The 119,274-nt window shown below is 45.0% G+C and overlaps 3 protein-coding genes across 4 annotated transcripts; 2 read left to right on the top strand and 1 right to left on the bottom strand.

The window, feature by feature from the left end:
- The first annotated feature begins 4,634 nt into the window (after positions 1-4,634).
- Positions 4,635-34,871, top strand: SUSD3 (sushi domain containing 3). Its single transcript, XM_080350426.1, has 5 exons — positions 4,635-4,907; positions 21,591-21,779; positions 23,284-23,431; positions 26,354-26,521; positions 34,478-34,871. The coding sequence occupies exons 1-5, from the start codon at positions 4,823-4,825 to the stop codon at positions 34,689-34,691; spliced, it is 804 nt and encodes a 267-aa protein (XP_080206552.1). The 5' UTR covers positions 4,635-4,822; the 3' UTR covers positions 34,692-34,871.
- Positions 34,872-46,217: 11,346 nt separating this feature from the next.
- CARD19 (caspase recruitment domain family member 19) lies at positions 46,218-64,779 on the top strand. Of its 2 annotated transcripts, XM_080350175.1 has the most exons (6): positions 46,218-46,308; positions 51,444-51,586; positions 53,389-53,542; positions 56,931-56,990; positions 58,438-58,509; positions 60,357-64,779. In XM_080350175.1, the coding sequence occupies exons 1-6, from the start codon at positions 46,302-46,304 to the stop codon at positions 60,467-60,469; spliced, it is 549 nt and encodes a 182-aa protein (XP_080206301.1). In that variant the 5' UTR covers positions 46,218-46,301; the 3' UTR covers positions 60,470-64,779. The 2 variants fall into 2 exon arrangements, with proteins under 2 accessions (XP_080206301.1, XP_080206302.1); XM_080350176.1 differs by lacking the exon at positions 56,931-56,990.
- Positions 64,780-71,829: 7,050 nt separating this feature from the next.
- NINJ1 (ninjurin 1) lies at positions 71,830-90,223 on the bottom strand. The gene is made up of 4 exons (XM_080350606.1): positions 89,538-90,223; positions 81,327-81,561; positions 76,648-76,809; positions 71,830-74,546 (listed from the first exon to the last, which is right to left on the bottom strand). Exons 1-3 carry the CDS (start codon positions 89,607-89,609, stop codon positions 76,655-76,657), a joined length of 462 nt encoding a protein of 153 aa, XP_080206732.1. The 5' UTR covers positions 89,610-90,223; the 3' UTR covers positions 71,830-74,546; positions 76,648-76,654.
- Positions 90,224-119,274: the final 29,051 nt, after the last annotated feature.

Below are 119,274 nucleotides of genomic sequence, written 5' to 3' on the forward strand. Positions count from 1 at the left end.
TGCAAGTGTGCACAGCAACATTTTATCTTGTATTGAAGACATAAATGGTTGTTCTCAGAATGTGTGTTTTTCCGAGCTACTGGCAAAACAACATGTATATTGATGCCACTTGGCCTGTCGCACTGTATTTATTCATTTCTACTACAGAGGGAACAAAAAATGTTCCCTCTTCAAATTAGCTTAATATTTTCAGACCCTGACGGGGTAAACATGTTGCTGTATTTTTCTATACTGTGGCACTGCACTATACTTAACAGTAGCACAAGAAAATAACTCCTGAGCTGTTGAATCCCCATGTTGAATCCCCATGTTGAATCCACCACCTTTCTAATGTCTGGCTGCATCTCTTTGCGGGGGGAAAGTGTAGGACTGCTAGACAAAAGGAAAAGACATGGCTTTGTGTGCAGTAGGTGAGCGGGTCTCTGCTCGGAACGCTGCTCACCTGTGGGCAGAAATGGCTCTCCAGGTCCCCGTGTGTGTTATTCCTCACTCCAAAACCAGATTGGTTTCCCCCACCCCCAGGAGTTGCCATCATCGCTCCTCTCTACTGGGAAAAGCAGCCCTTTATTTGTGCAAAGTCTTTTTCTGATATGCCATAGCTGTCTGAGGTCCTTTGAGAAGAGATTTTGCTGCAAGCCCTTTTATGAAAACCCACGTAGAAAATATAAACTAGATTTTCCCTGTCTTTTGGCCTGTTGATTCCTTTAAAAACCTCCAGAGGATTTTTGAAATAGAACTTACTTCCGTTCCTAAACCCCATGTTGACTTTTCCCCAGTATATTAAATGTATTAATGTGTTCTCTGATTTTATTTGCTAAAACATTTTCTATTATTGTGGCTGGTCCAGATTTCAGGCTTACCAACCAGTAGTTTCTGAGGTCTCATCTGAAATAAGTCCTAAAAAGCTAGTGTTACATTTCCTGTTTCAGACCATGAGTAATCAAGAAGATTTTAAGTGAGGGGTTATACACTATTGTTAAAAATTAATTTGGTTATTTCATCTTGAGTTTCTTTCGCGGTCTTGCTGAAAGTCCTGTTCTTTGCACATTCCACACATCAGCTACCAACACATGGACTGTCCTGTGCATCCCCTCAAAGGGGGGCTCTGGCTTTCCTCCATATTTTCCTCCATGGTTTCCCCCAGGGTAAGCAAAGTTTTAATTTAGCTTTTCTGCTATGACCTTATCTTCTTCGAGTGCTTCTTTCAGCTCCCGATCAAGGACAGACAGATCTCTGACAGACAGGCTGTAGGGCCTCCAGAGACAAATTTACGATTCATTTCAATGCTTTTTGCAAATTGTTCTTCCACTCTTTGGCCTTGTGCCTTTCACGTTTAACCTGCTAGATTTTCTGCTTTCCTCATGTGGGCACGTCTTCAGATTTTCCAAAGAATACCTACTTGCTTCTAGCAACCTTTTCTCTCTGGTCCTGCCAGCTTTCCCTTTCCGATCCTTCCCAAGTCCTCGCTGACAAGCAGATGTGTCCTGCGCCTCTGGCCCGACGGCCACCAGCAGCCTCTGGTCTGTCCGGGAGGATCTGGCTCCCTTGTCTCATCCTCAGGGGCTGTTTTCTGACAAGGTCCCTTTATCTGGTTCCCCTTTTGGAGGTGAGCGCAATGCTGGTGGACTGTGTGGCTCCTGCGAAGATGTTGGGTCTGAACGTTGTGGTCTGTAAGGCAGAGGCTCAGAGGTGGCACTCCGAGGTAGATGGTGTGCTCTGGGTTACCTTTCTTCTGGAAGGTTCCTTGAACAGCCACTCCATGCAGCAGCCCTTGGTTTCAAACGTAGACCTGGAGCCACCCAGGGCTGGCTGAAGCCATCGCTCCCTGTTTGAGGGCTTCGGGTTCCAGTCTCACAGATCTGGGGTAGTGATAACAACCCCCTGCCAAAGCAAGAGGCTGCTTTCCCCCTCTGGTTTTGCTGGGCTGTCAGGTCTTGCTGTCAGAGCCAGCAGAAGGGCAGGGGTGAAACCTATAGCTGGGAGGAGGAGGAAGAAAGCTGAGGGCAGAGTGAAACCATCTCTCTCGGGCAGTACCACCCCATCAATTCGGAATGTCATGGGGATGTGAAGAGTTCTTACAGCCCAGCACATTGTTTCACTGTCGCTTCTAAGGGTCTAGTTTTTCTTTCAGCAATCTGACTGCTGAGCCAGAGGAGGACTTTGAGCAATAACCTGTACACATGTGTTAACCGATTAAACAGAAACCTGCAGCTGAGACCTACTATCCTTCATTATTGACTAAAACCCCACGACCCCCTCCAGACATCTGAACAATGTAGGCAAACCCAGGTTTGGTTGCCTGGGGGCTGTGGGGCTGGTGCAGATGGCTCCTGCAGCCCAGGGGAGGAGGGTTTGAGGTGGAGGGGCTGGCAGGCGATGGGACTGTCACTGCAGCAGGTAATGGGACATTTGCTGCAGCAGGTGATGGGACATTCACTGCAGCAGGCGATGGGACAGTCGCTGCAGCAGTCTTGCGCCCTTGGCATGCCTTGAGCCAGCCCTAATAACTGGGATTACAGGAAAGACAGTGCCTTAGGGCAGCTTAGCAAAATCCAACAGTTAAACAATCCCTACGCAAAGGCAACACACGTGTAGCTGGGGTTGCACAGCTTCCTCTGATGGCAAAATAAGGGATCCAGCAGGGAAAAAATGGGCAGCAGCATGGAAACTTTCATCATTTTTAAGCAGCACTTTCTGTTCTCTTCCTTTTCACTTTTTTTTCTTTGTGTTCCCACTATACTGATGAGATTTTTTTTTTGCTACATTGAAAGCATGTTTGCATTGCAAGATGGGCTTTAAAATTGAAATCATGTCACCACTGTTGGCAATGGCAGATGACAGCACCTTATTTGGGCAAAAATCCCTTTTATTACAGCTGGATTTTAAGTAAGGATTGTAGACATTGGGTCAATGGAATTGGCCACTTTCTCCATTGAAGTCATGAGCAAGACATCCACTGATGTCCAGCACTTTGTCCCACAGCTTCCTCGCGCAAGCTCCTGCCCTGCGGGGGGGGACACGAGCTCCTGGGGCAGGTGACAAGCGGGGAGGTGGCAGCGGGGGCCAGGGCTGCTCTGCCTGTGCTGCTCCGGAGAGCAAAACCACCTCTCTGGGGGTAGGATTTCCAGTGCAGAGTAAAACTAAATGTTGACATGAGCCGAGTGGGATTCAGATGCTGCTTCTGAACTTCTCTCTCTAAGTGCCTTTAAGAAAAGATTGGACTTGCAACACAGCTGTATTCAACTTTAATTGTATAATAGCAGTTGCATTAGCAATGGCTTAAGGAAAAATAATCACCTGTCTTTGGTAATTCTCTGGCTTCACAGACATGAAGAACTTGATTATGGGAGCTGTAGTTCCTTGTTGACATAAATTAAGTATATGAGTATTTGACATTACTGGAAATGCAGACCGGATCCATAAACTGCAGCACTTTTCAAAAACACTGTTCTTTTGCTATAATATGACCACATATTACTTTTAAAATGTGTTTTAGTTGTAGAGATGGAAATAGCAGTTCTTTATATTTGCAATATTTCTGTGGACTCCTTGCCAAATAAGCTCACAAAAGAAAGTGCTGTGTCCAGTAGCACAGAGTAGCTGTGTCACCACTACCCATGGGTACGATCCTGCTCCATTTGATACTCCTGGAAGAGCCTTAGGAGATTTTTCTCAGTCTATCTGGGTTTGGTGCATCTTGGAATTTCTTCTCTTCAATCCGCTTCAGCAGATCATTTTTTCTTCTAATTCCATGTGAAAAAATAATTAGAGGATAAAACAAGCAGAGTGAGTGTTAATAACCAGAGTGCTGACTGTGGGCCTCAGCCCATATGCTCAGCACCACCAAGCAGAGCTCCTTGAGAAGAGCCTGCTGTTCCTCCCCTCGCTTTTCCTGGACACACAGTGCAAACCACTCAGTGCTTTTCTGTACCTACTGCCGGTGTCAGCAAATCAATGAGCTCAGGGAACACTGCTGAGACCTGAACTCGCCCGTTTGAGGCAACACTCTCAGGGTAAGAAGCGATTCTGGGTGATATGACCAGGGTGCAATGGGCACAATATTACATGTAGTGAGCACTTGGGGTTTACTGAATGGCCTGTGTCTGTTGGTGTGTGCTGTCCAGCTCCCAGGTGGGGAGGTGGTGGATCTTGGCACTGTCCAGTTAGTTTACTTTCAGATCCCAGGGAAAACAAACACAACTTCGAAGACCGTAAGCTGAGTGTACGTGAGAGATGCAGCTCCCAGCCCATGATGGCACAATGAGCGGCAGGCAGCGTGTTTGTGATGAGCAGAGCAGACCCATGAGAGCAGCCCGCCCTACCTGAGGCTCTCGGGGCTGCTCTGGGGGACAGGGGCGGGGGGGCGGGCAGGCAGCCGTGCCGCATCCCAGCCAGGCCGCTCCGGCGGAGCCGGTCGGGTCGGGAGAGGCCGGGGCGAGCCCCGGGTGCCGGTGCGGGCAGCCCCGGCCCCTGGGGGTTGTCACAGGACGGCGCTGCGCGGTGGCCCGGGCCCGCAACGGCCTGGGGAACCGCTTTTCAGCGCCTGGGCTCCCGCCAGCCCCGAGCAGCCGCCGCCTCCCTCCTTCCTCCTCCCTCGCCTCCTCCTCCCCCTCCCGCTCCGCTGGTGCCGGCGGAGGGGCTGCGGGGCGGGCGCCCGGCAAGGGCTGGCGGGGCCGCGGCGGCGGCTCCCGCGGGACGGCGGCCGCCCCCACCCCCGGCCCGGCCCCCAGCACCCCCGGCCCGGCCCCGGCGGCGGCGGAGGGCGGGCGGAGGCGGGCGCGGGCTGCACCTGCCGGGCGGCGCGGCGGGGCTCGGCGGAGCAATGCCGGCAGCCACGGCGCCGGGGCTGGACGTGCCCCGGACCCCCGCGCCCGGGCGGGACAGCGGCAGCCCCCGCGGATACACAGGTACGAGCGCGGCCGCGGCTCCGCAGGGTCCCGCATCGTTCCGCGGGGAAGTTCCCCGATGCGCCGCACCAGGGGGAGGGATGCCCGCGGAGGTAGCGCCGGGCCCCGGGCAGGATGCCGGGATCCCCCGCGCAGGGATGCGGGTACCCGAGGCAGGATGCGGGACCCCCTGCGCAGAGGTGCGTGCTCCCCGGGCAGGGTGCGGGACCCCCCGGCCAGGGTTGCGTTACCGCTCCGCCCTCCCTCCAGGCAGGGCCCCCTCCCACTTATCCTGTGTGCCGGCTGCGGGGCTGGTCCCTGCGACCGCGGAGGGCAAGGGGGCAGCTCCCCCTCACCCTGAAGTTCTCAGGGACACAGCACCTCGGGGCGAGTGTCCCACAGCCACCCCAGGCAGGGGAGCGCGCTTGGCCGGTCCCGGCCGGGCTGCGCTGCGGGTGCCGAGCGGGGCAGGACGGCTCCTGTGGGAGAGGCTGCGGTGCCAGCCCCGCCGTGAGGGGTCAGGCTCCCCAGGGATGGGTGTCCGAGGAGGAGGCTCCGTAGAACAGCCCCCTCCCCAGGGCCGCCCCTGCGGGTCACCCCAGATGCCTCCGGAGGCGGCTGATGGAGCCCCGGTAGCAATTTGGGGAAACAGCCCTGTATGGGATGCCTTGCGCTGGAGGGCCTGGCGAGGTGGCAGCTCACTGCCCGGGCCTCGGTTGTGGTTCAATTGCTCTTAAATAGGAAGCAGTGGGGTTAATTTATGGGAGTCTGGGTGAACGCAGGGTGCTGGGGTGGCAAGCGACTCACAGCCATGAGGGCTGGACAAATGTGAAATCCAGTGTACTTTTAAAGAGGGAAGGGGTACAGCACACACTGTCTTGCAGCTTGTTGGAAGCTGCTGGTCCTCAAAGAGAAATAATCTCTAGAGAAATGCAAATTGACTGGGTAGAAAATGAAGATATCAGCGTGTTAATGGAATAGGATCATATGCTGAGGAGTGGAATGAGAAACCAGTCAAAGCTTTTTTGCTTCCTTTTCTCTCTCTCCCCCTAAGTTTTGTCGTTCAATTTGATCGCATAGATCGTGACATCCTTTCAAAACCTCTTTGACTGGAGTGGGGCTGATTAACTTGATGCTAATGGGAGCTGATGGAGGGTCTGGCCCTGCCGCAGGTGGGAGGTGCACGCTGCATTGGGGCTGCAGTCCTGGTGAATTTCTGGGTCCAGGAGAGAGGCAGAACTGTAACCTCCGTGCTGCGGATGAGGTTCTTGGGGACATGGTTTAGTGCTAGAGTTGGGTTATGGTTGGACACGATGATCCTGAGGGTCTCTTCCAACTGAAATGATTCTATGGTTCATAGCCTGTCCCCCTGCACTTTAATTTGCTCGTGGGGTCTAGCAGAATTTGTCAATGACCTGATTTTGTTATGCTGATAGAAATGAGCAAATGTGTTTGGGCTGTATAGCAATGCTTTAAATTGCATCCACTGAATGTGCTTAACTGTGCATTTAATTTGAATTTAATAGAGCACTTCATTTTAAAAAATGCGAAACAAGTTCCGGGAAACCTACTTAGAGAATTAACAACTCAAACGCAAGTGTAGACCCTGTTGCTCTAGTTTGATGCTAATGTTACTAATTATTGACTTTTTTGTAAAATTGTGTATATTTGGCTGCCTTTATTTGCTGTGCTCAATTGTCTTCTAAGGCTGGGTTTGCCCACAATGAAGTTTGGAAGTGGCATGTCCTGTGTTACAATCAAGCCTTTTTGTGCCTGCCTAGGCTAATCTTATCCTATGTACATATGAAGCAAAACTCACAGAAATTCAGAATCCACCAAAACAAAATTGGCGTTCAGACTAGAAATCCACCCTCAGTTAATCTCTTAGATATCTACAAACCCAGCTTCTCTCAGCTGTGTCTCCAGCCAGAACAACAAACACCATTTTCTCCAAATCAGCTGCACCAAAACCATGGAGCAGGAGTTATCAGTAAGGTGCTATGAATAAATTGGAGTGAAAAGGGAGTACGCAGGATCAGAGCATGGCCATGCCTGCATGGAGCTGCTGTGTGTGTTGTAGGAGCAGCAGAGATGTGCGTGGCACACAGGCTCTGCCAGACCTTTGCTGGGTGTCAGGCTCCCTCGTCCCCTCTGCTCTCATTGCCCTGAGACTTTAGGGAGATTTGTCTTGGCCTTCACTATTTGTGCGGATTTCACCTTGGTTGAATATGCTTTTGTTACTACAAATGTATTGAGTTAGGTGGATGTGCTGCTGTTAAATTGGAGTGGCTTAGATTATGACTGCTGGTTTTAAATTAAACTCTTGTTCAGGGTGCTTAATGTGTGACTGTGTTATTTATGCAGAAGTATTTGCTGGATAAGTGACCTCTAGAGCAAGCTGATGACAACTGTTATATGGTATCTTTCATTGTATCATGTTATTATTGGTGATCACTTTACATGCTGCTTTGATCGAGAGTTCCCCCTGTAAAGTTTCAGGCTGTGAGCAATAGGGTGGTAATAAAGATTTGCACAAATTCCCTCACACATTCCTTTTGCAGAGGATGAAAAAAAAAGTAGCAAAATTTCTGTTTGAATTAACGCGTGAAAGAGAGAGAAGTTCAAGTTCCTTGGCGCAGCCTGATGCTTGTAGCACTTAGAAGGTCTCACAGCTTCCTGAAACACAGCTGTGAAATTCCAGCTTTTCCTGACCTGCCTCACCTGGAGCAGGGGAAAGGTACCCCCCGTGCTAGAGGAGGCTCAGCAGCACCCTTGCGAAAGGGGCCGTGGGAGCTCGACTTGCCCCTTGGCAAGGTCAGCGCGTCGCTCGGGTTTTTGGCGTAGCAAAAGGGCAGATATGCAGAGCAGTACGTGGGGCGGGGGAAGAGTGCAGCAAATGTCTGCAAGCTGAGAAGAAGCCTTCTTCAGTTCAGCCTCTTACATTTTTAAATGATAGAGATGCTTTTATGTATTCCATATCATACTGTGGTTGTTTTGCTGTCACAGCAGCTTTCCGCAGTAGTTTACTATGGACAGATACTCATCGACCGTCTCTTGCCAGGCTCATTATATTATCTGTAAAAGCCTCTGAAATTCTGAACGCTGTTGTCAGTGGTGACCTGAGCGCTTTCCTGCCCTGTGGGAATTGCCATGGTGTGGGGGTGTCAGCATTGCCACTGCGTTGCTGTTGCGTCTGAACCTGCCTAAATTATGTTGGCGGATCTTTGGGTGTATCATTATGTTTAGTCTCCGTGTTGCTGAAGCTGGGGGCTCTGGCCCTCTCCCTTTCCGGGATGGTACCTTGGTTTTTGCAGTGATTCCTCCCTCATTCCTCAATGCAATCCTGTAGCTCTTTCGGACTAGGGCAGCACATGCTTCTGTAAATGTAGAGACACATCTACAGAAACATCGGTGAGGCCACAGACACTAAGGGAAAGTAAGAAAGAACTACAGAACATGACAGAGACACTTGTTATTCCAGGTTATAAATTAGTAGGTCTCTTATTGCTAGGTTGTTGTCAGTAGTTGTGGTTCTGCTCCGTCCCTCTGCCATCCAAACCAGAGAAGAAGAGAGGCTGCCAAAGGGGAGCTGGGACGTGCTGCAGGACACTGTGAATGCCACCTCCACACCAAACCGTGGAAGAAATTATCTAGCAGACCCCATTGAAGGGAAGAGACATGATCTCTGGCTTAGGACAGACAAAAGCTGCGGTTTGTTGGAGAGTGGAAAAGGTATCACTGGTTATTCGCTGGGTTATACTCCAGATGACTGTCAGTGGAACATAGTGGGAGGTAGGTACCAGGCTGGATGTATCTTTGGTGTGACTCGAGGTGTCTATTCTTTTATTATGCACACCTTTTTTTTTTCTGAAGTGAGTTTCCATGTCAGTGCCCAGGCTGGGAAATCACGTTGCTGAGAACTTACAGTTGCTCTTGCAGGAAAGCAAAAGCAAAGTTGTTCTTCAAAGCCAAGAGCACTGCTGTTCTGCAGAAAGGCTGCAAGGAGGTTTCTCACCTTGTTCCTGTGATCCTGAGTTGCAGCTCAGTTTTTAGACTGAGGAAGAAAACATTGATTCCAAATTTCCATTTCCACAGGACGGAACGTGACACAACTTGGAATATATGGGTTTGTTTCTTCAGGGTTATTTCTTCATGGTTATTTCTCCTTGATTTTTCTCCCATGAGATCAAAGTGAAACCTTTTATTAAACAAGGTAAAAGAAGTGACAGTTGCAGAATTTCAGCTAATTGGTTTTATCTCCCGCACTGCAAGATGCTAATCTTCGTGGTTAGGCATTTGCACCAGACATTGTTACTGCTTTGAGGGAATGATTTTTGTGCTTGTCATAAAAACTCTAGAATGGTACAAAATAGAGCTGGAAAAGAGTTATTAGGTCTTCTGGCACAGTCCTCCACAGTGCAAGATTGTTCCCTGTGGTATTCTCCAACACTTTGTCCTAGCTACTCTTAAATTACATAGGTTATAGAGATGAATTATGTCTAGACTTCTGAATTTCAGCTAGGGAATGAAGTGAGCTGAGTGTTTTGGACCCAAAACATCGATATTTCAAAAATCAGAAGTCAGCTGCAAAACACAGAAGCAAAACCACCAAAAATGACAACAGATACTCCAGCACTTTTGGGGTTAGCTGTGGCCAGAAATATGGTCCGTTTTAAAGGGCCAAAATGGTTGGATTGTTCCCACCATGGCAGAGCTAGGAGGACTTCAGACCTTTTCCATGAGAAAGTGGAGCCTCCCAATGCACATCTGCAACTCTACAACAAAGATAATTTTAATTGAGCCGAAATTAGCAGTATTTGACTTTGTCACAATTGCCACTGAGTTTTATGTGCCTGGCACTACAGAATCTTGCATTTAATAGTTTGCCTGGGACAAGCCAACACGTAGGACAGTTGCTAGTTTTCATTTAGGCATTTTATTGACATGCTCTCTTTCAAATGCAGTCACAGATAAGTGTGTTATTCTGAGGAGCAGTTCTGACTGGCTCAGTGGGTCAAAAGATTGACATGGATTGAGAGCAGCCCTGCAGAGAAGGGCTTGGGGGGTACTGGTAGACCAAAGATGGGACATGAGCTGGCTATGTGAGCTTGTAGCTCAGGCCAGTGGTGCCCTGGGCTGCATCCCCAGCCCCGTGGGCAGCAGGTGGAGGGAGAGGATTGTCCCCTCTGCTCCGCTCTGTGAGACCCCCCTGCAGTGCTGGTCCAGCTCTGTCCTCAGCACAGGACACACATGGACCTGCTGGAGAGGGGCCAGAGAAGCCGCAGGAACGACCCGAGGCTGGAACAGCTCTGGTGGGAGGACAGGCTGAGAGAGCTGGGAGGTTCAACTGGAGAAGAGAAGCTCCAGGGAGACCTTATTGTGGCCTTTCCAGACTTAAAAGGGGCTGTAAGAAAGATGGGGACAGACTTTTCAGCAGGGCCTGTTGTGATGGGACAAGGGGTGATGGTTTAAACTAAAAGAGGGGAGATTCAGGCCAGATATGAGGAAGGAATTGTTGGCCCTGAGGGTGGTGAGAGCCTGGCCCAGGTTGGCCAGAGAGGTGGTGGATGAACCATCCCTGGAGACATCCCAGGCCAGGCTGGATGGGGCTCTGAGCAACCTGAGCTGGTGAAGGTGTCCCTGCTCATGGCAGGGGGTCACTGGGGAGCTGGAAAGGTCCTTTCCAACCCCAAATATTCAGTGTTTCTATGACAGAGAGATGATTTTTCAGTCTTGCTGCAAGTCTGTCTCCCACGTTTCGTTTTGTTTTGACAGGGAGAAATGCAGAAGTTGCAGAATGAGCAACCTCTTACCAAATAAATCAATTCTGGGGGGGTGTCTGCTGGGGGTCTCAGAGATGGGGTTGAGCTGGTGCCTGGTTCACATACAAGGTTTTGCTGGCAGAGTGGAGACTCTGTGGCAGATGGAGGTGCCGGCCCAGCAGCCCGGGCTGCTTGGGGAAGCAGCGCTCGCAGCTGTATCAGCAGAAATTGCAGCAGCAGCGCCTGGTAGAAACACTCGTAGGGGAAGAGGATGGGTTAACTGCTTTCTTTTCCTCTAGCAGAGCTGGGAGCTATTATTAAGTAGTTATTTCTGGGATTAAATAAAGCCAAACACAATGCTGCTCACACGTACAAATCTCCTAAGCAGAGGATCTTTGATTGGGAATGATTTTGAGGAGGGGTGAAAATGGGGACAGGTGCCAGGTTAGGTGAATGGAGGAGGTGGTGTACAGGAACCTGCGTGCACGTGTGCGCCGGGAAAGAGTGTTCGGGAAGAAGATTTGGGCTGAGGTGGCTGAAGGAAGTGCAAGGGGGCAGTTTTGTTGGTTGATCCCTCCCATTCAGGAGAGCAGAAATTGGTGCCTTCACGTACAAGATCAGCATTATACCCAGGAGAGTTTCTGCTCAGAACTGCAGTAATCTCCAAGACTATGACCTTTGTTAGTTGGCTGGGTCAAAAGAGGCATCCGGACTGGACACACAGGTTTTGCTTTGGTCTTGAAAGAGGCGCCGCATGAAGCCAGTGGCAGTTTTGTGTAGGCAAGAGGGAGCTCTGGTGTTTGGCCCAGCATCATTAATAAATACAGAAATATAGATTAGGACTAGGTTTTTTTCACTCATTTAAAATATGAATCAGAGACTATCCTTGCACAGTACTGTGACTGTCCAAAAGCTGCCAGTGATTTAGCTGAATTATCTGATGTAGATCTTAGTTTCTTAGACATGTGCAGTACAAGGGAGTGAAGGGCATGGGGCTGCTCTCCTTTGATCTATTCGCTTAAACTACTTCTCATTCCAAGTGTAACTCGCCTGCAATCATTGACTTTTTTAATGGGAATAAGCAAACACAATGGACTGGTTCCCTGTCCTTATAGTGGCATCTCTGTCAATCTTCCTGCCACCCCTCACTAATTCCTATGGCCAGGGAGGCCAGAAGCAGATGTGCTTATTGACTCGTGCTGTTAATCATTGCCGTGCTCGAATGCTTTCTGGCAGGATGCTGTGTGACTTTCGCAGTTTGCAGGTTGTGCCCGTGGTCAGGTTCCTGGCTGCACACCTCTCTGCTCTCATGGGTGAAGCCCAGGAACAGGAAAGCCAAACCCAGCAGCAAAAGAACAGGGGAGAGAAGAAAAATAAAAAGTGATAAAACCGCAGAGAAGGGTTTTTTTAAATCTGACTGTTAGTTTCTCAGTCCATGAATGATTTTTAGCACCGTGATAAATGGCATGCTATTGCTAACTCTTTCAGACTGATGTCTAAAAAAATCAATTATTCACAGAAATTCTTGCTGACAGTTGCGAATGCTGGGTCACAGCTCTGTGCTGCACATTTAGCAGCTTAACACAGCAAACCAAGTACAGGAACAGGTTCAGTTTGCTATTGGGAAAGAAGAAGGAATTGCAGAGGCCAAAAGAGGCCAGCCAGGAGGAGCAAGTGCAGGCAAGGTCTCCAGCTTTAAAGTTGGCTTTGCTTAACAGGATGGCTGGAAATTCCCCTAGAAGGCTAACAAACCTGTATTCAATAGTCCATTTTAAAACAAGAAAGTAATTTCAAAGAGAAAAGGTTGAAAAGTTTATATAGTCTTTACAAATAAGTGCTTTGTACAAATATAATTGCTATGTTTTGGGGCATTTGGCCAATACTGAGCATGTAAGCATCGAGTAGCAAGCATTTCTGGTGCACCTAAAATTTCATGTTGGGGTGAATCTTCTCATGCCTGAAGTGGTTTTTGGCCAGCTCTGGACCTTCCCCACTCGAGCATTTTTCAGCCAAGGCAGCGTTGGTGCAGCGCTCACCTCGTGTCACCCTGTCGGTGGGGATTTCTGGCGTCCACAGAGGCTGTGCCCACTCTGGCAAACATCACACAGAAGCAAGAGGCCACCAGCTGCATCATCAGGGGACATCTGCTCTTATCGGCGCCGTTCATTACCCCGAGTGTGCACAGAGGCCGGCGTTGCTGCAGGCAGATAACCCAGCGCCGTCACCCCGGGGCCGGACACGGGCCAGGCTGATCTCCACGTCCCCACCGTGCCCGGGATAGAGGACAGGGAATGTTTCAGGACACACGGGATGCTGCCCTCCTGCCCTTCTTCCAGAGGAACGTGGCAGGAGGGTCCCCAAAGGGTGGCTGAGCAGCAGCGCAGGTGGTTCCTGCACCGCAGCCTCGGCCCTGTCGAATGGTCCTGGAGGGCATCCTTCATCCTTCATCCATCTACGGCTCCTAACAGACAGGTGCTTTCCCTCTGAAAATAGGTCTGAGGTTTTCTTTTGCCTTCTCCAGTGGAAAGCTTGTCAACAAAGCACTGCATTTCTACGCTGTCTATTGCAAATTAAATAGGCTATTGAAAACTATGGTAAATCAGGAGATGTCTGATGTTGCCAGGGCATCATATTCAGGCTTGTTTTTCCATCAAGTGTGTTCAGATAATCGTTTTCTGTCCTATACCCCTTAAATCCTGAGATCCTCAGCTCTACCCAGCTCTCCTGCTCATCTGTGCAGCCCACTGCGAGTCACCAGAAGCACCAGAGAGTTATATATTGAACCTGTAGATCCAGAGCTTAGTGGACAACGCTGCTGATTTGTCTCTATTTTACTTTCCTCATCTGCAAGAAGCAGTAAAATCTGAATCTTGCCCAGTTTACCAAAGTTTACATGGAATCCCAGAATGTCAGGGGTTGGAAGGGACCTTGAAAGCTCATCCAGTGCAATCCCCCCATGGAGCAGGAACACCTGGTGACAAAACTTTGATAATTATTAAGAGAAGCCAGAAAACGTTGGATTTGTTACCAGCTGGATTTTAGGTTAAATATAAAATTGATGCATTTAGGTGTCTGCTTTAAAGAGGAAAAAAAAGCAAAGGGTTTTGCAGAGATTCTTGAAGGTGCTAAACCATTTTGTAGGTGAAAAGCCACAGAGCTGTAGCTTTTCTGACAGCGAGCCCTTTTCTTGGGCCATTGATAGGATGACTGCTGATGAGGTATTTGTATTAGAACTGGCTGGACAAGGTGGTTTTGGCATTTTTGTTCTTTCTTCATTTTAAAGGGAACAAAAGCAAGAGAGCAGATTCTGTCAGAGCATCCCCTTACAGACAAAAGGATCAAGCTTTCCAGTTCAGGCTCCTATCAGCGAGTGCCCGCGGCCTTTTCCAGACCCCCGAAATGCCCATCGTCATCTCTGTGAAGGTGCTGGAATAGTTTTGCTCTTGTAAGCGGTTGCTGGTTGTATCTCAGGTCAGGCTCCTGCAGGAGCATGGAGAAGGGCTCGCCAAAGGCAGACTGGTAGTAAAAGTTGTTTGTTTTCCTCTTGATACCCGATCCACGTTAGCAATGTGCTAAATATTGAGTTGGATGCTAAAATATGGATTTCCCAAAATCATTTACTTTCTGTATCATATTTGTTTAACTTTTGTTTAGTTTGTGGTGGTTTTCTTGCAGTTATTGGGATGATGAAAAATGCTTTGAGCAGTGGTCCAAGATAATCTCCTATCTCCACTATGGACAAGAGAAAACTTTAACATTTCTGATCATCATAGCTTCCACTGGAAAATATACAGGGTCTGGTTAATGGAGCCCGCATATTGCTTTGCACCCTCTGCAGAAATGTTACAGTTGGCTGCACAGGTTTAGTGAATGAGAGGTTATTCATGAGCACTGGGGAAAAATAATGGTTAATGTTGAAAATATAAACCTGCAGAGTTCACCGGCCTGATGTTTCATGAAGGACACGTCCACCAGCAAGGATGTGCATCCCCAAACCTGGCTGGGGACAGAGTGACCTGGCAGCAGAGGGAAGATGTGGGGATGCTCCTAGTCCTTGTTATTCCCTGGAGAGGAATTATGTAGAAACAGATTCCTGACCTGCAGATTTCAAATTCTCTCTGCGCTGGGACATTTGATACGTTTAGGGTATCGGCTGAAGTGCAGGTGAAAAGCTCTTTACAAGTTATTCCTCTTAATTTTATTCTCTTTAGAATCGTAGTTCTAGAAACAAGGCCACAAACTCTGAACTGTGCAAATATGTAGTTTATTATCTGTTTTAGAATGACAAAGAAGGGAGACTATCAGCACTATTAGTTCCATTCACCATAAAATCAGCCACAAAAGCAACTGTTGGCATCATTTCCATGAGTTATTTTTAATTGGGAACAGTTTGGATTAAGGCATAATTCTGGTGTGCTCCATAGTGGATATATGTAGAGATATATATAAAATTACTCTTTTATTTTAATATGGTAGTAATTGTGAGGTGATAAATAGATGAATGCTTCTAATTTGCTTTAGATTTAACAGATCCTTCCCATTCTCAAAAATTTCACTACTAGTAACTTATCAGAAGCATCATAACCTATTTCAGTTCTGTTGGCAAACAGACAAATAAAGCACAGAAAACCCATCTGTTCTTGCTTTACCTGGGACTTCATCAAATACCTCATTTTTCATTTAGTTTTTATTTCTCATTCATTTGTTCCCATAAGAAGAGAAATGTTCAGTATTGAGCTCATTGCTAGATCCAGGAGTAAAATCTAAAATGAGAGTAATCTGACTGATGTGTATTGACAAAAAAATCAATCATGGGGACGGCAGTATGGCGACTGGAACAAATCCTCTCTTATAAAGATAACACACGTGGATAAGAATCATTTTACACCAATCATACATACATATTATTTATGTCTGAAATAGGAGCGTATCGCACATGTTGTCGTCAAACCCTAATCTAGCACTTGGGTGATACATAGCTTGGATTTCACGTGGATTAAAATTGCTTGCGGGCCTCTATAATACTATTTCAGAGCAGAGTTGGGAAGCACTTAACGCTGCCTTCTAATCTTGCTCCATGTTGTTCACTACACTGAGCAGCTCAAAAGCCAGATGAAAAATGCTGGGGGAGAGAAAAGGAAAAGGCTCGGTATTGTAAAGGGAGACGAACCCAATTTGTCTGCTTCAGATCTGGATGTGAGATTTTGCAGCAGCGTGGCGCGACGGCTTCTTCCGGACATGGAGGCCAAGAGTTTGCTGCCATCTGGTACATTTTGCTGCCTTAGCAGGCATGGCGAGACTCGCAGTGGCTTCACCGTCCTCCTGCGCTCTGGAGGGCCGTGCGGGGGTCGGCGCGGTCCCAGGTGTTTCACGCCTCACCGTGGGGCCAGCAGCTCCATGAGCAGCCCCAGTGTGGGGGTTCTGGGGCGCCCGGGGCAGCACCGGTTCCTGCTCACCCAGCTTGTTCACCAGGTGATTTAACACCTCACCCATGGCTTCTTGCCCGATCCACAGCAGCTTTGCCCGGTTGGAGGATGCGGCTCTGGAGGATCAGATTCCCGCTGAAGTGTCGCCAGCATCCAACAGCCGCTGGCTCTGTGCCTTTGCTCGTTTACCTGACAAGGCTGTGTTGGTGAGCGCTCCTGCCCCTCTTGTGTTTCAGAGCCGCTTGGCGTTTGATGCAGCGCTGTTTCTTTCTTTTCTCTGGATGCATTTGCTTCTTTCTTCTTCTGCACGTGCTCCCTTCCCTGCTCCGAGCCGGGAAGGATCCTGCTCTGTCCGGTAGCAGCTGCTGCGTGACGCTGCCACGGCTGAACCGCGATGGCAGATGTGCTGCTGAGCCGGGAAGGGTGCGGGATGCTGAGATGTGCTCGCTTGTCCTGGGGACCCTGAGCGTGGCGAGAAGGAACGCAGCGCTGCCCGAAATGCGACTGGTGAGGCTCAGCCTGGTGTGGGAGTCCATGCACCCCTTCACACTGCAGAACCAGTGTACATTGTTAGTTACGTTGCAAACAGTGTGCTGAAAAATCAGTTTTACCTACAAAACAGACAACAGAAAAAAGAGGAACAAGCCTAGGGGATCTGCTATTGTACAGGTGTGAGCAGAGAGCTCATTTGAGTGTGGATGTATAAACACAGAAAGAAACTCGCTTCAAATACCTCTTTTCTCTCCTTCCCTCCTCACATTTCCCACGAGTGTGCAATGGTGGCCTTTGAGAATGGTGAGAAATTGGGCTCCCTCTTTCACAATTTTAAAATTAACTTTTCAATAGAAATCCAGAATGTTTATAGGGAGTATTTTCATTTGGAAATGCTGCAATCAGGCAGATACAAGGCTGACGTATGGTTGACAAGTCGTATTTCTGTTTTTGGACTACGTGCTCTGACAGATGTCTTCTGTAGGTACCTTCGAGTTTTACTGTCTGCAGTTGTCCAGGTGGCTCCTCCATGGGATAGAGATGAGGGAAGAACTGCCTGCATGGCTCTTGCAGGTTCTTGCAGGCTCCTCAGGTGAAGCTCCCCTGGGCCATGGTGACCGAGCCTGGCCTCGCTCACCACAGGTGGCCCTTGCAGTCACAGGTGTGCAGAGGGCTGTGTTTTGGTGCACATGGTTAGTGCCACACCTGGACCTCCAAAACCCTCCCCAGGAGAATAACTTTGTAGGGCCATGCCTAGGTATTGGAAGGCAGACAGGTCTATAACAGCTTTCCTGTGTCTCAGAAACTGGTGAAATAGGTAGGAAAGGTCAAACCACACCATTGCTGCCATGTGCTTTTGTTAGAAAAGGTTGCAGAAGGTCATTACTTGGTGCCACCAAGCAGCAGGAGGTCTCCATAGCGCTTCCCCAGGGCTGTGGCACAGCTGGGGACATTGTGCAAGCTCTGCAGCTTCCAGAGCCTGGATTACTGTTTTACTGCTGGGTTGCTGTCATGTTCAACACTCATTTCCTAAAAAGCCGTGCCAGTGTCTGAATCTTCTGGTGGGAGGAGAGGCTGTTCCCAGTAGGCATTTGTTGCTGCAGCACTTTGTGCGGTGCAGAGCCCGGCCGGGCAGGGTTCATGGCCAGCTCTGCGAGGGAGCGAAGGCGCGGGCACAAGGGACCAACGCTGGCGCGAGGTGGTTTCACCCACACAAAATGCTTCGCTGCATCTGCTTTATTTCACATTTCACTTCTAGTCGCTTTTCTTTTGCTTTTTGACAGAGCGAGCTCTTCCGAGAGCTCTTCTGTGAGGCTGCTGCGGATGTTGAACGTTACGCCTGTGACTTCAGGGACAGTACTTTCCAAGGCTTGCTTCTGTAGGAAAATAGACTTGCAGAAATAATATCAGCATGTTTACTTTCTGCAGGGTTTACAGAACCTAATGTTCTGTCTCTTTCTGGCATCTGGTTATTCCAGCATGTTTTAGTTGCATTAAATAGTCAACAATAAGCAACACAAAGGCTTGAGTTACTTGTGTATGGGAGTAATGAGGCGAAGTCATGGATTGCTCCCTTTCTGCACAAACAGCGAGTGGCAATCTTGACAACACGGTTTCAGGTAATTATTGCTGTGGTTTAGATCATTTTGGTATTTACTTATGTGATGTATTTGATTTTTAGCCTCTATGTTTTGCTATGGAAGGAGCACAGGAAATGTTTAGCGGACAAACATGCCTAGTTTGCTCTCTCATTTCTGTTTTCTTATTAGCAAAACATAAATCTGCAGCTTGCTGACAATGGAACCATATGGTAACCCTTTCTGACAAATCGATTTTGCAATACAGATAATCTTAGCTGTGCCTGAGAAGAGATATCTTGGATTATTTTGTCTTAATTCTTGCATTACTCTCTATCTTTCAGTGCCTGGAAATTATGTATGTGGCTATTTCTGAACCCAGTGATTTGGGTGAATTAAGAATTTATGGAGTACACTACACTTTAGTGTCTTTACTTTGAGGGCAGTTATTTGTCATACAAAATAATCTGTTTATTTGCTATAGCCAATGCCCTTCTTCTGTGGTGGCAGACAGCCACCAGGTGCTTTTTGAACACTGGGCACCCTCTTAGTGTGGAGCCAAGTTAAGAAATGCATTTGTATAATTCAGCTCTTGCTGTCCAAGAAGCTGCAGAAGTAGCTGTAGGAACTTGAAGCAGTAGCCGGTATCTGGAAGCGTGAGCAGAGCATGAGCCTGGGAACGGGGCACAGGAGACACGGATCAAGTGCAGGAATGATGCCATGAAGCTCATCAAAACTAAACAACACATCATCAATGTTAATGTTTATTATAAACTCCATAGAGATGGGTGATAGGCTCTTAATTCCTCAAGCATTCTTCCTAGCTCTAGGTGCTGGCCATCAGGCATGAATCTGTGAGGTTTGAGATGCAGCTATTGCAAACGCTGCATGAGCAATATTTAGGGGGTTTATTCAGTTTTACATTTCTAGGTGCTAACAGTTACTGCAACCCAAGACCTGAACATGACATTTTCTAGATTTTTAGAAAATAACTATAAATCAAGATGTAAATCTGTTTATGCAGATGTAAAGATGTAAATGTTTATGCAGTCTTTTACTTCAGGAGGCAACGCAGCCTCAAACACCAGCCTCAGCTGAAAACAAAAAAGGTCTCTCTGGATGGGTCCCTTCCCTCCAGCATGTTGATCACACCACTCAGCTCGGTGTCATCAGCACACCTGCTGAGGGGGCACTTGATCCAACTGTCCTTGTCACCAACAGAGAGGTTAAACAGCACCAGTCTCAATGCCAACCACAGAGGGACACCACTCAGCACTGATCTCCACTGGGACGTCAAGCTATTGACCTCAACTCTTTGAGTGCCACCATCCAGCCAGTTCCTTATCTGCCAAGTGGTCCATCCCTTGAATCTAAGTCTCTCCAGTTTAGAGGCAAGGATACTGTGTGGGACAGTGTCAAACACTTTGAATGAGACCAGGTAGGATTAAATGTCTTGAAAGAAAGGATCCAGTGCCACACTGCTCTATTCTTTGGAGAGCACAGGCTGAATAATGGTCCAGGTGAACTGACAAGTCTGCAGAAAGCGTCTTATGAGGACTGCTGTGGCGGCTAAGCAGGTGGACTTTGAATCAAATTTGGCTCTGAATTAATTTCTACATCTCATGCAGCTGAAAGCGTGAGCAACGTGAACTCCAAGTATGTGACCCGGTATCTAAAAATAGCCTTGAAAGTGTAAAATGCAAAAAGGTAGATTTTTTTGCAGCTTAGGATAATGGTTTTTCATGGTAAGTCTCTGAGTGGCGAAGGTAAGAAACGCCCAAACTCGTAACACTCATCCGAAGTGAGGGGGAAGGTGCTCCAGTGCCGGGATGCTGGAGAGAAGCGCAGGACATGAAGAGAAACAACCCTCAAGAAAATATTTGCTCTCATTGAGGCAAATTGCTGCCATAGTAAGAGACTGAAAGAGGTGGCAAAACAAACAGAAATACTTTGCGTGGAATTAAAAAGGGCATGTTTTTAAGAGCTAGTCCTCAGAACACATTTACTTAGCAGATTAGGCCAGTAATTGTCACTGTGGCTTTTGTTTGGTCTTTTGTTGAGATTTCTTTGGGTTTGGTTTCCAGGATATTGGGGTTTTTAAGAGCATGAATTGAAAATAAGTAGTAAACCTGTCTGCTGCAGCTTGATTGCAGAAATTTAACATTCATTAATGACAAGAGGGGAAGATTTAGTATTAAAAATAAAACAGACTTGCTATCAGCGTGATTCTGACAAGATGTTCTCAAAGAGGCTATTAAAACTGCACAGTTCTTTTTGCTTGCAAGTTTGGAAAGCATACTTTCCCCCTTTTAAATGTTTGTTTCGTCACGGTGCTCGGAATATTTGTGTTGCAACTCCAACCCAGTTGCCTCTGAGTCTGCTGAAGTCATTTGTAAATCCAGTGAAAGATGGGGAACTCGGACTCTGGTGTAGAAGCAGTGCTGGTATTTAGTAATTGTTAAAAAAAATGTATGTAAAACATTTTCCACTTTCTGTCACTGCACGTGTACAAAACCAGAAAATGTATTTGCTGTTGTTAACTTCAAAGTATATCTGGATGTTATATGTTGTCTTAATAACTGATAATTAAAATTTGTGTTTAAAATGAGTGTGAAATAAGGAACGTTGTGACAATAAAATTCAATGTATAAAGTTAGTGGCTGACATTAGGTGGCTGAGAGGAGAACAGCTCCATGACTCACAGAGCAGCTGTGTGAACCACAAAGAAACGGAAAGCTGAATGAACAAATATGTACTAAAAAATGAATGGTATACTATCAAGCAGAGATAGTAACTAGAAAATGAAGCTAAGTGGGCTGTAGTTGTGCTGTGTCTGTCTGTCTGTCCCCCCCTGGAGAGTGGCTCTTCAGCTTGCAGCCGCGACCAACAGAGGTTGATGTGCAGGGCTCTTGGAAGACAGGAGGTTTCTGTAGGATCATGGAAAGATGCCACCAAGTAGACTGAAACACTGAAATATGTGATCAGTCCATCAGATCTTGGAGAGTTTGCATGGAGGGCGGTGTGTTAGGATTGGACTGGATGATCTTTCAAGGTCCCTTCCAATCCCTGACATTCTGTGATTCTGTGTAATGCTCCCAGTGCAGAAGGTGCCAGCCTGAGTGCTTAATTAAACACACAGAGTCCGACAGGACAGGAATCCGTAGGAGACCACGCTATGTGCAGAACAACTTTTTTTTAGAATAAATGTACCAGTCTAAATAGATAATGTTGCAATAGGAGTAAAACCCTCTTTGGGCCGGGGTCAGAGTGCTGGAGCTGTTGAGCAGCACCGAAGGGGGTTTGTTTGCCTTTGGGCTGGTGCTTGGCAGAGCAGGCAGCATCCCCCACCCCGAGCTCTGGTCTTTGTCTTGGCCAGTAACTTGGACTGATTTACAATCCAATCACTATAAAACTAAAGCGGACCTTCGCTTTGTTTTTGTCCCACAGCGCAGTGCAGCCACGTCGTGCCCCCCCAGCTCGGCACGCTGCAGATCCTGCACGGCAACGGCACGGCCGTGGGGACGGTGATCGCCTTCCAGTGCTCCGCCAAGCACCAGCTGGAGGGACCGGGCATCATCACCTGCATCTGGAATGGGAACGATACCCACTGGACAGCCGGAACGCCCTCCTGCAAGCGTAAGGTTCTTTCCAAACCATTCCCAGCCCCTTTGGGCTGCGCTGTGTTTATTTTGCCCTGCCTATGTCCTGCAACGGTAGGATTAATTCTAGACATCTGCGCAAGGGAAAAGACAAATTCAGTTTCCTTCAAAGTTGCCCCCACTGACTGTAATTGCACTCCATATGTGTTCTGACATCGTTAATTATCACGACACATGAATGACTTGGTCGGATTTATGCCTGATCTCACGTCACCAACTCCAGTACTGTTGCACTCAATAAATGTAGCTCTGTAGCTACAAGTTGCACCCTTCTTTAGAAAATGTATAGATATGACCAACTAATGTGCAAGCATATTTGCAAACCCTCTAATCTCCTAGCATTCTTTTCGGAAGATATTTTTGCTGTAAAAGAAACACAGCGATATTTTTGCACAATTTTAGGTTACTGCCTGTGGGCAGCCGCATGGGAAGGTTACCATATTGACAACTAGCGTCTGAATGGCAACAGTATTAACTACTTTTCACGCTGTGTTCTTTCTTATCCATTTTAAAGTTGTTAGTAATTTGACTAGAAGTAGGCCCCAGCAAAACATGGTACCTCTGAGTTTTGGGGATCTCAGCCTGTTTCTCAGAACTTGTGTAATTTTAAAGCACTAGTAGATGGGTGGCTCTTTTAGATACTTACCATTCTCTCACAAACACAGTTATTTTTCTCTCTCATTTGAGAGATTCCATTCAAGACAAAGGAGAGAAATCCTCCCCTCCAGAGGCTGCAGAAATATGCAGCTTTGTGTGGATCTCAGCTGAACTGTTTCTGATGCTGGTCATCGTGGTGTTGGAAGAACTAGAGGAGTTTTGAAGCAAGACATACTTAGTGCTCCAAGTCAGTTGGTTGAGATCTGCATCAGCTGTGCCACACCACGGTCCCTCTCCTCCTTTTGTCTGGATAATTCGTTCCTACAGCAATCACTGCAAACCCACAGCCCCGCAGATGCCGCCCCTTCTTCTGTCCTGCATCCTTCCCCAAGCAAAGGAAGGCCTGTTGTTTGCTGCCCACCAAATAGGGTGTAATTAAATAGAACTCTTCTTACTCTAAAGGTCTCCTTTAAACCCATTTACCCTGACAGTATTTGATTTTGTAGCTCCAGTCCTTGTTAAAAATTGGCTATAAGAGTCTGCTAGCTCATTTGCATTTGATATCCCGACAAAGTTGTGCTTTTTAGCTACTGCAGCACTGAAGGCATTATGTTTAATTAGCTGCAGTGGTGAAATACTTGTGAACAATTCATTAGTGGCTTATAAACAGGAGATTTTCAAATAGCCCAATTTAAAGCTTGTGTAGCTCTAAGCTGAAGCCAAGCTACACTGGTATGTTGACACATACTAATGTGAAAGTCCTCACTGAGCTATTATTAGCAGAAGTGTGAAGCAGGTAGTTTCCAGCATGGTTTAATGAAAATGTGAAATATAAATTCATGGGTTGACCTTAGAAACGTGCTTCTGTGTTTGCTTTGCTGCAGCCATATCAAAATATGAGACTTTTGGATTTAAGGTCGCAGTGATTGCCTCCATCGTGAGCGGTGCCGTCATTCTGCTGATGTCCATGGCTTTTTTAACTTGTTGTCTTATCAAGTGTGTGAAGAAAAGTGAGAGGAGGAGGACTCAAAGGTACGTCAAGAAAAAGTTTTAAAATCAGCACTAAACTGTACATCATATGGACCCCATTGCTGTGGTAGCAGAGAGCTTCAAAGGACTTGCTGCCATAACACAATGCTGTTAATTACTAAAGATTCTTAATTTGTTGGTTAGGCTTTAAGCATAGAAAGGCTCAGAATTCAAGACTGTTAAGGCACCTAATGTCTGTTAATATCCGGTGACCTCAGTGGGCCTGGGCAGATCTGGATTTACCCAGGATTATGCAGTAGCTGAACATACAGGTCTGATTTGCTGGCCCTGTCCTTCTCTCCTTCCATTCTTTAAGACTGGCTGTGTTTTCCCTTCTTCTCTCTCTCTTTCACTTTTTCCTTTGAACACTGCTGGGAAAATGAATCCCCCCCATGTGGAAACCACCAAAAGGCTTCACCGCCTGCAAAGAGCAGTTAAAGCTGTCGCAGCTATGCTGGGACGACATAGGATTTTATCTTCTGGCTTGAAGCGCAAGGCAGCAGGCAGGATTATAAACAGGCATGGGAAGAAGTAAAATTTACCAACCCAGTCCATTATAAAAACTGAGTGTGAAGGGTGGCTGCCTGACTACATCTGTCTGGACGCTAAAGCCGAGCCACTGTTGTTTGGGAGAGCATCCATTCCAAGTCACTCACTGCAGAAGGTTTCCCCAGGCACCTCTTCTTCCTGTCCCTCTTGCTTTTCCTGCATGTTATTACAGCTCCGAAGGGTGGCTGCTCCTGTCCTGCTGACGCCTGCTGTGCAGTAACCTGCACTTCGTGTTGATTTTAAGCTGCTTCTTGCTTCAGAAAAGTGTCTGGAGTGAAGCGGAGTAGTGGGAGACTGGGGAGGACACGAATCTCTCTGCTCCAAGCTGCATTTTATCTAGAGAACCAGCATATGGGGTGAATTCTGTCATTTTGAAATCTGATTGTAACCAAAATGCAGTCCTTGAAAGGACTTTGTGTGGCCAAAAAAGAAAGTCTTTGGTGTCATTCTTAATATTAGGTTTTCACTGATAACATGAAATAATTTTTGAAATGAAAGGGTTGATTGGCATTTTGGGAATCACCGCTTTTCTTTTTGATAAGACTATTCATATGAAAGTCCTTATTTTTCATTTGTTTCAAATGGAGTTTTATCCAAATTAGCTCTTCACATGACTTTGATGACTTGATATTTTTTTTCTTACAAAAGAAAAACCCTTCGCACTGGACATTTTGACCTGGTTTTGTCAAAGGGATGTGAAATGATTCCCTTTGTTGGGAGCTTCTCTGTTCCCTGCTGCTCTCTGTCCTCCCTTTCCCACCTTCTGAAGAAGCTGCTCCGACCCGGCCCCTCCATGATTGAGCTTCGCTCCTGAGGGGACCCGGTGACACTGAGGACGTTGTGTGGCTTGGTGCTGCTGTCAGAAAGCAACTGAGATGATGCAGAAACTGTCCGTGTCACACAAGAAGGAGTATAGCATCCCTGCATGAAAACTGCTGGACCTGCAGCCCGTGCTGCAGAGAACCAGGGGTGGTGGTGGCATCAGTTTTGTTGCTGTAGTTGGAAAATGTGGATTGATTTTTTGGATGCCAAAAATGTATTGATTAACCTGAAGATGACTTCATACAAAATGAGTGTACACAGTACAGGATTAATTAAATAAGTGTCTCTTAGACCATCTCTGAAGGAAAGGGTGGTCTGTACCTGTGGGGTATGGAGGATGTCCTCATCCTGCCTTCAGCTTTGAGGTTTGCCTCTCCAGGTTCTTTGGCTCTTTTAGTTGGTCTGCTAGAGGGATGACCTCTGCCTACAAACCTCCCTTGCAAGGTATCTGTTTGATGATCTTTGAAGTGCCATCTTGTGTTTTATCCCTGCATTTGGAAAGAAAACAATATGAAGGCTGCTGAAAATCCCCACATAATTTAGGCTCCTCGCAGACCTTGTCCCGCGGCGTAAGCATCGCTGCTGTTTTCTTTGGTAGGAGCAGGATTGTATCCTGAGAGGACAGAAATGACACCAAATCAGCATCGCTATCTCTCGCAATTCTTGTCCCATCAGCTGGTGTGACTGTGTGAATCTTAAGATTTCTTTTCAAAACGAGAAATTGGGGGGCATTTTTTTGTCCCAGAGTTGTATAGAGCAGCATGAAAACTGCCTTGAGCACTTCCACAGGGAAACCCTGAAGGGAACCGAATAAGCCCTGCTCTTAACAAAGGCAACATTACCTGCCTCCTGCATTTTTAAGTTAATTCATCTTTTCATCCTACCCAGTGATTTTTGAACCCTCGGGAGGGGCACCACTGCAGAAATTCACAGAAAACACTTCTTTTTTTCTTTTTCTGCAATAATTTATTCCATAAAATGGCGATGACGATCTGTAGTCTTTTCATGTACAACAGTGTCTGGCTTGCTGTGTGTCACTGATAAATGTCCATGAGATCTTTGACACAACATCATCCCTTAAGTGGCTGTCCCTATCACCTGTAGTCTCAAAACCCGCTGGATCAAATTGACACAATTACTGCGGTTTTGTTCCTTTGAACTATCCACAAGTGCTCATTAGAAAATTGGTTCTGTTTGTTTGCTGTCTTTTGGGGGGAGAGAGGTATAATACATTAGAGTATTTTACTGAATAATATTTATGCTGCTTAAGAACCCCACACCTTAAGGCACAGAGTGCTTCACAAAGATGGATCCGATTTGAAATCGTCATGCTTTGAAATTGGGTCCATCTTTTTGAAACACCCTGTATTTAAGCAGGTATTTAAGTCTTTGGAAATTTGGCTTGCACTTGAAGTTCAGAGTGTGTTTAAGCGCTGTCTTCAGTAAGCCTGGATTTAGATTTAAACTCTAGTGAGTACGGCTGTGGTCAGGTAAAAGCTCAGCTATACAACCATCTATCACAGCAATGTGTTTTACCCCTTGCTTCATTCACAGAGATATGCAGCTGTGGTACCAGCTCAGAACTGAAGAACTAGAGCACATGCAAGCTGCTTACTTTGGTTTTAAGGGAAGAAACAATAACAACAACAATAAGAAACTCAGGAACAAATCTGTATTTGATGATGTGGCTAACGTGGCATATGATAACCAAGGCTTCTACAGGTAAGGCTATTAAAATACAGTGTGTTGAATGAGTTTGTTGAACCAATTTTAGAGAGAGGATTCCTTGAAAGTGCATCTGAAAGGGATGCCCCTGAAGAGGACATGATGCCAGTGGATTGTCAGGCCTTGTCCTTCAACTTGCCCGTCCTGCGGGGAAGTAATGTTGCCAAAAGGTGAGTCAGCAGAGAAGCTAAGCATGGCCTCCCCCCGCACGGCTTCTATCCCCATAGTTAAGCCTGGTCTGCGCCAGATTAACTGGAGAGAGGTTTTTAATTGGCTTTGTTAAACCGATGCTAAACTGCCACAGGTAGGTCAGTGGCAGCAAGGTGCCAGCTGGCCCAGGAGCTGTGGAGGGGACACCAGGGACACGGGGGCTGTGGGCAGCTCCAGGCGAGCAGCGGGTCCCTCGGTCACCGCCAAAGCTCTCCTGAGAAATATCGTTTCGTTATCGGGCTGTGCGGGGCAAACACAATGGGATCCTGGTGAGCAAGGCAGCATGAGGGCCTGCAGCAGGGGACCCCGGCTCTGGGGCAGCCCAAAGAAACATCCACGCTGAAATAAAGGGCATCACAGGCTGTGGATGCCTGCAGGGTAGGCAGAGGAATGGTTTGTGTCGGGTCAAAATCACCTCTGAATGTGTCCAGATGTATTATGCTGGCTGTGGTGTTGCCAACACGAGAAAAAACAAAAAATGAATACATGTTAAATTCTAATTACTGCTTTGCTATTATTACCATCCATATAAATACACGTCATTCTGTCTTTTCTATGCTTTGGGTTCTGCTTTATCGTCATGTACTATAATATATAGCACAATCCTTGTTTGCTTTTAATTCACTGCTCACTTGTACAGCTTTTATGTACAGCAGTATCTGTGATTTGTAGTGGTTACCTGCAGAAAACAATTTGATGCAGATTATAAGCCTACTTCCATGTCACAGTGCAGCTGGAAATTATATTCAAATGGAGGACTTGCACAAAAGTCTGATGGCTGCTTAATCAATTCCTAGCTTTGGGCGATTTCAGAAAGATTTATAAATCTAATTAAATGCTGATTATAACCTAAACAGTTTTTAGAAGGCTCAGGATGCAATTTTTAATTTTGGGCAACTTCAATCTGCTTCAATGTTCATGTTTTGTATAAGCGTAATCTGCTTTTAAAATAATGTGAATAAAGTTACATAGGGCTGTAAACAGAGGTTCGTGCTCTGCTGGAGCCTCGAGCTCCGGGGCTCTTATCTGCACCACTCCACGGAGCAGAAGCTGCTGCATTATGTTTACCAAATTCTGCACACCTTTTCTGAACTGAAAGTACCAGAGCATATACAATTCCGCTGGATAAGCAGCTTCTCTGGGGCCAGAAATCAACAGTTTTATTATTTCTTTAGAAAACTGTAGAATGTTTAAACTTCAGTGGGGATTTTCAGATGGCAGGAGGAGGAGGAAAGCCTGTGAGCTCTTTTTTCCCTATGTAGAACAACACACACGCTGTGTTAAACACTGGTGCACACCCACCTCCTGAGGCATGAGGTCCGCTGTTAATCAAGGTCTACTTTATTTCCACCATGCAGCGGTGATGTGATCCTGGCTTATCACTAATTCAGCGAGGAGAGCAGGCGTGTTAGTCTGTGCACCCTGAGCCACAAGGCTGGCTGTTTCTATCATAGAGTCTTAGAATTTCTCTAGGAACAGGTGTAACTCTCTCCCAATTTGTACCTTGTTCCCTTTCTTCACTCAGATGAGATCTATTTAATTAAGGTTAGTAAAAGATGCTGATTTCTACTGTTTAATTCTGTTAAATGGATCTATGTGCAAGATAAGACGTAGAAATTCTAACATATTTCATGCCAGCTCTTAAAGACAACAAATGATCTGTCAGCTTTGTGTTTAACTTGCAAGACTTATTTTTTGTGTGTAGCGAATTAGGCCAAGTTTCATCATCCTGTGCACATCATCCAGCTTACTGGGAAGAGCAGGACAGGGTAGGCAAACCCCTGGGGAGGTGCAAACATGAAGCTGGCTTACGCTGGGAAGACCAGCATGCAAGGACGTGTTCATTACCTGGGTTCTTTCTGCGGTACCATGCCTCATTTAAGATGAAGTGGATGTGCTGGCAGCCTATGCTTGGAGGAAATCTCTAACCCTGTGGGTGTTGCTGTAGTGGTGGGGCTGTTACAGCGTTGATTGTCTGAGGAAATAAATAAATGTGGCATGGCTGGAAAAAGTAGCAAAACTGAGGGCAAGCAAGCCCAAAGGAAAGCCTCTGTGTGTACATGTGAACCAATGTGTGTGGCTATGGCCACAAACAGCCCTGGGCTGATCAGGCAGTTGGACCAGATGATTGTTGTGGGTCCCTTCCAACTGAGCCTATCCTATCCTATCCTATCCTATCCTATCCTATCCTATCCTATCCCATCTTATCCTTGTGTTAATGTTTCAGACATTTGGAGGAATTTGTGCAATGCATCACTAGACCTCCGAGCAATTTAGAAATCACTGAATCACAGAATGATTGGGGTTGGAAGGGACCTCTGGAGACCATCCAGTCCCACCCCCAGCTGAAGCAGGTTCACCAGAGCAGGTTGCACAGGGTCGTGTCCCGGTGGGCTGGTTTTTCAAAGGACGTGTCCTAGGAGGCACGGGATGCTGATGGTTCTCCCTGCCCCGCTCAGGGCCGCGGTTCGTGTTGTTCTCTGTGATACAGCCAGGAAGCGGCTCTGCAACCCACTTAGAAGGGGAAGTCTGAGAGACAAGTGGAGCCCTTGGCTGAGAAAGGAGTGGGTGGAGGCTTGGCAATTTGTGTCGTTTTGACGATAGCATTTCCTTTTCTTAAATAAAGCTGATCTGCTGCTTCTTCATGTGATATATGAAGTATCTGGAAGAGTGAGAACTCCTCCACCCTTGAAGAAGACCCTCCTGAGTAGATCTTAGCCTATTTTTTACTGGAAAAGGATGTAGGTCATACAGCTTTTCAGGGTCAATTGAAATAGATGCAGAGATTGACTATAGATTAACATTTTGATTCACCACTTTAAGGACAAAGAATACCCTACGAACAAATAAAATAAAACCCCAATTTTTTCAGGTTAAGTCAATTTAAAATAAAAAGCCAGATCTTTCCAATGGGTAAGTTATTTGTTATGGTTTACACAGTAATTTAGGATTAAAAAACTATCATCTGTTAAAGCGGTGCCTTAGTTTATTGACAATTTTGGCTGTAGCGAGGTGACATGGTGTGGATGCAGAAGGTTGATATACAGGAGTTATAAATAACGTATAAGCCCAGCTGCTGGACAGTAGAGGCCCCAGGAGCCTGGGATCATTCACTACAGGGTGCAGTCACTGTTGATGACACCTCTTTATTTTTGATGTCATAATGAGGACAAAAATACTGGTTTTTAGGAGGAAGTTCTGTACGCAGGAGCTGCAAGCATTTACAGCATATTTGCTCTTTTATAATATTTGAAGAGCTAACTAATGTTGAGCAGAGGAAGCCCAAGTTACGAGGCATGGGGCTGCTGGGAGGGACATGTTTTTCCCAGTGTTGCTTCTCAGAAGTAGAGGGTGTAGAGCAGAGATAGCAGGTTGTTGCCTGATGCAGAGGTTGGGATAGATTAGCTGAAGAAAAGGGTCTGTCGTCTATGGGAGGGAGATTAGCTGCAGCTCTGGGCCACGTAGTTAGAGGAGAACAGCGTGCATAAGCCTCCAAAACAGCCCCCTGAGAAAATTGCCATGCAGGGGCAGGGCTTGTCAACACGGGAATATATTGGGAACAGCTCTTGCAGCCTGACTGCAGCAGCTATCAGGAGAAAAGCCTAAAATTGGTAAATTATATTCTGCTCTCTTTAGCATTTTAAGATTTAAAAGTCTTCCCAGGTCTTCATGAGAACAAAACCAGGGCTGTTGACGTTGTTCATCCAAAGCACAAGACCTTCCTCAAAGCTGCACCGAGCACCCAGCCTGCTGGGGATCAGAGCGGCACCGTGGGTCTGGGAGCTGGGAGAGCTCATTTCAGTTTGCATCAGCTTCCTAATTATTGTAAGAAATAGCCACACCTAGGGAAGCCTCTATTTTCTTTGCTTTCTCAGCATAGCAGTCCTGTGACCTGTGCTGGAATAGATACTCCCTTGACTCAGGGATGTGCTGTTATTCTGCAAGGGAGGATTGATGGTCCAGCATTTTCTGCAGTCGGGGAGATCTGAATATAGCTGTAGACTAACTCCTTTTCATCCTCTGTCAGGTAAGATGACAACCAGAAAGAAACTAGTGCAGCTCAAAAATACATCTGAAGAGGAGCAAAGAAATTTGGTGATTTTTTTTTGACCCCCTGGTATGGAAGCATTTCGAAGAATTTGTGCATTCCAAATTTGGACTGTTTTGAGGTGAATTATTTTACACAGCTCTAGGCCAAGTTATAAAACATTCTCTATGAAGTAGCTGGTCTGACTGCAGGAGTGAGTCAAATGGAAAAGTCCAGGTCTCAGTAGATTTAAAGTCCTCCTTTCAGATATCCACTACAGCTGGAGCATATTAGCAATAAGAAGAAATCTCTTCTGCAGAGAAACAGGCTAGTAGATTCTCCCACGTTAGATATTTTTAATATCTGAAATTTTTGTACTGGAGTCCTTCTGACTATAAGATGCATTACCAGTGTACCTGGCAAAAAATAGCGAATAAGGCAAATGCAAGAACAGAGATGTCTAAGTGACAATGTTTTGAAAAAAATCAAAGCCAGCATGCTCTTTGTAGAGGCAACTCAGGGTTTTCAGTCAGTCCAAGAAGCCTCATGCAAGGTTGTTGAAATTAGCTCATAGCTTTGGCCTGCACAGTAAAACAAAGTGTGTTTTCTCTTTGATTTAGTGGCTGTAATGGTTGAAGTTTTCCACTACCTTGTGTAAGGGGTTGCAAGGAAGGCGTGAATCAGAATCTCGTGTTGCTCTAAGAAATGTTCCTGCCTGCCTAGGCTGGCTGAGGAACATGAGGACCTTCTAGAAATGCAGACAAGATGGGGTGGGACACTTGGCCACATTCCTACCTTGCCCTCTGCTCCCTTGAGGGCACTTCCCCAACTGCTTTTCCCCTCTGAACAGCTAAGAGATTAAAAAGCTGAAGGATCCGATGCCCTTCTACTAGCAGGATAGTGTGGTGTACAGTTACCACAGGGAATTAAAGGGCAAAACATCTTCTACAGCAGTGACTACGTGCAAGACTGTTTGAGGTCCTGGGGAAATGACTTCAAAGAGCCAACGACCTGTTTCATACAGTTGTACATAATTAATACAGTTCCCTACACATATGATGTGTGATTGTGTGGCACTTGGGACTGGAGAGGAGGAGAGCCAGCACAGGAAAGGGCAAGATTTGCTTTCCAAATGATTTTATTCAGGTTATCCCACCCTGTGAGTTGTCCCACGTTGAGCTTCTCTATTAATGGTGGCTCTTTTTTTGCTCTAGTTTGTTATCCCTGTGCCCCCACCGCCACCTTTCAGAGACCAAAATCTTCCAGTACCTTTTGAAACACATATTTCCAAGCAAGCCCAGGCAGGGGAAGTGAGCTGTGGTTTCCCCTTGGGGCCCTGTCACAAAGAGTATGATAGCTGGCTGCTCAATTTTACCGATTTCTGAATTTCAGTCTTCATTGTCATCGCATATGAGCATGGAGGGTGTGTGCACAGCAACATGTGCTTTCAATAAAGCTGCTATTATTGTTTTCATAATGCTTCCATGATTGCCCCAGGGTCTTGTACAAAGTCACCAGATATACAGTAACAAAAAAATGCCCTCCCGTCCACCAGTATAAAAATCTCTTTTCAGAGGCAGCGCCAGCACCGGGCAGCATTGTGATGGCCCCACTGCTTGAGTTCTGACACTGCTCGGGTGTCCCCTTAGAACATTGTGTTCCCCCCTCAGCCAGAGACAGCTCTCAAGTCACACAAGGTGAAATTCTTGTGAATCCTCTAGAACCCATTAACAAATGCTATGGTGGCCGTTCTTCTCCCCAGATGGGAGCTCTGACTTGAGCTGTCACATAAAGTCTGCCCTTGTTAAATATCTTGTGCATCTACCTGGGCTGTTCAGCACCTGGCAGCCTTGGCTGGGCTTGAGTTTCCAGGTGAGAATACAGGGAGCTCTTCTGGTCCTCTTATTTCAGTCTGTGCAAGCTTCATAGTTCCCGAAATGGAAGAGGTTGCCTAGCCAGGAGTGTGGTTGTCCTCCAAGAACAGTTTTAGCCAGTTTGGCTTTCCGAGTTTGTGGTGGACTGTGGGTAATTGCAGAGTTTCACAATGCAGAACTTTATAGGGAAAAAATTTCAGGATGGGATGAATTCTTCCCAGGTAAATTATATTTATTGCAAAATGGCCTAGATTTGAACTATAATCCTGGCAGGGCTATTTGCAAAGGCTGTGGCTACCCCATGCAAAACTTTATTCCAGTTATTGCTCTTTTTATTTGATTTTTGTTTTGTAACTATTACCTACCACCTCAGGAAGATGGAACTTAGTCGCTTGTACTATAAAAGGAAAATGCACAGTAGCAAGTAACTCAGAAGATTTTCCTTCAGCAGTAGGATCTGCAGCATTACTCCACGTAGCTCCTGTTCCCTGATGGGAAGCCACAGGAGTGCTCAGGTGGGTTCTGGTGTCAAACGCAAAGACACCTGAGGACTTGTTGATGCACCAAGATTAAAAAGCACAGTTGAAACAGTACAAGTCAATACAAATCATGTAGTTACCAGGCTGTTTTTTTGAGAAATAGATGAGTTTGTTGTTGTCCAAATTAGGGGTGGGTAAATGCTGCTCATCTGAGCACCTCCTTGGTGAGTATATTCTGCCTACACTGATACAGTGCCTACTCGCATCAAAAGCAGAGGTGGTTTAAGATGCTATTACAGTACTTGACTGTAGCTCATACCCCAAGTAGTTTTGTAATACAGCTTTCCAGTGCAGAGCAAGATTTATTCTCCTTACAAGAAAGATGTATCTGTAGTATACCTACTGTGTACCAGAACAGCAAGACCTTGGTTATTTGGTTTTATTTTCTGTTATTCCCCTGTTGTTCCTGACTGCATGCACAGTTCATGTATGAGCATTTCTGCTGGCTCTCTGCAGAATGCAGCCTCTGTTTTCCCACCAGCTTTTCATGTACGAAGGGGTAGGAGCACGTTGTCCTGGATGCGGGTGTGCAGGTGCTGCCCGGCAGCGGCGGCTGCAGAGGGAGCAGGAGCCGCAGCAGCCGCTCACCTGTGGTGGATGTGGGGTGAGGAACTTGTGTCTGCCCTGCCCGCAAACAGCCGCCAGGCAGCCACTCGGGGTTTGCAAAGCCCCACATGCTCAGGCTGCAGTAATTTGGCACAAACCCCAAAGGGCTGTGTCTTACCTGCTTCTGGTTCACAGGGCTGTGCGCTTCAAGCCAGCTGCATCCATCAGGCTTCTTGCAGCGGAGTTCGAGAACAAACTGATCCCATCCCCCTGTTTTCCTGAACCAGTTGTGTGTTGTTTACTGAGCATCTTTTCAGCAACTCTGCCCTCTCCATCTGCCCCTCCAGCCCCGCAGAGCATAGGCGGCTCCTGTGCTCCCAGCAGCGCTCCGCCAACCAAGCACGGACGTGCCTTCCGCACCAGCCTCAGCAGTCAAGTGTTCTTAGTAATATTTCTCTAGATAGCAGTGGCATTAAATTGAAGCTGGGGACTTGTTTGGTGGAAAACAAACAAACAACATCTGCCCCAACCCCAAATAAAACCAACCTCCCAAGTCTTTTCAAGGTCTGCTTCAGCTTTTATGGAGACACAATTATTTGCCCCACTGCTGCCAACTGATTTTAATGCTAGAAGAAGTGAGTCCATATGCTACAGCACAATTTGTTTGCGAAATGCCTGATGTGTGAACAAAATGGATTGGAAAGTTCTCTATCCTCACCAAATGAAACACAAGTAACTTTTTCCTTCATGCTTACAGGTTCCAGGAGGAGTGGACTCGGGACACTGCAGCTCCTGTGTGTCGCAAAGACCAGGGTCGCCTGCCCAAGTTAACCAAGAGCCGCAGTGCACCCCTGAACCGAGCGGTACCAGGACCCCGCGCTGCGGTACAGAGCGTGGACACAATACATGTCGTTGAAGTCTACGGACATACGGATAGTTGTAACAAACCAAACTGTCGGATACCTGGATAGCTGGTGGCTGAAATACAATCGTTCCTCTGGACCAAAATGAAATTTGGATAGAAATATGTGCCTTAAAGACAACATAGAAAGTTAATTATTCATATGAATTCGGAAGTTTTCTATATTCCAAGATGGTTATTTAACAGAAATGCTTCAAGGTCTGATATGAATAAAAAAATGAATGCTGAGGCTGGCAGTCTATAGCCATTCTCTGTGGTGTGCTATGTATTATGACCATGGCAAAAGCATGATATCATCCTCCTCTACATCTAGAGAAAAGTGGTAGCCAGTTTGTATATTTGCCTCATACAAAATCACTGATCATAATTACACATTCATAAAATTGCAACCTTCTTTTAAGCAGTGTTTTTTGTAAGCATTTCAGAATGAAAAATCCCCCATATTTTTACACAGTAGTATGATAGAACTACAATAAAATGTTGTTTTTAACTAAAATCCCCTGTTGTTGCATATCAGGAAGGCTTTTTTGTTCAGTTCAGCTGCTCCTCATTGAGAGACCTTGTGGGACTGGGTGCAGCTGAGGCACATCCAGCTCCAGCAGCCTGTGGAGAGGGGGAGCGATGACGAATGTGCTGCCCCATGAGGGCTCGTACCTTGTTTTATTCATTTTGAATAGTTAAGTAACTGATATGGCTCTTACTCTGCTGTTTACATGCACACACATGTATATCTTAGAGTTACAGTATAGTTGTTTTTGTTCAAGTTGAAGCCTTTTTTATTCTCTTGTCATCAGCTGTCTAATGGGTATTGTCACATTCCTGTAATGATGGAAATACGATCTTACAGCAAACCCTGGTAAATGTTTTACTGTATGTCCCCCTTGTTAGGAATCAGGAGTCCTCTGAAGCCCTTCAGTTCTGAAATTCAAATTATTGTAGCTTGCTGGCAGGCCTAGAAATACCCTGTTCCATCCTGGCCATACTTGCCAGAGATCAAAAGCAAAACCTGGAACTTCAGCTATGTGGAAGTCGCAGCAAAGGAGCTTCGGGTTTGTTCCTAATAAGCTCCGTTATGTACATTTCAACAGCCTGCACCGCTACAATGCACTCTACATATGTGCATATGTACTTCTCAACACTACTTCCAGTTAAGTTCTCAATTCATTAACACTAGCCAATGTTTATCAGGACATATTTGTGCTGTGACCCATTTTGCCTGCAGTTTTTCGGTACCTTCCCAGGCACCCTCTGTACCCAGGTGTGCTCCTGCATCCCCTGCGCGCTGTCGCTCTCTGGCTGCGATGGGGCCGCTCCGGCTCCACTGCCCATGCCAGCCCGGCTGCAGCCGCCCCAGCAGCTCGCAGCGTGGCTGGTGATGTCTGGGAGGATGCAAAGGGCTTCAAAAGATTTTGAGAAGATGGGTTATAAAGTCTCAATGCAAGGCAGTCCTTGAGGGACGAAGTGGAGGCCCTAGCACGGTGTTCTCAAGTGGAAAATGGAATACAAGTATGTGAAATCTCTGCACAAAGATGTGTGCTCCAGCCATCACAGTGGCAGCTCTGCCTCACTGCTGGTGTGGGGCTGCCTGAACAGACAGCGGGGATGGCAGGACAGTGGGGACAGCAGGGACAGCAGGACAGCAAGGATGCCAGGGCAGCAGGAAATGTGTCATGAGGATGGAGCCAGGCTCTTCTCAGTGACAACCAATTGCAGGACAAGGGTTAATGGGTTCAAACTGGAACACAGGAGGTTCCACTTAAATATGAGAAGAAACTTGTTCCCGGTGAGGGTGGCAGAGCCTGGCCCAGGCTGCCCAGGGGGGTTGTGGAGTCTCCTTCTGTGCAGACATTCCAACCCGCCTGGACACCTTCCTGTGTAACCTCATCTGGGTGTTCCTGCTCCATGAGGGGATTGCACTGGATGAGCTTTACAGGGCCCTTCAACCCCTGACACTCTGGGATTCTGTGAATGGCAGGACAGCAGGGACGGCAGGACAGCAGGGACACTGGGCTCCATCAGCAGAGGAAAGTGACCCTAGGCCCTGGTTGAGAACAGGGCTTCAATAGCATCCATGGTGAAAGTCTGCAAGAGAATGAAACAAAAACAAAATGTGGGAAGAGAAGGAGCATAGAGAGGAATAAAGGCTGGGAAAACCAGCCAAACATCTGAGACACTGCTATGCAAATGGCTGGTACATTAGAATTAAATGCAAAAAGAATTATAGAATGACGGAATGGTTTGGGTTGGAAGGGACATGTGGACACTGTCTAGTCCAAGCACCTGCTAAAGCAGATTGCACACAAACGTGTCCAGGCAGGGTTTGAGTATCTCCAGAGAAACAGACTCCAGACTTTCCATGTAATAAAATGTACAACTTACTGAGAGTTACAAGTGCTTGTGGCACAAATGATAGGACTAGGACCTCGGCGTTCTAAATTAATAGCTTGTTCCAGTAGGACAGGTGAGAAGAACAGCCTATACATTCTCTGAAGTTCAGCATGAGTTGAAATGCTTATTAATTAATGTCTGCAGCTGGAGAACGGAGGGCAAAGGAGTGTGGGCTGCTGGGTGTTGAGCACCTACTCTGCAGATCAGAGGAGCTGGCAGGAGTTTGCCTGGGGAAATAGCAGAACTGTCTTTAATACTGAGTGGCTTTATTTGTCTAATTCTCTGCTGGAAGGTGTCCAGCCACCAGGAGTTCAAACAAAGGTCTCGGTGACTGCTTTATTTCCAAAGGTGGTGGGAAATGGGGTGGCAGTTGCTTTTGACTATAGCAAGGAAAAACTTGTTAAAAATCGAAAGTGACATTTGGGCAAATGTGATAAGAAGTGACATTACATTTTTAAGAAAAAGAGGAAGAGCAGCAGAATAAGGAAAATGGACTTTAAAAAGGCGAACTTTGACTTACTGAAATAATACAAAGGATCTATGAAGAAACAATCTGATAGAGCTGGCAGTCACCAGCAGCAAGCGTCTAAGGGAATGCCAGGCAAACTGATGCAGAGGACAGCAAGAGCCTGATAACAGCTGTCTCAGGAACTCTGAGAACATGAAAATCAAGAAAATCTCAAAAAATGGAAATATGGCTAATGACTGAGGAGCAGCACAAAAATGACGAGAGCTGTAAGAGGTAATGTGAGTTACAGCAAACAAGGGAAATGAAAGAAGAGAAAAATACATTGGAAGAAACAGAGAGAGAGTAAAACTATAGGTAAGGTATTTCTTGGAAAAAGGAAAAATGGACCCAGAGATGACAACTACTGAATGTCTGCTTTGGATCAGGCATCGCTGAAAAGTCCACTGGTTAATGTAATGAATTAGAACATGGGACTAGGATTGCAGCCTAGAATAAGGCAAGAAAAAGCCTGCAAAAATGAAGATAAATTTGATTCCTTGCTGAAATTAATCCTCAAGCAGTAAGGAACAGTGCTTCATTATTATACTACAAGTATTGAGCAATACTTGAACCATCATAGTTACAACTTCAGGAAATGGCAAAGGGCCAAAGAAGGTCTTAGAAGATGCAAAAGGGTAAAAGTAATAAGTAGAGAGCAGAGAACCTCCAGAAGTACCAGAACGAAGGTGCTTCTCTGCTACCCAGTAAGAGCGTAGGACAAATGATTCAACAATCAGTTTGCAAAGAAGGCACATCTCAACCCAGGGCTAAACAGAGCTGTAGGTGTGGGCGGCAGCCGCTCTGTCCTGGTTTCTCAAAAGCAGATGGTGCAGTGTGAAGGGTGACCTGGTTGTGCTGCATCCGGCCTCTCTGCGGCTCTTCTGAATTTCCTTCCTCTTCTGTACCTCTGCAATTGTGGTAATAGCATTTCGTGATCAAGCTCCCTGGCATTTTAATTTTATCACGTGACTTTATAATATGACTTCAAGTCACCAAGCACAATAAATTCACTTCTTGAGATGTCTGGGTCAACACACTACGTGAGAAGGGACCCCAGCTGACCTGTTCTACAGGTGAGGCCAATCTGAGTAATGTCTGATAGGGGAAAGTAAAACCTTACAATGTCAAGGACATTGCCAGCCATGGGAAGGTATAGAGAAGGTAGGTAAATTTACTCTGTGCCTGAGCATTGGGTTACTATCGTTTATTGAGGCCGCTAACACAAGAGGAAGTTACAAGGTAAGGAAACACCACCCATACTACTTTTATAAGATTTGTGGCTCCGTTCCCTCTGGGACTGTGCTTAGTTTATGATGGCTGCACCCCCTGGAATTAGCTTTATTGCTCATGTAAACATTATTTATTGTCAAAGGGGAAATCAGTGCTGTGCAGGAAGGAGATGAAAGCAGCCGGAAATCTAAAATAGACGTTTCAAAACTCTTCTTGATTAAGTTAACCCTTTAGTGTTTGCCAGCCAGTGATTTCAAATGGATTCAGGCTCCCATTTCTGCTACAGCAGACTTGCATTTCCTTGTGCATGTTATGGCACTGATGGCTTGCACTTAAAGAACAAGTTAAAATGCTGCGAACCATGTAAACAAGCCTGAGACGGCCCCCTCCTTGCATGGATGCTTCTAATTTAATTGATATACATTACGGTATGGCAGGATAATTCTCCACAGATTAAAAAAGCAGCAACAGTGTTTATCAGAGGAATTGCTTATTTGCATTCCTTCACCCTGTATTTTAAGCCTGTTTTCCTAGAGCAGGCAGCTAAGTTGTTAAGCTTTGCTTGCAGACAACCAAGAGACAGTTTTTAAGATCTTAGGCTAAACACTAAACAGGGAATGGTTTTTAAGGCAGCTGATGTGCAGTTTGCTGTAGGAGGGTATCTGATCCTTACTTCCTTTTAAATGAAAATTCATTCTTTGACACAAATGGAAGAAAGCATTTGGAGAGCCTGAGCCTGGGATGTGCCGAGTGCTCTGCATGGGAACAGCAAACCCCGACCTGGGCACAAGGCCCTGCAGAAACACCTCCCATGGGGAACACCTCCTGGGGCTCGGGGGATATCACAGAGTATAGTGTTGCCAGATGCTGTGATTTTTCTCACAAGTCTCATGGTATTTCTTATTAAGCCACAAATGGTAGAGTTGGATGAGTATGTGAAAATCACAGCTTCACTTTAAAAATAAATAGGTGTCTCACACTTGTATGTGAAGGGACGAGGTTCAGTCCTGAAGTGTCAAGCAGCAGAAAAAGCACACAAGTATCTCAAGTGTCTTTGATAGTAATGATATGACTTGGGGAAGGCCTGACTCATGATTCACAAATAGTTGAAGTTGGCAAATCTATGTGTGACCTTGACATGTCCTCTCTGGCTGAAAAAAGGGAAAGACTACATTTTGATCTGGATGGAGCAATGAAGCTCGGGATGGACACCAGAGTATCTACTGTAGCGTTATTATTGCTCTCATGGAGATTTCCACATGGCTTTATAGACAAACAGACCTTCTCCTGGAGACCTGCCCCTTGGGTATTATCCTGGAAGGCTCTGAAGATGCTGTTTTCCTCAGGAGGCTCTGCTGTCAGTCTTACTTTTGGTTATAGGCAGGTTTTGTTCAAAATTTCCGTGAGAAGCCCAGGACCCAGAAAAGAAGCAGAACTATGAATCTGACGGAATGTGACAACTTGCAGGAGGTGGCCAATGCCACCAGACTGAAACGACACGGCATGGGAAAGCAGGTTACACCAGACACTGGCTGTAAGAGCAGAATATGCATGACGGATGGTTTGGGTGAGAGGAGGTGGAGATCTTTAACAGTTTTGCTTCCAAAACATCCCGGTCATCAGTGACGTCTTGGAAGCAGAGTAACCTAATGAATCTTCTATAACTTATTGTCAGATGTCAATGGTTTTTGCAACTATCTAAATTTTTTTTAGCAATGTCACACAGTACAACCTTTTAATAAATTAAATGTAGATGTAATTGAATCTTCTGCTTGGAAGGACCATGAAAAAAAATGGCAACGTGCCAGCTGGTAGGTTTTGAGATGTCCTACAGCTGCATCCTTTTGTAACATTGATAGCTCAGCAAGAAGCTGTTCCACTGGGATACATAGTTTATTTTGTTTCAGGATTTCTTAAGTGTTCTATGGAAGTTTTAGGAAAGATCCACATCACCGCTACCTGGCGACATCTGATACAGTTTACAGGTTGTCTGGAGAATTTACACTCTATTTGGATACTGTAGCGTAGTAGTTCTTGCGCCCAGAAAAAACACCTAAGGAAAGGCTAGAAAGGAATGTCCCAATGAGCACCTCGCGGGTGGAGGACATCAAACTGTGTGCTCCTCTGGCTTCTCCAGCATGGGGGCTACACTTGGCCGTGTCTATATGCCTGATTCATCTTCAGCACATTTAGTACCTGTTGATAAGTTTAAGAAGTTGGGCTTTTTTGTTTGAGAGTGAAGTACAGTAACTCATGGATGAGCAGAAGTCCAGAAAAGCTAGCGATATGTGATTGAAACATCCTCAAGACCTGTTTCACCTTGTCTTGGGCTCATTTGCCTACAAGAAACAGCTTGACCAGTCAGACCACAGGCCAGAGCTGAAGAACAACCTCCAACAGAGGTACAGTGAGGCTCTTTGATGACATTTTAATAAACTCTTGCTGTAGGATAGAGCAGAACCTTTCAGATTTTGAGTGGTATTTTGAGTTACACCTCATAACATGACTCTGTGTTAACTCTGATCAAATCCTGTCCCCCAAAAGTGATACAGAGAGCCTCGTTTGGTTCTTCCTTCAGTAACATGAGGAAGTGATCTTTTCTACTTACTTGTAAAGGACTATTATGAAGAGAGAGCTGATGGACAGAGGCAGTGTTGAAAGGCTCTTGTTTAATTATTCCACAATCACTATTGTCACTGCAGGAGAACGTACCGGCTGGTGGGAACACTGCATGGCGCCAGCACCCTGCACGGCAAGGCGTTTCAGAAGCCAGTCTCCATTCCTGGCAGCTATCGCTAACACAGCGATGGAAACACGAAACTCCTCTGGCCAGCAGCAAGCAAGGCGGCCAAAGCTTGGCGGGTGCAAAGCAGAGCAGAAGCAGCTCGTTCCCTGGATCTCAGATGCTGGACTTAAGCATGTGTGTGTGTTCAGGCTGCTCATGTGTTTCAAGGTCAAGGTTATACAGAAATGCTCACAGGAGTGTTTCCCACAGGAGATATGTTGCATCTCTGGCTGGAGTCTGCAGCAGCGCCTCATCCATGCCCAGCTCCTGCAGCCCACGGCCGCACACCATCCTGCCCACGCCTCCTGGCCCGTGTGGTCGGGGTGATGACTGCCAAGTGAGGACACTGGGGACAAAGGGGCTTTGTTCTCTTCCTGGAGCTCTGCTGAATGTCAGTTTGCCAAATCTGTGAGCTGTTTGTTTATACACCTTTTTTTTTTAAGGGGAGGATGCTTTATCTGCTTCCTGCCTTCAAAGAATTTCAGTGTTCTGGATTTGTTTAGAGAAAAAAAAACCATAGTTGAGTATTTTTTCTCATGTGTATAATTAGATTTGTACTGTACTAGGTGCAGTTTTGAACATGTAGGTGAAGCTGGCTGTTCATTATCCCATGTACAACCTAACAGCCAACACGGTAACTTCTGTAATATTTATCAGGATGATTTATCATCAAAGGCTTATTCTATGTGCTGGCTTTTCCATAGTGCCAGGAATAAGAGGTAGTCAATTTTTTCTATTATCTGCATCATGTTCTTGTTTCACGAGCGCTGTCAAAATTTCCAAGGATTGGGTGTCATACCACAGAATTGGCATGAATGTAATTCACTAGTGTAATGAATACAAGAAGTTAAAACTGCCCAGGGATTTGCAGACCTGTGATTTCACCCAAGTCAGTTCTGTTCATATGTAATAGTTTGGCTTAGCTGGTCAGGAATAAAGAACTGAGAACTTGCAGCACAGCGTCTGGAGTCAGAGAATTGTTTTTCTTCATCTCCTTTTAAGCAGTGAACAAATAAAAGTTGATTATACCAATAATAATACTGTGACTATATAAATAAGATGGGGAAATTACCCATTCTATATGCAAAGCAATCCTAGAAACTATCAGCACCAAAAACAAACAAAAAAAAATCCCATAACTTTAAGTGAATGAACGTTTTGTTTTGCAGCGCTGATGACACGTCCCTTAGAACGAAGAGCTGGCGCTGGCTGGCAGGAGCAGCGGCGGTGGCACCGTGCCCACGCGACCCGTCCCACCGCGGGGCTGTGGCTTCTCCTCGGCAGTGACCTCTGCTCGCCCGAACACGGCACCGGCCACCGCCCGCGGCACCGCACGGACCCCGACCCCATGGACGATGCTCTACAAGACATGTAAGTGCCTGTTTGTCAATCTGTACTGGGCAAAATGAGCGGTCGGAACAGTCCGAATTTGCAGGAATGCAAGTGAGGAGCCAGGAGGCGCAGCGGCTCTGACGGGAGTGGCCACCCGGTCGCTGCCACACTATTTTTTTCCCTTCTTAGAGTCTGTTTTTATAAATTAGTAGCTAAAGCTTGCTGAAGGGGGTTTAGTGTGTAATCTGAGCCTTTAAGAAATATTTCATTGTATTTCCTTAAACACAAAGAAAGACTTTGTTAAAGGAACTGCCTGCACTATCTGGATTTAATTTGTTCCTGAAGACATCCAGTCCTCTTCAGCTGTGGGAAAATAAGAAACCATATTGTGATTTAACAATTAACAGATAAAACAAGAAAACACTACATGCTGATGCTGCCAGGACAAGGGTAATATTTAGTAGATCGAATAATTCACTCAAATAAACAAATCAGTCGGTTTAGCGGCGGGGGGGGAACAGCTTTTGAGCCAGGAAATACATCTGCTGTCATTTAGACACCGGAAAATAAAACATTGTTGGGCAGGTCTCTCAGTTTAGCCACTAAATTAAGAGACAGAAATCTGAAATGAATCACAGCGTTGGGTCACTGCGTCACGCCGGCCATCAGCAGGACGCGAGGGCTTGCAAAATCAGCGTTACTCGCCTCAAAACGTTTGTGCGGGTTTTGTAGCTCCCTTTGTGTAAGTCTCATCGCTGTTACCCATACTGAGAGTGTCCTCCTTCTCCCACCGTGCTATCTGAATGTCACAGATCATACCGTGGGGGGGATTCGGTGGCCCAGCTCCTGCCAAGGACGTGTCTCCCCACAGACGTGTGCCCTGCATGTGACGGGTGTCCCTTGCACATGATGGGTGTCCCCTCCGCTGCCACAGCCTGCTGGGGACCTGCCCTTCCACGGCAAGCGTGACAGCCACGCGGCCGCGGGAGTCGTGCGTGCCAGGGGCATGACGGGGAGATATATTTAATCCTTATAATTATCTGAGTCTATAGGACAAAAATATCTCCAGGCCATGTGCACTGCGCACCCCAGCACTCGTGAATGGTTGAGTTTCACTTCCATTTCCCTCACAGTGCTTGGAAACACTGCCTGCTACGAAATATTTAAGATTTATATTAGAGATTTCAATCTGTGTCACGTTAGGACAACCAGGTTTTTTGGTTTTGTGGTTTAGATTCTGGTAGCAAATCACAGGAAAGTTTTTAGCGAAGCACAAAATGCAGTGAATTAGCAATGGTGTAAAATGGTCATAAAAACATACCGTACTACCTCACACTGCCTCAGCACGCCACACTACCACTGCTTCTTAGCACTAGGCAACACGTCTTCCTGTAACATTTGATATACGCATGAAATGGTCTTTAAAATGTATGATGAAAGCTGTTCTAAAATGACAATTTCCTTTCCACACAGTACCTGTTTCTGTTACTAAAATACATCGCCAAAAGTCACTCTGATACAGGCATGATCAATGTCTCCATGCACAATAATAGTAATTTTAAAATCTATTTTCATGCAGTTCAGGAGATATGGATTCTTGGGGGTAAATGGAGTAAACCTAAGATGCTTATACTCTATTAATCTTCCCAAGGACACACACTATAAACGTCACAGCACTTGGTAATACTAAAAATATTTCAGTGCGTTTTTTTTTTCTCATGTTCTTACACTTTGTAGAGATAACAAAGCTGCTTTCGGTGGTAGGATGGAGGTACAGACAAGAGCAAACATGGGGGCGTATGTATCTAGAGGTGCCTGCTGGTGTGAGTTGGCACAGGTCTGGCGATGGGCTCCTCGGTGCCAGCCCCATGCGCAGGGCTGCGGCGTGGGGGGATGCTGCGGCATAGAGGGATGCTGCGGCATAGGGGGATGCTGCGCTCCTCCGAGAGCTGTGCCACGCTAGAGACTGACCACAAAGGTGAGATGTCAGGGAAAGAAATGGTGCGGAAAAAAGCCTCAGGACTGTGGCTGGCCCTGCCGGCCGGAATGCTGCCGCAGAACACGCTGGAAAGGCCCAGAGCCTGGGGCTCTGCTGGGTAGACGCTTCCTCCAGGACACCACGACGTGGCAGCACTCGCAAACTTCCACCAAAATCTTTCATTTTTTTAAACTCCCAGCCTAGCTGGAGCTGCCTCTCATAAGAGGGGGTATGCAGCACGTGTACCCAAGGGCAAAGCCAAGTCCTCACTAAATCCTTTCTTAATTTGGCAACTCCTGCCTACCCCACAGGCTGCAGAACCGTGTCGATCAGGACACAACCACGCATGTCAGCGCCACAGCTTCCCCAGACACCGCAGCACCCAGAGCAAGGGGCTTTATTATCTCTGTGTCACCAGTCCCGGTGCACTGGTGCGGCTTTGCTTTTGGGATCTTGTGGGCCAGTGGTCACCCAGGCAATGGTTGTGTTCCTTGGCTAAGGGTCAGTCTTGGTGCTCCAAGACTTGCTGCTTAATGTTTTTAAGAAGAGGTGTCTGTGTGGGGACAGTTGTGTGGTTGAAGCATTTTATGTACCAGTCCACAGGCAGCTTTGCTTACTGAGATTTTAATACCTCCAGAAGATTTCAGTCCCTCTTTAATATAAATGTTTTTGTTCCTGTTTCAACATGAGTCATAATTACAAATCACCCTGTGTCTTTTCCATACTAGAAATCCACCTTTTCCAACATATTATAAAAATATTAGATTTTGCTGAAAAAAGAAGGAAAAACTGGAGTAATAAATAATGTATCGCTTTATCACAATTTGCAAAGCTACGGTTCAGCCTCACTCCTCTGCAGCATTAATACCTAGGAAGGCATCTTGTGCTCCATACCACACTGGATAATCAAATGCTGATTAAATTTTGTGCTAACAGGGGTTTCTAAAACGCACAGGTTTCCTTGCACTTGTGCTTTCATGAAGTTCGTCTGTCCCAAATAATTAGATGCTTCACTGCAGCTTTTCTTGGACTGAGAGCTGTCCCTGCTCCTGGCACTTGAGTAACTGTCCAATTCGCCTCGCACGCCGTAGCTGCACTTAAACGTGTGCAGCGCAGCACAAATTGCATACGGATATTATGCAAATGCAGACATGGTGTCTGAACAGTTAAATTACTTGTGGAAGAGAAAATTGCGGCGTTAGTAACTATGCGATTAACCGTTTCCGAGCGGACAGCTGCACGTCCCCAGCCCCGCGCTGCCCCGGCGCCGGGGCCCGCACGGAGCGGGGCGGGAGCGGCCCCGGCGCCACCGCTTCCCTGCCCGCCCCCGCCAGCACCTCCCCCGGGCCCGGGAGGCGCCGCCCCGGCCCGGCCCCGCCGCCAGCCCCGGCAGGAAGGGCCGCAGCCCGCGGGCGGGCCGGGCAGCGCCGCGGCCGCCATGGCCGGTGAGTGCGGGCGGGGAGAGCCCGGGGGGCGCGGGCAGGCGGCGCCGCTCGCCCCGGGGTCGGTGCCCGCGGCCGCTGGGGTGCCGCCGTGCGTTCCGCGGGGCAAGTGTTTTGGAGCCTTCAGCGCCCCGCACTCCGAGGGGGGGATTTCCCCGCGGGGGTTCCGGGACGGGTGACGCCCGCGGGCGGCAGCGCGGGGCACGGGAGCGGCCGCCGCCCGGTCGGGCCGGCTCTGGGCAGCGTGGTTCCGCGGCGGGGCCGGGCGGCCTGGGCTCGGGCACGGCGGCCGGTGTCAGCGGGCGGGGGAGCCGGAGCCGGTGCTGCTGCGTGTCCGAGCCGGGGCCTGTGCGCTGCCCCCGCACCGGGTGTCAGCGGGGGGACGGCGGCCGCCCGGCCCGGGTCCTGCGCTCGGGAACGTTCCGCCCGCCGTCCGCACCACCTCCCGGTTCTTGACGGGCCCGTTGTGTCAGCCTTTGTACGGAGCTCGGGGAATGCGAACAGACTCGTGTCACACTCGAGCATCGAGAGCTTTTTACCGTTTTGCTCACTGTTTTATTATTTCTGCGATTTTTGAAAACATATTTCAGATGAAGATGAGTTACTGAGCTAGCTGCCAAAGGCTCTTACTTGCGGTGACCAACTGGCCCATGGCCCTGGCGCGGTGGCTTCCAGCCCCGCATGGCCCGAGCCAGCCCGGAGGAGCAGAGCGGTTGCTCTTCACTGGGTGCATTCAGTGACCGCTGCAATCTGATCATCTCAGACTGTTTCTCTTGCAGCCAGATTCCTTCTTAAATCTTGTTCTTGGGGCCTTGAAAGGGAAAAGCCAAAAGCAAAATTAGTATCATGCTGATATTTTGTTGAGAGTTTTTCAGCGCTTTCCCGAGACGATTCAACAGGACGTTTACATGGTCACGTACAAATGGCAGGTCAGGTTTTGGTTGTCAGCTTGCAGTTATAAAGTTTATGAAAATCGTCCAGGAGTTTTACAGGGAGTTGCGACTCGTGTTCGTGTTGCACAGCAGATGCCATTGAGGTTTCTGGAATGGATTTTTTATGAGTGATGCGTGGTCTTATGGAGAATGTCAGATGTGTTGGGTTTGTGTCTTTTGTGTTTAAATTTATCTGCTTGAAATGATGCTGTTTGCTTTGTAAATTGAAGGAGGCTTTTAAGGGGAAAACAAACAAAGGATGAAGCCATACACATACAGTGGTGTCAGAGACAGTATCAAGAGTCCTTATGTAAATATTGGTGGAGTTATTAACTGGTAAGATCTGCCCACCTGACTGAAGGTGGTTGGCAGCATTTGTGCTCCTGGGGCCCAAGTGCAGATGACAACAGTGACATGTCAGTGTAGCAAGGAGGGGCTGATCCCAGCCCTGGCCATTTGAAATGCAACTGGATTTATTAACTTGCTGTGAGGTAGCAACTGCTGTCACTAATTTTATGTATTGTCTGTTTGAGGAGCTACTGGCTACATAACCAGTAATCTCTTGCGATTTTTCTGATATGTCTTAATTATATGTGTATTTCCTTTCCTTCCGGGCGTGCGGTCAGGTGCATGTTAGTGTGCCATGCATCTGCTGGATTCGAGAGGCTTTATGTGCCTCGGGTAAGAGAAAAAGAAGCTGTTGTGTATGATGTGTCATGGGCTTATAGTAATTATAAGCCAATAACATAAAATTATGAGTCATGTCTTCTTCTCAGCTGTCAAAGGCAGTTCCCGGGTTTCCTGCCTGTCTCTTTGAAAAATTTGCATTTCCTCTGAGTAAGGAAAATACCAGCCTTTTTAAGCAATACCAATGCCTGTGCTGTAAACTGTTGATAATTCACCTGATCTGATTTTGCTGCTCTGAACTTTCTAGGCAAGTACTGGCTGGTGGCATGACAGTCCTTGTAAAGCTGGGCTGACTCCTGCTTAAAAACAACCTCTTCTTAGCATAAAGATTTTCTGTTTTCCTTGCAATAACTGTTGTCTCTTTGAGGCAGTGAGATAAAAGGTGGATATGCAAAATATCCCAAAGAACCACTCCCTACGTTCTGAAGACTTGCTGGCGCATCAGTAGCCTTGCTGCAGTTGTGCAGTTGCCTGGTTTGGGGGTTTCTGATTTTTTAAATGTAAACTATGGGCGTGTTCAATATTAAATGCTGCTGCTTATGAACAGTGATTATAAAACTTAAAAGCACGGTCATGTTTGTGCACCCATAGCTGGTAGTGCATGGGCACAAGTTCGTCCCGTGACAAAGCTCCTGGGGCACACTGGGCTCAGGAGCATCGTGTGGTGGCTCCAAACACACGTATGCTTTCTAGAAACCCTTCTTGCTCCAAAGCAGGATGCCACGTTCCAGTCACTAGGATTGGTGGAGCTTTTTTTGTTTGTTGTCTTTAAATTTAGTAGCTGTGATGCAATTCTGCACTGGTGGGCAGTGTCGGTGGGAGGTTTCACTTCTCTGGTCTACCAGAAGCCTGTAGGCAGTTCTTTGTGTGGTTTGGGCAGAGATTGCTCAGAATAAGAGGAGAGACAAAAGATTTTGAAAGGGAGAGGTGAGATGTTAGAAGAGTGAGATACTTCTGCTCTGCTTTTATTGAACGAGCTTGATAACCATTCTTCAGGAAATTTTAAACCTTGCACCCCATCCTAAATACTGAACTGAAGTAATCTGGAGGAGGTGAAGGTGCAGGGAGGTGAAATGTCTCTGTGGGAGTCGGGGGGAAGCAGACTGCTCCATGGGTGCTTCCTGAAAATGGAGCGTCCCATAGGATGGGAGACGCGTTTTGTGGATGCCTGAGCCATAAGACCTGTCCTTGGCAGGCACGGTTTAGCAGTAGCCAGCAAGGCCAAGACTATAGTCTAATTCTTCAGCCTTTTGGCTTAAATGGGAAGAAAATGGAGCCACCCCGGAAATCTGAGGCTTATGTCTGTGACACCACCATGCAGGTTTCAGATGGCAGCAAAACGGCCTTGGTAAGACTGGTGGTGGTTTAACAAGCGTGTAAATGAAAGATGCCGCAAGCACATGGAGTGCTCCTGATTGCTCAGAAAATGATCTTAAATGTGATCTTTGGTTGGTCACAGTTAACTTCAGAGGCGTAGTTGCTGCTAATAGACTTCTTCATGCTGCCTGTGCAGGGATCAGTAATGACAAGGTAATGACAAAGCAGCACAGAGCAAAAAACAGGGAAGGAGATGACACTTCGGGCCAGCTTTTATTATACTTTATATACTCATTGTGCTGGATCCTTGTCACGATTTCAGCACTTGCTGTGGTTCATTCTTTGAATGTCACAGTGCTATTTGAAGTTTAATTGCTCAGCTAGCTGTAAGACCCTGGTTTAATGCATGTTTTTTGTAAGTTTGCAGAAGGTAGAGAGTTGTTGGTGACACTACAAATCACGTAGCTGAGGCAGAAGAGGAGGGAGCTGCACTGTGGCACTTCATTCCCCAAAAAGTATTTGCATGAACAGACACAACTTCACAGGCTTCTGGTCCTCGCCTCAGCCTTTTGAGCCTGCCAGTGAGTTGAAGAGGAGAAGTTTGATCTCAGATGTGAATCAGATAATGTGGAACTTCTTGGAACAAAAGGAAATTGCACAGCACATATGTCAGGACAGCGTGTTTCTGACAGGACACTGAAAGGTTGCCATTAGAGTGAGCAGGGGAAAAGCAAAGCATTAGAAACATGTGGGAATAATATGGTGTTTGTATAAAAAGTAAGCATGTAGCCGAATTCCGGTAGTCTTGTCTGAATAGGAGTGACACTGGAGAAGTTATTAGTGCGTGATGGTCACACTGGGAGCTTTTCCTGAGCCCTTCCCTGTAAATGTTTGTAGTGCCACAGATACAGAAGGACGTGGTATAGAAAGGGCAAGGGCTGCGCTTGGGTGAGGTGCATCGAGCCAAAGTTTTCTGGCTCTTTTCCATCACTCTTTTGTTTATCTTCTCTAAATTGCAGGGCACAAAGAGCTGATGCTTTTGTATTTCCTGGTAGCCAAAATACCATAAAACCTATGCATTTGCTTTAAATGGGGGTGGTGATGTTTTGGTTTTGTTTTCTGTGCTGCTTGGTTATAAAGGGCTGTACTGACATTTTGACGCTTATTTCAGACACGGTCATAGACATTCTCTTTCTAAATCTGATAAGGGCACAGTAACCCGTTAAATAGGCCTGTGCCTGTGTCTCAATCTAGGGGCTGCACACAGGCAGCTGTAACCAGGGCTATGCTCCTGCAAAATCCAGTGCTGCCAAACTGGAAATGGTGCCTAAAACAACAACAAGTCTGGATTTATGTATTTGCAGGGGTTTGGGTTAATGGAAAGTTATGTTTTATTTGTATGGCTGTTTGAATGTACTTCCATGGTAAAAATGTGCTGCTTTTTGAGTGCCCATTGCTCCCGCATGAACTGCAGGTCGAAGTGCTTCCCTAAAAACTTGGTGGCTCTTTGGCAGAGGTGCCGTTCCTGATGTTCCTGTTCTGTTTCAATCTGCGCAGTTCCTGCTGGGCAAGCTGCTGATCTCCCGTTAGACAAGAGGCACCATGAGCTCTGGGAGTGATTTGGGGTGAAATATCTGCAGCTGGGTCAGCCTGGCCTGGCTGTGCTGTGGTCCTTGGGTGCTGGGCAGCAAAGACCAGCCCTGTGCTATGTACCTGTATCAGTAATGTACAAAATTTGAAGCCAAATTTATGTCCTTTTACTGTTCTACATCAGGGAGAACCTCTCTCTATGAAGTACATATTTACATCAAAAAAATTATGAAATGCATTAGTTTTAAACTCCATCACCGGTTGTCATAAATGATAGAAAATTTCTCTTCTGCGATTTACCAACTCTAGGACTGTATTTGGTTAAATATCCATCAATGCTTGACATCTAAGTAACTTAGAACCTTCACCCTTTGGCAAGTGAGAGAGGCAGCACGATTGCCCAGCCAGGAGTTCAGATGTGTGTGATTTTAAGTGGATGGGTCTTTGGAAGCACGTGGCTGTGTTGTGTTTCCCTCATAGATAGTTCAGCTTTCTAAAATCACGTGATGGTGGTAATTTTATTTTAGCTATTTAACCACTGTTAGGAAGATGAAATTGATAGAATTTAAAGATGGCTTGCTAATTAACCGCTGTGGTTTGTTCTTTCTTTAGATCAGTCATATTGTCATCGGCTGCAACACGACATGTATTTTCTTACAAGCAATAGCCGACTGAACGAGCAAGTGGTTGATAAAATTATTCTTCAGCTTAACAGAGTCTACCCTCAAATTCTTACCAACGCAGAAGCAGAAAAGGTAATTTGATGAATTTTACCGTATATCTGAATGTTGCATTGTTTTCGCAGGTGTTTTGCTCAGCTGCCCCGTGCAGCCAGTCCTCCTCACCTCTGACTTGCTGGCCAGTTGTCTCTGGGATCTCGTATCAGAGGAGAAGTCACAGGGCTGGCACGTTCCCCGTGCCAGGTGGTTCTGAGAGGACGGTGCGTGCAGAACCACGCGCTCTCAGGGCCGCTCCGTGGGCTCCATTGCACCCGCCGGCTCACCACGTGCCCTGCGTGCCCGCCTGACGTGTCAGATGGTCCGTGCTGCATCCAGATGTGTCCGCAAAATCATTAATGGATTTCAGTGGCTGATTAATGTGATTAATAACTCTGAGTATTGGTAGAAAGGGTATTAATCGCACCTGTAAACATGGGAGCTGTGAGAAGTGGATGGGGTTAGTAACGTCTTCTGTATAGAGGAGGGCTGCCCTCCCTGACACGAAGCTTTCAGAAATAGGTAGCTAGTTTTAGGGAGGAAGATTGTTTGAACTTGTATGGACCGAAAGTTAAAGTCAGTTGAAAGCTTTCCAGATACTACTTAAAACAGTTCGTAGTTGCCCTCTGCTGACTTCATTGGCTGCACAAGGCTGCGGATTTTGGCATGTAGGTATCTTAACATTAGGGAAAATGGGTGTCATTCTGTCAAACTCCAGGGAATAAATAGCGTTTTGGTGGCGTAGAGCAGTGCTGGATCATCAACTGAGCCAGTCTAGCCACTCGGTTATGGTAGTGGTGTGACATGCACAATTGAAGATCATCTAATTCCCTCAAGAACTTAAAAATAAATGCATAAAGAATCTGTGAATCTTCATTTGTGACTTCTGCACTCAGCAGACAGAAATGAACTGCTTTCTCATAGGTCCAGGCAAGTTTCTGCCAACTCTATTGAGTATTTAGGAAGCTTAACAATCTCAGCTATATCTGGTAGACCTTGTGGGAATTTTGTCAGAATAAAGAGTGTGGTATAAGATGTGTTGCATTCCTGTCCCCCTAGAGCAGGAATTGATCTTAACCGAAAGTGTACTACAAATGTTACCTGCGGTACTGGTCTGAAATAAAATGCTTTGCTGAGAATGGCTTTGGACGTTTTCCAAATGGGCTGAAATCAGTGTGATGTGTGTAAGGCCAGGTACATGTTTTTATTCTCTTTGTAAGGTCTCCTCATATTCATCACAATTGGCAGTACAGAAGAAAAAGTACTTTCTTCTGCAACTGATTGCCGTATTGCCCGAGTAATGAATTTGTGTGTGTTGTGCTGGGTACGCAGCGGTTAATAGTGCTGGAAACAATGACACGTGTAATCTTGGGATGATGAACACTCCAATATTGGGACTAATATAAGCAGTATAAAATACCTTTTGGGGTGATTGTTACTAGGCAACGAAGGGAAAACTTGAAAACATAAAACTTAATTATAAGATTTGTTGATATTTTCTATCAGTAGCTGTCAGAATCAAATTGTTGAATAGCAAACACCATGTTAGTTTGAATGCAGAGAAAATATCAGAGTAGCTGTAACTTTATCAGGACAGGAAAAACCGAGGAAGGCAGAGGCGATGTTCTCTCCATCGAGCAGCGCTGAGCAGATGGAGCTCAGCGTCTTGAAGATTGCTGTGCAATGCGTGTCTTTCTTGGGTTCCCCTTACTTGTTTGACCAATTATTTTAGCAAAAATACAACAAGTTCTATATCTTTGCTCCGTGACATATTGTAAAGTGATGTAAAATTGATCTCCACTGTTGCAATCTCTCTTCTGATGAGTGCTTTTCTCTTACAGTTCAGGAATCCAAAGGCATCGCTCCATACCAGACTTGCAGATCTGCTAAAGCACCTTCAAAAGAAAGGAGACAGACACTGTCAAGAGTTTTACAGGGCTCTACAGATCAATGCCGAACAGCTCTATAATGACCTGCCGAGCAGGAAAATCTTGAGTAAGTTGATTTGTAAGTTGAGTTGTAGATTTCCTCATCGGTGTATCACAGCATCTCTTTCAGATGAGGTCTAGGTTGTTGAAATAACCTGTTTAGGTTATTGCAGTGATTTTGGGGCTATACATGAATTCCTTCTCATTGGAATTCCAAAAGTTGTAAGGGGATGCGTAGTTCTTGTTGACTGGTGTAGGTAGTCCAAAACTGTTTGGTTGTTTGGAAATATGAGATATGTCTTTAAAACAGTTTAAGTGCAACATGTAAGACAGCAGTATAACTCATCTGAAGTACAATTTCTCTTTTAGTAACCATTTCTTAATTCTGACTTGTAGCACGTAAGAACATTACAAACCCCAGATTTGTGTAATCTCAGAACTCCAGTGACCCAGAAGCTTGGCTTTCCCTCAATCCATAAGTCTCCTAGTTGCGTCTAGTTTAACGTAAAGCAAACATTCATAGGCCCTTGCAATTACAAACTTTGATGTTAATCACTTAAGACTTGTTTTGTGCAGTGGGCAGGCCTGACTGATCTCTGTAAAGCTGCCCCCCAAACATCAATGTATGTACTTCAGAAGGACTGAGGCTCAAACAGATTTGATTCTACACTGCGAAGGAGCTCATTTCTTTAAGGAAAAGTATCAAGCCTGACGTGCCAACCTGGGATAACTCTTGCTGTGCGTTGGTGTTTGTGGTTCTTTGGGTTTTTGGTGGGTAACAAAGTGGAGAAAAGAACGATGTGCCAAGTGGATGGGAAATACGTTCAGGCATCCGCATACTGAAATGACTTGAGGAGCTTGAGGGAAAGCTCCCACGTTTAAGTTAATGAAGCTGCAAAGGAACTGTAGTTTAAGAAATCCTTACAGAGTCTCTGACAGCACTAATGTGTCACTGGTCAATTGATTTCTAGTTGTAAGAAACTCCACAATTAGGTGCTGGGGGAAATTTTAGACGTGTGAGTCAAACTCCAGTGAGATTCAAACCAAAGTCCATAGGTTTAAGAAAACCAAAAACACAAAAAAAACCCCACAACACCAAACTATTAGACCAGTTGTATATCTGGACTGAAAACGGCTTGTAAAATGGTAATTACCTTTGAAGGTACTGTATTGTCTAGATTTGTTTTGCCTTTCATTTTGAAGGAAGAGCTTTGTACCTACCCAGCACGAATAGGTGCCAGTGGCAAACTGCAGCGTTTCCCTGCCTGCCCTGGGGGCTGCAAAGGTACCACAGGTCCCCATAGCCCGTACCTGAGCCCCTTGAACTGGGAATTGGGGCCCATCCCTGCCTCCAAATCTCCGATGAGCGTGAATCCCCAGGGATTCAGCCTCACAGCAGCTTTAAGGGAGGGCTTTTGATCTGACATTCACCTTGCAGAAGTCATGGGGCTCTTCGATCAGTCTTGGATCAATCATTTTCACTCAGGTAGAGCTCAAAGCAACAGATTTTTCTGCCGGGCTGACTAGAAGGGAGCAGACAGCCATTGTTAATTAAGAACAACTTAAGAAGTCTTAGTATAGTCACTAAGAATAAAATTTCAAGAGTGTATTGATGGTCTAAGAGTTCGACCTCTGTTAATGTTCAATAACACCTTCTACAAGCCATTTCTGAACAAGTGTCTTTAGTACGCAAGTCCTTACACCTGGTTTGCGTGGTGACATTGGAGAGTTTTACTCGGTAGCCACAGGAGCAGGCAGGTTAGGGCCATGTGTAACCAGCACGTGTGCTAGAAATGCTTCACAGGAAAAACAGAGCTGTTTGTGGTGCCCCAAAACTGCTTTGCTGCTGTTACGCAAAGAGACTCCAGTAACTATCATGAATCATTAAATTGTCTGTATCGTGGTACACTCTCTTACGTTACCATCTTCAGTACGATAATGTAAATAACCAAGTTAAAATACTACTACATGGTGAGATTCTGCAGTTTCCTTATATTGACCTGAGAAGGAAATGATTAGATGATTCTGTTAATATGTTTGCTGCTTCATATGAGTTCTGTAACTAAAACAAACGTCTGCATCCTGGGTTGAATGGTCGATAAGCATCTGTGCAGCATTTTAAGCTAAAATCACAAACAATTTTATTCTTCAGCAAAAGCTCCCTTTTCAATATGAGCTGTTATTTCTCATTTAAGTGAACATTTTGAATATTAAAGGCATCATCCCTCTGGCCTCTAACACGTACAATTTTTACGTTACTCAAATGTTACTCACAGCAGTGGTTGTTGAATTTGTCAAATTGAGCACAGAGCATTGACAGAATTGACACTAGAATTTGTAAATGTGAAAGAAAAAGCGCATTCCTATTATGGGGACTTTGTTGTAAGTGCAGATTAAACTGAAACGCGCAGCATTGTGAACACCTGGAGAAATGATTGATGAGGACACTGATGAACTAGGACAGGGTTCTGTAGTAGAATATATGCAGCTGTCCGTCTGAAACATATTTTTGACATAGGAAATACTTTCAAAGGTTTCTGTTTCATTTTTAAAACAGCTTTAACATTTGCTCTAGAATAAAACCCCTTTGCCTCAAGTGTAATATTGCGATGAAACCTTGGGTAATGTCTGAGAGTTCCCACTAGAGGGGAGGTGCAGCACAGGCATGTGCAGCTGAGGGCTGCTCCGCATTGTCACGCAGGAGGGAGCTGAAGCCAAACGGTCTCACACTGTGCGTTAGAGGAAAGTCATTCCTGTGGCATTTCTGGTGCCGGTGGTGGTCTTGGTGTTGCCTGCACATTCTGCAGATAAGGGCATCTCCACGTCTGCGTGGCAAAGGCGTCTCTGAAAGAGCTGCAGGTCCTTAAACTACTTTATTGCTGGCAAATACTGAACACCATAAGGTCAACCTCCATTTCTATTTTTGCAGAAAAATAGAGGCAAAAATTATTTGTGCCGAATGTTAGCGCGTAGTACCTACAGGCTTTAAAAGAAGCTGAACACGACTTTAGCTGGGACCAGAATGGAGATAAATAATCTCTGCCAAGGGGTTTGTTCCAAGCGCTTCATCTGCTGGGTACATCAATGCCCCGGGATTTACGGAGGAGCAGAGGGCTGTTTGCAGATTAGCACGTCCATTCACACATAGTTTCTGTTCATGACAATGAAGGTTTCTGGCGTTATGGGAGGATCGGCTCCCACTTTCCTCAGGTGGGAAGCGAGAGTAACTGTTAGTGCCGGGTGCTCAGCCATCCCAATCAAATCACTGTGTGCCTGCATCTTTTCATCACCGTAGATCCAGACTTAACTATAGCCATGATTTACCTTTGAAGAGCTTAATATTCTACGTCAAAATCGGGTATTTTTCTGAAATGTGTTATTTTGCTTGTGCTGATTATGTTTGTTTGTTTGCTTGAGCTGAGTACTAACTTTTTGTGTGTTGCTTTTATTTCTAGAAACCACAGATTCCACAGAGATAGACACTGACAAGGAGAAATATATGCTAAATGACAGGGGTAAATAAATGCATATGGTGTCGCTGGATGGAATGGCTTTTCAGATGCAATTTATTTTATCATGTAATTTGGATTTCATGTAACAAATAGTTTGTTTTATGATGTCTTTACTGTCACAAGTTAAGTGGAATTAATGGTGGCAAATGTACTTAGCTGCTGTTGAGGAAACCAGTGCCAGGAAATTGAAGAGACTCTAAAGTTTAATCAATATTTACAGTGGTATTTTTACTTACACTGTTATAGCTAAACTCTCCATTTCCTGTGGTTTCTTCAGTGCTTCAATAGTAAAGTCTTCAGCTGCTGCTGCTGTCGTTTTACATAAGGCCATCAATAATTTTTTAAAATAACTTGAATTTTTTTTTAAGCTTTCAAGTACAAATCATTTGAAAACAAAGAAAGGACGATGAACAACAGTGAAATTAAATCTCTTTTCCTCACGAAAACATGTAAATTTTTTCCCTCTTCCTCTGTTCAATGCCCGGATTAGAGGCAGATGTTTTATTCACTGAAAGATATTTTGGAAAGTAATTGAAGATCTGAAGAAACTGAAAAAAACAGCTGAGGAGTTCTCAACATTCATAATCAGCTATTTTATCATTCAAGTTTAATTCATATTTTATTTAGAAACTTGGATATAATTATGCGGGAATAAAATCACCTTCTAAGAACTTTGCCTTTTTGGCAATTTTCCCCTGAGACAAAAGTGAACCGAGGGGCAGAAACACAGTTTATATATTTTTGCCTGTGTTGTCATTACTTGGAGTATTGAACCAAATGGCTGCTCAGATCTTTCACAGCGCTGTTGCTGACTGCAGCGGAACAGAACGGGGAGCACAGAGAAAGCCCATGGAAATAAGAACATCAAATAACTTCTGTTCCTCCTGCTGATGAAGGAGCCGGCCTCAGCTCCGCTAATTCATTAGTCTGCAGTATATTTGTCCTTAAATTGACAGGTGCAGTTTAATTGTAGCTCTGCTCCTAGTGAAGTAGTAGATACAAACAGAATAATAGATAACAAAGCAGCAGCTATAAATCTTTATGTGACACGTGGACTCTGTGCCTTGGCCCAGTGGTGTTTATGGAGTAAATGCTGCAGTGAGGTCCCAGTAATCTGGTTAGTGTTTTGTTGTAGTGTTTGAAGGGGGTTTTGCACCAAGGTTTAGGGTAAGAAAACATCTAAGGAAGCTTTCACTTAAATTGAATAGGGTATAGCTGGATGAACACAGGTGGACAGTGAATGGTGCCAAAGCAACTGTAGTAAAAATTAATTACAGTATAGTAAATGTGCTTCATAGTACATTAGCTACAGAATATACATAATTGTGAATGTTAGCTTCATTTGAATACACTTAATTATGCATATTAATAGCAATTGATGATTTATGAACAGAGCTAAACTTCCACTGCTCTCTTCTGTCTTAATGTGTTTCCTTTTCGTTTTCTTTAGGTCCAGTGTTTTTCCTCGCTTGTTTTAGCATCGCGGCAGGATTTGCGCTATTTTGGTACTGCTCTAACTCAGGTAATCCACTCTGGTGGTGTTTCTCTTGGTTGCTTTTAGCACGTGACGGGACAGCCATCTACTATGGCTTGTTTAATAGCACGGGTCAAGGTGTCATCATTCATTAATGAGCTCAGGATACAAACTGCAGTTCAGACATGCAGATATAAATAATGAATAGTTTGCCCACAGAGGATGCCACAAATAGGGGCTCTTTTTGTAGACAGGAATCATGTGAGCTGCTGTTGCTATAGCAATGGGTGTGATTCCCAGCAGGAACACAGACCCAAACCTTTTGGCCCCCACATCCCGTCCTTCCCAGATCAGAGTCCCTCAGTCCATGGAGTCAGGGCTTAAGGCTAAAAGGGAACCATTAGACCATTGAGATTAACCCGTGTGTTTCCTCAGCTGCCATCGCTTCCGTTCATCAGGTTCAGTCACCAGCATTTAATAGAAGCATTTTCAGAAATGGGGAAAAATTGGGTGGGGAAAAATTTAATGAAATATAAGAAGGGAAAGTGCAGAATGTTGCATCTGGGCAGGAACAACCCCAAGTTCCAGTATAATTTGGGGAACGACCTATTAGAGAGCAGCGTAGGGGAAAGGGACCTGGGGGTCCTCGTATTCAACAGGATGACCATGAGCCAGCACTGGGCCCTTGTGGCCAGAAAGCCAATAGTACCTGGGGTGGGTTAGAAGGGGGTGGTCAGTAGATCAGAGAGGTTCTCCTGCCCCTCTGCTCTGCCCTGGGGAGACCACACCTGGAATCTTGTGTCCAGTTGTGGCCCCTCAGTTCCAGCAGGACAGGGAACTGCTGCAGAGAGTCCAGCGCAGCCACCAAGATGCTGCAGGGAGTGGAGCATCTCCCGTGTGAGGAAAGGCTGAGGGAGCTGGGGCTCTGGAGCTGGACAAGAGGACACTGAGGGGGGACTCATTCCTGGGGATCAATATGGAAAGGGGCAGTGTCAGGAGGATGGAGCCAGGCTCTTCTGGTGACAACCAGTGACAGGACAAGGGGCAATGGGTGCAAACTGGAACACAGGAGGTTCCACTGAAAGATGAGAAGAAACTTGTTCCTGGTGAGGGTGTCAGAGTCTGGCCCAGGCTGCCCAGGGGGGTTGTGGAGTCTCCTTCTGTGCAGACATTCCAACCCGCCTGGACACCTTCCTGTGTAACCTCATCTGGGTGTTCCTGCTCCATGGGGGGATTGCACTGGATGAGCTTTCCAGGTCCCTTCAACCCCTGACATTCTGGGATCCTGTGATTGTGTGAAAAGCATTCAGGGCCTGACACCAAACAAACACAGAGTCCATCACTTCCCTTGACCCCAGTTAATTGTCCATAGTGTTAGAAGTGTGTGTTGTCATCTCAGTTTGAACTGTTTTCAGCTCCAGCCTGTCATTTTTGTTGAGCCTTTTGCTACCAGATCGCAGAGCCCCTTATCTCTGTGCCAGCTGATATTTTGTATTTTTCCCCTGTGGAGGTCTTTGTGCCTCAAGTCCTCTTTCCACCTTTATTTTTGCTCTACATTACCAACTAGAGCTCTCCAAGGCTTTTGTTCAGGGCTCTTTTGTTCCCGTTTTTGATGCTCTCTCCTGTACCTGTGCTTTGTCTTAGTGCCCCACGTGTAACAGGGCTACCAGACCTGGCTGTCCCGGCTTGCACCACCCGCTGCCCTGCCATGGTGTAAATCTGCCGCCTTACCTAACTCATAACCTCCTCTTTTTGTGTCTGAACCTGCAGGGATGAATCCTAAGAGATACACGCTTCTCCTGGCTTGCCAGTTGATGTATACAATATACTATGCTAGAATGACATTTAACTGTGCTCATTCTCTCTTTTTCCTCCCATCTTCATTTCTGTTTTAGATACGAAGGTCGTAGGAAGAGCCAGAAGAATCTTGGGCTTTTCTCCTCTTATCATAGGAAGACACGTTAGAAATATTTGTATGTTGTATTTGGAAGACATATCAAGAAATTAAGGAAAAGCTGCCTCTTTGCTTGTCTGTACAGTATACCTGCCAAGGGAAGACAACGGTGCATGAATATTAATGTACTATACTCTCATACCAAAGATTTTTATTAACTAGCTTAATCAACAATTGCGTTGCCTCAAGATGTATTCAGAATTTTGGCTTTACATGTCCTTCCTTATTGGAACGGACCATTTATTTTTGTAAATGCTTATTTTAAAATATTTATCATTTGGATAAAAAAATATTTTTAATACAAACTTTAAAAGAAAATCCTAAGTGATCATGGGTCTTAAGCCAGGCTTGCATATGTGTTTTATACTGGAATGAAGGATCACGACTTTAAAGAATGCTAGCCTGTATTTTGTGATAATGTAAGAAAAGCACTTAAAAAGCCACATGCACTCAAAGCCTTACTAAGAAATGGATCTCCATCTCAGGATTGTCTGTTTTGTCTGTATCCTTTATGCTTTTGCTGCCTGAGCTCAGGTGGGCCCTGGCACCCGCGGGGTTCATCAGCGCCGGTACAACCCGTGTTGTGTCACCCTCCTGTTGGTTCGTGTTGGCGCTCGGGTCAGTTTGGTGCAGGGCCCAGCCCCGAGAAGATTTGTCAGATTCATTTAGCTTTTCCAATGCATGTTTTGCAGTCTGTATATGTAAGAAGCTGAAGTAATCCAAGATATTTTATAGGGACTTAAGTGCCACGACATGGGGCTCTTTATGGCCAAAAATAAGTAACTTACTTGAAGGTTTTTCATAATGTCATTTGATGACGTTATGTTTTCCTTCTGTAAGTTGAAACCTGAAAAACTTGGAGAAACCATTGAAAGGCTAAAATCCTTGGGAGAGATGCAGGGAGTCAGGGCTGCAAGTGGAGCAGCTTGGGTTTTGTAGCTTCAGGAACGTAACGGTGCTCCTGCTCCCCGTCCCGAGGGACGGGTGGGAGTTCTGACCACCCGTGAGAAACCATGTTGTCAGTGGATGGTTCTTCAATTCTAATATCTGCTCAGGGGTGTAAGGAGCTTGGGGACACCATGTCTCTGCACTTGGTGAGAAAGGGGCTTTGGGGCTCTTCATTCACTCAGATTTCCGGATTAAATCAACTGTCGCCTGAATGGAAGTTGTGCCTTCATCACACCACACGCTAGAGGATCCCATGCAAAATTTTAAGGCATTTGGAGTCAGACTGAAAATTGTCTTCCAGCTTTAAACTTTGCTCATGCTATAAAAATGTCATCATCTTCTCCAAAGCAAATCATCTTGGAATAACTGTATTTCCTTCCAGGACAACACTCGCCTGATACAGTACCAAGCACATGGTCCAGAGGAGGAACTGGGTGCAGGGCCAAAGTTTCAAATAAAAGACCCAAAGAGGATTTGCAGGAAATGTCTTAAGAGATGTAAAAGGGCTGGAGGAGCCTGGTTTTACTCTTCTGATAAAAAGTTTTTCCCTGTGGCATTGGAGTGTGGTGGGGACGTGAGCCCACCCCATGAGAGGTGGCTGCGCTCTTCATTAGGTCACAGCTCGTTGTCTCCATGGGCATCGCTGGTGTTGGTGCAGCTTGTCTGGAACTGTAGAATGAATGAGAGAATGTCCTGGGTTGGAAGGAACCCACAAGGATCGAGTCCAACTCCTGTCCCTGCATATGGCAACTCCACAGTTCACACCATGTGTCTGAAGGTTTTTGTCCAGTCTCTTCTTCAACACCGTCAGAACTGGGGCTGTGACACCTCCCGGGAACACCAGGGTGAGCTGGGCTGGGCTCAGGATGACGCTGTTGGCTGAAGGGTTTGTTCTGCCGGGCAGCCGGGCTCTGATTTCAGGAGTTCCCCTGCAGATGGTGCCTCCAGCAGCCGCATTCCCGCTGACTCAGCAGTTTGAGCAGCACCCGTAGCCCTGCAGCGCCCGTGGGGTTTGCTGTGCAGACAGACAGACAGACCCCGAGGTGCGCAGCGGGCCGGGGGTGTTACAAACACCAACAGCCCGATTGCAGCAGGGTGAAACCTGGAATGAGACAAGTGCCACGCGAACACAAGAACTCGCAGCAGAGCAGTTTATTTTGGCTGTTTTTCCCGTGGCTCCACCCCACCAGCTCTTGCATCATGTTGATCTCAGCTCAGCTGGGCCTGGGACTGGGCAGAAAGCGGCGCTGGAGCCGAGTGCGATTCCTGCAGAGCTGAGCAGGGGTCTGCTGCTGTGCTGCCGTCCAGCTTGGGAAGTGCCTTAATTATGTATTCTGCTGTTGTCTGCCTTGTGTTTAAGGTGACAACAGGTTGGGGTTTTGTTTTTTACCTCCAGCAAACCACTTCTAATTTATAACATTTGAAATGAAACGTTCCTTTCCTCGCTACTGCTGAACTCCTCTAGCAGCCCCTTTTTAAGGGACTAGAAAAAAAATACCACTGAAAGGGTTTTAAATCTTTACCTTGAAGCCAACTTTGAAGCCTCATTAGAGGAACGGTATTCCATTTTACACAAAAATGGTACTCAAAGTAGTTGCAACAGCCGCATCCCATTTTAAATCAGAAACAGAGGCCTTATCGCTGCAAAGCAGACTCTTTCTGTTTCGATTATGCACTGTGTTACCCCTTCGATAACAGGTTGCAAGTTGTTGTGAGCGGTTACTGAAACCTATAGAAGTTATTGGTGCCTTATTTAATCCAAAGGTGAGATTCTGCTGCGCTTACCGGTTCTGGGATCTCTTGCAGAGCCAGGAGCCCTCCAGGGTCAGTTGAACCGCCCCGGAGCACCTGGCTGTGCATGGGACATGCTCCTCCAGCTCCTTACGCCCTTTGTTGAGCCTTGAGAACCATCTGCAATAGGAAGGTTTACTAAAGGCTGTGGCTGTGTTTCTTCCCTGTCTGAGATTGATTGAGGTGAAGATGCTTCTCAGGGAAACGCAAAACCATCCAGGATGAGTTGATCCCAGATTTAGGGCTGGGCCAAGGGAGGAAAAAGGGGGCTTTGTTTATCCTGGTGGTGTTAGTTAAAGGACCTGGCACATGGCAGACAGCAGATGAAGTGAGGATTCCACCTGTGGTTCTGGAGGAAGCCTGTGTGGACCTCCATGGAGTCAGGTCCTTCTAGGCAAGCAGTGTGATTTACTTGGAAATAAATCAAGTAGGGTCTTGGCTGACCCTGTCTGGCTGCAGAATTCCAGCTTCCCCATCAAGAATAGCTTGGCATTTGCTGCTGAAACTGTACCGGTATTGAGGAATGTGCTTTACGTGCGGGGAAGTTGTCTTGGCTGTGTAACATTCAGCGGGCGGTTAAACATGCAGAGGATAGAGGCCGTTCTTGTGGACGCCAGGGTTGTCGTGCTGCAGACAGCAGATGTACAGGAGCTAATAGAATGGCTGTGTTTTCAGCATACCCTTGCCTTGTGCAGATCTCATTGAAGAAGTAAAATGCTTGCAGCCCTGCACCTTCAGCAGCATCATTCAATCTCCTTGAAGAAGTAAAATGCTTGCAGCCCTGTGCCTTCAGCAGCATCGTGGGCTGCAGAGACGAACAGCTGCTGTCCTGGACGTGGCCGGGGAGCAGGATGTGCCCACGGGGACCGTCCCCTTCGCTCTGTGCCACCCGTGCCGGAGTCCCCAAGGGATGGCGGGGAGCTCCACGCTCTTCTCCCTCCCCATACCCAGCCACTAATCATCTTCCTTCCCTGTGTTTTTCTTACGAGTGGGCTTTTTGATTTAAAGTAAAGCTGGGCTGCCTCTGATAGTCCTGGCGGTGATGCCGGGCTGCTGGCTCGAGGGCAAGGGCTGTGTGGTGCGGTGACCCCGAGCAGAGTGTGGCCCCACCACCGAACCAGCGGCGTGCAGAGGGCGCTGGGAAGCAAGTGACAGATCATACAATGGATTTGCACAATTCCGTTTGAAGACAGGCTGCTATTTAAAGTACTTCAGTGAAGTACTTCTGCCTGCAAGCCAGAGCGCAAATAAAGTGATGATTCATTCTGGGACAGAGCGGGCACTGCACAGCTGCCGAGGGAAAACTACTGTTTCTTTCACTTCTGTTTTGGGTTTCTTTTCTCATAATGTAATAAATTGAAAACATATTTGGTTAAACCGTGCAGTTGTGGATGCTTTTCACTGCTGTTCTGAATGCACAAGTGCTACTCCATGGAGGTGCCGTGCTGTAGCTGTGTAACCAGCGTTGCTGTTACACTGAGGTATGCAGTTTGCTGTACTTCACAGGTCCTGTGTTTTATAATCATTTCCCCTAATGTATGTCTTCTTGAGTTCTGTGGAAATTAATGGAATTTGTTTGTTTTTTAATGGGGTGAAGCTGGCAATTAAATTGAAATAAAATCTATACTGAGACAAAAATTGCTGCTGTTTTTCTTGTAGTTGATGTTTGCGCTTCTTCCACAAGTGCCGCACACCATGTTGCCCTCCCGTGGCTGCTGTCTGCCGGCTGGCTCCCTCCTCCTCTCTGCTCTGTGTTGGTTTGGGTATTTGTGGCAAGAGTTTTGACGTTTTTATCTGCTTTTAAAATCCTTTGCAGACACGTGGGTGCAAAGACTGGACGTCTTTTGCTTAAGCCCCAACTTTGTGTCCTTTTGGTAGTACCAGAGTCATCACCCACCAAGCCACATTCACTTCTTCTTGGTATGAAGTGACTTTGACACAAGGCTGATTTTAAGCGTTACTTTAACCACCCGAAAAGGGACTTAGCTCTAACTCATCCACTTTGTGGGGACATTATTAGTGCCAAATGCAAGAGAAACCAATGGCTGCAGATGCGACAGGCGTGCAGCAGCATCGCCCTGTTTAATTCACGGTGGCTGATTTGGCATAAAAGAGCAATTCAGGTGAATCCTGACCTGCCCTTTCTATTTTGGAGCACAGGCTCTATACACTGTGGTCACAAGGAAAAGCTTTCTGCCACGTTGCTGCTGATAAATATTTAAGAACATTGTGCCTAGTAAAGCATAAGCCCTTCAGACTTGGCCTGCGCTTGGTGAGCTGGTAGCGGGGCAGGGCAGATGCCGCAGCCAGAGCGCCACGGCACCCGGAGCCTGGATAAATAATGGGCAAGATGCGTCTTCTCGGCGCAACTTGTATCAAGTCTGCTCTTTTCAGCAGCAAAATATTTCATCGCGCTCAGGTGAGTTTTTTCTTCCTTTTCTTTTAAGCCAGGTTTTAGGAAGCCTGGGCTTTGGCAGCACCCAAGCCCCTGTCCAGAGGATGCTCACACCCAGGATGCCCCTGCCGAATGCCACAGCTCTTGCAGTAACAGAAAGGGAGAGATCTAAGATTACTTTCCGCTGTCTGCACTGGGCTAATTATTTTAAAATCTCCTAGCAGAGGTTGAAAATAGCATGACTGTGCCTCTGAAATATTCCTGATCCATAATGGTTGTGGACAGCTAAGTTGTAACTCATCTCCCTGTGGAGGAAAAAGCTACCCACTTAGACTGAGATTTCCAAATCTCGCCGGGGCTGAGAAGCACGCTGGAAATCTTTTGCAGAGGCTGTTACGCTGGTCCTCTGTCCCGCTCCCACCCCTCCTGTGTCCTGCGGTGACCTTCCCCTTGGCTGGGCTTTCACTTCAAGTAAGGATTAATTAAAAAGTTTCCTAAGCGCAAAGTGGATTCCAGAGAAGAAGAGGCAAAAAAAAAATCTGTGCTCTCCATCCTACCAATTCCAGCTTGGGGCTTGGCCTCACTTGGGAGGATAACACAATTTGAAAACTGCCAGGTGTCAGCCCCTAAGGCTGCTGTGAGCTGAGCTGGTGCCGTCCAAGCTGCCCGGCCCTGCCGCGGGGGACACGGGGACACGGGGTGGCACCAGGGAGATGGGCCCGTGCTGCAGTGACCGGGAGTGAGCAGCCATAGCTCTGCTCTCATGCTTCTTCCTGCACACCAGGAGAGGGAAACCCAGAGTTCATCACTACTTCCAAGCGCAAAATTGAGCCCATCAGCTGAGCGCTGGCACTCAGTGGCTGTGCCGGATGCTTCTGGCTGTGCTACAGATTCCAAACAGGCACCTTCATGTGCTCCCGGTGGCTTTTCCTCTCTGCCTGCACCCAACATGAGCTGGCTGAGTTCGGGGGGACTGAGCGTCCTGCAGAGGGGACATTGTTGTCCCATCGCTGTGAACGTGGGGCTGGACCTGCCCCTGAATCTCTCACCAGGAGGGTTTATAAGGCAAGTACAGGAGCTTGTTCTCCCACCCGTAAATCACGCACCACCCCAGGCCTGCTTTGCTTCAGTTTTATGCTGGTCTACAGTTCCGCAGCAAAGTGCAGCTGGGGCCGCCGGAGGCTGGTCCTTCACACTGAGCTGGCACCCTGAGTTATCACTGATGCTTCCCCTAGGTTGAACATGAAAAGGTTCTTCACCCAGAGGTGCTGGACACTGAACAGGCTCCCCAGGGAGGTGTCACGGCCCCAACCTGACAGTGTTCGAGAAGAGACCGGACAACGTCCTCAGACACACGGGGTGACCTGTGGGGTGTCCTGTGCAGGGACAGCAGTTGGACTCCATCATCCTTGGGGGTCCCTTCCCACCCAGGATGTTCGATGATTCTCGCAGTTCTGGAAGAACTCCATCCTGCTGGGAGGTGGAAGACAGTTTATGGCAGGTGGGATCCAAATTCAAAGTCCAGTTATTATATAACAGGTAAAAAGATAGCAGAAAAATAATAATTATTATTAATAATAATTCAGATAGCAGTTTTCTATGAATGAGTTGCACTGTGGGGCACAGGAGAAACTTGTCTTGACTAGCACAGAGTCGTCAAGAAAACAAACAAGTAGGAAAGAAATTCCTCATTCAGCCCTGGATGAAATTCAGCCCTGGATGAGTCCAGGCTGGTCCTGACTCGCTGTTCGTCACACCCTCTCCGTGCAAGTGAAGGCGACAGGCAAATTAAGCAAAACAGTAACAGTGACATCAGGTTTAAAGGTGACAGCATCTCTATTTGATAACCGCGATCCCTTTGAGATGTTGTGATGAAGCCAGCCAGGGCAGCTGTGGGGTGCAGGGCTTCAAACCTGGGTTTTTACCATCACTGAGAAACAAGAGCTTTTAGAGAGCATGAAGCGCACTGCCCAACATGGGCCCCTTGTGGTTTGCGCTCACACTGCCCCGTTCAGCGCGCTCCATACAGTTCAGTTTTGTTAAGTCACGTTCCCAGAATTCGAATCTCCACGAGCGATGGAGAGGCCTGGGGGAAATACAGTCACTTCTCTCTCAAACGATGCTCTCCCTGGCATGCCTGATGAATCATATTTTCTGACACAGAAAAAAAGGGTAAGGACACACAGCCGTCCCCCTCCACGGCTTCCGTGAGTCCAACGCAAGCGTGAAACATAAGGCCTTTCCAACAGTTTAAATTATTTCCACCCTCAATGCCAGAGAAGTGGGGTAATGTTGGGTGGTGATGAAATCGATTTATTCTCAAATATTTTTGGCACCAGTGAAAATGGCTGGCAATGCTTCAGGAGTCCTGGTGTGGCTCTTCGTACCATGGCACCAGATTTACCACTCGTCCCCTAACTAATTAAAACCTGGATGGTAAAAAGGGAGTTGGGGCTCCCTCTGAGCTGGAGGGCTGGAAAACAGGAGGAGTGGAAAGCATCATAAAGGAGGCTGGGAGAAAAAGGAACCAGTTTTTGTTGTCTCCATTTCTGACAAAGCCCAACTGGCCCGATGAGCTGGCGTTGGAAAGTGTCTGTTCCCAGCCGGGGAGCTGTGGCACTCTGCTTGGGACATTATGAAATAGTCCAAGGAGGGCAAAATAACCATGAAAACAGCTTCACCAAACTGCAGAGGAGGAAAGTGAGTTCAAAATAATCCATTGTATCCAATAGCAGGGAAGGTAAGTTTTTATTGTCACCACCCTGTTAGGAGGTTGGATAATAACTGATTAGATATTATTCTTGAAAAGATCGTATTCTGTGTCTTCCACTATTCATCACAATGTATCCCACAATGACATGTAGGTAACACTCCCAATGTCACAGCCAAGGGCCATTAGAACAGCAGGACCCAGTGTATTTAATACAGAATCAAGAATTGAATCTGTGTGAAAATGTGAAATTCCTCCTTGCAAAGAAGCAGCCTTTAAACACCACATCTTTTCTCATCAGTGTTTCTGCTGTGTCTGTGTCTGTACCTCACACAGCCGGTGTCTGCTCACCGACACAGCCAAGAGGCTCCTGCCAACAGTGTGAGCGTTTCAGAGAATCATTGAATCATTTTGGTTAGAGAAGACCTTTAAGATCATCAACTCCAACCATAAACCCAACACTGCCAAGTCCACCTCTAAACCACACCCCTTAGTGCCACATGCACCTGTTGCCATTAGCCATGGCCCTGCCCTGCCCTCTCACCGCTGCCGAATGTGTCCAAATGTCAAGATGTGAATAAATGGTAGTGGGGAGAGGGTAAAACCCTGGAGACAGCTGACACATCACCCTACAGCAGCTGGACTTAACCTGGCTCTGACAACACATCTGCTCAAAGAGCCTGCTGTGGCCATGCAGTTACTTATCTCTTCCTCAAGTGCTTTCTCCCATTTATTTCAATTTATTTCTTGCTCTAGTAATGTCTTGTCTTGGCTTTTGACTCCAGTCCAGCCTTGATGATCACCTACGACCATGAAAGGGCCACAGCAAGGCCCCTACATGACATCAAGGTCAATGGGCTCTTCTTCTGCTCCTTAAATATTTCATCTGTAAAGCAGTGACCTCTCCTTTTTCCAGGGGAGCAGGAGAACCTGTTCCTCGGACACGTGGCTTTCTGAGATGGTGGGAATGCAGGGCTGAGCAAACTTCCTTCTCTTTGGCTTGCTTCCAAGTGGGTAGTTGGCTCAAGCTTCATAGTAGTCTTGAGATGGAGTCTGCCTATTTTTCAAGACTTCTGACCATTGTGCCTTGCACTGTTGTAGGTGAAAAGTTCGACAATGAAAATGATGTGCCGAAATGGTATTTCCTAAAGGAGAACATCATGTCATTTCCCATCGCTGCCGGAGATTTCTTCCAAGATACAGAGCTGTCTTCTGGGGTAGTTCCCTGGGGCAAAATCGGCATCTGAATGTACAGGTGTGGTGGTCTTTACAATGCGTGATGTTCACCTCAGGCTCATTACATTTGTGCCTATTTAAGTGACGTTAGCCATGTGTGTTTCTACTAGAAACGTAGTTAACAAATAGCTGCCATCTGGGGATATCTGGGGTACCAGTGGTTTCCCGACTCATTCTAAGGGAAATGTGGTATCTACACCACCCACTGCAGCATCCATTCCTGGATATTTGTTTAATAGTGATAGCACCAAATGTGTAGTTTTAAGAACTAAACGGTACTACCTCTGCTCTGCTAAGTCATTTCCCTACAGACAGCACAGCAAAACCGCTGGGAGTACTGGGTAGCTCTTGGTTTATTTATTTTAATTTCATGATGGAAGTGTAGGGTTTGTGGGGTGGCCATGCAAAGGTGGGCAGCTCCATCTCTCAGAGCTGCATGTTATGCTTAATGTACATCACCTGCAAATAATTTCTTTAGAAGCAAAACACAGTCGTTTAGCAGCTATGTGGCTTTTTTTGGTATGCAAACAACTGAGGAGAAGGACAACCTGCTGCTTCTCAGGCTCAGTGCTTCCATATGCCCTTATTGCAGCCTTTCCATACTCAAAAGGGGCCGAGAAGAAAGATGGGGACAGACTTTTGAGCAGGGCCTGGTGAGATAGGACAAGGGGTGATGGTTTTAAACCAAAGGAGGGAGATTCAGGCCAGACATGAGGAAGGAATTGTTGTCCCTGAGGGTGGTGAGAGCCTGGCCCAGGTTGGCCAGAGAGGTGGTGGATGAACCATCCCTGGAGACATCCCAGGCCAGGCTGGATGGGGCTCTGAGCAACTTGAGCTGGTGAAGGTGTCCCTGCTCATGGCAGGAGGGGCACTGGATGGGATTTGAAGGTCCCTTCAACCCAAACTATTCTGTGATTCTACGATCCTCTGATTCTATGCTGGCTCTAACCTTATGGGAGTTCTTTTCAAGGAGCAGTGTGTTTAAATGCGCAGGTTATCAAGGATGTGAGTGGTATGTAGGAGAATATATCATCAGTTTTCTTCTAAGTGTTCCCACTGCCCTGCTGTAAGTAGAGCCAATTCTTTCAATGTTATTGGACAAAATCATATTATAGAACAAGGATCAGCTTTTGATATTGGGGTTTTGTTTGGTTGGTTTGTTTTTTGTTTCTTGTGTGGAGTTTTTGTTTCGTTTGGTTGGTGTTTAGTTTTGTTGGTTTGTTTTTGTTGTTGTTTTCCCACTAAACTGAAAGGGGTGCATAAATTAGTACCACATGTAGCACTTCCCAAACAAGATAAAACTTAAAATGGCAACTCCTTTGGTAAGCTAGAAAATAAGCAGAGCTCAGCATTTGAATTCTGACAACTCTTCTGTGAATATTTGAATGATCAACATTACCACGGTTCTTCTTCCTCTAACAATAAAAGAGCATTCGGGCTTTCAGGGTGACACTGAGTCACACGCCCATGCCCTGGACAAGGAGATGAGCTTGGTGCACTGGTACCTGAAGCACAGGGCAGTGCGTCCCAGTCAAACCAGTGCCCAAGATGTGGCTGGCAGGGCTTGGTGCAACAGGCAAAAAACCAGGATTTGTTAGAATGAATTAAAATCAGTGACCAAAACCTTCCAAATGGTAGTTGAGGGGAAAGCAGTAACCAGGATGATGCTTTCTAGTTCAGCCCACTTTATGTAATACTCAGCTGCAGAATAAGCTTCAGCAGTGACCTGGTTCAGAAGACAAATACTTAAAACTCCTATTCAGTAAATACAGTTGTTGTCACCTGCTTCAGGAAATACACTGAAAATTTCAAGTCAGGCAGTCCTTGATGCTAAAGGGACTAATGAGAAGGACCAGAGCAGCATGTGTAATTCTCACTCTGCTCAGCAGCTTATGAAACAGGAGTAAACGGGTGACCTGGCTTGAACTGTTTCCCGAGACAGCCTGTAAAAATTCCTCTCGCTTCATTATTGATGACCTCTTTTTAAGCAAAACGTTTGTCAACAACCAAGAACTTGGGAGAAGCACAGCAAACCAAAGAACCATTTAAACCCATGCACTTGTTTGCCACCCCTAGGAGATATTCACTAGGATTTTAAATAAGCACCTGACTTAGAATAATAATCATGTGGTTCAATTATTTATACTTGACATCAACCCGCAGATGCTTTTGCCTGCTAAAAAATACATGATTCCTGAAGGCTTCAGGGACTTAGAACACAGATTGCGTGTCTGACGATGTTTTGCAAATCTTACTTAATCACAATAAAAGGCATGGTGATAAACCAGCATACTTTTTATTTTAAAAAAGACATCCAGTTGCACATGATGCCCAGCACAGCCTTGTACTCGGATGGCTTGCCGATCAGGTTTTTGTGTGTCTGGAACCAAGAGAGCAGGCTCTATGATGTTGCAGGTATCTCTGTTGTGGTGCTTCGGTCACACTTTCAGGAGCTCAGGAGGCAGGGGGGTTCCCAATGGGGTTGTTGTTGTTCTGAGCCCGGCTCGGTCAGATTTGAAGTGAGCACTCACCCCCTTAATGCAGATGTACGCATCCAGCTCTTGGCACCAGTGTCTGCAACCAAACCCATGTCTTGCAAAGTCCATTGGAATCTGCAGCGGACAAGCCTGGAGCGTTCCCTGCCCCGCTGCTCCGCATCCTGTTCGCTGCACAAGCCACTGGGAGATGCGATACACCAGCTGTGGGAGCTTCTGTCGGGCCACAGCTTAGCAGTGAAGATGCGACAAGAACAGCGACTGTATTTCCCAGGGGAAACCGACTGTAACAGCTTGTTCGCTTGAGTGACCTGAAAAATTATGGTCCAATAACGAGGGGAATAAAGTGGGGAAAGACCTGGGGAATGACCCCCTCTGAGTGCTTCGAGGTGCGTCAGTGCCAAACACCATGGCGCCACAGGAGATGTCGTGGCAGCGAGGAGCACCCCAGCACAAAGCTACCTTCAAAATTGGGCCAAATCCCCCCCAAACAGAAATACCAGAGCCAGCAGCAGAGCCCCGGCGTCTGTTTGCATCTGCCTTCAAAGTAGCAGGGACAAGTGAAAAAGTGAGAGGATTAGTTAAGTGCCAGAAACACGTTTCTTCCTGTTGTTATGGCTTGCTTAAAAAACTAGAAAGACGCAAATCTGGCAATGAAAAATATCCAATATTCATACAGAAGTTAAAAGTAACTATCTTTTCAATGGGTAACATACTGAGGACAACACAGAGAAAGCATTGCAGATGTCCAGCTTTGGTACAGTGTCCTGTACAGCAGAGGTAGGTGCCTCCAGGAAGCCACTCCAGCCTGAATGGGATGCACGGAGGGGCAAATATTCCAGTGGGTAAGAAGGTGAGAGGTAAGGAAAGTGCTACATTCAAGAATCTTATCAAAATTCCTGCCCAACGTTGAGCCACAGACAAATTTCACACCTGGAAGGGCTCTGCCTACAGCCACCTATTTTCTCCAAAATAAAGGTTTTTAAGGTTTTCAGCACTGCAGTTTGGCCAGTCCGTTCAGTACACAACACCGAAACTGCGACAGCACAAGTGTGTCTGAATAGTCCTTCAACAATTTGCTGGTTTGCAGAATTAAGCAAGGAAAATTGTCCTGAGTGCTTCCTTCAGAACTTGTTCTGAGCTATGTTTAAATTAGTACAACACGCACAATTAAAACCATTACTTGCCAGATTTCAGCTGGAAACGAAGCAACAAAAGATGAATGAAAAATAAAAAGGAATGTCTATTCCATTACTAATCACACAAGTTTAGGATTTGTTTTCTGTTAGTAATTCTCACAGAACATGTAAATGAAGCTATGGTTCATCATAGGGCCTTGAGACATAACTAAAGAGAATTATGATCAATAAAACTTGTAAATGAGATGAGACACACAGAAGTCAAACTTCTATTAATATGTACAACGAAGCATTTAAAAAGTAATGGTAAGGAAATGTACTAGTACAAATTTGCATCTACAAGTAAGCAGAAGCTATAAAACTGGCATTTTTTCTGATTGCAGATGGGATACTTTGGAAATAAAATGACTGAAATGTTTTTGTTGCGGAAATTTTTATAACCCACACCGTTACTAGCAATAGTGTATTTAGAAAAAGTGTCAGTCCCTGAGCCAGCAGGTAAGAACTTAGAAGGTACTTATATCACTCTATATATATTTAAAAATAAAAATTACAAAATTAGTTATGCTTTTAGCTATAAACTCCTAGGAATAACATAACTGCCGCGATCAGCCTTGGGGAGAGAAGAGGGAAAAGTAAGTTACCGAGGGATAAAATTCTTTCAACTGGTGACTTGACTTGCTGACAGGTACCAGTTAGCAGGTAAAGCTCATCCCGTATCCTCCAGCCTTCCAGCTGGGCCGAGAAAAGGCAGCGCTTCTAACAGCATTTCCAGAAATATAAGGCACAGGATACAGAGTACAGCAGTTAACAGAAAGAAACCATTAGCAGTTAGGTTATTTGTGTGTCTGTGCACAAAGGCGAGGATATTTTAAGTGTGGGCCAGAGATGAAGAAACAGGACCAGGAGTACCTGTGAGCACAACTGGACACAAGACAGATTGTGGTTTCCGGTAGAAAAAGATAAAAAAGAAGAAAATAAGGCACAGCTGCCTTAGCTCACTGCAAAGGGAAAGCACGCAGGTTTGGTGCCAAGTGAGCGAAACAGAGGACAACGCAAGCACACCAGCTCCAAAGGCCTGCCGCTTCCTACCATGCTGGAAATAACACATTGCCACAAAACCAACAGTCCTGTGAAGTGCCACCAGTTGATATGACCTTGTTTGATGAGCCTATGCCACTTCTCCGAAAAACAATTGTTTCTATGGAAATGCCGATATTCCTTGGGTGAAAATCAACCTTTCCTTGGGTGCCAAACAGCTTAAAAATTAACACATGGGAAAATTTTAGGTACACAAATGTGTTGGTTGTTGGAAAGTTGAGCAAGATGATGTATGTCCAGCTTCTTTGATAATTTTTTTCCCCGCTGTGTAACTGGCTCAAGTGCAAATGGCATCTAGAATGAATGCCTCAGGTCTCTGAAAAACAAAACAAAGGCATTGAGATGTTAGTGATACAGGAATTATAGTAGATGACAAATTTGCTTTAAAGGGGGAATTAAGTTTGCTTTGGAAAAGCATGCATAATAGTAAAGGCGCAGCCAAGAAATGGGGGCCGCTCCCTTCTCCCTTTAAACATCCTTGGGTCTTGCCTATACCTGAGGTTACATAAACCAGCTACTGTTTCTCCTTTATTGAGGCTGCTTTAAACCAATGCCAGCAGTAGATATAATACAAATCATATTATAATATAATATAATACATATAATATAATACCAATACATATTATAGATGTGGGAGCTATTCCCATCCAGTAGGCAGAACTGTGCTTCACGCTCTCACAACAGTCTCAGAGAAGTCACAAGTGAGCTGATTCCTCCTTGAAGACCCAGCTTTCTAACTAGGGACTCCATAATCCCGGTCATAATTAAGCCACAAAAGCCTGGGGTTGGATGGCTGACTCATCTTCCTCTCCACTCAGCACATCAGTGTGATGAGCAATAACTGCTTCTCTCTCCTCCCTCTTTTCTTTCACTGTATCAAGAGGTGTGGTTGGGATTCTGGTATGTCACCTTGCCCATTATTTGAATTTCTTGATGGTTTTTTCAGATTCTTGTCTCTGCCTCTGTTCCTGGCTATTCTGCATGTTTTTTCCTGTGAAGACAGCTGAAGTTCCAATAATCCTTCATCATGTTCTGTTGGCCTTGCCAGTGCAATTTTGCAGTTAGTGTTTCAGTATTGTTTCAATAGCTACTGCTGAGATGGGCGTTCTACTTATAATTCTGATAATATTCAGATGATCTATGTGGTCTTTGCTGCTAAAATTACGTATTTATTTGTTTATTTGTAGAGATTACAGCCATAAAATACAATAAAACTATCTTGTTTCACTGCCAGAATTTCACAAGGTTTTGTTAAAGCCAACGATTCTGCTCACACCTCAAAATAAATGAAATTCAATCTCCACCTTCCTAGTAATTTGTTGCACTGAGCTCCCCCCACGCTGTTTAGAGTCCTGATAGATTTTGGTCTGGTTTGCATGGTTGTTACAGATTTCTGTAGCACCATACACCTTCACATTAGGGGTTTAAATGCTTTCTATCTCCTTTTTCATGGAGACTTCATCTAGAAGTCAACTCAAACCAATAACATTACATGTGTGCAGTAGCCAGCACTCCATGGCTTGGCAGGAAAGTCCAGTAATTTCCTTCAGCAGCGGGATTTGAGATTTGGAAGATAAGAAGCCAGAGAGATGCTGGCGCACACAGTGCTGTTCCAAACACAGATGTGGGACTACAGTGGCTACAAGCCTATAATTGAGGGTTATCTCCTCCCAAATCGTTCATCAGAGCTATGACGCTAGGAAGAGACCCATTTTGAATCCCACAGTTGCTGCATTTATCCTTTTGTATAAGTAAATAACTAACTTTAAAATGCAGGTAGAGCAAGCAATATTGTTTTAAATGACTGCATGTGTCAAGCAAAATGATAGTGCATGTCTTTGCAGGCTGAGAGTCCCACATAGCAAAAGCCCCACAGCTTGGGAAGACAGCGAAGCTGCGCTATCTGCCCAGGAACCATGTGGAGTATTATATATCAGACTTAACAGCCCTAGTTACCTGGATAAAGTCTATTATATATCAGACTTAACAGCCCTAGTTACTTAAGTAAAGTCTTCAGTGTTCCTAACAGACTGGATGCAGTATACTGCAAACCTTTCTTAAAACATTAAAAAAGAAAGGCATCTGGAGGAAGCAAAACAATAGTACTTCCCTTCTTGGCTTAGTCTGCAATGAGGAAAAGCAGTAGCTGAGCCAGAAAGACAATCTTCACCCTTCCTATGCGTGACACATGCAAGGGGCTCCCGACAAAGTAAGATCTTGCCGTCAACTTTTGAACTCCACATTTACAAATACACTGTAATAACTTAGCAGTTCCCCGTAGCTTCCGCTTGTGTAGTCATCTGAAGCAAACTCATTTCTCCGCAAAGCCTAGAACTGTACAGATAAGCTCGTGGCTGTTTTTAAAGCTCTGCATCCCCACATGCTGTGCCTGCTGCCGTCACAGAGATCACACTCACCTGGTACCTACTGCTTGGATGCTGACTCAGGAACCGGCTTCTGCACTCCAAATGCGGTGATAAAAATATTCACAACTACTATAATGAATACTAGGCCTGTTGCAAGGTTGTTGAGGAAATTCAGCTTTACATGTTTTGCAGGGTTGTTAAGGTCATATTTTACTTTAAAGAGAAAGGAAAAAAAAAATTAATTACATGTATATTTCAAAATCCAAACTAAAAGTCTTCATTACTCATGTAGTTCAAGAATTTCCCTCACACGGAGCTATTTGCATCAGTCATACTTAAAAGGGAAGTAGGATCCTGCAGTGTCAGTAAAAGTGCTAAGGGGAAGATGTTTAACCACAAGAAGCCTCTTAGCTTCCAGTAATTAGCATCTAATCTCTGTGGATGCACATGGGAAGTAATGGATACATAAACATTACTAAAAATGTTATGAGTTCTTGATCCCTTGAAATCTAGCTTTGTTGCAGACTTCAAGCATTTAAAAATCATTGCAGTCTCGAATATATGAAGCTTGAAGCTCTGACAGGATGGAATGAATTTACATTTCCTACAGTTAAAATGCCACAGGTTCTTTGCAGACAGCCCAATTTCTTTATCAGTGCTGGATTTCTTTTCTCGTACCGGTGCCCTTCCCCAGCTGTACTCCCTGCGTTTGCATAGATTCTGTTTTTAGAAAGCAAGGGCATCATAACTGTTAAACAGAGGGAGATTTCAGAGCAGTGTAGCTGCAGTCCTTTATACAGAGAGCATCAGCTGTGTAAACATTTTCTTCTGTTTCTTGCAGTTGTTCTTTGGTTGAACTTCTAATGGGAGTGAGGGAGGAACACACAAGGAAGATATACTATTAACCGAGTTGAAGCTTTGATCTCACGCCTTGTGAAAACATCTAATGAATTACTTTGAACTGATAATAGACTTGATGATAGAGAAAGGCACGCGCTTGTGTAGGACAGTCGGAATCTGCAGGTGCTTGCCTGACGTTGGGCAGAAAACCAAGATGTTTGTCTGTCTCTGTTCTCCTGCAGTAAGAGCTCCACAACTCAGACCCTCTGCTAAATTTCTTGGATGCTGGTGGAATGAGTGCTGATAAATTCTGGAGCTTGTTTGGAGAATGGTTTTTGTCTATTAAGACCTCTAGTGCTTAAATGTGTAGATCACTGGAGCTTGTGCTTGCACCTACAAGACTTGTGAAAGTTTATACCTGACAAGCTTTTACAGCAACGTAAATAAAACTTCGAGCTCTTTCTGACAGGCATGTACATAGATGTGTAGCTTATGACTCTACTGCACAAGATAAACTTTGTTATTTGCTTTTAACATAATGACCCTGTCAACACCGCAGAATTTAACCGCAGAACCAAGAGTCGCTTGTTGAAGCAGTTAAGTACAAGTGGTGGCAAATGCACTCATATGAAAGTGAAGTATGAAAAGCCAGGTTCACTTGGTGTCCCTAATTAGGAAGACTAATGCTGTTTTGGTTTCAAGGAATTCTGGGCACCCATTCAAGTCCTGTTTGCTACAGCAGTGTAGTCAAACATCACAGGCCAGTCAAAGCACTGCAGAATGGTGTGGGGAAACTACCTGAGAACCTTAATCTACTGCACATCTGTGTAGGCATGAAATAATTTAAACTCAGCATTACTTAACCCTGAAAATGAATTCAGACATGTAAAGCATCTGGAGCTATGTGGATGCTTGCATCCCAACAGTACCTGGAAGGACTCTGGTACTGTTGTGTGAATGAAGCAGAATAAAAAAAAATGGAATCATTAACAGAAAAGCATTTCACATAGTTGGCTTAAAAAAAAAACCCAAAGGTAATAATGGCCTAATGTGTTTTGTGAGTTAAAACAAATCATGCTCAAAAGAGAAGTGACACTGTCCAAATAAGGGTCAGAGGAGACACGTATTGCTTGTCAGTTTAGGCAGTGCTCTAAATGTTGAGAAAAATTGCAGTAATCCTATCTTTGTGATTATAGTACTTAAAAGGAGGGTGTTTGTGAAAATGTTTTTAAGAGCAGTTATTCTTTAAGTATTTTATTATAGTGGGATTAGATTACTATGATTTCATGCCACTTAAACTATTTCAAGATATTCTTTGCTTTTCTTCCAAGGAGAGGCTGGATAGTTGCACAGACTTTTGTTTGGACTTGGAAGAGCTTGGAGGAGACAGGATTTTGTGGCTGGACAGAAAGACGAGCTGTCCCTGCAGGCCAAAACTACCAGCTACACATTGTGAAAAGCAAGTTCTTCCCATTATATCTTTGTACATAATACTCTAGGTGTACCTGCTCTAGCAGGTGGGTTGCACTAGATGATCTGCAGAGGTCCCTTCCAACCCCAACCGTTCTGTGACTCTGTGTGATTTGTATCCTACTTCATCTGAGTATGGACTGGGCTCCTGTTACTCTCACCGTGTGCTAGGTGGGCTGTGAAATTCACCTCAGCTCAACTTTGGGGTTGGGGCTGTTGGGTCCTCTCTTTACTCTCAAGGCGACAAAGATAAAAATTACAGAGATGGAATCCACTTTGGCAATGTCTGGCAGAAACAAGCATTGAAAAGCAATGCCTCAGCAAATACTGAGAAATTATTGCCCAACAAAAATCACGGAACTTTCTGGAATCTCCTCCAGGCCAGGACCCAGATTTTGCTTTTGTCCCAACTGCACCACATGCAGAGACAGCTGCATTCTGTCTCTTGTGTAAGAAACAAAAACGCTATGTCAGCTGCCTATCAATATTACACGTCTTATGTATCCTGGTTTCCTCTGCGCTTCCTCCTTGAATAGAAAGTTGTTTTTTCAGTTGTGTTAAACAATGGAATATTTGAAGAATAACAGAGATGACAAAGGTGGCACCTATAACTTAGTAAATGCCACATGTGAACTCTGGCTATCACCTTCAAGACTTTCCATTCACAGTTGACTTAAGATCTGTCATATAGCACTCATTAATTTAAAAGGAAAGACTGGAAGAAAGTTATGAGAATAAATGGTCATATATCACTAGCAAAAGAAGTGATCCATAGCTTTTTCTGACTACAGAAGGCATCATTTATTTCAGTAATAATGGGGTTCAACTGATGCCGAAACCTAAATGTTTCCTCTGATTTCCACGGGTATCTTTGATCCACTCTCCAAAGTTATGGTCTAGGGTTTTGGGTGCTGCTAATGAATGTTACAGGTTTTCAGTAACTTCGCAAAGTGCCACTGAATTCTTTTTGCATTTTGCCTTGCAAAAGCATGGGGGAAAATATCACAGCAAGTCAAGATAGCGAATGGAAGTACTGAAGACTTAAGGTCAAACCAGAAAACTCAGACTTCCAGAAGAGTGCTGTCTCTCCACTCTCTGTGGAGTGTGACTTGGACTTTCTTGGGTAATTCATGCTCACTTAGCAATGACATTGTTTTAGAACTGAGACTGGTTCTATAGCTACTTAGATCAAAATTATGCCTTGCAGAATAAGGCAGAGGTGTAGGACATACATGTGCTACTAATCTAGCAATACTGACTTAAAATACCTAATTTTTAGTGATAAGTACTGGTTCCTGTGCCTCACAGCACTGTTACTATTAATACTGAATAGTGGAACCTCTATTTTTGGGAACAGCAAAGACACTGCATTGAACTTATAGGAACGTGAAGGGCTGTAATTCAACAAACAAGACAGAAAGGGGAGGTAGGGAAGGCAGCGAGTAAGGAACTAATTCTACAGCTGTCCCACCAGACGTGCCTAAAGCACCACTAACACATGTCCTATTTAAACCCATTCTCCTGAAATTATTTCTTGCATATAGCAAAGGCATGGCAGAACGTAGAAAAGGTTTCCCTAGTGATAAGCAGAATTCCAGACAATCTAATTGTAGCTTCAGGATGCTACTTGGATTGTGTTCTCAATTTTACAAGTAGTTTCAAATGTTTTGGCTGCAGCGATGGCATGGGGATAATATTCCTATGGTGAAATCTTGCTCCAACTAGACTGTTTTTTTTTTATTTTAATTTCAGATTAACACAGATTTGAAAATTAACAAGAACATTTCTACCATTCCTCACCTAGAGATTTAGGATGCTTTGAATAATTTCCTAAATTTAAAACAATGGGGTTTTTTTCATTATTGTCAAGCCTTTGCTATTAAACCGTTGATTTGATTGCAGAAACACTAACAAACTGAAGACAATATTTCACCCCAACATGAAGATGGTTGTTTCAATTCTCACTTCTCTTTTGGAGTTCTATGTTCACAATATATTCTTACAATATTACTTATTATATGACTGATAAGGAACAAACACATTTCAGTCATAAGATTAAGTAAGAGGTCTTGTCAGAAACAGTATTATGAAACTGGGCAGACTGCACGATCCTATCTGACCTATTTTACAATATTTCATAATTTTCCTTCCTCCTTGGGCCTTCTGAAAAGAAAAATATTCATACTCTGGGCAAATGAGTATGAGGAAGTTGATCAAAATTGAAGATTCCACATAAAGCTGCCCTTATTCCTTTTGTTGCAATATTTCTATGGTCTTAAAAGAAAATTTTAATCGATTCTAAGGTAAAGACTTTCAAATAGAACAGCTTTTTAAAAAGAAATGGAGAATCTATATATCATCTTACAGGTTACATCCTATAAGGAAAATACATGTCAGTGGTTCTTGCTGTTGTCACATACCAAGGAATATCAGGAGCACTCCCACCATAACTTGTAGTGTGAGCGACAGGCTGATAAGAACGATGAGCGGGATGTAGAAGGAGAAAGAAGGTCCTTGCTCCATCACGGCTTTCAGCTGGGACGCGTTGGCCATCAGCAGGGCAATGTCCAACATGCTCTCTGCCGCGCTCTTCTTGTTGGCGTAGTGGTTGATGTTCATCGGCCCATTCCTTTGAAGCCACTGTGGCGTTCTGCGCTAAAATTGGGAGAGGGGAAAAAGGTTATTCTCATCTCTTCTAATTGGTTTAGCAAGAGAGAGATGACTTGGCCCATCGTCCTGATAGAGTAACAGCGGCACTGGGACCACCTGCAGCTTTGTCCCCATTACCGCTGTCCTCTCTCTGAGGAGAGCAGTGAATAGTGGCTGTTCTGGACCACAGCAGATGCACATTGGATCAGTCTAAACAGTCAGTACGTTTCTGCTCTGAAAAAATGACTAAAAAAGTGAAAAAGTTTGCACTGAGAAAAGTTGGGAGGGAAAAACCACTGTAAAACAATCAAGCAAACAACAAATAATTGCCACTAATTTACTCCTAAAGGCATACTTAAAAATACAAACATTAATCAAAATCACCCCCTGTCATCACACATCCACATAGTTCCTCAGCTACTTGTGAGTGTTATTTTGAGGGTTTCTGTGGACGTTGGCTGCTGTACGAGCTTTGCTTGACCTCTTTTCCTGCTGCTCCTACTCCACCATGTCACCGACCAGCTCCAGCCAGGGAACTGCTTTTCTATTTAAATATCATATAACCCGTGGCTGCCACCAAGCACTGCCCAGTTACAAGGAAACTTTTCTTTCCATTTTTGCATCAGCAGCTTTTGCTTGTGTGTTTGTTTGGGTTTTTTTTCTTTTCATTCCCCTGCAAACAAACAGAAAAATAAAAAACAACTGCAGGGCAAACCCAGAGCTCGTTAACCCAGTGGGATGAATAAAATGAGCTTGTCCTGATGATGCTTCATGTGACCCAGCTTGGAACTCAACAGTTCATCCCCCAGGGTGCCTATTTCTCCATGAATTAGATGCAGCTTAGGGTAACTTGGTCAGGCTTAGATATCAGTCTCTGAGATGAAGGAAATGTAGGGAACCCTCTTTTCTGCAGTCTCTAACCAGGTTAGGAACTTCATTCTCACTGCTCTTACTTCTAGACTTCATTTTCAAAAATAATACACAAAAGCAGTACAAGTAACATTTATTACGAGTAATAAATATTCTAGCTGACTTCCTTAAAGCTCCTTCTTGGAGACCTTTTTACTGCACAAATGTGTACCCTCTTGCCAGAAAATACTGAGGAAAGTCTCTCTTTGAAGTTTAGTTCAAATGCAGAAAACGCCCTCTAATTACCCTCTTCAGCAGCACTAATAACTGTCAAATTTCCAACTCCAAAGCCAGGTTTGCCACTGTCCAGACTTAAAAGCATCCTTTCAAATAGGACAGATATTGATGCATACAGCAAAACGTTGCCAGTTTTTCCAGGGCATTCAAACACCAAACTTGACCTATTTTCACCAGACATGTTGTAACCAACCACAGTCTGAATATTTTACTGAGAGAAATATGTCACGGGGCAGGAGCAGAGTTTTCTTCTGCAAAGAGAAGGAAACATGTCACTGTAGCTTCACACAGACAGATTCTTTACTGAGACCAAGCACCCGGGAAGCACATGGCTGAGACAGATACTGACTTCAGTCGGGAAGAACTCGATGCTCGTTTGGTTTTGTCTATATACCACAATCTAAAATTGCAATTTAGCTGGGGAACGTGTCCCACATTTGTCACCTTTTCTCTCCCCAAGGAGAGTTGCCTCTTCCCACCTCCCTGCCCTGTTAAACCACTATAGCATTTGGATGCTTCAGAAAAAATACTGCGATTCTGGCATCCCACCCACCAGAACTAAACCAGGTATGGGAGTTCACTTCCTCATGGAAAGCAGGATGGAATACATGCTGGCAGTACTCAGTAGAAAAATCCAGACTGACAGTTTTCACTGTCCATTGTACAGTAAAAAGCCAAACACAAATGTTTAGCTCTTGATTAGATGGGGAACGACGGGTGTAGCAGCAGAATCCATTTTCTGGGCATGAACTTAAAACAAACTCTTCTCAGTAGACTGTAGAAATAGTATGATCTATTTTGTTGTAAGTTCACAACAGAGGAAGTTTTTTTCCTATGTCCAGTAGCTAATTAACTCCTTCTTGCCAAAATACTGACTCTGACATATCTGTAGTGTCTATGAGGCTGCAGTGTGTAACACAGGCAAAAGCTGTATGGGCAGCTGAGATGCAGTTCTGAACCCTGATGGAAGGGAATGGCAGTGAAAACATGACCACCAGTTATTTTGTTCTCACTTGATGTAGGAATGTGATCATGTTTTCCTTCCTTCCTTCCTATCTCTCTCTTTCTTTCTTTCTCTCTTCCTTTTTCTCTCTCTTTCTTTCTTCCTGCCTTTCCTTTCTTCCTTTCTTTCCTATACAAAAGAGTAAATAGTCTGGGCGATATCTACATCTTCTTTGCAGTTACTTCTGTGACTACATGACATAAGACAGTTTCTACACAAACAACAGAATACAATATTTTCTTTTTCCTGGAGAAACGCGCTTTTAGGACTTGCTGTTTGCTAATTGTCCATGTAGTTAAGTTGCAGGTAGAAATTACAGGTGGAACTAGCAGGCCATGGCACTGGAACTGTGCTGGAGTCACTTCTGAACTCCAATAAATGGAGAAGACTTTTCAAAGCAGGGTGCTGCTGAGGCAAACTAAGGCAAAACTTCTTATTCTGGGAATGTCAGCTCAGCTATTTACCAGATTCAGATCCTAAAAAATGGCATTGAACTCTGTTAAGAAGCTTTCAGCTACCACTGCTGAAAGCAGATCCATTCAGAATTGGAACTAGGCCTATGGGGAACTGAAACATCGGTTCTACTGTACAGAGCTTTTTCCCAGTCTGTGATCTTGCCTTCTGCAGGAAAAAGGACATGTAATCATGAAAGCCCCAGAAACAATCACTTCCCATCTCTTGATTGAGAAATGGAGCCTCCTGACTCATGCTGGAAAACCATAAAACGAAAACAAAAAAAAGCAAATTACCCTTGCCTTCTGGTAGTAAGTTGAAGGCAACTGCCCAAAGTATTGAAACAAGTGCAGTCAGTACTATGGCAGCAGTTTTAAAGGCCAAACTACGTGTTACCCAGCAATATATAGACAGGTAATGAAAGGAGAGCTGTTTCCTTAACCTCAGAGTAACAACAAGAGAAATTATATGGGAACTTTGTTATGTGGCTTTATGGCTTCAGGGACATTCTGAGCATGTAGCAAGACACAGCCCGTGGCACCAAACGCCACTTACTGTGCTGTCACCACCGCAGGGCTGCGGAAAGAGGCAGTGGGACTTGTTGAGATTCTCCAGGACAGCTGTAAAGTGAGTTTTTTCCTGCAGGTGTCCCTTGGCGAGAGAACAGTAGAACCACAGAATCATGGAATGTCCTGAGTGGGAAGGGACCCCCAAGGATCATGAAGTCCAACTCCTGTCCCTGCACAGGACACCCCACAGGTCACCCCGTGTGTCTGACGTCGTTGTCCAGTCTCTTCTTGAACACTGTCAGGTTGGGGCCGTGACACCTCCCTGGGGAGTCTGTTCAGTGTCCAGCACCTCTGGGGGAAGAACCTTTTCCTCATGTCCAGCTGACCCTCCCTGGCACACGTTCCTGCCGTTCCCTGGGCTCTGTCACTGTCACAGAGCAGAGCTCACCCTGCCCCTCCTGCTCCTGCTGAGGAACCTGCAGCCCATGAGCTCTGCCCTGTCTGCTCTGCTCCAGCTGAGCAAACCCAGGTACTGCAGCCGCTGCTCACACGGCTTCACCCCAAACCTGCACCAACTTCATGGCCTCCTCTGGACACTCTCCAGTAGCTCCGGTACATATTCCATGCAACCTGCTTCAGTCTCCGTGTAATCAAAACACCTCATTGCACACTTCCAGTATTCAAACTACCTGGTACAGACAAGCTGATCCCTTCAGTTGGTGTCACCAGTGAGTCTGAGGAAAAACAGCACGTGTGCATGAGAGAGCCTGGCGCAGCTGGAACTGCAAAGCACCGGCCTGCGAGCAGAGCGACCCACCGTGCTGGTCTAGGCCCATCTCTAAGGAGTAACAAGCGTCCCCATGCTGCTCTGTGACCGGAGAATCCCTTGCTTGTCACAGCCACCCCCACTGTCCCCACACCAGCTCTGTCTGCCTGTCTGCAGTGTTGTGCAGGGGTAAAGCTACGATGCTACAGCAGGAGCTGGTGGCACTTTTTTGCTTCTATAAAACCAAACCTTCAGAGCAGGTGTTGGAAACACAGCCTGACTGACACCTGTGTTGGTACAGACCTGGCCACCGCTTCGCTTCACTCGGCATTTTAACAGTACACCCAGAAGACGTTAATCCCCTCGAAATACAGAAAGGATTTATTCATTACATTCATTAAAAAATAAATAAAAGTGGCACTGAAGCAAATGTCCTCAGGTGCTGAGTTTTGTCAATCATGGCTAAGACACAAGTAAGACTAAAACAGAACATAATTTCAGAACTTTACTTACATTTTTTTCTAAGTTCAACCTTATAGCTACAGAACTGATCTGGTAACTTTATACAATTATTTAGTAATTCCCATAGATGTGGAATCTCTGTCCACATCTCCATCACCCACATACTGAAAATGTAATGGGCCATACATGGCCACTCTGAAATCAGGCTTCCCCTGTCTTAGAGCTCTTGCATACCCAGAAAAATAGGGAAAATAATCTATGAAGAAAAGAAATATTCTTCCAACAAAAACATTTAAGCTGTATCAGTTACGTAATGGATTATTAGATCCTTTGTACACCTCATGTTGCTTCTTTTCCCCCACTAAAACATTAGATCACTTGCTCAGCTTAGCACTGACTCAGAGAGAAAAATCCCTTTGTCTGGAGTGAATCATCAGTTACGTTCCCTGCAGAAATTTCACTGTGGGGGGAAATCTTCCCATCCACGTGCTAAACTAGCTTGTGAGGCTTCCCAACCAGTCTTGAGACAGGATGGTTACAGGCAATCAAAAAACAAAGGGGCACACACACACACAGTGTCCTGTGTTCATGTTTCATAGACAGCATCATTTTTCTACCAACTTTAAAAACTTGTAGTCAAGAAGAGCCACTTCCTATACAGACAGACAGAAAATGCAAGTATGACGACATTAAGAAAAAAAAAGTGGCAACCATGGTGATTCCTGAGAGCTAAATATGAAAAAAAGGGAAAAGCACAGTCATGTTGGCTCAGGGCAGAGCACTGTTTTCCTAAACCTACACTGGTCCCAGGACAAGTTAGACTATTTTCACTTATTAAATGACTTAAAAATAATCAGCACACCAGATGACTAACTTTGTGAAATAAAGTCATAACTCCAACTTGGTTGTACAGCTATTTAAGTAGAAACTTTCTCTTGTATGATTTTTCTTCTGTCTTGCATTACTACTGCTCATTGCAGTGATTTAGTCTTTTAATGCTGTTTCTCCAAACTGGACTATGAGCTGCCTATTTTGTGTTGATAAAGCTTTATCTGTTTATTCTGGCTACTTACAATACAAGTAAACAAAACCTTATCACCAATAGTGTCAATATTTGGAGTATATCAAGCACTCCAAATGCAATTTGATGCAAGATCCCATATCACTCTGTATGCAGTAAAATTATTTCAAGTTCCTGCAAATTAGAAATTTCTAACTTGTAGTATGATGCCAAGAATCTGTAGCATCACCAAATTATTTATGAATTAATATACAATCTTGAATACAGCTTTAGTAGTAATACTAATAATAATATATAGTAATACTAATATTACTAGTATATACACTAATAATATAGCAGAATACTAATAATACTAGCAGAAGCCAACTACTCCAGAGCTGGTCTTTTCTTCTACCCAATTCTTGTTCACCTTTTCCATAGTTCCTCTCTTTCAACTGGCATTTCCTGTTTTCTTGGAAACGTTAAACTAGGTTTTACAACATGGGGAATCTGGGCTGTTTCAATACGGGGCATGAATAGGGAAAGCAAAGACAAGAGATGAAAAAACAGCTACTATTAATATCTGCATTTGTATGAATAAATCCTTTGCAGAAGTGGCCAGACAATTCTGCCGAGCGTAATTATTCCCATTAGTCAGTGAGGTGTGCTAGCCCAGGATTAGAAGCAAGGAATTCCTTTCTTCTAAAAGCTTGACAGCTGCTAAAAAAATATCCAAATTAATCATGGAGCTAAAATAAACCACATTAAACCACTGTGTGACCACTCATTGAGAATGACGGGGGCCTAAATAGCCTTTTTTTAATTCGTGTGCTTCTACAATGCTTTGAAGACAAGTAAATCTGCATTTCATGTCAGCTTTTCTGTAAGATAAGATAGCAGTCTGGTGCTGAAGATGTGCAAGAAAATCACTTCTGGGGAGAGGGGAGACACCAGGATGGGCAGCAAGCAAACCAGAACTGTCTGAGTTGCGATGCCTGCGAGGATTCCTAAAAGCAGACACTTAATGCACTTCTGACTCCAATCCTGAAGATTCAGGCACCTGTGGATTTGTGGTCTCTCCAGGTTTAGTTGGCTGTTGAATTGGTGCATTCTTTTGTTGTGTGAACTGTGAACCTGGTCAGATCTTTTAAGGTACCTCCTATTCACAGTTAGATTTTTAAGAAAACTGTCCTACTCTGTTTTATCTCACAAATATTTCTTTCTAATAATGTTTTTTTGGTGTGAGAAAATGAAAAAAGTGTCTCTAAAGTTCTCTGAAGTGCTATTGTATGCATATAACACAATATAATAGTACGTCTCGCTGACTATATTTTACACGGCACTCACATAGAACAGTTTCTATGGCAAGATGTAACAAAATGATGATTGTTTGCAACTGAAGATGAAGTCAAACAGGAAAGTTCCAGAAAAATTCTTGGAGCAGACCAAATTAAAAAAAAAATCCCCATGACCAGTACTTTGATGCAATCACAACTCTTTGTTAATAAAACAAGAAAATTACTAAGAAGTCAGTGACTTAAAGTGACCCCTTCAGGCCACCAGTTTGACCTGCGTATCCCAGCTTTCGCTCTCTTTAGGTACTTTCCAGGATTTATTAAAACCAGCTTTATTTCTCATGGTACAGTATTCATGACTACAAGGGTTTGTCAGGAAGGGAGGGAGGAAGGAAAGATCTGCTACACAAGCAGTCCAGTCTGTCTGTAACCAGAAAGTTTTACTAGTGACGTTAGAAGGCGGTTTAATAGAAGTGTTTCTGTGTGGCAGAGTCTTAGGTTGGAATCAGAGCTGCTTTTTAGAGTTCAGTCTCTTCCAAAACATGAAAGATGCTCTTTTATCAGTCCGGCATTTCAGACAAGTGTCATGCTTTGAAAACAACCTTTGTGTATAAACAGAACACGGGATGAAATACTTTCCAGTGAAGATCTTTGGTCATGTTTTGACTACATGGAGTAGTAAAAAGCTGGGTATTTATCTTCCTGATTTTATTTGTATTACTGTATGGAGGAAAAAACACATAGGCTCAACTCTTTAAGTAATTCTTCCTACTTTTGTGCTCACTTATCTCCTGTGTAGATACCCCTGAGTAACTTTTCCATCCTCTCGCAAGTCATCTGGGTGGCAAACCCTGCCAGGCTGGAAGGGACCGAGAGCTGAGGGACCAGCGGGGGCGGGGGACAGCGCACCACTGGGGCTGACGGCTGGAGCTGAGGGCTCACCGTGACAAGGACTACCGAGGATCTGCTCTTCATTAGCACTCGCCTGCCTCTGAAGTGAGACAAAATGGGACGCTTGCAGCAGCATCCCTATTTTAAAAAAGGGCGTTGAATTAACGCAAGAGGTGTGAAAACCAGTAAGGGAGCGGTACCGGTTACAGGACCGCGGCAGCAGCCTCTGCCCGGGGCTTCCCCGCCCCGGCTCGGAGGGAGGGTCCGCAAGGGCACCCGTGCTGCCCCGCAGCCGCCCGGGCCGGACATGGACCCGGGTCGGACACGATGGACCCGGGTCGGACACGGGACCCCGGCCGTGCCGCCGCCGCTGTGAGCCGCGCCGCTTCCCGCCTGCTCCTGACAGGCCGCACCGCCTCCTCCCGCCCGCTCCCCGCCGCCCCCGGCCGGCCCCTACCCGCTCTCCGGCCGCCTGCTCCGCGCCCTCCGCCAGCCCGTTCAGCTCGTGGGTCTCGCTGCCGGAGTCCATGGCGGCCCCGCTGCCCCCAGGGCGCTCCCGGCCCGGCGGGAAGAGCCGCCGAGGAGACAGTTCCCAGCGAGGCGGCGGCTGCCGAGCTGCGCGGCGAGCCCGGCCCGGCCCGGCCTCCCCTCACGCACCGCCCCGGGGCCGCCTTCCCGCCCGCCCCGGGGAGGGCCCGCCTGGCCGGGCAGGTTGGCGCAGCGGGGCGGCCCTGCGGCGGCGGCCCCGGCGCGGCCGAAAACACGGCTGGAGGGGAAGGTTCTTCAGCTGGGCTGCCGTCTGGGGACCGCAGCGGCTGCCTCGCACGGTCGGCCTGGTTGTAAGACCAGAGAGCTTGGTTTTAAGACCCAATTTCCAATGTTGTCCAAGAATCACAGTTTGTGCTGTGGTGGGGGGGAGTATGGGTAATCAGTAATGTATACAAATGTTCCATTTTAGAAAACTATCTCTACAAAATTAAAGTTGCAGGCTAGGGTTTTATTTTAAGGCCTTTTTTTAAAGTTATTTTAGGTTTTCACTTTCATAATATTTTTTTTTCTTCCTTCTAGACTCATTTTCCCACCTGTATCATGGCAAACGACACACGTAAAAACAATTAACGTGCAGGTTTGATGGTGGTGGAACATCAGAGGAATAAATACTTGGTTGCACAGAAACAACACAACTGGCAAGAGGGCAGTGGCGTAAACCTCAAGTATGACACAAAGCAAAATAATTTAAAATAGAGATTTTAAAATGTTATTGTTACAAGCAAACCTTTCCCTGGTTATATTCAACAGTCTTCAGAGTAAAAAATAAATACTATAAAATATGTCTTCCATGACCCCGTGTAATCTCGTTTAAGGCCAGCAGCGAACTGCTCCTCTTGCTAGACCTTGCCTAAGGAGAGATGATGTAGAAGCATTGCTACTGGTTCCTGTGTCACCAAGATAAGGGTTGTGACGCATCAAATAAAAATCTATATACACTGGATCACTGCAGCTTTTTGCACACAGCAGATGGGAACTCCTCTCTAACACATAATAACTCCCGAGCAGATGGGAGAGTGGAATTCTGATGACCACCTTAACATTTTCGGGGTCTCTTAGGGGTCCTTTGGAGTTTCTCCAGTGGGGTTTGATGGAAATTCATATTCACCTCATTGCACTGACTTCTTGTAGCCGACTTTAAAGTTCACAGTGATATTTTGGTAAAACAGACTTAATTGGCAACTGAATCAATTTTTAGAGTCCATGCAAAAGCATATGGCCAACCAGATGTGGCCAAGCACAAGTTAAGCACGAGTCAGGCCACCATTCTTAATGCTGAAGGTCACTGAGGAGCACATCTCAGTGTCCTCAGGATTGTGTTGAATTGATCATTAACTTCTGCCTGGGAAAAGCCCCTTGACACAATATACACTTGTAAGCTACTGTCTTCAAAAAGCTGCACAGCAAACTTTTATTTAATTAGACTTTATAGGAAATTCTCATCTGTTTTGATTCCTAGTGGCCTTCTCTGCCGCTCTGTAGTACAATGGGCTAGAAAACACTTATTTGGAGAGACCAAGTTTTGTTATTATATTTCATAGAAAATGGAAGAAACAATGTATTATGAGCACAAAGATACGTTTGTATCTCTTGTTCTGTTAATTTAATAGCTGTTAATATGCTCCGACCATGATTGCCAGGGTGTTTGGACTCCAAGAAAAGCTGGTCAGAATTCTCTCTGGTTGCAAGTGTCCATGGTATTTTCAGAGGTACTGCTATATTTTTAATCACCCCTTTTTCATCTCCTGTAGCTCTTTGCAAATGAATTGTGATAAATTTGCTTGGTAGTTGTGATGGTTTGATTCCCAGTGAAAATATTCTGCCCTTAATCCTAAAAATTAGAGATCTGCTCCCTGTAGTTGGCAGTTAGGAGTGATAGTGCTGAGTTAATCCTTCTCTGTGCTAACTCACGTTTGTACTGCACAGGCACACACCAAAGAGGTCTGTGAGAGCAGGACCTGTTAATCTTATGGGAAATGGGTGTAATTTCAGTGGAACTGAGAAAAGCTTAGTCTGAGCTTGTGAAATGGTCTGTGAGCCAGCTTCAAACCGTCAATTCTGTCTCGCATCTATATTGTTGCACTCCTTGGCCCAGTATCAGTTTTTTAACAACAAATTTTCCCGTTATTCAGCCTTTGAGTTATTTGATGGTGGCAAGAGAGGTGACAGACTGGTGATGTGATGACTCTGCAGCCGTGTAATGAAGCAACCAGACAAGACTGTGTGGTAGGTCATCCTTGTTTGTGCAGGAGTTTGCGCACAGTCATTATAAAATGAGAACTCTGCAAATATTATTATCACATGAGTCTGAGTCAGGATTTTTGGGCAGCGTTTTGCAGGGGGTGCAGGAGGAGTCCTTGGGACCACACTTGGAACCGCCGCTGAAACCAGTTTGGAATGCTCAGGACAGAACAGGCCTGTTGCTCTGCAGCTTTGCACCTTCACCGTGAAATTAACTCACAGTCTTGTATTACACTCTCAAGCCACTGGTTTGGTTTGCTTTTTTCCTCAAAAGCACTGTGATGACTATATGACAAGCACAGAGTGACCCTAGAACACTCATGAAACCTAACTGGAAAGGACAAATTTTGCATTTTCAGGAGTTTTTTGTTTGATTTCTTTTTTCTTTTAATTTAGGGATTCATTTGCTCTGAATGAATCCAATTTATGTGGCCGGCGACAACCTGAAGAAGCCCAAAATAGTAAGTGCATGGTACTACCTGCATTTGTGGCCACTACAAAAAGAAGTCATCATGCAAACTGGTGTGGGAAACTGCAGCGGGTCTGTGGAATCCTTGACAGAAAATATGAGAGTAGAGATCAGCCTTGAGATATTAAGATTTACCCTTGAGAAGGATGGGAGTAAAGGAGTATCCGGAGAGAGGAGAGATGTACCCGTGGGAGAGAAGGGCATAAAAGAATAACATGGATGATAGAAAAATTAACCAATGAGATGTTAGTGCTGTAACTTGTAACCAATAGTGAAAGGACACATGAACTGGTAGAATTGTATAAAAATGCACTTGTAGCAATAAATGGCACTTATTACTTTCATCTTGAAAGAATTTGGTCCATGTCGTTTGTCCATCTCAACCACGACAAACTGGTGCTTCCTAACTAGAGCACGAGTTTAAGTAAACTAAATGGCATTGGGTATAACCGCTCTATGGGAAAAAACAGACCAGCCATTCCAAAATGCAGAACGAGGGAAGAATCTAAGGAGGAGGGTACTGTTGATGAAGAAATTAGACTTCTTGAGCTATTTAAGGTGGATATAGAGGCTGGATTCCCAAGCTGGTACTTTGTATCAGTTTCAATCGCACCACCTTCCTTGGCACATCCTACTTTTTTTTGTTTGCTTGTTTTTTTCTTGCATCTTGATTTTTTACATTAAATTTTAGGTGCTTGGCCTGCCAGCTGTTCTCAACAAGAACAACCAATCCAAATCAAACAAATAAGCAAACAAAGAAACAAAACACCAAACCCCAACACTTTCTAGCTACTCTAAGATTTGTGTAGTTTGATTGTTTATTTGTTTCGGGAAGAGATTAACCTGTCTGTGTTGTTGAAACTATTTGGAGTGAAAGCATCTTATTTTGTGGTGTTTCTTCCTTTTTTTCTCTCCTGTTATTCCTTAAAGACTTGAAGTATAACCTGCAAAAAAAATCGGGGCATTTTAGAAATAATTTTAAAGATAAATACTTAGTTTAGGCAGTTCTTCCTCCAAGTGCCTGACTGATTTTAATTGAAATAACACTTAAAAAAATACCTAGCTGTTAGCATCTGCTATCCTCTTAGTTCATGACTCCTGGTAGGTCTGAACTCTAGGAAAGAAACTGACTTTTTTTCTTTATATTTTCACCTGAATTATGCAATAAGTGGTTTTCTTGTGGTCTCCTGTCATAATTTCCTGTCTGATGCTTGCTCTTTGTGTGAAATACTTGGGAGCTGGGAAAAGACGGAGCTTCCATGATACTCTCTGTGAATGACAGGACAGGATGCATTAGAGAAATATTCTCCACCTAAGGGCAAGAGACCTGTCCCGCTTTTGTTTTCAAAGAAAAATTGGGTGGGTAAAAAATGAGGGCGTGAATTTGGAGAGAAAACAAAGGAGAGTTGAAAGGCCTGACAAACATCCAGCCCAGGAGCAGAACTGCAGAACTGCCTGCATCTTCCATTCACCGCTCTAAGATCAGTCTTTGCCTCATGTACTTCTGTCTGCAGCTCCCAGAAAGGCAAACTGGTTAAAATAACTTCATAATATGTATGAAAATTGTACTTTTTTTTCTGTTATGAATGATGCCCGTATGGAATTACTTCTCTGCAGTTGGACATATCCAGTGATGTAACGGACACCGCAAGCTTATCTCCTCTAGTTTGTTTTCTGTCCAGGGGTCATGATACATAATTTAGACCTGACCTGTTGCATACCTTGGCTCTTTAGTAGATCTGTATTTAAATGACACTGTTAATTCCATAGAGCCATAAGGTATTTTGCAATATTTATATTACAAAAATACTGACTTACCACAAACTGTGCCTTAGTCTGGAGCAATAGAGGGCAGGTAAGGCTGGAAGTTCTGCTGCGATCGTGGCTGTCAAGCACATACAGACTGCAAAAACCTTTATATTGACTATCTGGACAAGGCTATGTATTGGAAAGAAAGAGGAAGAAACAGACTTAAAGTGTTTTAGTTACGGCTACAGCCGTCTCTAATATTACAGAGGGTTGTAGATGGAGGAGTTGGTTTGGCACAGTCACTGCAAGATATTTAGATAAGCTGAAGCTTCTCAAAGTCAAGTTGTGATTTAAGAGTTAGTTGTAGCAGTGCATCTACTATGGCCGCACACAGAAACGGCGTTAAAATATTTTTAGAGACTGTAACAAGTGTCTGGGGAAGAGGAGTTTATATTTGTGGGTGTATAATATCGGTACGACAGAGCGGCTTTCTGTATTGTAGGCACATAACTAATTCTTGACTACTTCAGAAGTGGGTTCATGAACAACCATTGCACAACACAGGGGGAAGGAGGTTTGTTGAATAACAACCTGCTTGCATTGCAAGGGGCTGGAATTGCTCTGCAATAGCTTAAATTGTAGGTCTGCCTGGCAGCCCCCAGGAATCAAAATACACGGATGGTTATGACAATATCCAAGTTCTGAAAGAGACCCGAATATTTTGATTTACTGTGAGCTTTCATGGAAAGTCAATGCTCAAGGGAAGTGATGGTGCTCTTCACTTCTAGTCGGTAAGTTGAGGAGAGACGTTTTGTATCAAACTGGTTGTGGGGCTTAATGCATGAAGCACACAGGGAATTCTCTGGCCTCTGTTATTCAGAAGACCAGATTCAGTGATTGCAACTCTCCGGTTTGTATTTTAAATCAGTGAAACTGGTGATTAAAAATATTCTTTTGCTTAAGATGTGCTGGCTTGGTTGGCACACACATCCTTGAAACAGACTTTTGGAGAAAGAGAAGGTTTCAAGCAACATTGAACTCATGCCAGAAGGAAATGAGTAAGCTCCTACCTAGGAATATGCAGAAACATCTACGCAAATGGTTTAGCATTAAAACAGGACATCTGGAGCTTGTGAAGAAGATCTGACCCAGGTTATACAATTTAACAATGCTCTTTCAGATGAATTTTTGATGCATTTGGAAGTGGAAGGCTGTTAATTTGCTCAGTAAAGAGCAAGTACTACCCATTATGTAAGTGACTTTTGTGTGCTGCAGTGCTCACTCCCCGGGCTTGCCGTCCTTCAGGCACTAACACATTTCTCCACAGCCCATTGTGTTCACAGTACACATCAAACTAGCTGTACACTCAAATAAACCTCTTAACTGCTCTATTCTGCGTCGTGCAAACAGCTGTTCGCGTCATATAAAGTGCTGTGTGGTGTTGACTGAAACAGCTGGTGCCTGTGGTGCAGATGTTGGCCGGACTGTGCTTTGGGGAGCAGAGGGCTCTGGTGGCCTTGGCCCCCCCAAGAGGGAGGTGCTGGGCGCTGGTTACAAACCACATCTGCACGGATAGCCGTGCGCTCCCCCGGCCTGGCCCCTGCAGCTGTCTAAAAATTACCGGCATTCCTCCCAGGAGAGTCTTTTGATCCATTTTTTCTCTATTTTTACTTTTCAGAGGGTGCCAACCAGCCAGGTTCTCAGGTGGTCGCGCAGTTCTCTGATTCCGGAGCATCTTCCTGCAGAGCTCGACCACGGGACAGACTCGCGTTTCAAGAAGCGTCACCGCACACCGCTATCTGAGGAACCAGTTTCAGCCTTTTGCTTAAAACAGGAAATAAATGTCGAGAGTATGGATAGTCGACTCAAGAAGAGGAAATAAAGCTCCTTATTTTTATCCTCAGTCTTAGAGACTTCATAACTTTTACATTTTCAGGCTGAAATAACGTGGTCTATTGCTTTATATTAATTTATTGTTTTTAAAGTCCCAGTGCAATCACTGCACCTTTTTTTAACCGCAGCATGTATGTGTATTTACACACTTCTACAGTGAGAGAACACCTGATTCGTATGCAAAAACTGTTGCGAATAGTTGTATAGCTGAAATGAGATGGGATATAAAGTTGCAAGTTTGGCATCGTGAGGATGGTCTAAAAGTTCTGGTGAGCTCGAACATTTTTAAAACTGTCTGAGAAATGTACAGTTATGTACATTAATGATTTATCTTACCTTACTTAGCTAAGAAAAGTACATTTGCTTGCATCTGAAGCTGCGTAACGGAGCTGCATGCTGCAAAGTATACAAATACCACACAGGTTCAAGACGTGGTGATGTGTTTTTAGAGGGTATACAAGTAATTGACTTTAGAAGTGCTGAAACTATGTCTATGTCATGAATTTGAGATCAGGAATCAGCTGCATATAAATTTCCAAACTGGGTTGTCATTGTTTTATTCCAGCCAACAGATTTTCTTATTATCATGAATTTTTTTCTGGTAGATTTTATTACATGAAATAGGTGGCGAATGATTTAAAAACCTCTATGTGCGAACTCTGGGAAATAATGTTTATTTTTGAAAGGTTAATTTTAACTTCTGTCATCAAATGTATACTCAGTGATAGGTCAGAGATGACACATTATCAGTAATCCATTCCAGAACAATGAATTTAAAGAAAAAGCAAGCCGAATGCATGTTCCAGGTGCGGTGCTCTAGAAAGGAGAGTGCCAGGAGGTTCTCTGTAAACAGAGCAAAGAATGCACCTGTCTTAAATGCCAGGTCTTTGTACAGGTGTGAAGCTTAAATGTATGTCCTTACATAGCTTGTTAACAATAGGATAAATAAGAGAAGAATCAGGTCCTCTAGTGACTATTGGCCAAGAGTGACTCAATGAAAGGGATAATCCAGTTAAATGAAAAGGTCTCTGTGTATGGACTTACTCCAAAATGTAATTCACAGAACAATGTGTGCTATTGAGATGTAGTTTAAAAAAATAAATAAGAAGAGCTATTCAAAGGGTTCTTTTGTATCACAAACTCATGCTTCTAGGAGCAGCTCCCAACTCACTACATATACTGGGAGAGGAGGGAGGGGGAAATAACATTTCTTGACATCAGCTCTGCAGGTGCTATAGCGGGTGAGGTTCTCGAGGTCCTGAAGCACCTGCCCTGCAAAGGGCCTGGGGGGAGATGTGAAGAACAGAAAAGGAGACTCCATTGCCAAGGTCCAGCCCATCCCCACCGGTGAAGTATTTCATTAGTTTTACTCTCTTAAAGAAAAAAGAAGTCTCACTGAGTGTTATTGGCTGTTCACAGAGACACGGGGTTTTTTGGTGTTTTATTGGCAGAATACCAGAAATACACTGCAAATTGGTGTTGTTTTTTTTTTGGTTCCTACTTCAAGCATACATATATACATAAGCCATTTGTTCTTCAGAGACCTGTTGCCTAAAGAAAGCAGCGCCATCTGGCTTTTTGTTTCTTCTATCCACTGAATACTCAATGCAATATCTAACAAAAATTTCCAATTTACCCAGTTTACTAGCACTGCTTTCCCATGTTTTCACTTCATTAGGTGCTTATGCTTGCAATTATTTTCTGTTGTTGGCTTTTCTTCTTTTATTTGCCGAGTGACTTTTGTATTCTTATTGAGTCTTGTTGGTTGCACTGGTTGTGAGTAATCTTTTCTGACTTAGAATCACCAGGGAATTAAACCATAACCCATTAATAAGTCATAAAACAAAAAAGCTATCAAGAATATCATAATGTCAGCTACATAGCCCACAGATATAAAAACATCTTTGTGCCTACAGTGCATTTGTTGCAATTCATATCTGCTTTTGCTGTAAGCTTTGTGAGAAGCTTACACAGAATGTGAGTTCAGGGTAACAGCCCTGTGAAAATGCATATTTTACTTTATAAACTTTGCCTGCTGTGTCAGTTTATGCCATCTGCTGAACTGTGCTGCAAACATCTCCTTTTAATGCTCATGTTACTCAGATGAAGTTGAGCATCAGTCCAGTGTTACAACTGAAATACTGAGGTATGGAAGACATGAACCAGAGCTGATAAATAACATTTTAAGTGAGGCAGAGATAGATGGGGTTTAGATCAAAAAAATGAGATTTTTTAAACCCCTGTCTAGCTGGAGATTAAAATCAATATTTGTGCTTCTACCTGAAGTCGAGAACTGCCCTCATTGAGCATCTTAATGCTGAAGCTGGACCGAAATCTTGGGGCTGGTTAATTCAACTCCCTGAGGGCTCTGAGGGTGGAGCTCTGCCCCCCATTGCCCCAGGGCACGCGCAGTTTGCATTGACAAGACTGGGATCCCTCTAGAGTGCAGGGATAAGATGCTGCTCTACTTTAGAACACAAGCTTTAGAGGAAGCAAGTTGGTAGTTTTTGGTGAAAACGGGGAGTTATGTCCGGAAGTGGGAGGCCCAAGGTCCCAGCCCAGCACGGAGCTGCTCAGCGGGTGCTTTGGGAGCACAGGGATAAATCCATTCCAAAATCACACGTTCCCTGAGCCAGCACATTTTTCCATGGCTTTGGCATGAGAGATGCTGAGCACCTCGACTAGCACAGGGTGGCACTGTGAGAGTCTTTGGGGCACAGGTTTTGGCTCTTCTATTGGGAAAGGAATTGAACATAGCTAAGCAACAACTACACTGCTACAAATTGAAAGGAAACACCATTGCTTTTTATTTCAGAATAAAGAATTTCAGCCATTGCTGGGGTGGGGGAAAGTCATTCTGGTGTCCGGGTAAGGATCTGAAATGAAATTGAGTGACTTCTTGCGCTGTTTGAGGATAGAAGGAGGAAAAGTTGCTAGTTCAAAATGTTTGTAAGCCAGAATACTGACGAAATTGTGTCCCAAAAGGAAATCTAGTATGCTGGCTACTTTGAATCCTGTTTTCTTAGGTGCCAAACAGAACCCCCAGATTTGCTTTGGGATCAGAAGCTTCAGGATGATGTGTTGCAGAATGTAATTCCTGTGCTGGATCTGTTTCCTAAGGGACTAAACACGGGCTACACCTGCGCTTGGGGCAGGACCTAGGTGTCCCAGGGCTGTGCTCCTCCTCACCGCCAGCCTCCCCGTTCAGGGAAGGCGGGTTTAAGGCGTGGGTGCAGGCAGAAATTAATCTGTTGGGCTAGGGCTGCCTCTGTTGGAGGACTAGATGTGAATCACTCCTCAGTGCAGCTGGTTGCCAGGAGGTCTGGCTGTGAAGCGCTAAATCTCCCGGTCAGTGTGATGGATTGTAAAAGGTTCCAATAACAGGGGAAGTCATTAGGCCCTTCTGAGGATTTCCTTCTTGAGCACCACCAAGTCATTTTGCTGACTTCCTAAGTAGGCAGAAGGAGTGAGATATGAATTTATCATCCTCGCTGGCATTGCTTTTCTGCAGGATTGATATATAAACAAGAGGTAATCAATGACTGAGAGACAGGAAGCGTTCTAATGATGGGGCCAGGGCAACTGTGGTTTGGATATTGCTGCACGCTGCATCTCTGGGCACTCGAGTTTTATTTCAGAAGAGAAACTCTAATGGTTGTATGTGAGAGTGATGGATCCTAATACCAACACACCAGGCAGTCTCAGAGCATTTATAAAGGCATTGCTACTAGAGACTCCAAGTACAGAACAGGAATTTTGAAATGGTTAAAACCAAGAAGTTTTACAAAATTGGGGGTTCTGGATGAAGACAGAAATAACCACCTTCACATTTTCAGGGAAAGAAATCAGAGGGTCTCAGCCTGGCTGCACCATCCACTAGTCACTATGTTACACAAGACACGAGAAAAAATATAGCCTCATAGAGCAAAAAAGCACAAGTTAACCAGGAACATGTTGTAGGTCCTTAACCTGTTTTGATTATTTGAAAGGATTTGAGAATGGCTGATTTGTTTAACTTACATTTTTTCACAAAGCTTTTAACAAAGATATCTCGAGGAATTAGAGGAAGGCACTGAACTGCACTGTGAACTAATCCCTGCTTAAGTAGCTGGAAGGAAAGAAAATCATAGAACTCTTTCTGTAGGTAGCACCAGTCGGTGCTGAGGTGCAGGGCACCAGCAGGCTTGGGCAGCTGTGGGGGCTGCAGGGTGTCCCCACATCCCTGGGCAGGTGTGTGTGGGGGTGCTGCAGAGTGTCCCCACATCCCTTGGCAGGTGTAGGGGGGCTGCAGAGCGTCCCCACATCCCTGGGCAGGTGTAGGGGGGCTGCAGAGCATCCCCACATCCCTTAGCAGGTGTAGGGGGGCTGCAGAGCGTCCCCACATCCCTTGGCAGGTGTAGGGGGGCTGCAGAGCATCCCCACATCCCTGGACAGGTGTGGGAGCTGCAGAGTGTCCCCACATCCCTGGGCAGGTATAGGGGGGCTGCAGAGCATCCCCACATCCCTGGGCAGGTGTGGGAGCTGCAGAGTGTCCCCACATCCCTGGGCAGGTGTGGGGGTGCTGCAGAGTGTCTCCACATCCCTTGGCAGGTATAGGGGGCTGCAGAGCATCCCCACATCCCTGGGCATGTGTAGGGGCTGCAGGGTGTCCCCACATCCCTGGACAGGTGTGGGGGGGGGTGCTGCAGAGTGTCCCCACATCCCTTGGCAGGTGTAGGGGGGCTGCAGAGCATCCCCACATCCCTGGGTAGGTGTGGGGATTGCAGAGTGTTCCCACATCCCTGGGCAGGTGTGGGGGGCTGCAGAGCATCCCCACATCCCTGGGGCTGGAGCCGTGGGCACAGCGCTGGGACCAGGGGTGCATGAGGCCTTTCCTCCCACCAGCCCTTCCTGCCGTCACTTCAGACGGGCTGTGGATGACAAGGACAATAAGCTGCTTGTCCGCAGAGGCCATCGGATACCGCGGTATTGGCCCCCACCGAAGGGTCTGAGACAAGAAAGCTTCTCTCAGTATTTCCAGGGTAAGTTAGAAGCCAGATATCAAGAGTATGGTGAAACCTGCCTTCAAAAATTACCCAAATACAAAAGGCTTCTCAATGAATGATTCTAGCATACAATTGCAGGCTTTGGACAGGTTTTCCTGTTATGCAACTGTTGAGCCAGGAATTGAGTTCAATAAGGAGAGTAAGATTAAAAAAGTATTCCATCTCCTCATGTATTTGCTCAGGTTTAGAGATACAGTTTGCTTTGCTTTAGAAGCTTAAGGATATCTAGAGCTGTTGTCTTCAAACACAGGTGGGTGTAAATTTGCTATGAAAAGCAGCTACACATTACTGGGAGGACATGTGGCCATGGGACCCAAAGGGTTCCGAGTAAGTGCAGATATATTTGATTCTGATAACACTGTTTCTCACTTTGCTATTGTCTCATGCTGCCAGTGATTTAAGGAGCAACCAGGCATATATCTGTGTATTAGCCCACTAATATATATACTGAGACATACCAAGGAGAGAGGCATAAGCTGTCTCCCCCACTCAATATTTATATCCTAGCCAGATAAAATAGAGAATAGCTGTGTATTCTGGCTGCTGGACAGTATTCCTGGATCTGCTAATGCAATCCCACTGAAGCCGAGCAATCATTCTGATGCATCTTTAAAGAGAGTTTTGATTTTTAAAGTGAGATAACTCATGGGGAGGGAGCTGCTACCAACATGATTTCCAAGTAGTAGATATGTGGGTGAGCATCTTGCTTATGTTGCTCGTGTGCTGTGATAATGGGAAGAGAACCCACGTTTTCATGAGCGGGTCCAAATCTTGCTGAAGTTGAAGGAAATCCTGCAGTGAGCTTTTGCTGAGTGCATTGAACACGATCCAGGACTGCAGCTAAAGATATAAAATGAAAATGTTTCTTTTAAATAAATTTTAAAAAGCCATTTCATACCTGTGATGTAGTTTGCATGTTTTATCTCCTTTGCCTTACCCTTTAATTGCCTTGCCTACTTCAGCTTTTCTAGGTCTCACTGGTTTAGTTTCTAGAAAGTTTAAAGCTGTGGGTTCCTCTCCTTAGCTGGCAGTCCTTTGTAGGAATAAAATAACCCAGCAGGAGGAGAGTCAGGCTGCTTCTGGAATAAACATATACTGCTTGCATCAAACATCCCATCTACCATCACAGCCTGACTGGAAAAAAAGATACTTAAAGTCTGTGGGTTTTTGTTTGGTTGGGGGTTTTTTTGTGCATGGTTTCTTGGTTTGGTTTGTTTTTAAGGTGATGGTACTTGGGTAGAGGATCTGTTTTGTTTTCTTGCCACTCGCTATTTTGCCTGCTCCATCCTCCTGTGATGTCTTCTCTGTCCCCAGTGTTTTAACCGCTCTTCAGTCCTCTGGGGCATATTCGACAGTTTCCCTTTGTGTGCAGAGTGAACAATTCCTTTTTGTAGGCTCTACGCAAATCTTTGCATCATGGCTCCTTGAGTACATGTGCTGGTTTACCATGGAGGGCAGAATTCTTTATTCCTTACAAAGTACTTGCTGTTTTAAGATTAGGGAGCTGTAGATTAAAATGAAAGTAGTAGATTTTTGCTTGCATGGTGTGTGGTGACTGTGTGAGGGCTTGGTTATGTTTGTCCCATCTGCATTGCAGATTAATGATTTTATAATTTTGTGACGAGCAGCATAACCTTTTCCATGGCACCATCAGCAATGACTTTTCCTGTATCAATAGTCCTGTGGAAAAAGATGCATTGTACTCAAATAAGGCATAAAGATGCTTACTATGGGAAGAGCTCAAATGCTGTAGCCACGTGTGTATTGTATTTCTCTGCAGTTTGTAATATACACTAATTTTAACATTCAAATGAAAAATGGAAGTGCATAGGCACTGCCTGAGGTTCTCTGAACTCTTCCTTATTTTTGGATGTACAACCTGAAATAGGGATGCACAATGGAAGGCATGGGGACTGTGGGTGGTGCCAAATGGATGCTCCTGTCTTTGGTTCTGAAGCTGACTGCAGGCTAGGGCTGGGGCTGTGTTGAAGTGGCTGGATCACCTCCTTGGGTTGTCACCAGAATGCATAATAAAATGAAAACAGCTGGTTCTGTTAACTCTGCATTTTGCCTTATACAATGTGGTTAGGATGGTTCGTGGAGATAGGAAATGCCAGTCCTCAGTGTGTGCTGCCTCTGCCAGTCCTGTCCTTTCCCCTTGACGGGGACGCTCCACAGGTTCCAACCCCAGCTGCAAAGGTGATGGTTCAAGCGCTGGCTATTTTTCTGCTGAGAAACAGTTGGAAGAGTAAAGATCTCCTCCTTGCACAGCTTTTCACAACCTTGCTGCTGAAGGACAAGTTCAGAGGCATCTAAACAGTTTTCTGTGTTGAGACTGGAGCTGTGGGAGGTGTTAGTGCAGGTGCACTGGGACCTACCCACGGGGAGCAACCACCGTCCTCCTCAGGATTCTAATCCATCATATAGAAATGAAAGGCCTTTGATTCAGACAAAGGTTAGGTGCGTTACTCATCGTTCTAGAACTGGGGTTTGAATTAAGCCTGGTAAAACCCCTAATGCTCCTGTGAGCACTTTTCAGCTGTGGGTGAGTGCAAGGGATGTCCAGGGAACAGCATTTTGCGAGTGCTTGGAAGAGATGAGAAAATATCTCTTGGGGCAGATTCAGGTTGTCAATGAAAATTTAATGATAGCCTTCAGCAATATGAGAGCAAAGGTTGGGTCTAAAGCCTTTGTTAAGTCCTATAAATAAATTAAAGGTGTTAGGTAAATCAGTCATCATTTAAGACAGCTTTTGCTGGTAAACACAATCACACGGTGTATTAGACTGAAGAATCATAAATACAACTGTACAATGACAGAAAATTAAAAATTGGCTTCCACTTCAAGTTTAATGCGGTAAATATATATAGTGGCTGAATAAACACAAGCGAGATGGTCAAACATAATTGGAAGCAGCTGATCGCTTACCTGGACTGGTTATTGTTCTGGACACGGGGTGGTGATGGTGGTGAGGTGAGAGAACTGGCACAGGGTTCTTTTGGGATCTCCATAAGAAAGGCCTGAAAACAAATGGCTTAATTAGATAAGTACTTTAATAAGATGGAATAATGAGTATAGGTAGCAAATAAATCTTACATCCCTGTAGATGATGAGTACCCTGCGTTCACAGAGCCCGGACTGATTTTCCCTGGTTCAGTGCACAGGGCAGAGCAGATGTGGCCCGTGGGGAGGAGCCCTCCCTTTTGGCCACTCGAGCTAACATACGCTTTCCTTACAAGAAAGCCAATCTATTCCTAAAAGATGTTCTCATGAGAAATTCCTGCTGGACTCTCAGATAAGGCAAGGACTGGGCCCATGCGCACCTGTGAGGTTCAACAAGGCCAAGTGCAAGGTCCTGCACCTGAGTCGGAGCAACCCTGGGTATCAGTCCAGGCTGGGGATGAAGAGATGGAGAGCAGCCCTGCAGAGAAGGGCTTGTGGGGTACTGGTAGACCAAAGATGGGACATGAGCTGGCTATGTGAGCTTGTAGCTCAGGCCAGTGGTGCCCTGGGCTGCATCCCCAGCCCCGTGGGCAGCAGGTGGAGGGAGGGGATTGTCCCATCTGCCCCGCTCTGTGAGACCCCCCTGCAGTGCTGGTCCAGCTCTGTCCTCAGCACAGGACACACATGGACCTGCTGGAGAGGGGCCAGAGGAGCCACAGGAATGATCCGAGGCTGGAACAGCTCTGCTGGGAGGACAGGCTGAGAGAGCTGGGGGGTTCAGTTGGAGAAGAGAAGCTCCAGGGAGACCTTATTGTGGCCTTTCTGTGCTTAAAAGGGACCTGTAAGAAAGATGGGGACAGACTTTTTGGCAGAGCATGTTGTGACAGGACAAGGGGTGATGGTTTAAACTAAAGGAGGGAGATTCAAGCTGGACATGAGGAAGAAATTGTTGCCCTGAGGGTGGTGAGAGCCTGGCCCAGGTTGGCCAGAGAGGTGGTGGATGAACCATCCCTGGAGACATCCCAGGCCAGGCTGGACGGGGCTCTGAGCAACCTGAGCTGGTGAAGGTGTCCCTGCCCATGGCAGGGGGGGCACTGGGGGAGCTGGGAACGTCCCTGCCAACCCAAAATATTCTGTGACTCTACGATTCCTCAAACACCACGTCTTCTGCAGGGCTCCCAGGACAGTCACAGACTCACAACCCAAGCTAAGAATACATCTCCCCACCTTTTGTTTAACACCAGCCACACAGAGCTCCATAGCTTGCCTGCCTTACTCATCCTTTCAGATAAACTAGAGTGGAGAAAACCTGAAGCAGGACTGCTTTTCCTCCCCTCAAAAAACAGCAGAAGATGGAAAGAGATATCTTGGTAATAAGTGTCACTCCTGAGAGCATCCAGCACCAGAAGGCTTGTTGCTAGGCAAGAGCACAAAGGAGTGTGTAATAATGCTCTGAAGAGAAGTCTGTAGATTTGATCTTAAGAAAGCAGCTGAATTGCAGTAAGAACATTTACATATTTAGTTTGTAGAGCTGGTGTTTGATATTAATTTTAAAAGAAGTCTATAATTTGCCTTGCTGACTATTGTGTCTTAACTATGGCACTATTCTAATGCATCCCATCAAATTTTTTTACCACTGCAATTAACTTATGTAAAATCAGGTTTCCGGGTTTTTTTTCATATTTTATGAAGAAAATTGCCTTGAATACGATTACTGTGCCATGGTTTTTCACTGTGTCTTACACAGTTAACCACGTGTTATTAAGATGCGATAACAATAACATCACAGAGTTCCAATTACATTATGAAAACATTATCTTCATGGAATAATGGTACTTGAGGGACACAGTAAAGTGCAGGTTTTCACAAAAGCATCTTGAGGTTATTCTGCCAGCATGACGATGTCTTCCTAGCATGTCATGAAGCTTCTGCAATGCTTTTAAAGTGAATGCATAACAATAATAAAAATCCTGAAACATAATTCTTGGTCTTTAGTGACTTAACTGATTTCACTACTTTTTCCAAGTTGTTGTGGATAGCTGGAAGGTTTTAACCATTGAGGAAAAAGAAGGTAAAACTTCTCTTTGTGGCAAAATTTTCTCCTCTTTCTAGGGCATCTGAAATGTGGATGATGTGCCAGCACATGCTGAATGTTCTACAGACACCACGCAGTGTCTTATTTCCTTGATAACAGCTGGCTTGTTCCTTGCTGTAGTACACTTTGATAAACCATGGAAATGGGCACAAAGAAAGACGTTTCATTTAGGTAGAAAATTAACAGCAATAATTATGAAATCAATGTGCAAACTTCTTTACATTAGAAAAATCAAGTAATTGAAGACAAATTAACTGCACATAATAGCATGAGTCATATTAATTCAGATATCTCTAGGCAGTTCTATAAAGATGGCTTCAGCATTTATATTAGTTATGATGTCTCAGCCAGTTCTGGCATGCAGCTAAGGAGGGAATCGATTATTCTGCAACAAAATGAAGCTATTTGGAGTAATGTTAACATCATTGCTTATTTAAAAAAAAACCAGTCCTCTGGGACATGCAAATGTGCATATGGGTTCTCCTATCTTTAGCATATTTATACAAGTGTTGTCCACAGCTGTTTAACTTGGATAAAGGTTTTTGGTGTCTCCTTAATCTTTTGTATGTTACATAAGTTTTGAACTATTGGGCTGCTGAAGAAAACTTTTGATGTTTGATGGAGTTATATTTATGTGATGCGTTTGCTTGACATTTTCATATTTTTGCTGATAAATGACCTTGTCAGTATCTAAACTGCAATCTGCTGCATTAAGCAGCTCTAACTCATGAAAGATGATGCTAAGAAAGTGTAGTTGTTTTACATTGCTATGTGATTGACTCCTGAGGTGGGGTTTCAAACAATTATTCTATTCAAACAGGCAAAGGCAGGATGGAAAATATTCTTTTGACATAGTCTTGGGCTCTTAAAGCTATGATAAAAATATTGGCATCAACAAAAGAAGGAACAACATAAGGTCTTAATGGGTGGAAAGACAGGAAACCGTTTACTGTCTGCTAATGAAATAACTGTTCTAAAAGTGAAGCATTGGTGTATTCTACAGCTCTTTTAGAAAAGCTGCTGTAAGGGCACAGCCTAGTATCTCTAAAAGGTCATGGAGATTGGGTGGTGGGGTACCCTAACTGCTAGAGAAACGTAAATGTTGTAATTATCCTCAAAATGGGTAAAAAGGACAATCCAGGGAGCTACAGGCCAGTCAGCCTCACTTTGTCTGGAAAAATCACACAGCAAGTCTTCTTGGAAGCTGTTTCTGGGTGTGTGAAGGAGAAGGGGATGATTTGGAATAGCCTATTTACCATGGGTGACTCATGTTTGAACAACTTGGTTGCCTTGTGCGATGAAATGACGAGATCTATAGATAACAGGAGAGCAATAGTTGTTGTCTATCATCTCGATTAGCAAGGCTTCCGCACAGCCTCTCACAGCATCCTTGTAGCCAAGTTGAGACTTCAAGACTTATGGTCTGGATGTGAGTCTGTCTAGTTATGATCTAGTAACAACATAACGTACTAGGTAAGTGAAGGACTGGCTAGATTGTTCAACTCAAAGAACAGTCCATGCTCAACCCGGAGACAGGTGACAAGTGGAGTCCCTTAGCGGTTTGTGCTGGCGTCTGTCCAGTTTAGTGTATCTATCCATGACCTGGAGGAGGATAAACTGATGTTGATAAACTTCAATGAGCTTAGAGGAGGTGCCCTAAGATAATCAAGGAGATGTAGCACATGAACTATAAAGAGAGGCAGAGGGAACTTATTCAGTCTGGGCAGGAGAAGGGAATGTGACAGAAGTTTTTCTTATGAGGTGGTTACCAGGATCAACTTCCCTAAGGGCAGGATGGGAAAACAAGAGGCTGTGGTCATAAATGGGAGGTTCCAATTACATGTAAAGGAAAATAATTTTCATTGTCATGATAATTAACAATAGAATAAGGACCCAGTGGAGCTGTATAATCTCTGTCCTTGGAGATGTCTGGGTAATGCCCAGGGTGACCTCATTTGAGCTCAGTGTTGACTTTACTTTGAGCAGGAGGTTGGACTAGAGACCTCCTGATGTGCCTTTCAGCCCATGGGCCCCTCTGGTTCTGCAGACTAAGGCAGCAGGTTCTCTGCTGGAGAAGACTCTCAGAGTTCCACCACAGCCCATCAAACTACAGCACATTATGTGACTTCCCCTTCTGTTCCTGCAATATGGAAACAGACAGTTGTTTTAATTTGGTACAGCATCCCTCTCCTGTGTTTGATACCTATGAAAGAGTAAAATTACAGAATAGCTGATAGGAAAAGGATATCATCCCAAGAAACTTCTCTGGCATGATGGAGCCTCCCTGCATGGCTTGTAGGATAGCTTTCAGGCCACAATGTAAGTTTACAGCAGATTGCATCAGAAAGCGTTTCATACCAAAATAAGCCCCAGCAGAAATCATCAGCAGAGATGCAAGGAGCCTGGCAGCAGCTGAGTTAACATGAAGTGAATGTGGGGAGTAGGCCAACCTCGAGGGCTGGAATATAATACGTGTTCATCTCTTCTGCAATTTGTAATGAAAGGGGGAGAAGAAATTGTGGCCAACATCTTCAGAGAAGCAAGAGCAAATGAGGAAAGATCAGTTTCTGCCATCCAACACAATGCTGGTGGTATTGCCTTCTACAGAACGAACCTGTCTGAGACCCGAATGCGCTGGGTGCATATCAACGCCCCGAAGCTTTAGCTGCTTTGCAGCATACACTATCCATGTCACAGCTGCACCAGGCAGATGCAAGGCAGACTGCCCTACGTTTGGTTATGAGCCGTGTCTTTCACAATTACAACTTCTTGCTCCTTGTTACATGAAGTGGTTTTAGGTTTGTACCATTTTCTTTTGCCTGTGGCTCTATGAGCAACAGGAGTGCAGCCTTGGGGTTCCACTCGATAGCTGGGAGGTTGTAAATTAGTTGTGTAGAAGTGTCAATACAGGCAGTTTTCACACATCTCTTTACTTTAGCCACATGGCTTGTGACCTTGACTTCCACCTTCCCAAAACATAATGTCAATTTTTGCTCTTCCTTCCCATTATTAGGAGCTGTGCAAAAGAAATCTAACACATGCCACTGTTCTATACTTGTACTATCGCTTGCATGTCTGAAAGAACACTGTTCCTTGTAATCTTTGCAATACAGATCTGGTATATCAGGCTAAAGCCACTTCTGTAGTTAAACATATGGATTGTTATGGCATACCGAGCTTACAATGACCTCGTATAGGTGCAGACAAGTGTACTGTGGTTAAAAATGGCTTTTTCGAATCTGCTTTTATTGAAAGTACCTCCACTGATTCCTGTCTGAGCTTACCAGCACACACAACGTTGCTGAGATACGAGGCTGTTCACAGGCAGCCCAGCTTGATGCATTTCATGCACCACTTAAATATAAGCCATATGTGCAACATAGCCATCTTTCTCACCGTCCCTTGGGTTTGCAGGTAGGTTTTGTGTGATGTTTGTATGCTCTGCAGAAGCAGCAGCAGGTTGGCAGCTGGGGTGAGTCGGCACAAGCTGCTGCAGCACCTGAGGATGCTGCTTTGATTTGTATTCCCAGATTTAGGAATCAGAGGCAGTTGAGGAGACCAGCTCCAAAGTGTTTGGGCTTCTTTTTTAAAAAAAATATTATTATTATTATTATTATTATCAGCTGAATATGTATGTTTAAAGCATGTTTTTAGTCTTGTCTAGTGACTCACACTTTCAGTGAAACATGGTCTGTAATTATGGTCTCCCTTGGTTTTTACAGTGTCTAAGCATCCCTTTTACATTTGTCTAATGCTTGTACTATTCCTTACGCCTCTTTTAAATTTTTATTTTAAGCCTATGACTAAGGGAAACAATTTAAAAACCCATTACACTGTTGTCCTTGATGATGTGTTCATCAGAGAACAGCTCATAATGCTCTCCTAGGACTGAAATTACTGGGTATCTTCAAAGCTCGGCTGACAGAAACCAACCAAGCAAGGGAATTAGCCTGATCTATGAGATACAAGAAATTCCTTTCTGCATTCGCCAAAACATAATAGAAAGGGCCTTTGTTGGTGTGAGGGAAGCATCCTCCACTGAGGCCCTGGCCATTGGCCTGCATTGTGAAAAGTGGATTATCCACCACTGGAGGTCATTTAAGAACAGGCTGGAACAACATGTAACTTGGCAGGAGTTTTATATGCTCAGACAAGCCTGCCTCAGAGCATCAGTTTGGACTAGATGACCTCTCCTAAAGTGCTTTTTTAGCCCTGCTACTCTAACATAGTTGTCTTTTTTCCTTACTTGACAGGCAATACAAATGTAAATGCCTGTGTGTAGCTAAGCAAGGTCTCCAACTAGATCTTACGTTTTGCCCCCAAAAGTCACATTTTCCCTTTTTGTCTCAGAGAAAGCAGAGAACTGGGGCTGGCTCAGCCCTGGGGCAGGGTTGTGGGACCACAAGGAGTGTGAACATTCCGTGGGTGCATGTGCTGCTCCCACAAACGCTGCTCCTGAGACCCCCGGCCCCTGCTCCAAAGCTCAGCCTGGGGACTAGTTGAGCAGGTCAGTCAAGAGGCCTTGGTGTGCAGAATGCACAGAGAGGAAACAAAGGTATCTAGCTAGGTTCCAGGTGCAGGCTCCAAAACCTATTTACATTTATTTTGAATCTGCCATTTAAAAGCTTGGAAAGAGCTGATCCACATCAGGACTTCTAGGAAAACCTGCTACAGTTCTTCAAATCTGTCTCATGCCTTTGTATTCTTTTGAGTTTGCACTCGGGATGGAATGTATTTGATTTTTTTTTTTAAATGAGGAGAAACTTGCATTAATATTGTCTCTAATTCAGTGTGAGGCCTTTTGGATTATTAAAATGACATATCCAGCTAAAGTTGGATGGGACCTTATTTTGCTTGAGCAATGCAACATCTGAAGTGGTTGGTGTTGCGCTGTTACCACAGAGGCTTGATTAACGACATTCTGACTGACTTGAACGAAGCCTGTGAGGTTACAATGCACCAGGATTTACAATGCAAAAGCCTTTCGTCTTTCCATTTTTCTTTTTCATTTTTTCCTTTCTCCTTTCTTCTCCTTTCTCCTTTTCCTTTTTCCTTCCCCCTTTTTGCCCTGTTAATTACAGTCCGAACAAGCGTGGTTACCATTTAGAGCAAACCCAGGCCTTTCCAGGTTCATGGTGCAATACTTTAGAGACAGATAATATGGCTTTTTAGCTGTTTCTTCCAACTTTGTGGTGCAAATCCCAGCTCTGCAGGACCTGGCAGGGACGGTTGGAGGGAGGGTGCTGTCCCAGTCTCTCCAAGCAGACTGATGGGATCCGGTCCTTGGCTGCTCAGGGTGAGAATGCAGCAAAATCACTGCTCTCTTCTTCCCTTCCAGGGCAATTTAACCCCCAAAAGGCATTTATCTTAAGCAATTTTCAGTTACTAACTATACAACAGGGGTTTTTTTCCAGAAGTGATTACACTCTTTGGTAATTTGAATCAGTTGGAGTCCTCTGGAAATATCAGTGTTCAGTGCAAACTGCTGACAGCTCTTCATGTCCTTAATGGGGTACCCCATTTTTGTTAAAAATGTACTTAGTATAAATATATGTAATGAAAATAGGCAGCAACTTTCTGTCTCTTGATCTAATCTAAACGTAACAAAAAATATCAATGCTTAGTTTTTAATCAAGACAGCTTTGCTCTGCTATCTGGTGCATACTGATACAGTCTTCTTTTAACAATAAAGAAGAGAATATTCTTCAAATTAGATTTATCAGCAGTTAACTGGGTAGTGCCATTATGTCTGGCTATTCAGTTATTTTATAACTTGCATTCAGAAAATGTCAAAGGGATTGTGCAGGTAGAGGAAGCACAGCTACCGGAAATTTCCTCAAACCAGACTCGCCTGACAGGCCAGCTGTGATATATGATAGGGATTGTTCTCTGATAATCTGGTCCATTAACTCTTGCCATTGGGTTGCTATGTGCAAGGAAGGAAGAATCTCTTTTTTATCACAGAAAGAAGGTATGGAGAAAGTTAATATGAGCGATGAATAGAGCCGCACACCAATATGAGCCGTAATGAAAATATACATCAAACTGGAGAACTGCTGAAAGCACAAGGGTGTTGAAAGTGCTGCACTATGTACTTTATTTATATTATTGGCAGCATGAAGTGCTGTTGGATGGTGTGAATCCTTATCCAGCTCTGGCAGAACACACCAGCTCTCTGCAGTTGCACTCAGACTGTCTCTCTTCCCTAAGGTCTGTCCTTTCTGACAGCAGAAATAATGCCCCAGTGTAAAACCTGACAAGAGGTTTTGTTCCTATGCACGAGTGCTTCCTCGCTGGTTTTCCCTATTTTTCTGTGCCTGAAGCTGGTTTATCCTGCTGTTACGCTCATTAACTTCAGCTCCAGAATGAGCGACCGTGGAAATCAGCCCACAGTTCCCTATAAAGATGACAATACTAGGCAGGATGGTTGCAAGACCCTGCTGAATCTTCCTATAGCTGCTGGTTCATGGGAATTTTCCATGACCGTGAGCTGACCAGGCAGTGATCCAAGGCAGTGCATGCTTTAACCAGATCAGTTCCTGTGCACCGATGTAGAAACTCTGCATCAGTGATAAATATACTCATTTTGTGAGTGACGGAAATCTGGGTAACATATTCTCGTTGTTGTTTAATGGTAAGAAACTTTGCAAATTATTTCACAAGTGCACAAATATAACAGTGTTTGTTATCATGCTCGCTTTTATTATAGCTGTTAAGATCTTGGGTGCCTCAAAATGATATTTGCTTTAGCAAGGAAAATGCCTCTGCTATTCTGCTGAAAGCTTGCTCTGTGCAATATGTTTCCACCAGAGAAGATGGCTGAACCACCCAAATGGAAAATGTAAAGAAAGAACCTCTAACTGAAGGAGAAGGGACCGCTGCAGAGTCTCAGCTGGTGGCCGGGCTGGCAGGAGCTGGGCAGGTGGGCTTGGGGAAGGGTTTGTCCCAGGACAAGGTGAGGTGACGGCTGCTGCCCTGTGCGTACCTGCCCTGGGTGGTACGTGCAGGGATGATGCCTCTTGTACCAGATTCACTCAGGATGGTCATTCATCTTGAGGAATTCTCTACAACCCTTGTCACAGGACATCCTGCAGCCTGTTTCTGGATGGTGCTTTGCCAGGGGCCTGCGTCCAAACCGACCATGTATTTTAAAGTCACAGTAATTAACTAAGCTAGAGGAGATGATCTGCTAACCTTTTCTTGTAGCTAACATCTGAAATGTGTGTAATAAGATTTCCAGAGTCTAGTGTGTTACTAAAGATGTGCCTGCTTCCAATTATTTGTTCCAGTAAGCCCATGCTTTTTAGAGTGCTCAATTAATTTTCATCACAGCACTCCATTGGCTTTTGAGCATTATATTACATCTACTGTAGACTAATATAAGGGTGCTGTATTTGTTCTAACCAACTTTCATAGTGAAAATGCAACCTCGTTTATTTTCATTTACATTGTAATTAATGACAGCTACATATTAGATACTTAGAAAAACTCTGATTAGTCCTAGGGTGGTGAGTTGGGCAGAAGTCCCCCCAAAACAAAGTGCCTGCACAATCTGGAGCACATCTTTGACATTCCAGTGGCTTAAGGAAGGTGACGTGTGATTATTGTCAAGTATTTCTGCTTCCACTGTGGAGGTCAAAACCAACTAGAACAAGGAACTTCCAGAAAGAACGGGAAGGAATGAATGGACTTCATGAACCCCAGAGTGTATCTGTGGTCTTTTCTGTAGGGAGTTTTAGTTGTTCATTTCTTCAGATCAATTCACCTACCTTCAGCTGTCTCAAATGCCTTCAGAAGAATGGGAATATTCATTCTAGCAACAATAGTACACTCCAAAACTACAAAATCTTTCAAGACTGGTTACTAATTATCCTTGTCTCTGGAACAGAAGGTATTATAGAAACCCTTAAAACAAAGAGGACAAGGAAATAAATGTGATTATCTGATATCTGAGAGTTTTCAGGAGGAAATTTAGCTTAAAAGATAAAACCTAAAGATTTCAGATAAACCTAACCAACCTAGGCACAATGTAGATATAATTCAGGGTTGATAAAAACAACCCACAATGGAAAAGAAGCTTTAGATACCTATAAAATTTGCCAGGATGAAATGAAGGGAAGCTGATCAGGATGTGGTGGTGCCATCTCATAAAATGTGAGAAGGTGAACAATGATCTAGATAAATACTACTGTAAATGTAATCATGTAATATTTGAAATCCACATCGCACCCTCATCTGGAGCACAACCTTTGATTCTGTTTGCAAAAGGATTTTCGAAATAAAAGCTACTGAGAAAAGCAGGTAAGAGATAAGCCAGACAAATGGTAGCCAGGGAAAATACGACTAAGAGGAGCTGTAATGGATATGCTTAGAGAACTGAGTAGAAATCTCGCACCTCCGTGTACTTTTATTGCAAGAGCAAGCATTTTAAATCAAAAGGCATAAAATCTAAGTATCAAAAAGGCCATACATAGTTTCACTGAGGAGCCACTTGTCTTGAGACACTGCCTATTTTCTGGACAAATGTATTGAGCACTAGAAAAGTGGTAAAAAACCTCCACCTCTAAAAATGGTTTGAGCTGGCATAAGTGCTTGTCATCCTCAGAAGTCTATTTCTTAAATCTAGAGCAAGCCCTGGGGAACCGCAAATACATGAAAGGTTTTCTAGGCACCATATGGTGGTTACGAAAGGATCTAACAGGGGCCTATTTTTGAGTCAGAAGAATGGAAAAGAGGAGGGCTAAATCTTGGAAAGCAGGATGTTCCTGATTATGAAACCGAATGTGGTAGACAGGCTCAAGCCCTCTACACTTCAGGAACACTTGCTCTATATCTATTTATAAGTCGTTTTGCCAGGGGGGCATTAATCAAGTGAGAAAATACTCTTCTGTTCCAGCTTGGGAGGGAAGAAACTGTTATGACACAAGAAGAGCAAAGAGAGCTATTTTATGTTGATGCAAGCGGGGTTAAATACATCCGTACGCTTGCAGAAGGCTGTTGCTGAGCCACACCGCATCCCGTTGAGGTGCCACCACACTGCACCCAGCCTGTCCCCATGTAGGTGGCTGTGCAAAGCTTGTGTCACCTTGTTCTTCGACAAAACAAAGGCTGGTATCGCTCAAACACCCACAATGCTGGCAAGGCATTTCAGAGAAGGTTGGTAAAAGCAGACTGAGCGCCTTCAGGATGCCCATGTTGGGTTAGAGGATTAGTGTCTCTGATCTTCTCCCATCTCTGTGCAGAGAGACACCACATTCCTGCTTTGCTGGCAACGCTTCTGTCGCTCTCCTTGGCACTCCCAGTACCTCTGTTCCCTTGGTTGCTCTTCCAGTTTTGGGTGTCCCCACAGCTGGATGCTCCAGTGTTTGGGAAGGATGGGTTTATGTGCTTTCACTGCCCATGTCCCTCTTCACAGGACAGAACTGCTGGAGCTTTTGTTTTATGATAACAATAAAAGTGCTGCAAAGCACTAGTTGTTTGCTCATGACATTCCTCTGATAGGCTCATACCGCTTCGGCAAAACTGACCTCCTCTGGGTGTTCCTTGTAGGAAAGAAAACTTTCAGGGATGCTTCCAGGTTGGCTGTGCCAAAAAGGAGTTTGTAGCAGCAGCGGCTTCCAAGAGGCTGTGGGCACAGTGGCCTTTCTGTGGGTGATGTACAGCGGGAGACCTGCCAGTAGAATAACCCCGCAAGCTCAGCCCAGCTGAGCTCAGCTCAGCCCCTTTGTTCCAGGCTACTGATACCCATGGGACAGAGCTGAGGGGAGGAAGGACGCGTGCTCAGTCATTGTCACTGTCTTCTAGCAAAAAAGGTACATTGGGCACATTGGGCAAACGCACTTCCAAGCAGTGCTGTGATACAGCCCATGATGTTGTTCTTTTCATTAATTCCTTTATGCCCTTGGTATAAACAATCTGAAGGGCAACCAGATATCTTTAAATAGTCACACTAGAAACAGATCTTTAATTTGTCCAGTGCTTCTTACTTAGTAATGAAACCAAATGGATCTGTACCCAATAGCAGGATTTGGCACTGAACAGTTAATCCTGCTGTAAAATCTGTGAAATCAGCGGGAAGAGCTGATTTCAACCGCCGGGGTTTCAGTGCAGAGGAGAAAGGTCTATTTTTGTTCCCCTGTGGTTCAGACCAGTGATGTCCAATCTACTGAACACAGATACAGTTTCAATTACTTATTGAAGTTGGAGTCTATTGGTGAAACTAAAATATCGTTTTAGAAAACATAAATGCTTAAAAGAAAGAGTTCCCTGCTGAAGTATTATGTTACTGCCTTATACAGAGCAATTCTGCCTCATAAAATGATCCAAAAGATCCAGCCATACCGGGATATTACACAAAAAGGAAGGAAAGTGGTTTTGCTTTATTTTTTAAAAATTATTTTTATAACTGTTTTTAATCTATTTTTTAGGAAATATTTTTGCAAACCTCTGAAAACCTTTGTAAATCCATCTATGCAACAGCAAATCTGGACAAAGTATTTTATTCTTTAAGATTGTTCAAACTGGTAACGAGATGCAGTACAGAATGCTCTGTGCCCTGTTGTCAAAAGCTGCCAAAAATTACTTACAGCCCCATGTTTTACCTAATTTTCCAGCTTATAAGATCACTACATCCTTGTTTACAGCAGTATTTAAAAAGTAGTTATAATATTAAATTGCACTGTTTGAAGACGATCTTTTATAAAGTGCAAGCAAGTTATTGAAAAAACCATTCGCAAATAGGAATGGCAGAGGCATTAGTTATTCTGCTTACTATAAATTGCCAAGCTATAAAACCTCCTAAAGCACCTGTTAAAGCAAGAACGGAAGGCGAGATGAAAACCAGGCATCCTCATTCAAATCCGCGGTTGTTCCCGGCAGTATTTGCCACCGTTCAGCAAGGTGCCAGACTTTAACTTACATCTCCTTTAGAAATTAGTGATTTTGCCGGTTTAGGCCGTATATTCTAAATTTCACTACATGTCATGAACTGGTTCAACTGGTTGGCCAAGAAGTGACCTCCCCAGTAGTGGAGAGATGGCTCCCTGTCCTGCACAGGGTGGCACATTCACCCTCTAAAAATTCTCACCCTGTTTGCAGTTTATTACAGATCAACATTACAAAAACTGTAGGTTAACCCTTTCAGTATGCACTGAAGTACACCAGCCTCGTGTTAATTCCCGGTGAGGTGCTCACAGTTTCCTAAACCTTGAAAATCTGCTGCTCGGGCGTTTAATTGTGAGACCTGCACCCTATTTATTTTCCCTGTCTAACACAAATATTTTCAGGTGCTGTTTGCTGTGTTCATGATGCGTTGTCAGCTGGTACTGTCAGAAAACATTATCCCTTCCTCACTTTGGTCTCCAGTAGCAACACAGATTTCACCCTCTCTATGGTGTTCTGACAAAAGCCATGAAAGGTTAAATATAGTTTTCAGAGTAAAATCCTGGAAGGAAAATAATTCTTATAGTTATTGAAATAGCACAGATTTTGAAGCCTTTGAAGACCTCCATCCTTTTCAGGAGGGTAATGGAAGAAATAATGGAGTTCATCTTAAATGCCTAAAGCCACGCAGATGTTCAGGACAGAAAATACTATGTGCATTATTTGAGATAATCAATGACTCAGCAGCTGGGTTTGCCTCTCCCAGAATGGTGGGCACACAAGACATGGATCTACCAACCAATTTGCGATTATATGACTCCCTCTTGCATTCTTTCCCCAGGCTTGCACCCACTATTAGTGTGCATTGATTCTATACTGATGTGAAGACGTGAGGATTTTCACACTCGAGGGGGATGCACGTGTGTTTTGCAGAGCTTGGCATTAGCCTTTACAGGAAAGTGTGTTTCATAGGAAATGGCTGTGGAGGGTCAAAGTGAACAGCTGAGGCTGTTTTTAATTCTACTTCATTCTCATATAACAGAACATCATTAAGATCTCCAGTGAAAGGATGATAATGCTCAGCGAATTTAGCTGGTATCTGGAAAGGAAATTAGGGTGTTGGAAAAAACCCGTCTTTTAAACTGTTTTAATTTGCAAAGTCACTGTTAGTTGAATTAAACATTCTGTGCTAGTTTTTCATGTTGTTATTATCTTGGAGTTGGGAGGCTGTGATTGGAATTCCACTCTCTAATACAGCCATGCAATTATTTTGGTGTTGTGCAATACTTATGGCCTTTTTAATATTCTGTCATTCGACTGATTGCCTATTCTTATTCTTTTTTGCTATTTACAGTTTTACAGCCCCACGGGGAAGGAATAACCACACCGAAAGTTAATGAAAATGTAGACTGCTGAAATGAGGACAATGGTTTCTCAAACCGCCACAGAACAGGATATTCACAAAGCTGAGGAGCACCAGCAGTCTTGCCGCAGCGGACACCCTCAGCTCCACTCCCACAGAAGCTTCTGAGTGTTTTGCCTTTGTCTCATTAATTTGCAGAGAGCAGAAACAGCATGAAAGAGCTGCTCCAACAAATTTCTAACAACATCATGCAAAATTTTAAAGAAAATCAGAAATTATCAATACAGGCGTTCCTGGGTTTTCCATCCTCAGATTCATCAGAGTTCTTTTTTTAGGGCAATACAGAATACAAAGAATAAGAAATGAAATCTTAAGATGTGAACATAGGAAAGAAGAGGAATCTCTGCAAAAAGATCAGCATCAGGAAGTTAAGGTTATGTGCCTGGTCAGCAAAACCGAGGTCAGAAAGATACACTTGGACTTTCAGCACAATATTTTTATTAACTGTGAGCAGTGTCAAATTGGAAAGAAAATTGGCAGAAAGCTTTTGGTCCCTCTTGTCCTCAGCTTTGGGCCCCTCACACCAAGAAAGGCCTTGAGGTGCTGGAGCGAGTGGAGAGAAGGGAACGGAGCTGGTGAGGGGCTGGAGCACAAGTGTGATGGAGCGGCTGAGGGACCTGGGGGGTTCAGCTGGAGAACAGGAGCTGAGGGGAGACCTTCTGATCTCTGAACTGCCTGAAAGGAGCTTGGAGCCAGGGGGGTCGGGCTCTGCTCCCCAGGAACAAGCGCCAGGAGCAGAGGAAACAGCCTCAAGTTGTCCAGGGGAGGTTGAGGTTGGATGTGGGGAACAATTTCTTCCCCAAAGGGCTGTGGGGCATTGGAACAGGCTGCCCAGGGCAGTGCTGGAGTCACCAGCCCTGTAGGGTTGGACAGACACACAGATGAGGTTCTCAAGGATATGAGGCA

Source organism: Nesoenas mayeri (genome assembly GCF_963082525.1).
Source record: "Nesoenas mayeri genome assembly, chromosome: 10".
NCBI lineage: Eukaryota > Metazoa > Chordata > Aves > Columbiformes > Columbidae > Nesoenas > Nesoenas mayeri.

Excerpts from the sequence above, each read along its gene's own strand:
- CARD19 (XM_080350175.1), top strand. Across the intron at positions 56,991-58,437 it reads ATATATGCTAAATGACAGGG|GTCCAGTGTTTTTCCTCGCT; the intron begins GTAAATAAATGC and ends CGTTTTCTTTAG. Across the intron at positions 58,510-60,356 it reads TTGGTACTGCTCTAACTCAG|ATACGAAGGTCGTAGGAAGA; the intron begins GTAATCCACTCT and ends TTTCTGTTTTAG.
- NINJ1 (XM_080350606.1), bottom strand. The coding sequence starts at position 89,609 with ATGGACTCCGGCAGCGAGACCCACGAGCTGAACGGGCTGGCGGAGGGC. Across the intron at positions 81,562-89,537 it reads AGCAGGCGGCCGGAGAGCGG|CGCAGAACGCCACAGTGGCT; the intron begins GTAGGGGCCGGC and ends TCCCAATTTTAG. Across the intron at positions 76,810-81,326 it reads AGTGCTCCTGATATTCCTTG|TAAAATATGACCTTAACAAC; the intron begins GTATGTGACAAC and ends TTCTCTTTAAAG.
- SUSD3 (XM_080350426.1), top strand. The coding sequence starts at position 4,823 with ATGCCGGCAGCCACGGCGCCGGGGCTGGACGTGCCCCGGACCCCCGCG. Across the intron at positions 4,908-21,590 it reads CAGCCCCCGCGGATACACAG|CGCAGTGCAGCCACGTCGTG; the intron begins GTACGAGCGCGG and ends TTTGTCCCACAG. Across the intron at positions 23,432-26,353 it reads GAGAGGAGGAGGACTCAAAG|AGATATGCAGCTGTGGTACC; the intron begins GTACGTCAAGAA and ends CTTCATTCACAG.